The sequence below is a fragment of the Dendrobates tinctorius genome, unplaced genomic scaffold (assembly GCF_039654945.1).
Source record: "Dendrobates tinctorius isolate UK_male_01 unplaced genomic scaffold, ASM3965494v1 ptg000183l, whole genome shotgun sequence".
In the NCBI taxonomy this organism is placed as follows: domain Eukaryota; kingdom Metazoa; phylum Chordata; class Amphibia; order Anura; family Dendrobatidae; genus Dendrobates; species Dendrobates tinctorius.
In genome coordinates this window covers 10,512,649-10,656,827 of record NW_027361850.1, presented here as the reverse complement: position 1 = coordinate 10,656,827, position 144,179 = coordinate 10,512,649, and the positions used below count along the sequence as shown (strand labels likewise).

At 45.3% G+C, this 144,179-nt stretch overlaps 1 protein-coding gene across 3 annotated transcripts; it reads left to right on the top strand.

Annotated features, from left to right (window-relative positions):
* Positions 1–36,865: 36,865 nt before the first annotated feature.
* On the top strand, positions 36,866–110,201 carry SF3A3 (splicing factor 3a subunit 3). 3 transcript variants are annotated; one of them, XM_073552041.1, is made up of 17 exons: positions 36,866–36,988; positions 47,894–47,941; positions 48,026–48,078; positions 48,456–48,561; positions 49,267–49,339; positions 50,367–50,458; positions 68,348–68,430; positions 68,582–68,720; positions 75,535–75,603; positions 88,227–88,294; positions 89,578–89,685; positions 97,324–97,393; positions 107,071–107,235; positions 107,426–107,536; positions 107,898–107,988; positions 108,849–108,904; positions 109,967–110,201. In XM_073552041.1, the coding sequence occupies exons 1-17, from the start codon at positions 36,881–36,883 to the stop codon at positions 110,042–110,044; spliced, it is 1,518 nt and encodes a 505-aa protein (XP_073408142.1). In that variant the 5' UTR covers positions 36,866–36,880; the 3' UTR covers positions 110,045–110,201. The 3 variants fall into 3 exon arrangements, with proteins under 3 accessions (XP_073408142.1, XP_073408143.1, XP_073408141.1); XM_073552042.1 differs by lacking the exon at positions 36,866–36,988 and adding an exon at positions 41,731–42,288; XM_073552040.1 differs by lacking the exon at positions 36,866–36,988 and adding an exon at positions 42,444–42,557.
* The last annotated feature ends 33,978 nt before the right edge of the window (positions 110,202–144,179 follow it).

Here is a 144,179-nt window from a genome sequence, read left to right as displayed (position 1 = left end):
AAATTACGTTAATAAAGACTTTTCATATTTCTAAATTGATTCTTATCAGTTGCAAGAAGAAGAATGCCGCTATCCAGAAGTCCCAGAAGGTAGCAAAGCTATGATTACTGAGTAAGACTGTGCTACTTACAAATGCAGAATTCACCACTCTCAATTACAAGTGCAGTATCCACCATTGACAGTCACAATTAAAGTGTCTAACCTGACAACCAGAGGATGATGATCCTATGATGCTGAGATGAACTGTGTTATCATGTTCACGTTCTTACCAAGTTCCAGTGGTTTCCAATCACCTGAAAAGCTTCAATGAAGGCTGGTGAACAATAAGGTAATTGTCAGGAAGCTACAACCCTGACATGTGTCCTGTGCATTAGGACTGAGGACTGGTTATGGTGCCATGTTTAGCAGGGAAGAGTCATTTTAACCCTTGCTTTGCTGACCAAAGACGTCACACCTGTTCAAAGACCAGTGTCGATGGAGGATTCCAGAATATCCAAGGCGAGCCAATATAAGCCCAGGTTTTTAAAGGTGAGACTGCACAGATATTAAAGCTACATTTCATCTATGGACTTTGTTTACTTATCAACATTTATGAACTTTGATTTGACACATGACACGATTCCTACAACATCTATAAGCTATCTCAAAGGAATTTTAATATAGGAAAACTGTATTTTTAAAAGAATCAAGAAGAAGACAGAAGACATCAAAATGAAGGCCAGATGACATCAGATGATGATGACTGGACCTGAGATGCTTCAATTTAGACTTAGGGAAGTATAATTATACATATTTTATATGAATATTGTTCACGGCTTACCATAACATGAATTCACATCATTAAGTGCGTATAACAATAATCTGATATTATTATTCTTATTGATATTAAAATTATTTTGTCAAAGAAGAAGAAAAAAAAAAGATCTCATTATATTTTGAGGGTTCCAGTTAATGTCTGTCTCCCTCAAAAGGGGGAATTGTTAAATATTAATAATTTGGTTGTTAATTTCTTATTACACTCAGTTCTGTATATTGCTTTAGCTGACACTACATAGGTTATTCTTGGAAGTTTAGCTCATGTTAAATGTCAGTTCCACTACATATTTAAGTTTAGCTCATGGTAAAAGGTCGGCTCCATTTATAGAGACCACGTGCTTTAAGAGACGTATATAATTCATGGCTCACTGTAGAGGGCGCTTGCTCCCTCCCCATCATGAGACACAGACGCGAGGATGTCATCTCTGCATGGACATAGCATTGAATGGACAGACAGCTGATATGTAACTTTACTACGTGAGAAGCCGAACAGACAGACGCCATTTGCCATGTGGAATCCCAGAGAAAGAAGAATGCATGTTGCTTTGTTATGAACAATCTCTCTTTCACCTATTTTTATGTTTTTCTGTAATAATCTTTTCTTTGGAAGAATCCAAATAAACCGCTATATTTTTATCTGGTAACTAGTCCTGAGTATTTTACAAGAATACGCATTATTTTACAACAGCCTAAGATGCGCAGTTTGCCCCTTTTTACAGCATATTACAGTCCATTAAGCAGCAATTAAAATGCCAATTTTTTGTGCGAAAAAAACAAAAAAAAACAAATTCTGAGCATTTTGTTTTCCTTCCTATTGATTTGTATTGCAAATATTAAGAACCTTCCTAGCAGAAAACATCTAAAAGAATGGATGTCACTTTTGCTAATGAGAACCTGGCAAGCAGTATTTAGCAATGTAAATTAAGGCATGGACATATGGCGCTCTTATACTGATTAAATTAATGCCAATAATATTTATTTATATAGCGCTAACATTCCGCAGAGAATTACAGGTTTGCACACATTATCATAACTGTCCCCAATGGGGCTCACAATCTAAATTCCCTATCAGTATGTCTTTGGAATGTGGGAGGAAACCGGAGTACCCGGAGGAAACCCACGCAAACACAGGGTGAACATACAAACTCCTTGCAGATGTTTCCCTTGGTGGGATTTGAACCCCAGGGCAGAGCAGATTTCTTCACAAGGTATCAATTTAATCAGCATAATACTACAGTCACATCAGTATTTTACATCAATATTTAAGCCCAAACCAGGGGTGGGTCAAAAAATTCAGGGTGCACGTCTCTATTATACTTTTACGGTGACTGTTCCACTTCTGATTTTGGATTACAAATACTGAGGTAAAATACTGACCAAATACAGATAATGTGACCGGAGCCTAATAGCGCTGTTTATGGTCATGTCTTTACATTGCCGTAACATAGTAACATAGTTTTGAAGGCTGAAGGAAGACCTTATGTCCATCTAGTTCAGCCAATTTTTAGTGCAGCTGTTCTAGATCATTAATATAATAGTAGGGGGCCCAATACAGAACCCTGTGGTACCCTACTAGTAACCCTGGCCCAATCTTAAAAATGTTGAACAAATCTACAGTGTTGAGAGCAAGGCGATATGCAAATGACACTTGGCTCCAGCTCTGCTGAGGGTGTGAGCCGATTGGAGCACAGTGCACTGACAATCATGAGGCATGAGAGAATCGGAGTACAGGTGCAGAGGAGACGGAGAAATTAATTTCTCCATTGCCAACGTCCCGTGGGAATTAGGCTGGAGTCACACATCGTAGAAAAATACGGACCGTATTGTATGGCCGTAATACGCATAAATGGTCCCTAAATAGTGCTCTGTATGTCATCCGTTGTCAGGGTGTGGCCGCGTATTTTTCTCATGTAAGCATCCGTATGTAATCCGTATGGCATCCTTATACCGTTTTTTTCTCGCAGGCTTGCAAAACGGACATATAATGAAGCCCAATGACAGGTTTTCAAATCCAAACAAAAGAATAGATCTAGGCACAGAACACACACACACACACGTCCCTGACTAATAATTAGATGAGGTTGGGTGTGCAAAATTTGGGAGGTGTAGGTGTTAATTTAAGGGGTTAATTCATTGAAAAAAATGCGTGGGCTCCCGCGTTAATATATCAACCAGAGAGGTAAAGCAGATGAGTGAGGGTAGATTTTAATAGCCATGAGAGGAACTATTGTTTTTGGCTCCCCCCACCGGCTACAAAAATCTGCCCCCAGACACCCCAGATATGGAGCATCTATAAGATGTGCCAATTCTGGCACTTATCCTCTCTATTCCCATTGCCCTGTAGCGGTGGCGAATGGGTTAATATAACAAAGGGTTAATTTCACCATTCGATTGTAAGGTGACATTAAGCCGATTAATAATGGAAAGGTGTCAATAAGGCTGGTTTCACACTTGCGTTGTTTTGTGCTGTTTTTTAGCGCAAAAAAAGAATGTTTTTTTCCCTATCTTTTACATGGGTGCGCATAGGTGCGTATACACATGCGTTTGTATGCGCATGCTTTTTTGTAGTGTGCGCTCGGGCGCAGAAAATGCATCCTGTTGCCTTTTTTGTGCGTCCGACTTGCCCCAAAAAAACGCATGCACATGCAATGCATTTTTTTTTACAGCCAAACACCCATTATAGTCTATGGGTGCGCACCAAACCCGCAAAAAAACGCAAGTGCGAAAGTAGCCTTAGACACTGATCCATTATTAACCCTATAGTAAGAAAGGGTTAAAAACCACACAGACATTAATTAAAAAGTCATTTAATGAAATAAATACACCAAGTTTTTGACAAATTTTTATTACTCTGGTAATCCCAAAAAACCATGACCTGCAAAAAAAATTAAAAAAAAAAAAAAAAAAAAAAAAATCAATTGCAACAGGTTGCGTTTGGCGCTGGTCGGCGCACCGTCAAAAGGACGCAGGCACCGCCAAAACGCATACTGCGCACGGCCTGCGTCCTCAGTGATAAAGATAGGGGATGCATGATGCATGCAGCGTCATGCGCCCGGAGGCGGAGCTACCGGCGGAGGTGTGGCAGGGGGTGGGGCTTAGCGGCGGCCGTACGCAGGCCGATGCTGCGGCCTTTAACGCAAATGTGAAGCCAGCCTAAGACTGTTAACCCCCTTACCAGGTTTTCATTCAATTAGCCTGACAGGCTGCATTGGAGATGACATTTCTAGCAGTAAATCTGAGCGATTCTGCAAAATCTGCCAAGAATCCTGTGGGCAACTTGACTAAGGGAACAGACCATAAAATATATTTCCTAGGAGTCTTATTCCTCAAATGATCCTTTGAGTCATCAATCCACTGATGCATGGATCTGGCGACTGAAGTTGCAGCTATTTTAAAGTCGCTCTCATTATAGATGCTGATGCTTCCCAGGCCTTTTTTAAGTAGACCATCGGCCTTCCTGTCTATAGGCTTGAAGAGTCCTCAAATGCAATCAAACTCTTTTTGGCAACTGTGACCTCTATTTTCAGGATCCCCTCACAGGGTTTTACATCCTCTTGCTCAAAGGGCAGACGGATCTTGTAGTCTTGAGGTATAAACAGTCTCTTTTCTGCATCCTCCCATTCTTCCATAATCATGGTGCGGATGTGATTATTCACCGGAAAAAATGCCATTTTTCTAAGATCTTTGGCCCCCAGATATTTCATCCTGAATGGTCTGAGATTTTTCCATCAGCATCCACGGTCTGGGAATAGCACGAACTGTACAGCTTTTCCCTGACGCCGGTACAGATCACACTGATGCCACAAATACTGTATGTAACACATGGACAGCGTTCGCTCCGGTACTGTTTTTTCCAGTACCAGAAATATCAGGACATTTGAAAGAACTCTAAGAATAAGGAAGAGGAGAAGCATAGGTGGCGGGCTTATTCCTCAAACCATTGTTAGCTGAAATGGTGAAAATCTGAAGCAAATTAGCATTATAGGTGAGAAAACACTGGAGCATTGCTCTGGGCTGTCCTGTTATATGGCCATAAGATTTATGGGGGAAGGGGGCAGAATTTGTTGCGATATGATGAGCAATTCTGACAGAGGGCAGTACTGCTTAGGATTCGCTGGGATCAGAAATATATTGGGCTTTGGTTAAAAGGAAATCGCACCATCCAGTATGGGGTAGCCCAAGCTGGTAGTTCAGGGACAAAGCCAAAACTATGGAACTGGGAACAAAGTTTAAACACTAGTGTTCGTCCTGTGGTGAGGGAAAAAAAAAAAAACACCACACGGATCGGCCAATGCTTTAAGAAAAAAATAATTTGGGGTAAAGGGGGCACATAACAAAAGGGGGGGGGGGAAGAGTCCAGAGAGACAGATTGCCCCTTATCTAAGTAGGCACCCCAAGAAGTATAAGGCAGTGTTATTAGAGGAAAGTTTTAGTTACAGTTTCAAGATTCCTTCATCAGCACACGAGGTCCCATTTACTTTAAAAAATTTCAAGTCTGCTTATCAGAATCCATCAGTTGTGAATGTAAAAAAAATAAATAAAAATAATACGTATGAGCTTAAATGCGGAAGGATGGCGTGACCCATTTCATGCTACCTCTTTTGATAAACTAGTGGCTTCACCACTGGGGGTGGTAGCCAAGAAGGAGCTGAAAGTTTTTTTGCCCCTTTCAACATTTGTTGACCATGGGATTTTTCAGTAAATTGAAAAGAACCAAACCAGCTCACCTGCTGCAGCAAGTGATGTGAGGAGGCACAGAATCCATGTAGTTTCATGTGCAACAAATCCACAAGAAAAAAAAAAAGGGTACACCAGCTTCCAAAAAATTCCAAAATGTATTAGTTCACAGATAAAAACAGGATGAGACTGGACACAGCTTACGCATTTCAAACACGCTAGATGTTCTTTCTCAAAGCTACATTTTCAGGAAAAGGACATGGTTCTAAATAGATCATAACCGATAGAAAATTTCCAAAAGATCACATGACAAACAAGCACACATAAATAAAATAGAGATATATATGTATATATATATATATATATATATATATATATATATATATATATATATATATATATATATATATATATCTGAATATGTGTGTGTGTGTGTGTGTGTGTGTCACCAACCAATCACGAAGCATCTTTCATTTAACCAGAGCTGTTCAAAAGAAGCTGAGCTGTGATTGGTTGCTATGAGCAACAGTTTTCTCACTCAACACCTCAGCAGACATTGACCGGGTGGGAGAAATCTAGCATCCCCAGGAACATAAGCCCCCATTGTCTGCCCCCCAGAAAGGAGCAGAGAGCACATGACAAATGAATCCCCCCTCCCTGCCCATATACCCATCACACTTCCTCCATCCCATAGACACATCTTCCGTCTTAAAGGGATCTCCGGTATGGAAGTTAGGGCAAATCCCTCAGCGCTCTGATTCTGATCCCAGACTTCTATTAAAGGGATTATTGGTATGGAAGTCAGGGCAAATCCATCCAGCGCTTTGGTTTTGACCCCAGGCCTCTCTTAAAGGGATCCCCGGTATGGAAGTTAGGACCGTTCCACTCAGCTCTGTGATTCTGACCCCAGGCTTCTAATAAAGGGATCATTGGTATGAAAGTCAGGGCAAATCCAGCCAGCACTTTGGTACTGACCCCATGCCTCTCTTAAAGGGATCCCCGGTATGGAAGTCAGGGCAATTGCCTTCAAATGATCTGGTACTGACCCCAGGCTCTCTTAAAGGGATCTCTTGTATGGAAGTTAGGGCAAATCCCTCAGCGCTCCGATTTTGACCCCAGGATTCTATTAAAGGGATCATTGGCATGCAAGTCAGGGCAATTCCACTCAGCGCTCTGATTCTGACCCCAGGCTGACAGAATGATGTGGGATATTATAGTGGATGTGGCTATGCAGAGTGGGCGGGGCTCCACACACACACATTATAATTTGTTATAACTAACCGCAGTTAGTTACTATGCCCTTCAGCTAGTAGTTAATAAAGCTAAAACAATTCAAAAAAGTTTGAAACTAGTTACACCAATAGCATTGATATTGGTAGTGGAACAGTTTCTTTGCGGGCATTGAGACATCTTGGATAAGTTCCTAGACGAAGAATCCAGAAAGCCTCACATGTCATCAGTGATCTCCTCCACGCAATGAACTAGTTAATCTCTCAATGCCAGCGATTCTGAGAGCAGCAGTGCTTCTACTATGATGAGTAATGAAGTGCTTTGAAGCAATGCAATTACAATTTAAATTAGGTAGGTTGTACTACTTGCAACCTGAAAGTAAGAATTTCAGAGCATATTACTGACATTGTTTCTTCTACGAGCTCAGCTGCATGATGTCTTTTGCTTCAAGATTTTGGGATATTTTGGAAGCTGGTTTACCCCCCCTTTTATGGGGGGGGGGACTTTTCAGTAAATGACTGGATAGATCAGGAGCTTTACTCCCTAGTCTATACCTGTTGGCAACAGATTACTCACGATACTCTCCAAGCGTGTGTCAGCAGAACTTGTTTATTCTGGAACAATATATGATAAGCTTGATAGATCAGGAATAAATCATTTGTGTGACTGTGCAGCATCTACTGCAGGCTGCTTCTCTCATACACAGAAAAAACAGGAAATACAGTCACATGCTCTCCCTGTGTGAGCCTCTGGGAGTTTTTTTTTTCCCCCTCAAACTTTATAAACAGCATACAAATCTAGCAACTAAATACTCAAACAGAAATGGAGTTGCTGCGCCAAACATATTCCAACAATACCTCATTTGATACAGCGGTATGTTGGGTTTGGAAATAGGGAAAGGGGCACTGTTAGCCAAAACTGATATTGATTCTGCTTTCCGTTTATTACCTGTGCATCCTGTTACAAGTGTTTCTCACTAAACTAGAATATCAAAAACTTAAATTTCTGTTCTTCAATACAAAAAGTGAAACTCGTTATATAGAGTCATTACAGTGATCTATTTCACATGTTTATTTCTGTAAATGTTGATGATTATGGCTTACAGCCAACGAAAACCCGAAAGTCATTATCTCAGTAAACTAAGTAAACTAGAATATGGTATAACACCAGCTAGAAAAATTATTTTGAAATCCGAAATGCATGTTCAGTAAATGCCTTCAATACTTGTTTGGGGCTCCTTTTGCATCAATTACTGCATCAATGTGGCGTGGCATGGAGACGATCAGCCCGTGGCACTGCTGAGGTGTTATGGAAGCCCAGGTTGCTTTGATAGCAGCCTTCAGCTTGTCTGCATTGTTCCTTCTGATGTCTCATCTTCTTCTTGACAATATCCCATAGATTCTCTATAGGGTTAAGGTCAGGTGAGTTTGCTGGCCAATCAAGCACAGTGATACTGTTGTTTTTAAACCAGTTATGGGCACTTTTGGCAGTGTGGACAGGTGTCAAGGCCTGCTGGAAAATGAAATTTCCGTCTACAAAAAGTTTGTCGGCAGAGGAAGGCATGAAGTGCTCTAAAAATTTCCTGTTAAGGTACTGTCACACTTAGCGATGTACCAGCGATCCCGACCAGCGATATGACGCGGTCAGGATCGCTGGTACATCGCTAAGTAGTCGCTAGTGAGCTGCCACACAGGCAGATCTCACTAGTGACATCGCTGGGGACGGGGGATCGCTACTTACCTGTCACACCAGGCGATCCTGCGTCCTCCCGCCCGGCTCCACGCGTCGCTCGTCTTCACATCAGGAAGCACCACAGGAAGCTGACGACGAGAAACAGTCCTGAACGTTCTCGCGCGATCAGTGATAACCAGCGGGGGAGCCGGTCGCTGGTAAGTATCAGACACAGAGATAACGCTAGCAATATCGCTATAACGTCACTAGTTATAGCGATATTGCTAGCGATATCTCTTAGTGTGACTTTAGACTGCTGTGCTGAATTTGGTCTTGATAAAACACAGTGGACCTACACCAGCAGATGACATGGTTCCTCAAACCATCACTGATAGTGGAATCTTCACACGAGACCTCAAGCAGCTTGGATTGTGTGCCTTTCCACTCCTCCTCCAGACTCTGGAACCTCGATTTCCAAATGAAATGCAAGATTTACTGTCATCTGAGCAACAATCCAGTTTTTTTTCTCCCTGGCTCAGGTAAGACGCTCCTAATGTTGTCTATTGGTCAAGAGTGGCTTGACACAAGGAATGTGACACTTGTAGCCCATGTTCTGGATACGTCTGTGTGTGGTGGCTTTTGAAGCAATGACTCCAGCAGCAGTCCACTCCTTGTGAATCTCCCTCAAATATTTGAATGGTCTTTTCTTAATCCTTTCAAGGCTGCGGTTAACCCGGTTGCTTGTGCACCTTTTTCTACTACACTATTTCTTTCCACTCAACTTTCCATTAATATGCTTGGCTACAGCACTCTGAACAGCCAGCTTCTTTAGCAATGACCTTTTGTGGCTTACCCTCCCTGTGGAGTGTATCAATGACTGTCTTCTGGACATCTCTTAAGTCAGCAGTCTTCCCCATGATTGTGGAGCCTACTGCAACAGACTAAGGGACCATTGTAGATGCTTAGAATGCAGGTGTTTTTTGTTAAATTATAATTTACTGAGATAATGACTTTTGGGGTTTTCATTGGCTGTAAGCCATAATCATCAACATTAACAGAAATAAACACTTTACATAGATCCCTCTGTTTGTAATGGCTAACATATGAGTTCCATTTATTGTATTGAAGAACTGAAATAAATTAACTGATGATATTCTAATTTAGGGAGAGGCACCGTAGTTTACATCTTTTGGGAAGAGTCTGATTTTGTAGGCAAGTGCCTGTCAATTGGGAGCTCCATTTCATGCTCACTCTGAGGTTTTTAACACGTTCTTGCAATGGGTGGCGTGTGATGTAGCCGGTATATCGTTAGTCATCCATTACCTAGTGTGTTCATCCTCCAGATTCTCCGATTTGCCTGCCATTATTAAAATCAATTAAATGGATGGCTAGTTGTTTTGGGGTTACTTTGACACAGGAAAAAACGGAAGGGCCAAAAATTTGCTTTAGCTTTTTGGGTATTACCATTGACACTGTAAAGATGGAGTGCACATTGCCCGAGGGGGAAAACAAAAATGTCACTACAAAAGGAAGTTCAACACGTAAGGCTATGTGCACACGTTGCGGATCCACAGCAGATTTAGCGGTGTCGTACAGTACCATTGTTTTCAATGGTAAAATGAAAACCGCTGTGCACATGCTGTGGATTTTTCCGCGCGGATTTAAATCTGCAGCATGTCAATTCTTTGTGCGGAATCCGCAGTGGTTTCACACCTTCTCCATTGTAGAGGTGTGAAACCGCAGGATTTTCCAAATCCACGCTGAAAAATCCGCAGCACCTTTCACTACGTGTGCACATAGCCTTATGCTGGTTAAAAAGATACAGTTGAGAAACCTTCAATCGTTGCTCGGGAAGTTAAGTTTTGACTGATTATGCCCATGGGCCGGGTCTTCTTGCGGCTACTGCAGGGATTTTGTCCCCTAGACGTGGAATTATGTTGACAAAAGGGATTCAGGGATGAGCTCCTAGTTTGGAAGGGTTTTCTGGACAGGTATAATGGACAGTTCTTAATGATAGTTGAGATAGAAAATTTTGATTGTGATCTCTTTGCTGACAGTATGGTGTTCGGGTCCTAATGCAGGAGTCAACTTTCTCGATTACAGTGGTAGAGTTTTTTTTGGAGATTGGTGACAGCATCTGTAAGCTGCAAATGGCTCACGGAGCTCTTTGAATTGGTCTTCAAGACTCAAAAGCATAAATTAGGGTCTCAATAGACAGTACATGTACAGAGTAAAATGCAGCTTGGAAGCAATAGGTGGGGTGGATTCAAAGAGATAAAGGTTTCTAGGTCAGCTGAGAAATACATAGGCGCTTTATTGAGTTGGGTGGGAAAAGTGGCAAAGGAGGGGTGGTTAGTGTCAAGAGATTAGTTTTTTGGCAGGGGTAACATTTGGGTGCTCTGGGGCTTTACAGACATTAAATCGTTTTCTCTTCTAATACCCTTCACAGCCTGAGAAACTAGGGCCGGTTTCATTTAAGCCATCGACTTGGAAAGGTGAACTACAAACTTGACCAAAGAATTTATTTAAACTGGCTTTCTTGCGGGCTTTCTTTAGGGCCTTGAGAATAGGGGAATTTGTGGCACCTTCTTCAGTCAGGGAGGGTGGAATATTAAGTCACGATGCAATAGTGGCGGGGGAGTCAGGAATTCTGGATCCATCATTCAAAAACCAATCAGATGGGTAAAGGAAAAAGTCATTTAAAGGGCATTAAAATGGTCCAACATGTGCCCAGTAGTGCGTTATAAAAAGTGTCTTTAGGTGGGAGCAAAGCAAGCCCATTAAGACATACGGATGGGTCTTTTTTAATCAAGATATCCATTTGGCGCTTGGTTTAAAAAGTGCGTGATAGTTTGGGGGTTTAGGGGTCAATAGGTTTTCACCGCACTCATTTAGAATTTGTGCTGCACAGAGGTAAAGTTGGGGGGGAACCTACCTTTAATAGCGGTTCCAAAAATTGGCAGGTGGGAATCTGGGAGATATAAACTGTGCACTGTAGCCGTATTGCTAGATCCCTGCACAATGTCCCCTTGTCCCTCTGGGCAGGAACACTAACTTACTCACTGCCCCGACTCCCGGCGCAGTCCCAGGCATGCACGTTACACTGTTTCTCGGTGGCGTGCCTAGAGGGCTCATGCCCAGGTTAAGATCTAATATCTTATTTAAGACATTTATAGGGGCTAGTTGGGCAAGTCTCTTGCTCTTTTCTTTCCTCTGCATCTTCTATGGCGAGGTCTTCGCTTCATTTGTGGTTGTGGTAGACAGAATTGTCATGATTAATATTTATTTTGAGATACTTTCAATATAAACCATTGGAGCATTTTACTCCATTTTTACCAACCCAAGCTATTTATATTCAGGTGCCAATCCATATTCTATTTGGGTGTATTAGCTTGTTATCTTTTCTGCCTTTGCACTTTATTGAGCTACACAGCACTTGTTTACATGAGATTTTGTATTATATATATATATATACATATATATATACACACACACACACACACACACACACACACACACACACACAGTACAGACCAAAAGTTTGGACACACCTCATTCATAGAGTTTTCTTTATTTTCATGACTATGAAAATTGTAGATTCACTCTGAAGGCATCAAAACTATGAATTAAACACGTGGAATTATATAATGAACAAAAAAATGTGAAACAACTGAAAATATGTCTTATATTCTAGGTTCTTCAAAGTAGCCACCTTTTGCTTGGATTACTGCTTTGCACACTCTTGGCATTTTCTTGATGAGCATCAGTCTTGAAGGAGTTCCCAGACTTGCTTTGCACTTGTTGGCCCTTTTGCCTTCACTCTGCGGTACAGCTCACCCCAAACCATCTCGATTGGGTTCAGGTCTGGTGACTGTGGAGGCCAGGTCACTCTCCTTCTTGGTCAAATAGCCCTTACACAGCCTGGAGGTGTGTTTGGGGTCATTGTCCTGTTGAAAAATAATGATGGTCCAACTAAATGCAAACTGGATGGAATAGCATGCCGCTGCAAGATGCGGTGGGCGCCATGCTGGTTCAGTATACCTTCAATTTTGAATAAATCCCCAACAGTGTCACCAGCAAAACACCCCCACACCTCCTCCTCCATGCTTCATGGTGGAAACCAGGCACGTAGAGTCCATCTATTCACCTTTTCTGCGTTGCACAAAGACACGATCGTTGGAACCAAAGATCTCAAATTTGGACTCAGACAAAAGCAGAGATTTCCTCTGGTCTAATGTCCATTCCTTGTGTTCTTTAGCCCAAACAAGTCTCTTCTGCTTGTTGTCTGTCCTTAGCAGTGGTTTCCTAGCAGCTATTTTACCATGAAGGCCTTCTGCACAAAGTCTCCTCTTAACAGTTGTTAATATCACAGCAAAGGTATATAACAGCATACTGTGTGTACCAGCAAATCAGCTTATGCTATTAATAATGGACGATAAAGGATCAGTCGTTACACAACATAGAGCGGGAATGTGGAAACCACAAAAAAACTACGACCTCCGGATCCAAATATTTTAAAAATAGTCTCTTTATTAACAAATTAGAACAGTATGGGAAAAATGGGGAACATGTGCAATGGACAAACAAGGTGCAGTAGTGCAAGAGGACGCGCCAAACAGGGCCAAGACCGTACAAAAATGTATCAGTGTTTTATTAACTATGAAACAACCAGCAACTGTAGATGTTATTGTACCATAACTATACCTCCTGAGGTGCTGTATTGCGCTCTAAAAAGGGAATACACTGAACTCAATATTTGACTACAAAAATGCAAAAACTCCCAAACATGTCATGAGAGCCATTAGAGAACGTATAGGTGTATGTCTATAATGACACATGCGTCAGTCTATACCATTGTGCTCATTAAATTTAATGTAGCATAGCCAAATTTAGAATGTGGCCAGTGTGACATCACCACCATCTCAAAGACATGGCTACATGAAAATAATGCCCATATAGGGCCATTAGCTCATCACAAGGGGAGACATTACAGCTATACATGGTTAAAACGGATCACCCCTCAGGGAGAGGACACTGTGTACCACCCTCGAGATGATATACAGCACCTCAGGAGGTTTATTTATGGTAAAGAGACTGTTTTTCAAATATTTGGATCCGGAGGTCGTCGTTTTGTGGTTTCCACATTCCCGCTCTATGTTGTGTAACGACTGATCCTTTATTGTCCATTATTAACAGCATAAGCTGATTTGCTGGTACACACACAGTATGCTGTTATATACCTTTGCTGTGATATGTTATTTTTCTGTGTTTCGCACAGGGTGTTGCCTTGGTAACATGGACTATAAGGCCAGGGAAAAGTCCTGGCTTGGTCAAGTAGATGATGTCTTTGGACTGGACGGGACCAGTGGTATGCGGGCTGGTGAACACAGGAATGAAATTGCATTTGAATCGGTCAAAAAAAATGTTGATCAAAAGAAGAAAAATCTGGAGGAATAGAATCTTCCTTGAAAAATATATTGCTAAAAACATGATACTTGGGGCCTTCGGGTCCGGGTTCTACCCACTTTGCCCATTGACGATGCCGACTTTGTGTTGAGCTGGGAGGATGCATGTGGGGTGTGCTCTGTGACCTTTATGAAATTACTTGTGGGTTTGAACACTAAAACAATCAACAGTCTGGATAAAGATATAGATCAAACTTTGGTTGATTTGCGGGCCAATTGCTCTGCCGAACAATTAAAGTCTTATGAGGATTCTCTTGATAAGGCGGTGGATATAGTGGTGAAGAAAATTAATGAGACACAGGCCTCTAAATTCAATAGAGACCTGAAAGACTAGCAAACCAAAGTGGTATACCAATGGAAAAACTCCACTACAAATTTTACATCTATGCACCGTAGTGTTTCTAACACCTCGTTATCATCACTTGGCACGCAATCAGATGTCTCCACCTCCTCGTTTGTTACCCGGTAAGGTGCAAATTATGGGAGAATGAGGAATCACAACTATCACCCCTACAAAAGAAATAAAAATCGTTCACCTGAAGGCTCCAGTAGAGACAATAAGGTAATCAACCTTAGTGATCACACGCTTATGTGGTGCCCCCAAGAGTATGGCCACCACAGTGGCTTTGCCTTCCTCCAGGGGAGGGTAATGCCAGGCTTGGAGGCAATGATGGGTCTCTCGCAGTCAATCCATACATGCAACACAGTTCCACTCCAGGCCAGCAGGGGGAACTCTGAACCAGGATTAAGGGGAGGAGTGCTCCCTGAGGGCCAAGGGGAAGGAGTGGTCAGTTAGTCTGTGGAGGGTGAAGTGTGCAGACGTGTAGAGAGCTGCTGGAGGTTGAGCTAGGAAAGGAGAGCTCTCTCACAGCGAGAGCGCAAGAACTGGAGCCTGGTCTCCACGGCTGTACGGATACTAACGGTCCTACAGCAGATACCAGAGGAGTAGGAGGCTGTAAATGCCCTACTCCCGTCTAAGACTTGAGGCACAACAGCAGCTTGGATAGAGAGCCAGGACTCAAGCGAGGAGTCCCCGAGAGAGGCTACAGCTGTCTGCCATGCAAGTAAGGTTCTTGGGAACATCTGACAGGAGGAACTTCAGAGTAACTTAGTACTGGAGTACTTCATTCAAACAAGCGCTAGGAAGGAGACTCCACAGCCCGTCTGCGGAGATAGAATCCCTGAGTTGCTTCCAGGCTAGCCTGCTCCGTTACCATCTGTAATCAGGACCCTGGACTGCAGTTCTCAAGTAAAGGTACAGAAATTGCACCCCGCTGTGTCTTGTCTGCTTCCTACCTTTCCGGCACTGCTACATCCCTGTACCAACCACATCTACACTGCCCTGGGACTATAGCTTCACCTGTTGGGAGCTTTTACATCCTTGCTGCACCCTGCCATCAGTCCCAGTGGATCTGTCTGCAGCGTCGGCTTAACATCTCCCTTGCTGAACACCACAGGTGGCATCACGAACTATTCCATTTCATTAACTACATTCCCCCATTACTTGGGCACCCAGGGCCATGGACTGGGGTCACCGCTGCTGTGACACATTCCCCTGACACCGGCCCGGTACCGAGTACCCTACAGCCCTGGGAGGGCGACCCACTTACACGAGCGGATTGTGTATTACTATATAAAGGTTTGTCTTTTTCACCTGTGGCGGTGAAAAAGACAGCCATCAAGGATTTGCACATTCTTGCCAGATCTGTTGTGAGTTCATTTTCCCCTTCACCATTGAGGTCTGATGAACTCCCTCTTCTGGTGAAGGAAGGTAGTGAGACTGATTACCAAGCACCTGAGCTGGATGATGATGACTGGGTGATGGGAATTTCTGACTGGATATAAGGCAGCCGACGCCCTTCTGCCTTGCTGGTGATCTCTCTGAGGGATTCTAGGAGACCAGTCTGATTCCTGCTCCTCAAAAGCTAAGTTCTCTGCTCTGTTTTTTGCTTTTGTGTTTTGGTTTTGTTTTCCTTGTTTTTCTGGATTTCTGCCATTCCCTGCTGGGGTGTGCTGCATTACTTTTTGCTCTGTCTTCAGAAAATACCTGAGTACTGATATAGTCTTTTTGAAGCCTAGCGTCTTCAGGGCTTTTTTCCCTATCAGCTGTTGGCTCTTTTGATAGGGTTTTGGTGTATTACAGACAGCAGCTTTTCTATCCTGTCCTTTGTAGTTAGCTTGGGCCCCATCGTTTGCTCAGCCTATCTTTCTATTTGTGTGAGTGTTTTTTCATCTTGCTTCACCGTCATTATATGTTGGGGGCTGCCTATTGCTTTGGGGTCTGCTCTGGGGCAGTTTAGATTTCCCTTTCTGTCTTTAGGCTATGTAGTTCTCCGGCTGTGATCGAGGGGTCTAGGGCACTGTAGGAACCCCCCACGGCTACTGCTAGTTGTTGTTGATAGGTTCAGGGGTCTGTAATCCGATAGCTGCCAACTTCTCTGGTTTTCTGGACTTAGCTAGTATTTCTGTTTTTGCCTCCTACGGTGACTCATTCATAACACAGATCACTTTTATTAAAGCGATTCTTCTTTGATGATAATCTGAATAAATTATTCCCTACAGAGAAAGAACAATCAGCACTGAGGATTTTAGAGATCTGTCTGATGAGCACTTGACTCCTGAGGGAGGAAGATACCTCCGTCTTTGAGGGTACGCTCTAAGATGTTTCCTCCTCTTTCAAACTGTAGTGTGATTGACCTTTTTGTTAAGGTAGTGACTAATGAGTTTCTGAGGGTACCACAATACATTCAGAATGATAATTTGACTGGGGAGGAGAGGAAACGCTTGACGCATTTGAAGAATCTCCCTGATGTCGTGATTAAACTGGCGGACAAGGGGGGGGGGGGGTAACATCGTATTATGGCCTAAACAACTTTATGAAAAAGAAGCCATGAGTCAACTCTCAAATACTACATGCTATAAGAGATTGACTGATAACCCCTTGTCCGCCTTCTATGCGCAACTCAGGGGGATTCTGACTAAGGCGATGGAAGCTAACATTATTTCAAAAGAGTTGTGGTCTGCGTTTGAACCAACTATTCCCACTTTTTATCTCCTCCCCAAGACACATAAGAAAATGCAAACCCCTCCGGGGAGACCCATGGTGTCGGGGCGGGGAGGCTATTTGGAGTGCGCTAATAAATGGCTGGATTCAATACTCCAACCACTTGTGGAGGATTTAACCTCATATCTTAAATATATGAACCAGCTTTTACATAAGACAGATGGCCTTACCCTAGATGACGACACGGTTCTATGTACTATGGACGTGGAGTCATACACCAACATTCGCCATGGGGATGGCCTGCGAGCCACGGAATTTTTTCTATCCATGTCCAAGGTCTCTCCGGGTTTGAGGGCCCTCGTTTTGGAGGTCCTGGAGTTTGCTTTGACTCATAACTTTTTCCTGTTAAAGGGGGTCTTTTTTCCTACAGCTCCAGCGGACAGCCATGGGAGCGGCCTATGCGAATCTGTTCCTGGGGCTGTGGGAGAGGGACCTCCTGATGTCAGATCGTCTGCCATCTATGGAGCGCGTCCTCCTTTGGACGCATTACCTAGATGACATACTCTTGATCTGGCAAGGGGAGTTTATCATTAGAGAAGTTTATTGGTGATCTAAATGATGGGTACCATAATATTTACCTCACCGCCACTTATGATAAAGATAAGGTGGAATTTTTAGATGTCTTGCCAAGTAGGGATAGAGAGGGGACAATCCAGACTACCATCTTTAGAAATCCCATGGCCACGAACATGCTCCTGCATGCATCCTCCTCGCATCAGACACACATGATACGGTCGGTACCCATCGGTCAGTTTTTGCGCCTTCGACGTATCTGCTCTACTATTGGGGAGTTTGAGGATCAGGCTCGAGATTTGAAGACTCGTTTCTACGAGAGGGGATATAGTAATCGATCCATCAAAAGGGCCTATCTACGGGCGAAATATAGTGATAGAAACGCCCTTTTATATAAGTGAGGAGATGAACCAGTTAATTCGGATACAGTGAGGTTCATCACAAACTTTAACACCTGGTCGGAGCAGTTGCGGGCTATCTTGAGAAAATTGTGGGCCATCTTGAAGACGGACCCGATTATTGCCAAGATTATCCCCGATACACCTCAAATTACTTTTAGGAGGGCTAAAAATTTGGGTGACCATTTGGTACGAAGTCATTACGGCGGGAATTCTCCCAAGACGTTCTTAGACACTTCTGCCTGTAATAAGAGTGGTGATAGTGCCACCTGTGGCCACTGCGTAGCATGCGCTAATATGGTGAAAGAGGACACGTTTTTGGATTCTTCAGGTCATAAGGAATACAAGATCAGGCAATCCATTACGTGTACGTCCCGTAACGTTGTTTACTACGCCGCATGTCCCTGTTCCCTAATTTACGTAGGTTTAACCACTCGACAACTTAAGATTAGGGTCAGGGAACATGTTCTTGGCGTAGAGGCTGCGGCTAATGAAGTAGATTTACATTCATTAAAAACACTTCCAAGGCACTTTAAGACCTACCACAACTGTGATAGTAGAGGCCTAAAAGTAAAAGGTATAGACATGGTTGATACGGGGATACGGGGTGGGAAAGTATCCCAACGTCTAGCCCAAAAAGATGCGGTGGATATGGACATTAAATACGGTGCATCCTTACGGGTTGAATGACAATCTATCATTTGTTGCGTTCCTGTGATCTTCCGGTCCGCTGTGGAACAGAGCTCAGGTGGGCATTGGTGCTGCAGTGTTCTTTTTAACTTGATTTTAAAGGTTTTTTTATTTTTTCAATTTTTTCTTTTAGATTTGTATTTCGTATATACGGACTGGATTTGGCCTGGGATATTTCCATCCATCACCTATGGTTTTTGGGAGGAAGGGATCTGAAGCTTCTTTATGATGTCCTCATAATATGTATATTTGACATATGTGATAATTATATGTTTTGCCATACCTATCATCTATGGTTCCAGGGAGGAAGGATCTGGGTTTTTTTTAATGATGTATTTAGAACATGAACGTTTGACATGTGTAATAGCTACATATATTGTAATATTGTGTGGTCTGGTTCCTCTTTAAGATACCCTGGTATGTCATTGGCCAATATCTGTATCGACTTATGGTGCTTAAAATAGATATGCAGCATTATCTTAAGGACATCACTACTATTTCTCCCTTCCCATTGTGCCTTTGGGGTCAATTTGATATCATTTCTAACTATCGCTTTTATATTCCCCCCCTTTTTTTCTATTCTGACGGCCCTGGAACTGATATGACGGCGGCCCTTATACGCATGTGTACCATGCCCCGGCGTGTGTGATGGCCACGGCGTCTTTATGTGGGTGGGAAGTACCTGAGTTAACACCCGGTGCCTCCCACTGCATGACGCGGCGCCCATCTTGCGTCTCGGGTTGCCATGGTTATGCACGCGTCATTTCCGGTACGGCGTCATTTAAACTGGTTACCTACACTCAATTCACGCCCCCTGACGAAGGAGCACTTCTCCGAAATGCGCGTCGGGGTGACGCGCTGCCTGCCTGGCCATCCGTACCTGTACCCACTGAGGTAAATTCCGCGGCTTCCTTTTTTTCCCCATCTCGGGGGTGGTACACAGTGTCCTCTCCCTGGGGGGGGGGGGTGATCCGTTTTAATCATGTATAGCTGCAATGTCTCCCCTTGTGATGAGCTAATGGCCCTATATGGGCATTATTTTCATGTAGCCATGTCTTTGAGATGGTGGTGATGTCACACTGATTGGCCACATTCTAAATTTGGCTATGCTACATTAAAATTTAATGAGCACAATGGTATAGACTGACGCATGTGTCATTATAGACATACACCTATATGTTCTCTAATGGCTCTCATGACATGTTTGGGAGTTTTTGCATTTTTGTAGTCAAATATTGGGTTCAGTGTATTCCCTTTAGAGCGCTATACAGCACCTCAGGAGGTTTATTTATGGTACAATTACATCTACAGTTGCTGGTTGTTTCATAGTTAATAAAACATTGATACATTTTTGTACGGTCTTGGCCCTGTTCGGCGCGTCCTCTTGCACTACTGCACCTTGTTTGTCCCTTGCACATGTTCCCCATTTTTCCCGTACTGTTCTAATTTGTTAAGAGACTATTTCAAATATTGGATCCGGAGGTCATGTTTTTTTGTGGTTTCCAAATTTCCGCTCTTAACAGTTGTAGAGATGTGTCTGCTGCTAGAACTCTGTGTGGCATTGACCTGGTCTCTAATCTGAGCTGTTAACCTGCGATTTCTGAGGCTGGTGACTTGGATGAACTTATCCATCGCAGCAGAGGTGACTCTTGGTCTTCCATAGGCCTCTTTCACACTTCAGTTTTTTTGCATCAGTTCAAATCCGCCAAAAAGTCATTCAAGCGGATCCGTTGTTAACTGATGTGAACGGATGGCACAGGATCCGTTTTTAGACGGATCCTGAAAATGCGGAAATTTAAAGGAAATGCTGGCCGGGGAGAGAAAAAGAGAGAGAAAGAGAGAGAAAGAGAGAGAAAGAGAGAGAAAGAGAGAGAAAGAGAGAGAAAGAGAGAGAAAGAGAGAGAAAGAGAGAGAAAGAGAGAGAAAGAGAGAGAAAGAGAGAGAATTTATTTTTTTTTGTCCGGCACCCAGAAAGAATTTCGGGTTAAATTAGTGTCTGGAGGATCCGCCATGGAAAAAAACGTTACAAGCTCCGTTTTCAAATCTTTGAGGATGGTGACGGACAGTAATTTTTGGCGGATCCTCAAAAAAAACGGATGCAACGGACAGCAATCCGTCACAATCCGCCATTAATGCAAGTCAATGGGGAAAAAAACGGATCCTCAAAAAAAATTTGAGGATCCGTTTTTTTCAAAACCTGGCGGATTGTGACTGATTGTAAAAAACGGAAGTGTGAAAGAGGCCATACCTGGAGCGGTCCTCATGTGAGCCAGTTTCTTTGTAGCGCTTGATGGTTTTTGCCACTGCACTTGGGGACACTTTCAAAGTTTTCCCAATTTTTCAGACTGACTGACCTTCATTTCTTAAAGTTATGATGGCCACTCATTTTTCTTTACTTAGAATTTGTATTATGGCAAGAAAAAAAGCAGCTAACGGTCTATCCAGTAGGACTATCAGCTGTGTATCCACCAGACTTCTGCACAACACAACTGATGGTACCAACCCCATTTATAAGGCAAGAAATCCCACATATTAAACCTGACAGGGCACACCTGTGAAGTGAAAACCACTTCCGGTGACTACCTCTTGAAGCTCATCAAGAGAATGCCAAGAGTGTGCAAAACAGTAATCAAAGCAAAAGGTGGCTACTTTGAAGAAGCTAGAATAGAAGACATATTTTCAGTTGTTTCACACTTTTTTGTTAATTATATAATTCCACGTGTTAATTCATAGTTTCGATGCCTTCAGAGTGAATCAACAATTTTCATAGTCATGAAAATAAAGAAAACTCTTTGAATGAGGCGTGTCCAGACTTTTGGTCTGTACTGTATATATATCATGCATACAGCTATTTGTTTATATGGGCTTTTTATAACCCCTTGATTGATGTAATTTACTCAACTGTTGCTCCTTTGTGCATTTTGTGTTACTCCGGTAACCATTTTTTGTGTATTTTAAATAAATGTGCCTTTAAAGCCGCAATTCGTGACCTTGGCATCACTGCTGCTGAAGAGCTGAATCGGACCTCAATCCACAGAGCAGGTCAAGAGGTTCAGATGCGCCTACATCAGTAATCCAGCAGATGGTCTCATGGCTGCATGGGAAAGAACAGAATGTAGCTTTAGCAGTCCCGAAGCCAGAGAATGCATTGTTCAAGCGACTACAGGATTTCCCCAAAATATCCGGCAAGGACAGGTCAAAATTCCTAGAGCTTAGCGACCTGCTGTTAGAGCTCCATTTAGCCAAGGCAGACACACACCTACCTGGACACCGCTCGTGGGATGAAACCCATAGTTGCCAAGTTACCCTACAACATACAAGAAAGGTGGACCATATGAGGGTCAAACTTCAAAAGACAATACCAAGTCCCTTTCCCCCCTCCCCCCATTTTCCTATTTCTGTGACTTCATCAAGGAGATTGCAGAGTGCAAATTCGACCCCAGCAGCTCTGCATTATCCCCCAAGTCCGGTGTCTGCAAAAAAGACAGAAGTTCTGCCTACACCGACATCAGTGCCAAAGACAATGAAGGCGAGAAGGTGGAAAATCCGACCCACAAGTGTCCAATTCACAAATTGCCACATCCCTGAAGAAGTGCATCGGCTTCAGAAAGAAACCCCTTCAAGAATGAAAGGAGCTCTCGAAGAAGTTTGGAGTATGCTTCAGGTGCTGCGCCTCTACCGAACATCTTGAGGAGGACTGTGTCATCGCCATCAAGTGTCTAGTGTGTGACAGCAAAGACCACGTACAAGCGCTCCATCCATCACAGCCTGACTCTGCGTCTACGCCTTCGCCCATCACAAGCCATGGCGGGGAGAGTTCAGACCAAGCGACAAGCCAAGTTACAGCATCTTCCTCATGCATCGAAGTCTGCGGAGGTCTTCGAGACAAGTCCTGCGCGAAGATTTGCCTGGCAAGGGTGTATCCCAAGGGTCATCCAGAGAAGGCAGTCAAGGTGTACGTTAGTCTTGACGACCCACTAACCAACTATAACAGCTGGGTAGCTCCCTCTCCTTCTCTACCCACAAAGACTGAGTTACCAAGGGATTCATAGGAAGCAACTGCTAAGGTCCCAGCCTTTGACGCCTATCTGCATCAAAAGCCTGGTCAAGCCGAAGCTGTGCTAGACTTCAGTGCTCAGAGTGAGAGCCCCACTCTCAACAGCTTATCTTTTACCAATAGTGCTAGCGTTTTCCACAAGCAACGCAGCCTCAGCACACTGCCGGATGTAGAACAAGACACATTCACTTCCCAAGCATCACCCTGTGTTGAACTCGCTAATGAACTTGGGCCAAGAGAACCAGAGTCTAGGAAGGATCTCGAGCCAACCTACCTTACAATTTGTTTGTCCAAGGTACCAGTACGGAAGCTGAGATTTCATCACCCTGGACATCCTTCCAGCTGGTCAGTCATCATGCCTGCTGACATGAATTTCAGGTTCATCATTTGCTGGCTCCTTCGAGCAGGAGTCACATGAACTTGGCTCGTCACTGGACTCTGCCATGGCGGGGAACATACTTTCGCATTTTACTGTCGTGCTAGGACTCAGGATTATCAGCATCCAACTGAGCTTTAAACTTCCTCTTATGGACTGGAACTTCTACTGTTGGGTTGGTGGACGAGTTGGCATGTTGCAGCTTCCCAAATCCAAAGATGTGTTTTCTATTGGACTCATTTTTCATTCAAGCTCTACGTTTTACTACAAGTATGGACTTGATTTCTGCATTATGTTGCATTGTTTTTCTTCTCTCCTCTCATTGCAGGTTTCACGAAGTCGAGGGACAGAGTGGTCTCCTTATCTCTCACAAGGACTTATGAAATCTGACAATTTCAGACGGGGAGTGTTGTGTCCCACGAATGGAACAACCTGTAATGTATATTTCTCGGTGTTTAGTTTTTCCTCCACTCAGCAAAATTCCCTGTTGTTGCTAGGTAAAATTAGACTGTGTGAAAATTGTCCCCATGTCCCTCCTGTACTTGAGCTCTGTATTAGGTTGCTCCTCCCTTCTTCAGTTTAGCCTACAGCAGCCATTACTCAAGAAGCATGTCTACTCCCCTGTTCAGATTACTCCTTTTTACCTACTGTCCATTGTAAACTAATACAAGATTTTGGAAGAAAACAGCATCGTTTCTCCTGGTCTTTCTACAGTTACTTTGCCAGTGGAGTTAAAACAAACCTGAGGACGCCTGGTGGTGTAAGAACAAGTTACACAATTAACTAAGAAGCTTATAGTTAATGGGATTCGCAGCCAGCAGGAAGTCAGAATAGTGACAATATGTTCTTTGCTGCGAGGCTGAAAATTTGTTTGGTTACATGCATCAAGGTCTGGGACCGTGTACCTCCTTGATGATTTCGATATGGCAGAATGACCTGGTTGTCTGACAGTACCCTCAAATGATGGCCTTCCAGGAGCAGCAGAAGTCTGCAAAGCACTTTCCACTGTGCGAAGCTACAACATATTTGAGTAAGCTTCCCTCTTTATTAGCAACCATGTCCCCTGAACCAATTGGTTGTCCAGATGTGCTCCCCACCCCCTGGGTCTGGCATCTGTGGTTACTACCCTGGTGATGTGAGGAAACCACAGGGCCCCCTCCTGAAGGGATTTTATGCCCAGCCACCAGCGAAGAGAATGTATAACTTCCCTTGGAAGCGACAGTGTACCCTCCAGATGCCCCTGCAATGAATGCTGGCTTTCCAGGGTGAATCTCTGCAACTCTCTCGAGTGGATCTGAGCCCACTTCACTGCCGAGATACATGAGGTCAGGGAGCCTAGGAGGGACATAGCACTTCTGGGGGGGTCACCATTGGATTTTTTATCGCATGGAGACGAGATTGCACAAGTTTTCTTTCTTTTGCTCTGGCAGACATTTCTGCAGGTGGTAGTCGAGCAAAAGCCCTAAAAACATCTGTGTCTTTTGGGGCCACAACCATGATTTTTCCAGGTTTAAATAGCATCCTAGGCTTCTTAAGATAGTGACAATGTCCTCCACCTGATTGTGGCAATGAGTGAAGGAATGGCCTACTATTAGGAAATCATCCAGGTATGGGATGACTAGCCTGTTACCCTCTCTGAGGTGGGCTGTAACCTCCGCTATCAGCTTTGTGAAAACCTGAAGGGCCACTGCCAGGCCAAAGGGGAGTGCCTTGTACTGGAGGTGTCTTACAGCACCTTCCACTGGTACCGCCACCCTGAGAAACTTCCTGAATGCTGCGTGCATTGGCACGTGGTAATACGCATCCTTTAGGTCCAGGACAGCCATATAGCAATCCAGAAAGAGTAGCTGAGTCGCCCACTTTAGCGACTCCATCTTGAACTTTTGGAGCTTCAAAAATTTGTTCAGGCCCTTTAAATTGAAGATCATCCTGTATGAACCATCTGGCTTTATTAGTAACAGGGGAAAGTGGAAACCTTTCCCCTCTTCCTCCGCTGGTATATACTGCAGAACATTCTTCCTGAAGAGGCACAGTACCTCCGACTCCAGTGCCATCTGTTCTGACATGGACGCTCGTTGGGCCATAATTATGAACCTGTTTGGGGGATATCTCCCGAACTCCAGTCTCAACCCTGCCCCCATCAGGTTGAGAATCCAAGGACTGGATGATATTTTCTTCCAGGCTGGAAGAAAGAGGGAGAGCCTTCCTCCCACCTGGGGGAGTCACTTGGAGGACTTCTGGTCACTGCACAAAGAGGTACCGAACAAGAACGTAGATAAATGGGGGGGGAAGAAATCAGCTCACCCCTGAGGCGTAGTTTCAATACAGGATATGAGCACAGTAATCCTGCTGCTGCACAGCACTTAACTTGAACAGTGTGAAAATGGATCCAGCTCACACACCAGGGTGTTGATAAAAATCCTTTTTTAGACTATTTGGAAAAAAATTCTTCTTAAAATGATGCAACATTAATTAGGGCGTCTCAGACAACATTGCAAATATGAAACAGGGGGTGATGTATTAAGAGTTTCTAAAAGTGGAAAGAAAATATTTTTATCAATACCATGATGTGCGAGCTGGATCCATTTTCACACTGTTCAAACCAAACAGGAAACCCTTGGACTTTTTCGGTCCATCATCCCATCTCCTCCATTCCGTCGATGCTCTCCTTCTATTGTAGCTTTTCACCCGAAAGGACTGTTTGAATGTACAGAAGGGAGGCTTCGAGAACCCCTTTTTCTTGTCAGTTGCCTTTTCCAAGAGGTCATCTAGAGCCGGGCCAAATAAATACCGTCCTTGGCAGGGAAGGGAACATAGCTTCCCTTTTGTCTGAACATCTCCTGGACAGCTTTTCCAGCAGACTGCTCTCCGGCCTGCATTAGATAGGCTAACCGCAAGATCAGCTGCACTGGCCGAGTCGGCTGATGCATCCACCAAGAAGGCTGCTGCTCCCTTGATCATTGAGAGTGTGGTTTTAATGGCATTACTGGATGACCTATCACCTAGCTGATCCTCTAATGTGTTTAGTCAGACCATGAGGTACCTTGCTCTGCAAGTTGCTGCAATGGCTGGTCTCAATGCCCCTGCTGACAACTCCCATGTTGCCTTAAAGGTATCCACCTTCCTATCAAGAGGATCTTAACAATCCTGAGTTCTCAAAGGAGAGGGATGAACTTCAGGCTTTAGAAATGGCAACAACTTATTTGGGAGCTTTACTTCAGGATGAAGAGGCATCATCTTCAAAGGGGTATTTTCATTTTGAAGGAGGATGGTGAGGGGGGGGCCTTTCCCATCTGTCTTCTCCTACTCTCTAGTTAGGAGACTCTGCAGTTTGTTATTCATACGAAAAACTTTACTTTTTTTCTTATCTAGAGCGCCAAACATGATATTTTGGATGGATCTCTAAGGCCTCTGGTCCACCAGTCCCATTGTAGACCTTACTGCCTTAACGAAAATTATCCACCTCCTCCAGGGGAAATCAGTAACCCAAGCCTGAGTCACTTTCCGACGAGTAAGAATCCGAAATATCCTGCAGAACTGCCTCATCAGATGACCTTGACAACGAAAGAGATACTTCAGTTCTATCCCTCCTTGATGTCTCCTCTGAACGAGACCAGGAGCTAATTGAGTTTTCCATCTCAGCTCTGATGAGAGTTCAGGGTGGTAGAAAAATCAAGGGTCTCATTAGCCACCATGTCATTGATACACGGCTGGCATAATTTCTTGGGCCATGCACTATCCAGATCCTGCCTACACAAGGCACAAACCTTCCCTGTACTCTTTCTATGGGAGAGATACAGAGACAGAGACACAATTAACTAATGGCATTCTTGTAGCTCACGCACCACTCCAAACAATTTAAGGGCACGATGTCGGTCAAAAGGTCTCCTTTAGGGATGATGGAATCTTTCACCCTGGAAGAGCTGTGCTGACTGGAATCCTTGGACATGCCTTCCCCGCTGGAACTCCCATCCTGGTGAGGCTGGCATCGGGGGTCGCTGCGGCTGCTCTGATTCTCCATGGTGCTGCAGTAGCTGCGGGCTCTGCGGAGAGGGCTGTTGTGCCTCCATCGCTGCACCAGCGATCCTCTCTTAAGAACTTTGCTCACAGGGTAGCTACCGGCCAGCATCTCCTGCAGCTTTCCGATACCGCCCCCGGAAGCAAAGGCCCTGGCTGCATCAGAGCGCGACTTCCTGTTTCTGGCTGCTCTCTGACACCACACCGGAACACAGGGCCGTCAGAATTTACAGTTGACAGGCAGATACGCCAGCGCTGTCAGATAAGAATTTTACCAATTGTTTGACTAGGGCCTTCTTGTACTGCACCGTTTTAATAGCCCTCTCTGCTGTAGGAAGGAGATGGAAAGTTCACCCTTCTTGACCCACACTATAGGAGAACAACCAGTAATCAGTGTAGGCCAAAATGAATATAACACGAGGGTCACAGGAAAGGCAGTGGTACATAAAGTCAGCCATGTGTACCAGACTCCCAACAGGCAAGGCTTCCCTGTCCCCACCAGGTGAACGACTCCTCCTCTTCAGCCAATCCAGTGCATTACCGATGGGATGAAGCTGATATGGATAGTACTCTCTGTATCGCAGGTAACCATCTCATGTTCCACCTCATCATTATCACCCAATCCACGCTGAGAAGAGATGAGGCTGGACTGGATAGTATCACCCTGTGTACTTTCTTCCTCCATCTCCACATCTTCTTCTTTAACCCCTTAACGACTGCCGATACGCCTTTTAACGGCAGTCATTAAGGGTACATAACCACAGCGCCCTTAATTAACGGCGCTGTGATTTAAGTGAATAGCGCCCCCCAGTGTCGGATTTTCTCCAGGGTCTCGGCTGCCGGGGGTAGCCGAGTCCCCAGAGAACATGAATCAGGTCGGATTTTACCGACCCCGTTTTTGCGATCGCCGTTATTAACCCTAACGGCGACCGCAAAACAAAAAAAGCTGCGATTTTCAATTACATTTCTCTCTCCTCTGATGTGATCGCACATCAGAGGAGAGAGAAATAGGGTCCCCGGTCCCCCCCTTATATTCACTGATGGTCCTGGGTCCCCTCCGGTGGTCTTGGGCTCCGTCCCGGGCTCCGGTGGGCGCCGTCATCTTGGAAAATGGCAGGCGGCTAATGCGCAGTGCGCCCGCCTGGAATCTGCCAAACGGCAGATTCCACATATTTATTTTGATCACTGTGATAAAGTATCACAGTAATCAAAAAAAAAAAAAAAAAAAAAGTAAAAACGCGCACACACACTAATACATAAAAAAAAAAATTTTTCCAAATTTTTCATTAGGGCTAGGGTTAGGGTTAAAACTAGGGTGTGTGCTGACGCTGCGGATTCTGCTGCGGATCTGCAGCAGATTTTGTCCTGCGGATCCGCAGCAGTTTCTGCTGCGGTGTAGAGTACCATTCTAATCTATCTAAAACGAAATCCGCAGTGCACATGCTGCAGATTTTTCCGCGTGGATTTGCTGCGGTTTCAAATCCGCAGCATGTCAATTCTTTGTGCAGATTCTGCTGTGGTTTGGCACCTGCTCAATGACAGGGTGTCAAACCGCAGGGGAAATCCGCAGGCAAAACCACAGAAAAACTGCAGATAATCCGCAGGTCTTTTGACCTGCTGTTTTTCTCAAATCCGCAGGGAAAAATCTGCAGAGCATTACGCGTGTGCACACACCCTTAGGGTTAGGGTGTGTGCACACACTGCGGATTTTTCCGCATAGATTTGGCTAAATCCGCAGGTCAAATAGCCTGCATTTTACCTGCGGATTGCAGATTAGCCTGCATTTTTCCCCTGCGGTTTGACACCTGTAATGGAGCAGGTGTCAAACCGCTGCGAATTCTGCATAAAGAAGCGACATGTGGCGGATTTCAAACCACAGCAAATCTGCACAGAAAAATCCGCAGCGTGTGCATTCCATTTTTCATTTTCCATAGAAAATGAAGGTACTGTACAACGCAGCAGAAACTGCTGCGGATCCGCAGGGCCAAATCCACTGCGGATCCACAGCAGAATACGCGACGTGTGTACAGACCCTTAGAATTAGGGTTAGGGTAAGGCTAGTTTCACACTAGCGTATGCCCAAGGTGCGGAGGGCTGCAGACTTCCTCTTTGCAGCTCCGTCCACGGCCGCAGCTCCTCCCGTCAGCTCCACCTACCTCGGCATGCGTGCCCCATCTTTTGCATTGGGTATGCAGACCTTGCCGATGTATGCGGATGCCTCAGCATGTGTCGTTTTGACGGTGCAGCGATCACACCAAAATGCAACATGTTGCGTTCGACGCGAGTCGCTGCACCGTCAAAATGATGCATGCGGAGGCATCCGCATACATCGGCACAGCCTGCATACCTAATTCAAAAGAGAGGGTACGCACGCCGAAGTAGGCGGAGCTTACGGGAGGAGGTGCGGCTGTGGGCGGAGCTGCATAGAGAGTCTGCAGCCCTCCGCACCACGCCTGTACGCTAGTGTTCATAAACTTCTGTGAAGCACTAGGGGGTTCAAAGTGCTCACCACACATCTAGATAAGCTCCTTGGGGGGGGGTCTAGTTTTCAAAATGGGGGTCACTTGTGGGGCGTTTCTACTATTTGGGCACATCAGGGGCTCTGCAAACGCAACATGACGCCCCCAGAACATTCCATCAAAGTCTGCATTCCAAAATGTCGCTCCTTACCTTCCAGGCTCTCCCATGCGGCCAAACAGTGGTTCCCCCCCACATATGGAGTATCTGTCATGGTATGCCTAGGTTACTTTAGGCAAAAACCCCGGGACCCCTGCGATGTCCCTCAGACTAGGGGAACCCTGTCTGTCCCTCTACCCAGGGTTTACACTGAAGGTGTGCCTGCCTGAGCCTCCACCCTGTCCCTGTCTCCTGTCCAGCCCTAAGCTGAACCCACCACCCTCCACCCAGTGAGGGGACCAGACACCAGACCCCACAAATACGTATGGACAGGGGTAAAAGAAACACCACACAGTTAATACACAAGGGAATACAATAATGTGCAAGGGCAACCAAATATATATATAACAGATTGGAGAAAGAACCACTGAGGGATATACTGCACCAGATATCAGACGCTCCAACACCACCACTGCTGACCGGTATTGCTAGCACTAGGCTAAAGCTATAGTCGGCGACGCCCATAGTCAGGAGGAACTATTTAAAGACCAAGGGCGTGGCCCAGCCCTCAGCCAGCATGACAACCTGGTTAACCCTATCCCGACTGGAACAGAATACCCAACAGGGTATTACCGCTGTCTGCCAGACACCCTGGTGTGAACAGTGTCCGACATGACAGTACCCCGCCTTCTACGAGGGACCTCCGGAACCTCACCATGTCGAGGACCTGGCTTGTCCGGATGGCGACGATGGAACATAGTAACCAGTCGATCAGCATGAATGTCAGAGGCCGGCACCCATGTCCTCTCCTCAGGACCATAGCCACGCCAGTGGACCAGGTACTGTAGAGTGCGACGCACAACCCTAGCGTCCACCACTTTGGACACCTCAAATTCCAACGCGCCATCCACCAAGACGGGAGGTGGTGGCCCGGGGGAACCATCCACCAAACCCACGACCTTCTTTAGCAATGCTTTGTGAAATACATTATGAATCTTATACACAGCCGGCAACTCCAAACGAAATGCCACTGGGTTGATCACTGCGGAGATTCTAAATGGGCCAATGAACCTGGGACCCAACTTAAGTGACGGTATCTTGAGCTTAATGTTCCTAGTAGATAACCACACCCAATCACCCACACACAGGTCCGGACCTGGCACACGTTTGCAGTCAGCCACCCGTTTGTACCTGGAACCCACCTTCAACAAGCGCTGCTTGACTCTCCTCCAAACAGACGACAATTGAGCTCCCAACTGGTCCTCTTCAGGGACGCCAACTGAGCACCCCTGACGCAAGGTGCAAAATTGAGGATGTTGACCATACACACAAAAAAAGGAGATTCCCCAGACGATTCCTGGCAATGGTTGTTTATTGCGAATTCTGCCAGAGGAAGAAACGCTGACCACTCTTCCTGATTGTCGGAAATAAAGCAGCGCAAGTATTGCTCCAGGTTTTGGTTCATCCGCTCAGTCTGTCCATTCGACTGAGGGTGGAAAGCCGATGAATGAGATAATTTGATTCCAAGGCGAGAACAAAAAGCTCTCCAAAACTTTGCCACAAACTGCGTACCTCGATCAGACACAATGTCAGACGGGACACCATGAAGTCTGACCACCTCGCGAATAAATATCTGAGCAAGAGTCTTAGCATTGGGCAAAGACGGTAAAGCAACGAAATGTGACATTTTGGAGAACCTATCAACAATTACCAAAATGACCGAGTTCCCTGCCGAGGCGGGCAAGTCAGTAATAAAATCCATGGAAATCTCAGTCCATGGCTTACTGGGCACCCCGAGAGGCTGCAAGCTACCAGCGGGACGGGAATGAGGAGTCTTGGCCCGTGCGCACGTGGTACAGGCAGCCACATATGAGGCCACATCCTGCCGGATTTTAGGCCACCAAAAATGACGCGATACCAGTTCCAGAGTGCTCTTAACCCCTGGATGACCTGCCAGTACCGTGTCGTGATGTTCGCCCAACACTCTAGAGCGTAGATGTAGCGGCACAAAAGATTTATTAGCAGGCAACCCCGGCGGTACCACCTCCTGAGCCTCCGCAATCTCTGCCTCAATCTCTGTCGTGATGGCAGATACCACCACACCCTTTTGGAGAATAGGCACCGGCTCTTCACATAACTCTCCACCCGGAAAACACCTGGATAAAGCGTCTGCCTTAACATTCTTCGACCCAGGTCGATAGGTAACAATGAAGTTGAACCGGGTGAAGAATAATGCCCAGCGAGCCTGTCTGGAGGACAGGCGCTTAGCAGATTCTAAATAAAGCAAATTCTTATGGTCGGTTATCACAGTAATCTGATGAACAGCCCCCTCCAAGAAGTGTCGCCACTCCTCAAATGCCAATTTGGTGGCCAATAGTTCCCTGTTGCCAATATCATAATTACGCTCCGCAGGCGACAGCTTCTTGGAGAAGAAGGCACACGGATGCAACTTGGCCCAAGAAGGGCCCTGAGACAGTACAGCCCCCACTCCAACCTCCGACGCATCCACCTCCACGACAAACGGTAAGGAGACATCGGGCTGCACCAGAATGGGCGCTGAGGCAAAACTATTCTTGAGGAATTCAAACGCCTGTACCGCAGGCTCAGACCAGTCAGAAAAGTCGGTACCCTTCTTAGTCATGTCAGTCAGTGGTTTGGCAATCATAGAGAAGTTCTTAATAAATTTCCTATAGTAATTGGAGAAGCCAAGAAATCGCTGAAGCGCCTTAAGATTATCAGGCCGATCCCAATGTAGTACCGCCTGCACCTTTGCGGTGTCCATCTTAAAACCTGAGGCGGAGATTATATAACCCAAGAACGGTAGCTCCTGTACGAAAAACACACATTTTTCAAGCTTGACATAGAGCCTGTTCTCTCTGAGCAACTGCAGAACCTGTCTAACATGCTCTATATGTGTATCATGGTCGCGAGAGAAAATGAGGATGTCGTCAAGATAAATTATAACAAACCTCCCCAACAACTGAGAGAAGACATCATTAATGAAGTGTTGAAAGACCGCCGGTGCCATAGTCAACCCAAACGGCATTACCAAACTCTCAAAGTGACCCTCAGGGGTATTGAACGCTGTCTTCCACTCATCCCCCTGACGGACTCTTATAAGATTGTACGCCCCCCTGAGGTCCAGTTTGGAGAACCACCTGGCACCAACCACTTGGTTGAATAAATCGGGTATAAGTGGCATAGGGTAAGGATCACGGACCGTAATCTGGTTGAGTTCTCTGAAATCCAGACACGGGGGTAAACCGCCATCCTTCTTTTTAACAAAGAAGAAGCCAGCAGCCAGAGGAGAAGAGGAAGGTCTAATATGACCCTTGCTCAGGCTATCCGCAATGTATTCCTTGAGAGCTAGCCTCTCGGGACCTGAGATATTAAACATTCTAGCTTTAGGTAACTTGGCCCCTGGTTTCAACCTAATAGCACAGTCATAGGGGCGATGCGGTGGTAGTTCCGAACAACCCTTCTCAGAAAATACATCCGCATAATCCAGCAACGGCTCCGGGATACTGGGAGTCAAAGCGGAAATACATGTAGCCAGGCACCTCTCCTGACACTCCCTGCTCCACTGAATTATGTCCTGGGTCTTCCAATCAATAACAGGATTATGCATTGACAACCATGGAAAGCCCAGAACCATCTGAGCCGGTAAGCTACTAAGCACCTTACAAGTTACCCGCTCTGAGTGTAATACTCCGATGTGGAGTTGTATATCCAACACACACTCTGTGATCTCCCCTTGAGACAACGGGGAAGCATTGATGGTAACCACCCGGATGGGGTTCGGCAATTTCTCCACCAGAAATCCCGCTGTATGCGCGAACCTCTCATCAATGAGATTGGCAGCTGAGCCACTATCAATAAATACTGTAATAGAGAGCATTTGCCCCCCAAGTACCACCCTAGCAGGGAGCATACACTGGGAAACCATGACGGAGGATACACAAAGGCTCAGACTAGACTCCTCCAAACCCTCTGAGCCTATCAGTTTTCCGCCGGCGCGCCCTTCTTATGTACCAGGGGGCAACCGTTAATAAAATGTCCTCCTTTGCCACAAAAAAAACAGAGCCCCTGCCTTCTGTGCCAAGGACGTTTAGGCTTGTTACTCGGTGACTGTGCTATACCAGCCATCTGCATAGGTTCCACGGATTCACCTGCGGCAACCTCACCGACCACTCCCCCACCTCCCGGAGGCAACGAAACCAAATGCAGGAAACAACGGTTTTACTACATAAAGGAAAAATGTAACCCTGAAAAAGGACTGAATGTTGTGGGAACCTACTTGAGCACCTTCTCTAGTAGTGCATACGATGTTTTTCTTCACTATGAACTCGTAATGACCTGGAGAATCATAATGGCAGGTCAGTTTTAGCATTTAGTGAACTTAGTAAAATAGCCAAACAAAAAAGTGTGGGATTGCACTTTTTTTGCAATTTCACCGCACTTGGAAAACCAATGGTGTCGTTCAAAAGTACAACTCGTGCTGCAAAAAAGCCCTCACACGGCCATATTGATGGAACAAGAGAAGAAGAGGAGCAAAAAACGAAAACGCAAAAACGAAAATACCTCCGGTCACGAAGGGGGTTAAACCCTTACTATATTAATATTTATTTATATAGCGCCTTTGATTCCATGGTGCAGTACATGAGAGGGGGTTACATACAAATTACAAATATCACTTACAGTAAACAAACTAAATCATAGACTGATATAGAGGAGAGAGGACCCTGCCCTTTCGGGCTTACATTTCACAGGATGGGGAAAGAGACAGTAGGTTGGGGGGTTGCAGAAGCTCCAGTGATGATGAGGCGGTAGCTCCAGTAGTGGTGAGGGGGCAGCGGGTATCATTGCAGGCTGTAGGCTTTCCTGAAGAAATGGGTTTTCAAGTTCCGTCTGAAGGATCCGAGTGCGGTTGATAGCAGGACATGTTGGGGCAAAGAATTCCTGAGGATGGGGGCTATTCGGGAGAAGGCTTGGAGGCGGTTGGGTGAGGAGCGAATAAGTGTGAAGGAGAGAAGGAGGTCTTGGGAGGATCGGAGATTACGTGAGGGAAGATATTGTGAGATTAATTCAGAGGTATATGGAGGAGACAGGTTATAGATGGCCTTATAGGTCTGTATTAGTAATTTGAATTGGATACGCTGAGGGAATGGGAGCCAGTGAAGAGATTTGCAGAGGGGAGAAGCGGAGGAGTAGCAAGGAGAGAGATGAATTAGTCAGGCAGCAGAGTTAAGGATGGACTGGAGAGGTGCGAGGGTGTTAGCAGGGAGGCCACAGAAAAGGATGTTGCAATAGTCGAGACGGGAGATGATGAAGGCATGCACAAGCATTTTAGTAGAGTGAGGATTGAGGAAGGGACGGATTCTGGAAATATTTTTGAGATGGAGGCAGCAGGAGGTGGAGAGAGCTTGGATGTGCGGTTTGAAGGACAGAGCAGAGTCAACGGTTACTTTGAAAAATATTCAGAATTGAGAGTCCTTAGTGGTTGATACCTTTTAATGGCTAACTGAAAAGATGGTAACACATTGCAAGCTTTCGAGACTACTCAGGTCTCGAAGGTTTCGAAGTAGTCTCGAAAGCTTGCAATGTGTTACCTTTTAATGGCTAACTGAAAAGATGGTATCAACCACTAAGGACTCTCAATTCTGAATATTTTTCTATCTACTGGCTAACACGGTACAAAGATATACATCTTTCCGGTTATTTTGAGGCAGCGGACCTCCTGTACGGAGGAAAGCGTGATATCCCTGCTCTAAACTACACTCTCCCTCCTAGAACAACTTTTCCCTGAACACAATGTGCCGAGCATCACGTCACCAGGTCTTATATAAGACTCCATGACGCAATGTGGCCGGCCAATCACAGTAATGTTGGTATCCAACATGGCTACAGCATTACCATCAAAACCGATGATAAAAACAAAGTGGCCAAATACCCTGCAGTAAACAAATGGCAATAATGCAGGGTACTTAGCTAACATAGCTCTGATTTAAAAAAAAAAAAAAAAATGCAGAAGCCATTCCATCACATCGCGGTGACCCTATTCGGGAACGGCCCTAACCTCTAGTATGATAACAGTCAAATGAGGTAAATGTGAATAAGGGCTGAAAAAAACTGGGGCCTTGACCATTGGACACCCAGTAATGTGGAGCTATATAAATGTAATGTCCACCTCAAAGAATATTGTAATGCATTTTTGCTATTGAATGCAGAGTATTTGCTCACTGTGTTTTTATCTTAGGTTTTGTCTGTTTAGTGGTCAATGTGAACATGCACCTACATATCAACTTCTATTCCAGTACATTTCTTTTTATTTTTTTGAGCGAGATTTCCATGTATGGCGGGCAATCCCCGCTTGTTTCTTGGTTGTCTGTCAAACATGTGGGGTGGGGTCGCAAGCATGGCGCTCATGCACCCACAATGATCAGGTAACAAGCGCTATTAGGATGTGGACATTATTACAATTACTACATATAGGCCCAAGACAAGGACATTATTACAGGAGACCATAAATCTGACTAACATGTTGGTGGGGGCACCGGTCCAAATTTTACACCAGGGCCCATAAAACGCTGGATTACACCACGAACCATCTAATGTCTGTGCACACAGTACAACACAACCAGTATTCAGATTAGCATTATACATACTGTGGCTGCAGACATCAGATGGTGTATTAGTGATGAGCGAATGTGCTCGGATAATACGTTAGAGTATCTCGGTTGTGCTGGAATAACATGTTCGTGTCCCTGTGGCTGCTTGTTTTGCGGATATTAGACAGCTGCAACACATGTGAGGACTGCCTAACAACCTGAAGATACGGGGTTAATCTGCAGGTTAATAGCATTACTTATCTGCCTGGACCATGCATTTAGCAGAACGCTGGAGGAAATGAGTTTTGTTCCCCCCCACAGCGTTCTGGTTTCAGTCACTGCTCTGCAGGTTAATAGCATTTTTTTCTGATCACAGGTTCCATTTAAAAACACATTCAGCATTTGGTCAGTATTTTACCTCAGTGTAAGCCAAAACCAGGAGTGGGTGATAAATCCTGAAGTGGTGACGTGTTTCTATTATACGTTGCCTCTGATTGTTCCACTCCTGGTTTTGGCCTACAAATACTGAGGTAAAATACTGAACGTGATCTAATGGTAAGAATAACAGGAGTGGCTCTCATAAAAAGGACATAAATTTAAAACCCATCACAGAAAATAAAACAGCCTTACCAACACCAGGCCAGGTTACCAAAGCAATGACAGGAGGCAGGAAACCCTCAAGATGAAGGTGGGGCAGCACAGGTGCAAAATACAAACCTCCCCAGCATGGAGGGAGTGGTGGCCTGTAAATGCACACACATCAGCCTGGTACAGGACGCCAGTCACACAGGTACGTGTGGTGCACAGTGTCTGGCTAGCATCCATACTATTAGATCAGGCGGGCTGCCCAGCACTACATAAATGCACCCCACAAGACAGACGCCTCAATTCACCCAGGGCCTGACTGCAGCCGGCATAAAAATATGCAATAAAAAGAATTACATGAGGTATTATATTATAGGTAGGTATATTATTACATGAGGTATTGGATGATATCTTGGCCAAAATACACAAGCTCGAAACCCTCATCAATACTTCCACATACCAGAAGCCACATGATAGTCCGTGGACTTAAAGAAAGCATGTAAACCACGTTCACACCATCAGTATTGGGTTAGTATTTTACCTCAGTATTTATAAGCCAAAACCAGGAATGGAACACTCAGAGGAGAAGTATAATAGAAACGCGTCACCACTTCTGGATTTATCACCCACTCCTGGTTTTGGCCTACAGATACTGAGGTAAAATACTGATAGTGTGAGCATGGCCGAATGCTGCAGGTTACTACTTGAAAATTCGCATGGAGTCATCACTAAGGCCATGTGCACACGGTGCGGATTCTGCTGTGGGTCCGCAGCAGATTTAGCTGTGTTGTACAGTGCCATTGTTTTCAATGGTAAACTGAAAAACGCTGTGCACATGCTGCAGATTTTTCCGCGGGTTCAAGTCCGCAGCATGTCAATTCTTTGTGCAGAATCCTTCTCCATTGTAGAGGTGTGAAACCGCAGGGCTAAACCACAGGTCTTTTTTACCTGCGGATTTCTCCAAATCCGCAGCACCTTTCACTATGTGTGCACATAGCCTAAGGATTTTCACAAAACAGTTTCTGTGAATGTCAATGATGACTAAGCACCAGAAGGAGCTGTTACCATAAGCTCCACATGGGGGAGCTGTTCCATTGCTTCCACATGGGGGCTCTCTTAGGCCGGAGTCACACTAGCGATAAAATCGGACGAATGCAATGCGATAAAAAAAAAATCACATTGCATTCGTCCCAATGTTATTCTATGGGGCAGCTCACATCATGCGTTTTTTTTCGGATCTTTTCCTCGGACCGAGACAATCGCAGCATGCTGCGATTGTCACCGATTTTCGGATCGGACTCGCCAATGCAAGTCTATGGGGGCGATAAAAAATCACATTGAAAACGCACCACACGTGTGACTTGCGATTAAATCACAAGACTTCTCCTGGTCACAGGAAAGAGCATCAGGCATTAGCATTGGAGGTCAATGTGATGCTTAGATGCGAATAAAATCGGTTCATCGCCGGAAAATGGGATGACAGACGGATCCTTGGACAAGAATTTTTTGTGCAATTTCGTACCGTTAAAATGGGACCAATTTTTTATTCGTTGTGTGTGACTCCAGCCTTACTATGAGCTAAAAATGGGGAAGCTATTACCATAAGCTCCACATGGGGGCACTGTTACCATAAGCAGCACCACATGGGGAAACTATTACCATTATCTCCATGTGGGAGAGATGTTACCATATTCACCACATGGGGGAGCTATTACCATAAGCACCACATGGGAGAACTGTTACCATAATCACCACATGGGGGAGCTATTACCATAATCACCACATGGGGGAGCTGTTACCATAATCACCACATGGGGGAGCTGTTACCATAATCACCACATGGGGGAGCTGTTACCATAATCACCACATGGGGGAGCTGTTACCATAATCACCACATGGGGGAGCTATGACCATAAGCATCACATGGGAGAGCTATGACCATAATCACCAAATGGGGGAGCAGTTACCATAAGCACCACATGGGAGAGCTGTTACCATAATCACCACATGGGGGAGCTATTACCTTAAGCATCACATGGGAGAGCTGTTACCATAATCACCACATGGGGGAGCTGTTACCATAATCACCACATGGGGGAGCTGTTACCATAATCACCACATGGGGGAGCTGTTACCATAAGCATCACATGGGGGAGCTGTTACCATAATCACCACATGGGGGAGCTGTTACCATAATCACCACATGGGGGAGCTGTTACCATAATCACCACATGGGGGAGCTGTTACCATAATCACCACATGGGGGAGCTGTTACCATAATCACCACATGGGGGAGCTGTTACCATAATCACCACATGGGGGAGCTGTTACCATAATCACCACATGGGGGAGCTGTTACCATAATCACCACATGGGGGAGCTGTTACCATAATCACCACATGGGGGAGCTGTTACCATAATCACCACATGGGGGAGCTATGACCATAAGCATCACATGGGAGAGCTGTTACCATAAGCATCACATGGGGGAGCTGTTACCATAAGCACCACATGGGAGAGCTGTTACCATAATTACCACATGGGGGAGCTGTTACCATAATCACCACATGGGGGAGCTGTTACCATAATCACCACATGGGGGGAGCTGTTACCATAAGCACCACATGGGAGAGCTGTTACCATAAGCACCACATGGGAGAGCTGTTACCATAATCACCACATGGGGGAGCTGTTAACATAAGCATCACATGGGAGAGCTGTTACCATAATCACCACATGGGGGGAGCTGTTACCATAATCACCACATGGGGGAGCTGTTACCATAATCACCACATGGGGGAGCTGTTACCATAAGCATCACATGGGGGAGCTGTTACCATAATCACCACTTGGGGGAGCTGTTACCATAATCACCACATGGGGGGAGCTGTTACCATAATCACCACATGGGGGAGCTGTTACCATAAGCATCACATGGGGGAGCTGTTACCATAAGCACCACATGGGGGAGCTGTTACCATAAGCACCACATGGGGGAGCTGTTACCATAAGCATCACATGGGGGAGCTGTTACCATAAGCACCACATGGGAGAGCTGTTACCATAATTACCACATGGGGGAGCTGTTACCATATGCACCACATGGGGGAGCTGTTACCATAATCACCACATGGGGGGAGCTGTTACCATAAGCACCACATGGGAGAGCTGTTACCATAAGCACCACATGGGAGAGCTGTTACCATAATCACCACATGGGGGAGCTATTACCTTAAGCATCACATGGGAGAGCTGTTACCATAATCACCACATGGGGGAGCTGTTACCATAATCACCACATGGGGGAGCTGTTACCATAATCACCACATGGGGGAGCTGTTACCATAATCACCACATGGGGGAGCTGTTACCATAATCACCACATGGGGGAGCTGTTACCATAAGCATCACATGGGGGAGCTGTTACCATAATCACCACTTGGGGGAGCTGTTACCATAATCACCACATGGGGGGAGCTGTTACCATAATCACCACATGGGGGAGCTGTTACCATAAGCATCACATGGGGGAGCTGTTACCATAAGCTTCACATGGGGGAGCTGTTACCATAAGCATCACATGGTGGAGCTGTTTCCATAATCACCACATGGGGGAGCTGTTACCATAATCACCACATGGGGGAGCTGTTAACATAAGCATCACATGGGAGAGCTGTTACCATAATCACCGCATGGGGGAGCTGTTACCATAATCACCACTTGGGGGAGCTGTTACCATAATCAACACTTGGGGGAGCTGTTACCATAAGCATCACATGGGGGAGCTGTTACCATAATCACCACATGGGGGAGCTGTTACCATAATCACCAGATGGGGGAGCTGTTACCATAATCACCACTTGGGGGAGCTGTTACCATAATCACCACATGGGGGAGCTGTTACCATAAGCATCACATGGGGGAGCTGTTACCATAATCACCACTTGGGGGAGCTGTTACCATAATCACCACATGGGGGGAGCTGTTACCATAATCACCACATGGGGGAGCTGTTACCATAAGCATCACATGGGGGAGCTGTTACCATAAGCTTCACATGGGGGAGCTGTTACCATAAGCATCACATGGTGGAGCTGTTTCCATAATCACCACATGGGGGAGCTGTTACCATAATCACCACATGGGGGAGCTGTTACCATAAGCATCACATGGGGGAGCTGTTACCATAATCACCACTTGGGGGAGCTGTTACCATAATCACCACATGGGGGGAGCTGTTACCATAATCACCACATGGGGGAGCTGTTACCATAAGCATCACATGGGGGAGCTGTTACCATAAGCTTCACATGGGGGAGCTGTTACCATAAGCATCACATGGTGGAGCTGTTTCCATAATCACCACATGGGGGAGCTGTTACCATAATCACCACATGGGGGAGCTGTTAACATAAGCATCACATGGGAGAGCTGTTACCATAATCACCGCATGGGGGAGCTGTTACCATAATCACCACTTGGGGGAGCTGTTACCATAATCAACACTTGGGGGAGCTGTTACCATAAGCATCACATGGGGGAGCTGTTACCATAATCACCACATGGGGGAGCTGTTACCATAATCACCAGATGGGGGAGCTGTTACCATAATCACCACTTGGGGGAGCTGTTACCATAATCACCACATGGGGGAGCTGTTACCATAAGCATCACATGGGGGAGCTGTTACCATTAGCTCCATACAAGGGGGTTCTGTCGCCTCGCTGTCCAGTTTTTACTAGCGCTACCCTGGCTCATTGAGCACCACAAGGGGGAGCTATTAGCACTCCTCAATTCCGTACAAGTGCTTCCCTTGCTTGTGACTCAACGTCACAAGAGAGAGAGAGCTGTTACCACTGTTCCAACATGCGCTGCTGTTCCATTAAATGCCAGAAGGGGGAGCTTCAACCATGAGCAACAACTTTTGCCTCACTGTCCAGTGTTGAAGCGCTATAGTGATCACTGAGCACCACAAGGGGAAGCTGCTACCAGTCCACACTTGCGCTGCACTGTTTCATGGGACGCACGAGAGGGCGCTGTTCTCAGGCCGTCCATTTTGCATTCGCGCAGTCACAGAGCAGCACAAGGGGGAGCATTTGCTTTGCGGTCCAGTTTTCCCAGGCGCTACATGTCCTCATTGAGCACCACATGAGGGCGCTGTTACCTCGCGGGCCTGTTCACTCTAGAACTACTATGGCTGTTTCATAACGTTTCACCGCCCCGGACTCGCGAGTGAAATCGGGACAGCGAGCACTGAGCACCACAAGGGGGAGCTGTTTCCGCATTGTCCAGTCCTTACTCTGGTTACACTGAGTCACTGAACAGCACGGAACTTTGATTCCAGTCCACTGAGACAAGGGGACACCGTATTGCAGTGCACTTGCTACTTCCGGTTAGGGCCTTCCAAAGATGGAGACCATACTGGAGCAACAGCGGCGCTACCATGAGGAAAAAGAGCGGCTCATGGACGTAATGACCAAGGAGCTGATGGCGAAGAAGGCTACGGTGAGAGAGCACGTGACTGGCCGAGCACGGTGACTTCCGTGCAGAGTCCGGTGCGGCCATTCCCGGGTGTCACTGCCAGTTACACGTACATACTAATGTTCTGTATCCCACGTGTGGGTGATGGCTTTCACAGGTGTGGATGTGATGAGTGGCTGCCTGGTACGAATCCGATGTGTCAGGAGCGCACATCTGGGCTGTGTAAGGTGTGTGCTCACAGAGTGTCTGTAGGATGGGGGTCTCATCATCAGCACACCACAGCCAATATCCGGGTACGTAGGCGATGTGGGCGCGCAGGGCTCCCCCCCCCCATTGTGGGCGCGCAGGGCTCCCCCCCCCCCCTCCCATCTGCAGGGCTCCCCCCCCCCCCTCCCATTGTGGGTGCGCAGGGCTCCCCCCCCCCATTGTGGGCGCGCAGGGCTCCCCCCCCCCCCTCCCATCTGCAGGGCTCCCCCCCCCCCCCCCCCCTCCCATTGTGGGTGCGCAGGGCTCCCCCTCCCATTGTGGGTGCGCAGGGCTCCCCCTCCCATTGTGGGTGCGCAGGGCTCCCCCTCCCATTGTGGGTGCGCAGGGCTCCCCCTCCCATTGTGGGTGCGCAGGGCTCCCCCTCCCATTGTGGGTGCGCAGGGCTCCCCCTCCCATTGTGGGTGCGCAGGGCTCCCCCTCCCATTGTGGGTGCGCAGGGCTCCCCCCCCCCCTCCCACTGTGGGCGCGCAGGGCTCCCCCCCCCCCCCTCCCATTGTGGGCGCGCAGGGCTCCCCCCCCCCCCCTCCCATTGTGGGCGCGCAGGGCTCTCCTCCCCCCCCCCCCCTTTGTGCCTTTGTGGCCGTGCAGGGCTCCCCACTTATGGCTCATGTTTCTCTTCATTGTGGAGACTTTTCGCAGTGTGTGTATGAGATATGATAAAACTCATGCACTTCTCTGTGGCTTTAAGCGCAGCAGATTGTCTGCACTCGAATACACAGAGAAGGATCCACTGCATTTTTGTTACATGAGAATGTACCTTAATGGGTGGAGGGATCATGTGTTTATATAAAAAATAGAAATGGGCCCGATGCTATCGCATTGGGAGTGCGGTGAAATTAACATCTGTGTATGCTTAGTGGTGCTGACAGAAGCAGTGCGGGTAGAGCGCACAGTTGTGGCCAACTGCGCCTGCGCAAGTGACATACACGTCAACGCTATTCTCGCGCATGCATAGTAATGACGCGGCTGTTACTGCGCCTGCATGGGAATAGCGGAGACATGAACTTTATATACTCGAGTATAAGCCGACCCGAGTATAAGTCGAGGCACCTAATTTTGCCACGGAAAACTGGGTAAGCTTATTGACTCGAGTATAAACCGGGTATATGTGGCTCCCCCCCGTCCCTGTCATGGTATGTGTGGCTCCCCCCGTCCCTGTCATGGTATGTGTGGCTCCCCCCGTCCCTGTCATGGTATGTGTGGCTCCCCCCGTCCCTGTCATGGTATGTGTGGCTCCCCCCGTCCCTGTCATGGTATGTGTGGCTCCCCCCGTCCCTGTCATGGTATGTGTGGCTCCCCCCGTCCCTGTCATGGTATGTGTGGCTCCCCCCGTCCCTGTCATGGTATGTGTGGCTCCCCCCGTCCCTGTCATGGTATGTGTGGCTCCCCCCGTCCCTGTCATGGTATGTGTGGCTCCCCCCGTCCCTGTCATGGTATGTGTGGCTCCCCCCGTCCCTGTCATGGTATGTGTGGCTCCCCCCGTCCCTGTCATGGTATGTGTGGCTCCCCCCGTCCCTGTCATGGTATGTGTGGCTCCCCCCGTCCCTGTCATGGTATGTGTGGCTCCCCCCGTCCCTGTCATGGTATGTGTGGCTCCCCCCGTCCCTGTCATGGTATGTGTGGCTCCCCCCGTCCCTGTCATGGTATGTGTGGCTCCCCCCGTCCCTGTCATGGTATGTGTGGCTCCCCCCGTCCCTGTCATGGTATGTGTGGCTCCCCCCGTCCCTGTCATGGTATGTGTGGCTCCCCCCGTCCCTGTCATGGTATGTGTGGCTCCCCCCGTCCCTGTCATGGTATGTGTGGCTCCCCCCGTCCCTGTCATGGTATGTGTGGCTCCCCCCGTCCCTGTCATGGTATGTGTGGCTCCCCCCGTCCCTGTCATGGTATGTGTGGCTCCCCCCGTCCCTGTCATGGTATGTGTGGCTCCCCCCGTCCCTGTCATGGTATGTGTGGCTCCCCCCGTCCCTGTCATGGTATGTGTGGCTCCCCCCGTCCCTGTCATGGTATGTGTGGCTCCCCCCGTCCCTGTCATGGTATGTGTGGCTCCCCCCGTCCCTGTCATGGTATGTGTGGCTCCCCCCGTCCCTGTCATGGTATGTGTGGCTCCCCCCGTCCCTGTCATGGTATGTGTGGCTCCCCCCGTCCCTGTCATGGTATGTGTGGCTCCCCCCGTCCCTGTCATGGTATGTGTGGCTCCCCCCGTCCCTGTCATGGTATGTGTGGCTCCCCCCGTCCCTGTCATGGTATGTGTGGCTCCCCCCGTCCCTGTCATGGTATGTGTGGCTCCCCCCGTCCCTGTCATGGTATGTGTGGCTCCCCCCGTCCCTGTCATGGTATGTGTGGCTCCCCCCGTCCCTGTCATGGTATGTGTGGCTCCCCCCGTCCCTGTCATGGTATGTGTGGCTCCCCCCGTCCCTGTCATGGTATGTGTGGCTCCCCCCGTCCCTGTCATGGTATGTGTGGCTCCCCCCGTCCCTGTCATGGTATGTGTGGCTCCCCCCGTCCCTGTCATGGTATGTGTGGCTCCCCCCGTCCCTGTCATGGTATGTGTGGCTCCCCCCGTCCCTGTCATGGTATGTGTGGCTCCCCCCGTCCCTGTCATGGTATGTGTGGCTCCCCCCGTCCCTGTCATGGTATGTGTGGCTCCCCCCGTCCCTGTCATGGTATGTGTGGCTCCCCCCGTCCCTGTCATGGTATGTGTGGCTCCCCCCGTCCCTGTCATGGTATGTGTGGCTCCCCCCGTCCCTGTCATGGTATGTGTGGCTCCCCCCGTCCCTGTCATGGTATGTGTGGCTCCCCCCGTCCCTGTCATGGTATGTGTGGCTCCCCCCGTCCCTGTCATGGTATGTGTGGCTCCCCCCGTCCCTGTCATGGTATGTGTGGCTCCCCCCGTCCCTGTCATGGTATGTGTGGCTCCCCCCGTCCCTGTCATGGTATGTGTGGCTCCCCCCGTCCCTGTCATGGTATGTGTGGCTCCCCCCGTCCCTGTCATGGTATGTGTGGCTCCCCCCGTCCCTGTCATGGTATGTGTGGCTCCCCCCGTCCCTGTCATGGTATGTGTGGCTCCCCCCGTCCCTGTCATGGTATGTGTGGCTCCCCCCGTCCCTGTCATGGTATGTGTGGCTCCCCCCGTCCCTGTCATGGTATGTGTGGCTCCCCCCCCCCCCCCCCCGTCATGGTATGTGTGGCTCCCCCCCCCCCCCCCCCCTGTCATGGTATGTGTGGCTCCCCCCCCCCCCCCCCCGTCATGGTATGTGTGGCTCCCCCCCCCCCCCCCCCCTGTCATGGTATGTGTGGCTCCCCCCCCCCCCCCCCCGTCATGGTATGTGTGGCTCCCCCCCCCCCCCCCCGTCATGGTATGTGTGGCTCCCCCCCCCCCCGTCATGGTATGTGTGGCTCCCCCCCCCCCCCCCGTCATGGTATGTGTGGCTCCCCCCCCCCCCCCCCGTCATGGTATGTGTGGCTCCCCCCCCCCCCCGTCATGGTATGTGTGGCTCCCCCCCCCCCGTCATGGTATGTGTGGCTCCCCCCCCCCCCCGTCATGGTATGTGTGGCTCCCCCCCCCCCCCCCCGTCATGGTATGTGTGGCTCCCCCCCCCCCCCGTCATGGTATGTGTGGCTCCCCCCCCCCCCGTCATGGTATGTGTGGCTCCCCCCCCCCCCCCCCGTCATGGTATGTGTGGCTCCCCCCCCCTCTGTCATGGTATGTGTGGCAACCCCCCCCCCCCGTCATGGTATGCGCGGCAAACCCCCCCCCCCGTCATGGTATGCGTGGCAAACCCCCCCCCCCCCCCGTCATGGTATGTGTGGCTCCCCCCCCCCCATCCCTGTCATGGTATGTGTGGCTTCCCCCCCCCCCCCCCCCATCCCTGTCATGGTATGTGTGGCTCTCCCCCCCCCCCCCCCCCCATCCCTGTCATGGTATGTGTGGCTCCCCCCCCCCCCGTCCCTGTCATGGTATGTGTGGCTCCCCCGTCCCTGTCATGGTATGTGTGGCTCCCCCGTCCCTGTCATGGTATGTGTGGCTCCCCCCCCCCCGTCCCTGTCATGGTATGAGTGGCTCCCCTCCCCCCCCCCCCCCCGTCCCTGTCATGGTATGAGTGGCTCCCCCCCCGTCCCTGTCATGGTATGTGTGGCTCCCCCCCCCCGTCCCTGTCATGGTATGTGTGGCTCCCCCCCCCCGTCCCTGTCATGGTATGTGTGGCTCCCCCCCGTCCCTGTCATGGTATGTGAGGCGTCCCATCCTGTATGCATCGCTTGCCTTGGCTCTGCTTCCCCGGTCCTCCTCGTGCGGTAGCTGCAACATTCCTGCATCTCTGTTTTTCCAGCAGTACTTCCTGTATTCAGCGGTCAGGTGATACCGCTCATTAAAGTAATGAGTATGAGCGTGGAAACGCGTCCATATTCATTACTTTAATGAGCGGTATCACCTGATCGCTGAATACAGGAAGTGTTGCTGGAAGCTGGGAAAACTGAGAGATGCAGGAATGTTGCAGCCACTGCTCCAGGAGTGGGTGAGTATGCTGTCACAGCTGCTCTCTCCTGTCGCTCCCCCTCCTCCGCTGGCTTATAGTCGAGTATATACCGTATGTCACTTGCGCAGGTGCAGTTCATAGCCTTGCGGCCACGAACCTCTCTTGCGCAAGTGACACTGCCGCGGTGCCTTATGGGATTCGGTGACAGCGCCAACTGGCAATTATATATCTAGATTCAATTCTCCGCTCTTTTCTCCTATTCAAAGTTAATGTAAAATAGATAACATTTGTTACCATTTACCAAAAATTCCATTCCATCAATTACAAAGTTATTGAAAATTATACGTTATAATGCCAAAAAGAAAAAAAAGGGCCAGAATTCAGTTTATCGCCGTACTTCACCAAAAAATGTAATCTACTCCAAAACGGTATCATTTAAAAATGTCAACTCTGCAAAAAAAAAAAAAAAAAATTTTTCTCAAATCTCTCTGAAAACAAATCACCATTTAAAATATCAAAAAGCTGGAAAGGTTTGGTACGGCCGTAATAGAACTATCCTGAAGATTCATGCTGCCAGGTCATTTTGCTGTACAATGAGTGCTGTAAAGACAAAGGCGAATTGCATTTTTTTCCACTGTTTTACCACTTTCTGAATTTTTTTTCTGCTTTTCAGTACATTATTTGGTAAAATTAATGGTGTCATTCAAAACTGCAACTCGGGCCGCAGAAAACAAGCTGTGGAAACATTAAAAAAATGTTATGACTTTTGGAAGTAGTGGAGGAGAAAACAAAAGCGTAAAAAGATTACAAATACCTGGGTCGGTGAGGGGTTAAATGTGCCTATTCTGTATGTAATTCTATGTAAAATATCTTTTCTATCCCTACAGTTACGAGAGCAGATAAATTCAGATCATAGAGCCAGAGCAGTGCTCGATGTAAGTATTGGTATCTAATAGTTATGGATGATCAGATGGACCAAATGAATCTGTCCAGTTACACTTTGTTCTTGTTATTTGTAGAGATACATGGACGTAAGCTCCAATGCCAGTGATCTATACGAAGATAAAGATGGGTAAGGATTTTATATTTTCATGTCCTTTTTTATATAAACGCATAGCTTCAGTTTCCTAATAACACTTGTATTTCTGCCAGGAATGGTAGATACAGCTGTAAACTGTAACGACAGATCCCTCCAGTCATTCCTGTCCGTGCTGCAGACTCCATTCACCTGATTGCAGGAATTTCTGTGCATTTTTTTGCAGCATGCAAGTTGCAATGGATTTTGACTTTTGCAATGCAAAAGGCTAAATCTTGTGCAAGTCTACGAACAAATCAACTGCAGACCTAGTACAGAGTGTATTGTGGGATTACTATGCCCATATAAATGCAATGTACTTGCAAAATGACGAATGTACGGTTTAAAGTAATATGGTTGTGTTTGTATTTCAGGTTAAGGAAAGAAGAACTGAATGCAATTTCTGGGCCCAATGAGTTTAGTGAATTTTATAACAGACTCAAATTAATAAAAGAATTTCATCGGAAGCATCCAAATGAGGTGAGTACAACATGGAGTGGCATTAGCGTAATAGGACATGTGGGGATGTTATACCTATGGGCCTCTGTAGGTACAGTGTATGCCGAATAGCTAAGGCTGGTCTCACACTTGTGTAGTGTAGCGCTGCGGATAGCAGCCTACTTCCTCCTTTCTTCCTCCGTTAATCCCCGCCCACTGCTGCACCTCTTCCTTCCGCTCCGCCTGCATGTGTCATGCGTACCTATCTTTAACATTGGGTACGCAGGCCATGCGGATGTATGCTGACGCATCTGCATGCATCTTTTTGATGCTACGCCGAACGCAACATGTTGCATTTTGTTGCGGTCGGCGGGTGCGTCAAAACGCTACACTACGCAAGTGTGAGACCAGCCTAAGCGACTAGTTTGTTTTTGTGTAAAGTGATGTAGCCTATACATTGTATATGTGTGTGTGTGATATATATCTTTATACAATACTATAAAATAGTATCTTATACTGACTGTACACCACGAAATGTAGAGTAGACATCTGCTATAAAAATCTATCTTTATTTTTGAGAGAAGGAAGAATATGCCTTTAGTGCTATTCCAAAACTTGCTGTATCGGACGTCTTACTTATGATTTGTTTCTTGCACACTAGATTAGATTTTTAATTATGAAGAATCCGTAAAAGGAATTTTTTTCTTTGTAGTAACTCTATTTTTTTTTTTTTTACTTTTTTGAAAGATCTGTGTTCCTATGTCAGTTGAGTTTGATGAGCTGCTGAAATCCAGGGAGAATCCTAGTGAGGAGGCTCAGAGTAAGTATTTGCCCATTTATCAAAAATTCCTAAGCTAGCCAGTCTTTTAATGTGAGAACACGAGTTGCCTTTTTGCTTCGTTTCGATGTTTTGTTTATTTTTTTTGTGAAGAGCCCATTTAATTTCTTTTCCTAGAAAATTACTTTCTAGAAGCATACCCGCACATTTGCTAATGATGTATTATGCATTATGTTTTTTGCCCCTCTTCTTCCTAGAGCCAAAACTTTATTTTTCCATCATTATGGCCGTGTGAGAGCTTGTTTTTTTTGCGGGACGAGCTATACTTTTGAACCACACCATTGATTTAAAGTACCAAATTCGGCGAAATTGCAAAAAAAATTGTAATTCTACAATTGTTTGGGGTTTTTTTTTTACCATGTTCACTAAATGCTAAAGCTGACCTTCCATTATGATTTTCCAGGTCATTAAGAGTTCGCAGATATCAAACATGTCTAGGTTCTTTTTTATTTACTTAGTGAAAAAGAATCCAAAGTTTGTTGGGGCGTTTTCAGCACAAAAAAGTGTGCTGAAAAACTTGGCTTTATACACGAGTATATATGGTATTTCCGTTCCATCGTTGATGGTTAGTAAAGTAATAGAACCCTTCTCTCTCCCTAATAATACCAAAATGTTTTAGGGATTGAAAATTATTGGGGTGCTTAGTAAAAAATGGTCATGTTGCGCATAATCCTTTTAAAGGGAACCTGGCACCAGTTTTTTAGTATCCCAAAAAAGCCACCACCTTTTCCTTCTGGTGTGCTTTTCACAAATGATTACATTGCTTTCGCACTTCCCCTACACTTCACAAATAACATACCAATGTAATAATTTGTGAAATGCATAACGGCAATACAAAAAGGTGGTGGGATTTGTAGATACAAAAAAAATTGGTGACTGTTTCCCTTTAGAGAGTTATGCCTAAAAGCTAGTGCAATTCCAGTGATAAAGGTGCATTTAACACTTATTTTTACAGTAAAAACTTGATTTTTTTTTTTTTCTCTATTTGACCTTACAATGCTTTTCACAGATCTAGTGGAGTTTACAGATGAGGAAGGTTATGGTCGTTACTTGGATCTCCATGACTGTTACTTAAAATATATCAATCTCAAATCATCAGAGGTAAGGGTAACAAGCAAATTATTTTTAAGGAGAACTTGTCACTGTGTCAAGTGTCCATGTTTTATTCCCTATGATCCCCTAAGTGTTCAGTTTTGCTTATTTTGTTGTTTTTTTAAATCCACCATACAATTCCAGAGCTATGGGTTTTTTATGTAGCACTCAATTTTAAGGTCTTTACAATGTCATGTGGCTCACAGGGTAATAATTCAGTGCAGCCAAAAGACACTCTCCCCCAAAATCCTATTAGCTATGCCCTTTTGGTAAAAATCAGAATTAGCAGAGAAGAATAAAAAGTCTGTGGAACCAAATGGCAGTTTATACAAAAAAAAAAATAGATACTTTGGAACAGCAGGAATAAAATAAGAGCAAACACTAGCAGTTTTCTTCCTTAGTCACATTCTCCTAGGGGAAAATATCTCCGTACGCTTGGAGGCTGTACAACTCTACTAGAAACTTGGAGGGGCATTTCAATTATGACTGATGTAGCACAAGTTAGTCTTAATGAAGCACTTGCTGTAGTATACCGACATGATTCATTAAACGACGTTAACCACCCAATGAATTAGACGTGTGTGGTACCCGGCATTCACCGGTGCAAGAAATGTATGCAAGCCGTGGGCTGGCGTACAATTGTAGATTAAGTTATGCAACTTTAGTGGCGTATTTTATGAATTTCACAGGCAGGCGTGACCTGACCAAACCCGCCCATGTCACAGCTATATTGTAAATGCTAAAAGTCGCAATATATTTCTGCTACTGCAGTGTTACCACTTAAGTGCATAAGCACCTTAACGACAAATGACTGACTAAGCACTTCATGAGCTGGGGTCAGTTTCCGCACCATGACGTGCTATGCCCATCAGGACTCTGAACTGGCACCTCGTGTAAACATGTAGTGACAGTTCACTGCCCACAGCTGAGCAGCACAGGAAGTGGTGTGAGGACCTATGACATCAGTTCCCACACCCAGATCGGTATGATTGGTCAGTCAATTTGAAATATCAGCACCTCCTGCCCTATCAGAGCAGTAGCTCAGCACTGCCAGAGGCTGGGCTTCTGCACTAAACAACCAGGAGTAGTGTCGGCTCTGCCTTTGACAGTTAACTTCCTAAATGCTGCGATCGATCACAACATTCAGGAGGCAGGCAGAGGGACAGGAGGTCCCTCTGCCCTCAGAGTGGTGCCATGCTGACCTGGGGGTCGTCAAGCTATGGAAAGCTTCTTAGATCATGCTCACAGCATGGTCTAAAAGAAGCTTTTAATATGGGTATAATGCACAGCAATGCTGGTGCATTGCAATGCATTATGCCTATGATCAAACTGAAAGTGGGATTACGTAAAAAAGTTAAAAGAATGAAAAATAAAAATGCCACAAAGTGCTAATAAAAACTACACTAATAAAAACACATTTTCTCCTTCGCCTCATTGGGGGACACAGGACCCATGGGTGTTGCGTTGCTGCCTCTAGGAGGACACCAAGCAAATATACAGAGAAATTAACTCCCCCTCTGCATTATACACCCTCTGCTGGCTCTATGATGAACCAGTTCTTGCTTTGTGCCTATAGGAGGCACTAGGGTTTGGCTTCAGACTCCAACGTTATTTTATTTTTGTCATTTTTTTACTATGGTTTGAAGGGGCGACGGGGCCTTTCAATGTCCCGATCTCCCAAAAACATCAACAGCCGGGAGCCCGGAGTGTCATCTCCCCGTACCTCCTCCTGCACCACATCAATGCCATGCCTGGGCTCACCTTAGGGGAGACGGGTCCCTTTCATGGGTTCTCTCTCCCCACACCAACTACAGACGTCAACATGGGGTGTCGCCCCCCCACGTACCCTCTTCTGGAGCCAGGCCTTCAGCTGGACATATTGCCCTGCCCTCATCCCAAGGGATTACCTCAGGGAATACGCAGAGGCTCCCAACGGCGTCCGTGCAGCCCCACTGCACCACCATTGCCAGAAGGTGGATGTTGTCAGGTGAGCCCTCTCCACCTCCCTATCAAAGGGATGGTGGATTGAGGATGATCTGCGCAACCACAATTCTCCAGCCGTTATCCTTGACACACGCACCCGGCTCTGCTGCTTCTGGTATGAGTAAGCACAGCGTTCGGGTCGGCAAGAGGGCTCCTTCATCAGGGATGGTCCGGGCCCTTAGAGGGATGGGTGTCCCGTTGGCTGCACTCTGTTTGCCATGCGCCCGTCGTGCAATCGTCGCCGCCGCCCAAGTTTAGTACCCGGCTAGGATAGGCCTAGCTCCGCCCACCAGGCCGGCTCCGCCCATGTCCTTGGCGCTTCTCGCTCTGAATGAGAAGCGCTGCATCCCTGCTCCCTGGCCTGACTCCGCCCACATTGTCTGGCGCTTCTCATTCATCACAAGAAACGCCAACAGATTCCCGGGCCTTTACTTCATGTTACCGCTACAGGCCGGGGACGCCATCAGCTACAGGCTGGGGACTCATCATTTTTCACTGCAGCACAGACTATCTTCTCTGGGGGCACGGACACAGGACCTGGGTAAGCTGAACACAGCCTGCAGCTAGACACAGCGCTTAAGCCCTTCCCTGCAGTAACCTATAAGCAGCACTCTCAGGCCAATATGTCTCAGTCAAAGACATCTAAGAAGGCTGATAAGACACACTCAGTGGTGTACGCCTCATGTATTGCCCCACTACCACGGAGGCACCGTACTACAATCTGTGTAGCCTGCAAACCCTCATGTGCACAGGAGAACCCCCACTAATGCACCCTAGTGGACCTAGACCACCCGAGTGGGCCACTTCTCTGGCACAGTCCATGGCTTCCCTGGCTAAAGCTATAGAATTCTTCCGTGATTCCTTCTGAAGCCAGGACATCAGTTTGCCTCATGTAGAAGACCCTTCAGCCATTCGAGAGTCTTCCTCAGACAGGGGCCGGACAGCAGCAGAAGATGTGTAATCTTCTAAGAAACATCCCCATAGCTCGTCCCCAGGCACTCTGGTGCCTCGGCGTCTGAAAGCTCTGCTTCCCCTCACCAGGGGTTTGCAGCGAACACGACTCAGAATATGAGTCAGATGTGGCCGTAGACCCGGACTCGCTAGAGTACCAGGAGTCTCTTGATTCCCTTAATTGAAGTTGTCAATAAGGCTCTGAGAGTAGACTAAGAGCCTGGGATTAGTCCGGATCACACCGTGCAGGGGCAGGGATCCACAACCCTCGTACAAGCCCTCATTCCTGGAAAAGCAGACCCACACGGTCTGGGCCCAAAGGTACATCATCCTGCAAGTTCTCTGCTCAATGACTCAGTGCAGTATCCGGAGGACACAGACAGGGTAGGCAGCTGTCTACTTCTGTTTCGTCAAGCCTGGCTTGCGGTCGTTCACAACCAATGGGTCAGAGATCTGGTGTCCTCCGGATACAAAATAGAATTCGCGTCCCCCCTCCAACTCGCTTCTTCCAGTCGTGTCTTCCAATGACTGAGTCGCATGCAGTCCCTTTTCACCAGGCCATATATTCACTCTGCAAGGACAGTCATTGTCCCGGTCCCACACAGAGAGGTTCAAGGGGTTTTATTCAAACCTGTTTGTGGTCCCAAAAAAGGACGGAACCATTGGTCCCATTCTGGATCTAAAACTGTTGAACAAGTTTGTCAAAGTTCGTCATTTCAGAATGGAATCTCTCCGTTCAGTAATCACCTCACTGGAGAAAGGGGAATACCTTGCGTCAGTCGACATCAAAGACGCATATCTTCACATTCCGATTGTCACAGGGTCCTTCTCCGGTATCACACAATCAACCGAGTGAGGGAAGTGTGAACAATCCCAAGACCTTTATTTATAGGCAAAATTAGAAGGTCCATAAACAATCCACCACACTGAGGGTACAATAGTCCAGAACACGTATGCATTTCAGTAACAGGATAAAATGTCCAGGGAGATGAGAGTCCAAAAATCTATCAGCCAGGATAAAATGTCCATACGCTTCCCTTTCTCTCTGACGTGCTGTGTTCACACGATGCTCTCCACACAGGAACTGACTTCCCCCAACCTGTCCCTTCCAGCCCCCTCCCCATGTCCAGGAGTAGCCAGATGGGTTGGGGCGGTTCTCAGGCCTCCCATGCCTGACAAAGGTGCCTGGGAGATTATGACACTACAGGGGGTCATCAGGAGAGATAGATACAGTCAGGCTGCAGACATACAAGGCAACAAGAAAAACACTATGGAAATCAGTGAAATAGAAATATACACAAAATGATATCCACATAGCATATCACTCCATCACAACCTCTCCCCCCTCATAATAAGGGAGCACTCCATGAGGTCTACACAGACCTCTGGCCTGCTCACTTTAGTGCACATTGCTCAATCGTTTATAGTTCCTTGTACAATGGCAGGGGTAGGTCGGCCTGGGGAACCTATGGTTCTTCTTGCCGAGATAGTCCATCGGCGTTCTGGTGTTGGCTTCCACGCTTCTATTGGATGGAGAAGCTGTAGATTTGTAAGGACAAGCTCCATCGCAGCAATCTTCCATTGTCCCCTGATACGCGGTTCAGCCATGTGAGTGGTTTGTGGTCTGTAACAATTGTAAAGTCTGCCAGTCTGCCATACAAGTATGGCTGAAATTTTTTTAGCGCCCATACGATGGCAAGGCACTCTGTTGTGAATTCGCTTTCTGGCCTCCCTCTGGTTATTACTGAAGGTAGTGGAGCTGGTCAGATTGACAGAGGGGTTGCGAGTTCTCTTTCTGGGCTCCCTCTGGTGGTTACTGGAGGTAATGGAGCTGATCTGATTAACAGAGGCTTGCCACCTGATGAGGACGACGATTGGAGATCTGGGGTTTCAGATTGGGATTTAAGACAGCCGACTCCCTCTATCCCTGCTGGTGATTTTCTTCTTCCTCCTGAGGTTAGATGTTTCCAGCTCAGTCACAGCATGTTCAGCTAAGTGTTCATTTGGTATTCTGTTTGCATTTGGTCTGGTTTCGTCTCTCAGTTTTGTGTGGGTCAGCCAGCTCCGGCTGGGGCTGTGCTGAATCACCGTCCATATGTTACTGCTTGTGCCAGTTTGTTTTTGTCCCTTATTAGATTGGCCTCTTTTTGCTCTGCTTTCAGAATATACCAGAGTGCTGATATAGTGGGCAAAGTCGTACGACTTCAGTGTTTTTTGCATCAGACGTGTTGGATTTTTTGCAGGGTTTTTTGTGTGATTGCAGACAGCGTCTTTCCTTTCCTGTCTAGTCATTGTGGGCCCCATCATTTGCTCAGTCTATTTTCCTGCCTGAGTTTGTGTTTTCACCTTGTCTCAACGACAATATATGTTTGGGGGCTATCTATTCCTTTGGGGTCTGCTCTGGGGCAGTTTAGATTTCCCCTTTCTTGCTTTAGGCTTAGTTAGCTCTCTGGCTGTGCCGAGGCGTCTAGGATCATCGTAGGTACGCCCCACAGCTACTGCTAGTTGTGTTGATAGGATCAGGGGTCTGCAATCCGCTTAGTTACCAACCTCTCTGGTTTTCTGTGGCTTGGGCTTGCTCTCCTCCTCGGTGACCCATTCATAACAGCACTCCTTTTCAATAGTGACATAGGCAACTTCCAGTAGTTTCCAATGGGCAAAAGCAACAGGATGTTCTCCTCTGGCGACATTCACTTGGCTAAGTACTGCCCCAATCCCAAAGGTGGATGCATCTGTCTGCACGAGGAACCTGCGCTTATAATCAGGGGCAGCCAAGACAGGAGCAGTGATGAGGGCGGTCTTTAACGCTGAAAAGGCATCCTCGCATGCAGTCGTCCATGTCCTATTCCTAGGCATGTTCTTACGGGTCAGATCGGTTAGTGGCTGGGCCAAGGTGCTGAAATCAGTAACAAATTTTCGATAGTATCCAGCAGTTCCTAAAAATGCAAGTACCTGCTTTTTAGTCTGGGGTCTACACCAGTTGCCAGTGGCTTCCACCTTGGCAGGCTCAGGCCTTAGGGTCCCACCCCCAACTCTATGCCCGAGGTACTGCACCTCAGCCATCCCTATTTGGCATTTATCAGGGCGAATGGTCAGTCCTGCAGCAAGGATACAGTCTAGCACTATGCCCAAGTGTTTAAGATGTTCTTCCCAGGTGGTACTAAAAATGGCAGTGTCATCCAAGTAAGCACAGGCAAAGTCCTGACATTGTTTTCACAGTCGATCTACCAGTTTCTGGAAAGTAGCGGGGGCAGTTTTCATCCCAAAGGGCATTCCCAGGAACTCAAAAAGCCCAAATGGAGTAATGAAGGCTGAGCGCTCCTGAGCGTCCTCTGTTAGGGGTATCTGCCAGTACCCCTTGCTCAAATCTAACGTGGTCACAAAATGGGCACTGGCCAGATGATCCAATAGATCATCAATCCTGGGCTTTGGGTAAGCATCACTTAGTGGCATAATCGTCTATAATCAACGCAGAATCGTGTTGTACCATCCTTCTTGGGGACCAGGATGACAGGAGTGGCCCAAGAACTGTTAGCTGAATAAATCACAGGTGTTTCATCTCCTCCAGTTCATTCTTTATCATGCCTTGAACAGCCTCTGGAACCCGGTAGGCAGCCTGCTGGATGGGGCGTTGTCCAGGGGTTTCCACATGGTGGCTGGTGAGAGTAGTCTTCCGCTGCTTTGAGGTGAAAGCAGCAGCCCTCGGCCTTAGTACGGTGAAAATTTCGTCCTTTTGTATATCCGATAAATGGGAGCCCAGGGGCACTTGTTCCAGTGATCCTCCCGCTTGGGCAACCTGGAGATCGGGGAGATACTCGTCGTCGGTGGTATCACTAGGGGGGTGGCTGACAGCTAGAACAGGCAGAGATCCGTCATGGTAGTCTTTCAGCATGTTAATGTGGACGGTTTTCTGTCGTCGACCACTAGAGTCCAGGGCAATAACGTAGTTGGTGTCATTAATTTTCTTGACAACCTGATGAGGGCCTTCCCACACTGCTTTAAGCTTGTTGGCAGGGGAATCAGTAATCATGAGCACTTGTCCTTCCATAAATTCCTGGGTCCTGGCATTATGGTCATACCAGGTTTTTTGTCTGGACTGGACCATTTGCTGATGTTCTTTAGCCAAGGTAGCTGGGCGAGACTGTCTGTGAACTCTAGAACATAGGGAATGATGGGCATTCCGTTGTCTGAGATATCTCCCTCCAAATGTTCTTTCAGAAGAGTGAGAGACCCACGGACCTTCCGGCTAAACAGTAGGTAGAAGGGAGAGAACTCTGTGGACTCTCGGGGAACCTCCCGATAGGCGAAGAAGAGATCTGACAGGTACTTTTCCCAGTCTTTTTCAACGTAAACAAAAGCCCTCCGCATATTTTTTAGGGTTCCATTAAAGCGTTCACATAGTTCGTTGGTCTGCGGATGGTATGGGGTGGTGCAAATGGCACGAACACCACAGGTATGCCATAGGGACTGGAGCAGATCTGACATGAACTGAGTGCCTTGATCCGATAATATTTCACTAGGAAACCCTACCCAAGTAAAGATGGTAACAAGGGCCTCGGCTACCTTTACTGCTGTAATACTGGACAGGGCCACAGCTTCAGGATACCTAGTGGCATAGTCCACCACGGTCAGGATATATTTTTTCCCCGACCGGCTGGGGTGGGCCAGAGGACCTATGATGTCGACAGCTACACGTTGAAATGGTTCTTCAATTATGGGCAGGGATTGCAGGGGTACCTTATGTCGAGCTCCTGGATGTCACATTCGCTGGCACACATCGCAAGTGCGGCAATAATGGGCTACAGACTGCGAGGAGATGCCAGGCCAGTAAAAACTTTGGGTGAGTCTCTTTTCAGTCCTTTTCCTCCCTTGATGCCCAGCCAAGGGGATGTCTTGGGCCAGTTGGAGTAGCTGTGCCCTGTACTTCTGAGGGACAATGAGTTGCCTGGTCATTGTGTCAGGGTTGAGCTGGTCACTGACCTTTGTTACACGATAATACAATCCGTTTTCTCGAGTGAAGCCATCCCCATTATCTCCCATGTGCCCAGTTTCTGCCTTTCGCCTAAGGGCTACTAAGGTAGTGTCACCCTCCATTTCCCTCCTAAACTCTCTGTCCCAAGACACTCCAAATGTAGTAGCAGCCAACGTATTGCTTACCATCTCTGATGCGGTTCATGGTTGTTGCTCCCCTGTGAGGTCCGCATTACGTAGTGCTTGAAGTGCCTGTAGTCGGGTGACTGCTCCCACAAATTGGCACTGTAACTCCCCAATGTCATTCCCAAGGAGGATATCTGCAGGAAGTCCTCCCATAACTCCAATCCAACACAGTTTTTCTCCACAACCATAATCCAAACGCACAGAAGCTCGCTGTATATATTTGCGGGCATCCCCAGCCAAGACCATGGGAATTCCCAGACCCTGGTAAATTGCCTCGGTTCGAACACCACAGGGGTCAGTGATGGTCAGGAATGCCCCCGTGTCTCTAAATCTTGCCACTTTGTATCCATCAATTAAGACATCCTGCAGGTGGCGTTGCCGTTGCTCTGGATAGCTAAAGGACCAAGGCCGGAGTCCGTACACTCCAGGAGGGGTATCCATCGTGCCGTGGTCGGTGGGCCACTCTGGTGGGGGTGGTGGTAGCTCTTTCTCAGGCGGGATTGAGTGTACCAGATGCACTGGACGAGGTGGGGCTCCCTCCGAATCCTTGAGGGACAGCCAGACTGCAAATGTCCAGGTTGTCCACACTCATAATATCTCCTCTCAGTGATACCCCCATGTCATGGTCGGAATTGTTGGGGCCTAGGATTGTGAGGAGTGATTGTCATCGGCTTGCGACTAGGTGGAAGGGCAGATATAATCTGAGTGGGATGGGAGCAGGCCATGGTTCATTGTCCAGAAGACTCCTCCATTGCAGTCGGATAGTAAGGGCTTCATCTGCCAGGGCTGCAGCTCTATCCACAGTACACGGCGTGCGCTCCCGGACCCATTCCCGTACCTCTTCGGGGCACTTGGCAAGAAATTGTTCTATAAGGAACGCCTGTATAACATCTTCCACAGTAAAGGCGTCTTCTGCTTCCAGCCTTCTCCGACATGCCTGGGACATCTTATGTGCATACATCCTAAACGATCCCCCTATGGTGCATGGGAGGTCTCTGAACTTGGCCCTATATGAGTCTGGGGAGGTAGCATGGTAATTATTATTATTTATTATTATAGCGTCATTTATTCCATGGCGCTTTACATGTGAGGAGGGGTATATTTAATACATACAAGTACAGTAATCTTAAACAATACAAGTCACGACTGGTACAGGATGATAGAGGACCGTGCCCGCAAGGGCTCACAATCTACAACGGGATAGGTGAGGATACAGTAGGCGAGGGTAGAGTTGATCGTGCAGCGGTTTGGTGGATCGATGGTTACTGCAAGTTGTAGGCTTGTCGGAAGAGGTAGGTCTTCAAGTTCTTTTTGAAGGTTTCCATTGTAGGTGAGAGTCTGATATGTTGTGGTAGAGAGTTCCAGAGTAGAGGTAATCCAGGATAGTCCGCTTTACAGTGTTATAATCCCGATTTCGCTGTGAGTCAGTGGTTCGATAAGCCTCCGCCATGCTTCTGTTCAGGAGTCCCACTAACAAACGCATCCAGCCAGAGTGGGGCACCTCCATCACAGCACACTGCTGCTCAAAGTCCTTGAAGAACCCCTCCACATCTCCAGAAGCCTCATCAAATGGCTTAAACTCTGTTCGGGTGATCCGTACAGGCTCCCGGATTGTTGGGGTTACACTCCAGATTGCGTTACTCCCCCTTTCAAGCCCCATTGCTTCTTGTCTCCGCTGAGCCCGGCGGGCAGCCTCCTCCTTATATTCCTGAGAGACGCCTTGGCCCAGAACCGCCATCTCTTCTTCGTACCACACCAACCACTGGCTTTTTTTGATGGGGATCCCTGTCTCCAGTGCTCGTCCTTCAGACATCTGGAAGGAGGTGGCCGGGCTAACGCCGACCAGTAGGTCAATTAAGACTTCTTTAGTCAGTCCCTGATAGTTCAGGCCCAGGGCTCTGGCTCTCTCCTGTAAACTGGATACAGTCCAATTACTCTGTCGCCTCATTGGGGGACACAGAACCATGGGTGTTATGCTGCTGTCCACTAGGAGGCAACACTATGCATAATCTGAAAAAGATTAACTATGGCTCCTCCTCTGCAGTATACACCCCTGGACGGCGTCAGCCTTCTCCAGTTTTTGCTTAGTGTCGCATAGGAGGCACACCTAAAGAATTTTTTCTCTTTTTCACTCCGTTTTTTTCCGGATGACAGATGAAGAAAAATGGGTCTCCTGTGAGACTCCCAGCATGGCTCCTTCCTCAGCCCCCTATTATGGAGTGCCCGGTTGAAGTTGAGATGGCTGTTCCCCATGTCGCTCCTTCCCCAGTTCTGCGGGTGCTGGTTCGAAGTCGAGACCCCCCCCTCCTTCCCCAATTCCTTTTGGTCTTGGGTTGAGGGCGAGGAGGAAGCCCCTTGATGGTGACAGCAGCACCCTCCCTAATCCCCCTCTGGGGGAATTAGGTTGAGACGCCTCAGGTAGGGTCTGTACCACGGCAATCTGCGGCTCACAGTATCCAGGGACCCCAGCCCAGCTGCGGGCTCCTGTCGGGGCCGGGGGGGAGTGCGGGCAGGCATGGCACATACAGACACAGGGCTCCCTGCGCCCCTGTTTCTGCGGCAGCACCAGCTCCATAGCGCCTCAGGGGGACCCATCACAGGGCCCCGCTTCCGATTGTGGACCCACCACTATCCTGCCTTTCTATCCGGGGGGTCCGGTTCAGATCCGACCCCCTCCCGGACTTCCGCGCCGGCCTGGAGCTCTTTCTGGGCATCGGTAACTAACTTAGGCCGCGGCGTCGGCCTAGCTGAGTTCGCCGCCTCCTCCGCCCCCCGGATGACAAATATGACACACTACAATGTCATAGAAGGGGCGGATCGAGACAAAAAGGGCGCGTTTTTTACACATCTCTGCACGCTCTTTCTCAGCTCTCCGCCCCCTTCTTCCCCCTTTTCATCCTCTCGGCGGCCATTTCTGCTGCAGGCATCAGCAGCACCACGCCAGCCAGTCTCCGGGGGGCACAGGACTATGGATCTTCGGCGCTGGACCTAGGGGCACGCTGGTGGGGTAAGATCACAGCTCGGATTTTTTACTCGCCTGTGAATCCGGATTCCCTGTAAGGCTCTCCTATAGGTTTTTCCCTGCATAGCCACCCCTGTAGGGCCCGCTCATAGCCAGCCCTTCCGCACTCTGTGCACTATGCCAGGCTCAAGGTCCAAGAGAACCAGGCAGGACTGCTTTTATGCATTCTGCACAGCCTGCAAAACCACTCTACCCAGTGGCAGCACGTACCCGCACTGTCGGGACTGTATCCAGAATACTGGGTCAGAACCCCAAGAGGCTCCTACCAATGCTTCAGCGGCTGCTACCATGCCGGAATGGGCTACCCAGATGTCGCAGTCTATGACGCAGTCCATAGATAACCTAACCTCCACATTGCTCCAGGCTCTGCAGGGTCATGTCTCGGCTATGAGCGTTACCCAGCAAAGGGACAGCTCCACTCAGGGACAGGCCGTTTCTGGCTCTCCCAGACGTAAGCGCACTCACACGTCGCGTTCATCTGCGTCATCCCATAGCACACGGTCATCCCCCTCTAGGGAGAGACACCGTAGTTCCAGGTCACCTAGACCGTCCCTACCAGAGACAGACAACGCAGATCTCCACAGCGATCCCTGACGACAGAAGGCCTTCGCCCCAGCTCGCCCACCAGGGAACGCCTCAGCAATACGCATGATTCGGAAGGCATCTGCGACTCCGACAACGAAACAGAGAGGTCTCTGGTCCCTTGTCCCCCTAGCAATACAACGCTAGTTGAGGACATAATCTCTTCCATCCATCGGGTGCTGGACATTTCCGATCCAACCCCGGAAGCCCCAGAACACAAGATTTGCTTTGAAGGTGTTCTGAAACCACCTAAGGTCTTTAACCACCCGGAATTTCAGGCGATCCTTACTAAGCAGTTTTCGCAGCCTGAGAAGAAATTCACCAATCACAAATATTTGGAGGCTAGGTACCCCTTCCCACAAAAGGACACCAAGGAGTGGACAGATCCGCCCAAAGTGGACCCCCCAGTCTCTAGGCTAGCAGCACAGACCCTTCTATCACTGCCAGACAGCTCAACCCTCAGGGAAGCTGCAGCCTGGAAGGTAGAACGCATGGCTCGTTCAGTTTTAGAAGCAGCAGGGGCCTCCCTGGCTCCCGCGTTCGCTTCAGTATGGGCGGTCAAGGCGTTTCTGGCTTGGGCCAAAAAATTGCAAACTGGCCTCCAAGCTTCAAATCCTGAGCTGTCGGACCAAGCGGTTCAAATAGCAGTGGTAGCAGATTACATGCTTCATGCAGCCCTGGATTCCGCAAGAGGTGTAGCGGGGATAGCATCAAACGCCATCACAATTCGACGTATCCTCTGGCTGCAGGAATGGAAAGTGGATGCGGCCTCAAAGAAGTCCCTCATGCATCTCCCGTACCTCAGTGGACGGCTTTTCGGTGAAAAGTCGGACACAATGATATCCAATGCCACTGGAGGTAAGCGTACCTCTCTCCCTCAACTAAAACCTAACATTCAAACGGCGTAACCAAACACTATTCTGATCCTTTCGGAATTCTTCGGGCTGGTCCACCTCGCATCCAGCACAAATTCTTAACCGCTCTCCACGCAGTGACAACCCACGGGCGGCGCAGAGGCCAGACAGGACCTGGCAGTCGAAAACAGGCCAGGCGAAGCCCAAAGGAGGAAAACCTCAGAATTTCTCCTCATCATGACTCACGAGCTCCGGAAGACACCCCACCCATAGGCGGACGACTTCTACTCTTTCAGCAAGTCTGGCTGCCTATTACAGAAGACAGGTGGGTCAGGGAAATAGTGTCTTCCGGATGCAAGATAGAGTTCACTTCCAGTCCACCGAACCAGTTCTTCCTCTCTGTTCCACCAAAACCGCCAGAAAAGGCTCGTGCTTTCCACCAATCGGTTTCCTCTCTCCTTCAAGCAGGAGTCGTAGTACCGGTTCCCGCGGCCGAATGTTTCCGAGGGTTCTACTCCAATCTGTTCGTAGTCCCCATGAAAGGAGGCAGCGTCCGGCCCATTTTCTCATGGAGTCCCTTCGGTCCATCATTGCGTCCATGGAGCAAGGACAATATCTCGCCTCCATAGACATACAGGACGCATACCTGCATATACTGATTGCTCCCGCCCATTAGAGATTCCTCAGGTTCGCAATCGACCAGGACCACTACCAGTTCGTGGCTGTCCCGTTCGGACTCGCCACGGCTCCCAGAACATTTACCAAGGTCATGGCTGCCACCATGGACGTTCTACACTCCAGAGGCATAGTAGTCATTCCATACCTGGACGACCTTCTCATCAAGGCTTCCACCTTCAAGGACTGTGAGGTCAGCGTCTCAATCACAATCGACACTCTGAGTCGCCTGGGCTGGTTAGTCAACTTACAAAAGTCATCGACTACCCCGAGTCAGTCTCTGATCTTCCTGGGGATGCTATTCGACACCTCCAGGGTCTGGTGCTCCTTTCCAGAGACAAGGCACTGGCTCTCCGTCTAGGAGTTCGCATACTCCTCCGCAATCCCCCCTGATCTCTCCGGTTTGCCATGAGAGTCCTCGGCAGGATGGCAGCAGCAATGGAGGTGGTACCATTTGCCCAGTTTCACCTCAGGCCTCTTCAACTAGCCATCCTCAAGTCCTGGGACAGGAACCTTTCTCCCTCGACAGGGAGTTCCGGCTAACATCGGCAACCAGGAGGTCCCTGCACTAGTGGCTCAAGCCAACCTCACTGGCAACGGGAAAATCCTTTCTCTCAGGTCAGTGGAAGGTCCTGACCACCGACGCGAGCCTGACAGGTTGGGGTGCGGTGCACCTACATCACAGGGCAAGTGGTCACCAGTGGAAGCGAACATGCCCATCAACGTCTTGGAAATTCGGGCCATATTCCTGGCATTGAGAGCCTTTTGTCACTTACTGGCAGCCTCTCATATCAGAGTACAGTCGGACAATCCCTCTCTCATCTTTTTAGGTGGGAGAACTTTCACAATTGGTGGCTGACAATACTTTTTTTTCCCCCCCCCCAGTGTATAGCTTTTTTTGCAATAGAAAGTGTCTTTTAGTGTGTGTGACAGCAGCCAAACAAAAAACCAGTTATAAATCTGTAATCGCACCAGCTCAAAGAATAAAGTTGTCTAATCACTTACAGTGGGGCAAAAAAGTATTTAGTCAGTCAGCAATAGTGCAAGTTCCACCACTTAAAAAGATGAGAGGCGTCTGTAATTTACATCATAGGTAGACCTCAACTATGGGAGACAAACTGAGAAAAAAAAATCCAGAAAATCATTGTCTGTTTTTTTTCATTTTATTTGCATATTATGGTGGAAAATAAGTATTTGGTCAGAAACAAAATTTCATCTCAATACTTTGTGATATATCCTTTGTTGGCAATGACAGAGGTCAAACGTTTTCTGTAAGTCTTCACAAGGTTGCCACACACTGTTGTTGGTATGTTGGCCCATTCCTCCATGCAGATCTCCTCTAGAGCAGTGATGTTTTTGGCTTTTCGCTTGGCAACACGGACTTTCAACTCCCTCCAAAGGTTTTCTATAGGGTTGAGATCTGGAGACTGGCTAGGCCACTCCAGGACCTTGAAATGCTTCTTACGAAGCCACTCCTTCGTTGCCCTGGCGGTGTGCTTTGGATCATTGTCATGTTGAAAGACGCAGCCACGTTTCATCTTCAATGCCCTTGCTGATGGAAGGAGGTTTGCACTCAAAATCTCACGATACATGGCCCCATTCATTCTTTCATGTACCCGGATCAGTCGTCCTGGCCCCTTTGCAGAGAAACAGCCCCAAAGCATGATGTTTCCACCACCATGCTTTACAGTAGGTATGGTGTTTGATGGATGCAACTCAGTATTCTTTTTCCTCCAAACACGACAAGTTGTGTTTCTACCAAACAGTTCCAGTTTGGTTTCATCAGACCATAGGACATTCTCCCAAAACTCCTCTGGATCATCCAAATGCTCTCTAGCAAACTTCAGACGGGCCCGGACATGTACAGGCTTAAGCAGTGGGACACGTCTGGCACTGCAGGATCTGAGTCCATGGTGGCGTAGTGTGTTACTTATGGTAGGCCTTGTTACATTGGTCCCAGCTCTCTGCAGTTCATTCACTAGGTCCCCCCGCGTGGTTCTGGGATTTTTCTCACCGTTCTTGTGATCATTCTGACCCCACAGGGTGGGATTTTGCGTGGAGCACCAGATCGAGGGAGATTCAGTGGTCTTGTATGTCTTCCATTTTCTAATTATTGCTCCCACAGTTGATTTCTTCACTCCAAGCTGGTTGGCTATTGCAGATTCAGTCTTCCCAGCCTGGTGCAGGGCTACAATTTTGTTTCTGGTGTCCTTTGACAGCTCTTTGGTCTTCACCATAGTGGAGTTTGGAGTCAGACTGTTTGAGGGTGTGCACAGGTGTCTTTTTATACTGATAACAAGTTTAAACAGGTGCCATTACTACAGGTAATGAGTGGAGGAAAGAGGAGACTCTTAAAGAAGAAGTTACAGGTCTGTGAGAGCCAGAAATCTTGATTGCTTGTTTCTGACCAAATACTTATTTTCCACCATAATATGCAAATAAAATGAAAAAAAACCAGACAATGTGATTTTCTGGATTTTTTTTTCTCAGTTTGTCTCCCATAGTTGAGGTCTACCAATGATGTAAATTTCAGACGCCGCTCATCTTTTTAAGTGGTGGAACTTGCACTATTGCTGACTGACTAAATACTTTTTTGCCCCACTGTATACCTCACGAGGAGCGGCGTAAAAAATAAGAAAAATCAATTCTTCACCTGCTATTGATTTGTTCATTCTGCCTCCCAAAGATCGCAGTAGGGCTCTGCGCATGTTTATCCTGCCTTCTGATCTGAGATCTTACATTGGGGTTTCTGTGTAAATCTCTGAAATCTCTGAAATACGTGATTCAGACGGATCCCCCAATGGTAGATTCCCTATAATGAGGCAGATGGAGGCACTGGGGACACTGTCTGGGCTGTGATCTGGCGTTTTTCGTCTTTTTAGTCGTGCAGCCACATATGGGGTATTGCCATGTTCAGCAGAAATTGTGTGACAAATTTTGATATAATTTCTCGGCGTGAAAGTGTAAAATCTGGGGTTAAAACAAAATTTTGGTTCTGCTATTCTGGCACCTCAGGGACTCAGCGTGTCAGGGCACCTGAATACCATAACAGTGAAATCTGCAAATTGATATGGCTCTCCTTCCCTTCTGACTTTTTCACTGTGCCTCAAAAGTAGTTCCCTATTACATGCAGAGTATTGGCACAATTAGGAGAAATTGAACAACAAACTGAGGGCTTCATTTTTTCCTATTATTTCTTATAACAATTTAAAATTTGGGGCTCAAACAACATTTTAGTGGAAAAAATATTATTCTGCCCAATGGTATAAATTTCTGTGAGGCACATGTGGTGTCATCATGCTCACTGCACCCTAGATGAATTCATTGAGAGGTGTAGTTTATAAAATGAGAGATCTTATAGGGGGTTTCTGCTTTTCTGGCATCTCAGAGGCTCTGCCAGCGTGACACCCTCAAACCATTCCTCCCAATATGGCTTCTTCCCTTCTTAGCTTTGCGTTGTGCTTAAAAAATAGTTTTCCCCCACACACAGGGTATTGGCACACTCAGGAGAAATTGCACCTCAAATTTTGGGGTCCATTTTCTCCTCTGTTACCTTTGTGAAAATAAAACATTTGGGGCTAAAAAAAAATTTTTTGTGGGAAAAATATGATATTCTTGGCTCTGTTATAAACTTCTGTGGAGCACCTGGGGGTTTAAGGTGCTTATCACACATCTAGATAAATTTCTTGAGGGGTCTAGTTTCCAAAATGGTCTCACTTACGGGAGGTTTCTACTGTTTAGGCACATCAGAGGCTCTTCAAACGCTCTCTATTCCAGTCAATTCAAAAAGTCAAATGATGCTCCTTCCGAGTCCTGTTGTGCGCTCAAACAGTGGTTTTCACCCCACATATTGCAGAAGAAATATTTGTGTCCATTTTCTCCTGATACCCTTGTGAAAATAAAAATGGGTCTAAAGTAAAAATTTCGTGGGGAAAAAAAGTTAAATGTTCATTTTTTTTTTCCTTCCACATTGCTTCAGTTCCTGTGAAACACCTGAAGGGTTAATAAACTTCTTGAATGTGGTTTTGCAGGCCTTGAGGGTTGCAGTTTTCTAGAATGGTGTCACTTTTGGATATTTTCTATAGTAGACACCTCCAAGAGTCACTTCAAATGTGAGATGGTCCCTTAAAAATGGTTTTGTGGATTTTGTTGGAAAAATGAGAAATTGCTGGTCAGATTTTAACCCTTATAACTTCCAAACAAAAAATTGTTTCAAATAATGTACTGATGTAGACGTGGGAAATGTTATTTTTCAACTATTTTGTGTCGCATAACTGATTTAATTGTATAAAAATTATAAGTTTGAAAATTCTGAAACTTTCAAAATTTTAGCCAAGTTTAGTGTTTTGTTTTTTTTCTCACAAATAAACGCAAGTCATATTAAAGAAATTTTACCACTAATATATCACTCAGAATCAGCGGGATCCGCGGAAGCGTTCCAGAGTTATTACAACATAAAGTGACAGTGGTCAGATTTTAAAAATGGTACAAAGCGGCTCGGTCCTTAAGGGGTTAATGAATTTAGTCCTTATTTTTGTATCTGTTTTTATGTAAAGAAATGGCATTGTGCTGCAGAGATTTATACTCTGATTTTACAAGAGCTTTATGATGTGAGAGTATATTATAAATTTATGCCTTCTGTAACACAATCATTTGACTGTTTGAATTTTGCAGAAACTGGACTACATAACCTATTTATCGTCTTTTGACCAACTCTTTGACATTCCCAAAGAGCGGAAAAATGCTGAATACAAAAGGTAAAAGTATAATGCATTTTTTGGTACCGTACTTAAAATTATATAGTGTTTTGGTTTTTAATTTAGATACTTGCGTATGTGTAATGCCATTCTATGTATATTCCATAATTACTTGGAATTTTCTTTTGTTTTTATAACCATATTCACACAGGTACTTGGAAGTGCTTTTAGAATATCTCCAAGACTACGCAGACAGAGTAAAGCCTTTGTTAGATCAAAATGAACTGTTTGGAAAGATACAGATTGAATTTGAAAAGAAATGGGAGACTGGGAGCTTTCCAGGATGGCCGGTATGTAATGAATAGCACTAATAAAGCCTAAATTATTTTAAGTTCTTGTAAGTGTTAAACAGGAATTGGTCGGTAAGTGACCACTGTATGTCTTGTCAACAGGGGAGTGACAGCAGTATGTTATATATGTTATGCTTATCTTTGTAGTGTGGGAGGAAACCCACACAATCACAGGTGGAGCATACAAACTCCTTACAGATGTCCATACTACGATTTGAACCCAGGACCACAGTGTTGCAAAGCAAGAATGCTAACCACTGAGCCACCTTGCTGCTTGCCTAGACAATTATTCCTCCATGTGTTCTCTACAACATGCCTTTTTAGCTGTGAGCATTCATTTTTTGTCAAGGAAAGAGGAATAAGTGGAGGCCAATCATCTTTAGATTTTATTGTATTTCAACAGTTTTCTTTAAAGGAGTGATACCAAGTATATAAATTATTCCTGTCTTGAGGGGCGTGGCCAAGACGCTGAGGAGAGAGGTCGCATGTTACTGCGCTCCTGCCGGTAACGGCACAAAATAGCTCTCCTGACTGCTAACCGGAGCGCTAAAGGCAGGCAGTGGTGAGGGAGCATACCGGAGGACCACCGGGAGAAGTAGTGACCCCGTCTGGCTCGTGATACAGAGCGCAGACAGAGCTGTGGCAGAGGCGCGCTGGACGTGCTGAAGTAGGCAGACATCAGCTCTGCATGTCTGATGACTCACCTGCTGGCTGGCTTCCCGGTGAGTTGAGCAGAGCGGAGGAGCTGCGGAGAGTGTCGGGATGCTGAGCACTGGTACCGGACCCCCCTGAAGTTGTGGAACACCAGTGGTGGGAACGGAGCTGAGGGACGGCGGCCATCTTGGGGAACCCCCCTCAACACGTGGGTGAGGTGGTGAAGCTGGTGGAGTGTGGTGGAGGTGTGGATCTGGGACTTTGCAGCAGCTGGTGGGGCTGATGCGCCTGTCTGGAGTGGAGATATTTGAATTTGTGGCTGCTGGAAGACATCCTTCCCCCATACCCCTGCTGTTGGTCACTGAAGGCAGGCTGAGGATCCTGGCCATTGTGTGAGGAACTTTTTGATTTGCAGATCACAGCTCTCTGCTGCCACCCTATGTTCTTCTTATGTCCTGTGTTGGTGGCACATAAATATACACCACTGAATCAAACGGAATTATGACTCTGTAGCCCGTTTGAAATTAATTTCAGAACCACCAAAATATTCTGCAAAGGCATACCACATTATTACTAATAACTTGATCTTGGACCACGTACATATCTTGGAGGCACATTATGGGCCCTCATAAAACACAATCTGCAGTTGACAAGTTGAAAACCTATGCTAGAGGGGCCAGCTCAACAACAACAACAACCAAAAAATCCTTAAATAAATCAAATCAAGAGGAAACATCGCTGTTACAGGAGCCAGAAGACATGGATTCGGAACCCACCCTGAAACAGGTCTCCGCACAGCTACTGGTCGCAATTCAGAACAGTACAGCCTCACTAACTGGGAAAATCGACGAGGTAAAGACTGATTTGGGTCTCCTCCGCAATGACATGTCCAATTTGGGAGAGAAAGTAAGACAGGCGGAGGACAGAATTTTGAATTTGGAGGACCAAGCAGCACCTTTACCAGAACGTCTCAGACTCCTAGAACAAAAAGTGGAGTTGTGTATCCAGAAACAAGATGATTTGGAGAATAGATCGAGGAGGAACAATATTTGTATAATTGGATTACCGGAGAGAGCAGAAGGTAATAATCCTAGCAGCTTCGTGGAAAAATGGATGCGTGATCTATTCCCGGAGGCCACCTTCTCTGCTGCGTTCGCGGTGGAGCGAGCACATCGGGTGCCTGGAAAGCCAAATCCTCTGGGGGCTCCTCCTAGACCTCTACTCACCAGATTCCTCAACTGTAAGGACAGAGATTATATTCTGCAATTGGCAAGAAAGGCCCAAACAATCAAGTTCGAAATACTACTGTGATGTTATTCCCGGACTTTTCGGCAGATCTACAAAAGCGGAGAGCCTCCTTCATTTCTGTTAAGAGACGTTTGAAGAGCTCAAATATCATCTATTCGATGGCGTACCCAGCTAGACTGAGAGTGGTGGATGGGGATAGAGTAACTTTCTTCCAGGCCCCAGCGGAGGAATGGATCTCCCTGAGATAAAAACGCCGAAAGTAGTGATAATACAAGTTAATGTTGCCGAGATCCAAATATTCCAGCACATCTTCTTACTTAAAAATAGAATCTTTATTGAGAAATCTTCATTAAAAATCCAAAAGCAGGATACAGGTTAAAAAACCATGGTAAAGACAGGCATTTACGCGTTTCAACTCAACAGAGTCTTACTCATAATGACCACATACTAAAAATTCCCAACCATATATACATGAGGATCAAACTGGTTTTATGCCAGGAAGATCCACCTCCTCGAATATTAGAGTGCAGGTTCTGACGCAGATAGGCCATAAATATAAAAGACCTTGGGCAATAGCCTCTTTGGATACTGCAAATGCCTTCGATTCCTTGGAGTGGAAGTTCTTACAGCGGGTGCTTCTGAGGTTCGGCTTCTCGGTTAAATTTTGTAGATGGATCGAATTGCTTTATCGTATGCCAAGAGCTAATGTACTGGTGAATGGCGTGCTGCCGGAATATTTTAACTTGAGTAGGGGGACCAGACAGGGCCGCCCGCTGTCTCCGATGCTCTTTGCGCTTGCGATTGAACCAATTGCACTTAAGATTAGACAGGATCATTTGGTGAAGGGAATCAATATTAATTCTAGAGTGGATAAGGTAGGATTGTATGCGGATGACCTAGTGCTCTTCCTGGATGGGATTGAACAGTCCCTTCCTAGGGCAATTGACCTTATTGATGGCTTTGGGAAGTTTTCGGGTCTTAAAATTAATTGGAGTAAGTCGATGGTCATGCCGATATTGGATAATATAGCAGTACCCATGTTGTTTGGTTTGCAGGTGGTACCAAGATTTAAGTATTTGGGCATAGTGATTAACCAGAATCCGATTAAAGACCTTGAAGACAATATATACCCCTTTGAGGATATGAGAAAAATGTTTGAACTATGGTCCCGACTCCTACTGTCTGAAGCAGGCAGAATTGGATTAATTAAAATAATACTTCCAAAGTGCCAATATATGTTGGAACACACATCAATTAAAGTCCCCAAGGGTTACTTTAAGAAAATACATATCTTGATAGCGTTTATATGGGGCTCATCTAGGCCTAAAGTGGGTATTGGTACCCTGCAAAGGCCCAAGAGACAGGGTGGTTATGTGGTATCTGATTTTTTCTTTTTTTTTTTTTAATTATCTGGCTGGCCAGTTACGATATTTAAAATATTGGTTGATCCCTGACAGGCTTAACGCAGTGGCTCATCTCATTCATTTTCTGGGAGGATGTATACCATGGGCGGTATTAGAAGGTTCATATAGATCACCTCGGGGCCTGCTGTTTGCACATAGTTTGGCAATACAGGTTTGGCGGGAAGGTAAACATACTTTAAAGTTTTCTGATCAGATTGGGGAGATTCAGATATGGGATAATCCTGAATTTTCCCATCTCCAGAAGTTGCAGGATATAAGTTTCTGGAAGCAAAATGGTATAACAACACTCAATCAGATTTTTGAAAATCAAATTTTATTATCATTTGAACAATTTCATATAAAATTTGGAATCCCTCATAGAGAGTTTTATAGATATCTGCAGCTGAGACATGTTATAGCATACCAGTTCCCACTTCCCAGGATGCAAATATCTAAATATCCACTAATAGGAATATTGTCCACTCAAGGACCTACGGGTGTGATTTCCTCTCTGTACACCTTTCTGTTAATTTCCAAGATTGCGTCCACCCAATTGGCTGTGGAAGATAAATGGAGGCACTTACTCCCTTCTATCACCGATGACCAGTAGAGTGACGCACTGGAGGCGCATACGACGGTGTCTCCAGCGGCAAATAAATTGATTCAGTTATATATGCTACACCAATCCTATCTAACCTCGAGTAAACTACATAAATTCGGCAGAAGAGTAAATGATGAATGTCCTAGATGTGGGAGCAGATTTTTGGCATCTCATTTGGGATTGTAGAATTGTAAGAAGGTACTGGAAAGAGGTAATTTTTTCTCTATAAAGGATTATTGAGATACCAATTGAATGCACTCCAGAGATGTGTGTGTTGAAGAAATGTGGACACATTATGACAGAATATTTCTCACAGAGGTTTTGTTTTTTTGCCAGGAAAGCGATTGCATTGAGGTGGAAAAAATTAGTGAACAATATAATTCCTTATGAGAACATACTATACAGAAATAGGGGATGTCCCCAGAAGTTTTGTAACATTTGGGAAAAGTGGTGTGACTCGCCCCTGATGCCATAAATTCCTCAAATGTGAGATATAACCCTTGAAGTGTTTATTTTTCAGTGTAAAATGTGATGCTTTATGTGGACTTAGGAATATTTGCTTACTATAACCCGACTTGTTGTAAACTTAGAATCCTGATTTAAGAATTCTTTAATGATGCAATGATATTGAGAACAGAATACACTATGTTTAATTTTCTATTTTATTTGTGCTGTTTGTCTACTTTATTATTGAAAGTATGCTTTTATAACTGAGGTTGTGGATGACGACTAGATGGATTACTGTTTTCCTTATACTGCAATGTCACATGTTATTTTGTGGTATCATTCAATAAAAAGAGTTTAAAAGAAAAATTATTCCTGTCTTATCCATAGGGGATAACTTATTGATTGCTGTGGGTCCAATTGGAACCCCACTAATACTGATAACAGGGCACTACACATCTGTCTGAATGAAGCAAAAATCGAGCGTGCACACCTCCGCCCCTTTCACTCTCCAAGGAACTGCCAGAGATAGCAAAATACTGCGCTCAGCAAATTCTGGCAGTCTCATAGAGGTGACTGACTTGCCCATGGAAGATTCCACATGCCATTTTTGCCTGCGCATTTGTAGTGTGATCAAGCGCTTCATTCCATAAACACATCTCGGCTGTGCTTGATTGTGCAGCGAGACGACGTTCATGAAAACCTGTTACCCTGGAAAGCCTTTAGAGTGTGCATGCCGTGTGGGCCAAAATTCAGCAGGTCAAGATAGTTGAATTCAGTGATTCTACTCCTCATTGAATTCAGGCTTTGAAGAAATTAGACAATATCCTAAAATCAGTGCTTCTACTTACTTGTGGGTCATCTTTGTACACTAAAATTCTCACAAATGTATTTTTAGAGTATAAAAGTGTGGAGACACGTTTAACTCGGTGCTCTTGTCCGCTGACTTGAAACCGCATTGACCAGGGCTAATCCTACTAAACGCCCGCTCTTCTTTTCCCGTGGACACAATACTACTCAGTTAACACGGGGTAAGAATAAAACAGCGTGGCAATAATTTATTGAACCACCAACAAACAACATACAGAACAGTTCCAGCAAGATACCCAAGATGGTGCAAAATTACAGTTTCATCCTTCCGCTGACTTGCCAGGATTAGAGCAACTGTGACTTTGGAGCTTCCAGCGCCGACTACCCCCACCAGTGCCACCCTGCTTTTGGCATTCACCCACAAAGAGGAGGTAACAACAAGCTTAGAAAGCTGACAGTACATTGAGGCACGTGACTAGATGGTCCCAACCTGGATTGTCAAAATGTATTCATGGGGTCGGATAACCGGATGGTCCCAACTTGGCTTCGCTAAACATCTCCATGGGGTCAGGTGGCCCGAGGGTCTTAATCCTAGTTTCCTCAAGCATATCCATGGGTTCTAGGTGACCGGAGGGTCACAACCAGGCTTCTCCAAACCTATCCATGGGTTCAGTGATCATCAACGGAGCTGATCTGTATTCTTTCACCTGGGGCCTTGATCATAAGCTGACATCTTGTAAATGTCAAATTTGTGTCCTTCTTAATGGAGCCATGTTGCCCTAGTAGAGTGTTCCTTTATGGATTCCAAGTATCTTGGCTGTTGTTCTGTCAAGTCACACTTGATACAGAGGCATATCACCCTTATATAGTTCACAGCTGCCCTTCAAGCCATAATCCACGGGGGAAGGTATGATGAGATTAACTTGCATTGTTTGAGTATTTAATCAATCTACATAGTCCATCCACCCTTCTCTGTTTTGCAGGTCAATAAACTATCTGGCCTGGTACCAAGTGTAATCATCATTAACAAATCTATTGTTTAATTGCTCTATGTCCCTGTCCCTCAAAGATGACAGACAATGAGCTACAGCAAATAGCAACTCCTATCAACATTCAGGCTCAGTCTGCGTTTCTTAACCAACCAAAGAAAAACACACATTCAATAGTCAACATAAAGATAGCCTACGTCTCCTGGCCTACAGAAAAATAGACATCTGTATAATTAAGATGATGCTGGGTCGTCACAAACTGTTTTCAGTATAGAAGCCAAGGAGAAGGACAGATTAATCAGAATAAGTACACTTGTTTTCTGGCATAAATACATTGAAAAATATTGCATTAGTGCTAAAAAAAAAAAAAAACCATAAGGATCCAGCGCCACTTTTTTCATTTTTCAACACCTTCAGAACTCCATTTTCTATTTTTTAAATTGCTTTGCCTCAAGCAGTAGATTGGGCTATTTAAAAGATGTTTTCTAATCTATCATGGATTAACCCTCACAATGAAGTGTGATCACCTATGTATACATGACTATTACTTGCCATTTAAGATCTGAATTCACCATGACCAGACATGTTCGGTGTTTTTTTTTTTTTGCAACTTCTAGAACTCTTATCTTTGAAAATAATATAAATGAAAAATTTTTGTCTTACAGAAAGAAACCAGCAGCGCACTTACGCATGCAGGAGCTCATTTAGACCTTTCAGCGTTTTCATCTTGGGAGGTATGGTGTAGTTTAAGCAGCAATTGAAGTTTATGTAAATCAAAATTGAACAAAACTTGAGAGTTAAGGGGGTTTTACACATAGCGATATAGCTAGCAATATCGCTATAACGTCACCGATTTTGTGACATTATAGCGATATTGCTAGCGATATTGCTGTGTGTGATACTTACCTCCGACCGGCTCCCCGCTGTCTGTCGCTGATCGCGTGAGATCGGCCGGCTCCATTTCTCGTCGGGCGCTTCCTGTGGCGCCGACGAGCGACGTGTGGAGGCGGGCGGGAGGACGTCAGGATCGCCGTGTGTGAAAGGTAAGTATCGTCCGCTGTATCACTGCTGCATAGCTGTGAGATCTGCTTGTGTGACAGCTCATTAGTGATCATTTAGCGATGCACCAGCGATCCTGACCGGGTCGTATCGTGGTCGGGATCGCTGGTGCATCGCTAAATGTAAAAGGGCCTTTAAACTGTTGGCCTCCCTCCCCTCCCAATCCTATTAACAAAGGTTCCAAAGTCACATGTTAAGTGGTAGTGTATATACATGGTCATCACTGTGTACACTATGAGAGCATTTGTGTAAGCACATGACCAGAGCTCCTGTAGACAGTGAATAGAACAATTATCACATGCGCTATTCACAACAGCACAACAGGGACCCCACCCACCACTGATTTTGCAGTTATTTATCCTATGGATTATTGATGCTGTGTTGTATCTGATACCCATTTAAAATGAGCATCCACATTTGCCTCCGTGGCAGATTTCAAGTGTTCTGATATAGAAGTTCACAGTATAGACTGTAAGGGTTCAATCTCTCAGGTAGGCACTATGTAGCGTTCACACAGAAAATGCAGTTTGGTCCAAACAGGTGCAGTTTGATTGCTTTCATAAAACTCAAGAGGATTCAAAACCAAAAGCAGCCTCTTCTGGGCACAAAGGTATCACAGCACACAAATAGTTCATTCAGTAGTAACATATATGTCAGTGCAGGCTTCTCCATACAAACTACAGTACTTTCTCCCAAAGCAAACTTTATACACAGAAGAGGCCCGATCCCACTAGTCTCAGTATCACCTTCAGCCAGAGCTCCAGCAGCTTACAGTGCCAAACAGAAGTGTGTTCAATTCCATGCACAGTTCACACTTAACAGGCTGCAGTTTCCACATGGTTCGCCAATCAGAGAGAGACCCCGTAAGTCTCTCTAAGCTACAGCTCGCATTTTGTTTGGTCACTCACCACCAGCACTCTCGACTCTGCTCCATCCAGCAGACTGACGGACCTCTAGTGAACCCAGGCCTTGGTTCTAGTAAAAAGCTAGGCAGGTGCATCTATTCAAATCCTGCAGACCTAAAACTTAGCCATGTTCTACCTGACTCTGCTCCAAGACACAGAGATAAAATTATGGCTGCCGGTAATTTCTTCCAATAGCAGCTTACTACTGTTGTATTATGGGCTATGTAAAAAAAATATATATACAGCGTATCTAGTAAGCCCCTAAGTGCTCTCTGCAGTTTGTTTTCCCGGTTAGCATCTATTTCATGCTGTGGAGAATAACTAATTTCTTTAAATTACATATTTGCAATTATGAAAATATTAGCTCTCTTCCATCTGTCCTTTTGAGACCATGTTTTGGAAATGGTGCTCATGTAAATAGGTAATGATTACTTTGTTCACTCATATTAAAGGTGTTAGCCTCTTAATATATTGCAGACATCATATTATATAGTACTGTGTACAATGGCTCATTTTGCCTTTCTACTCATCGAATTCTTCTTTTCTCTGCTCTGTGGAAACAGTAAGTCTCTTTACCCTGCATTGTATCATTCCCCTCCTCCCCCATGGCAATGATTTTTGCAGTGACTTATATTAAGAGGATAAAAATGTTGATGGAAGTGCTTCACGACCAATTGACATATAGTTACGTCATCAGTCGTGTCTTTGATTTAGATGCGGGCTTCAGCGCTGAGCCCACATCTCTCCCCTGCACTTTGACTGATTTAGTCAGCTATCAAGTGCCCTTAACAGCTGCAGGTGGATCAGAGATCCACCAGCAGCTAACCAGTTAAATGCCAGCATCAATCACTGAGCAGCATTTATAACACGTCGGCTGGAAGCGCGTCTCAAGTCATGTTAATCAAATTGCAAAGGAGAAAGTTTATGGATTAAACGTGCGCTGCTTGACAGATTACTCCTTCCAGTTTGTTAATTGTACTTTTATTTCCCAACGCGTTTTAAATTGTCAGTCTAAAATCCGGTGGTTATTGCAAATCTTAAAACATCTTCAGCAGGACAGTGGAGTGTAAGGACGATGGCCGCTTTGCACAATTGCGCTTCTACGGGTCATGCTTCATGATGAAAGGTGCACTGCTTCATCATGAAGCATGACCCGTAGAAGCGCAATTGTGCAAAGCGGCCATCGTCCTTACACTCCACTGTCCTGCTGAAGATGTTTTAAGATATGCAATAACCACCGGATTTTAGACTGACAATTTAAAACGCGTTGGGAAATAAAAGTACAATTAACATAAACTGGAAGGAGTGATCTGTCAAGCAGCGCACGTTTAATCCATAAACTTTCTCCTTTGCAATTTGATGATTCGTGGTCACGGAGTGGCCCTTTGGATGTGCAGCAGCCTGACTTTCTGCTCCTATATGTCTGAATCTCCCCTGCATAAGGTGAGTATAATGATTGGATTTTACATCAATCTCTACTCGGGTAAGACCCTATTGCGCTTTTTTTCTTTCAGCTGTTTGACTAAGTCCTGTTAATCGGCGCCCCTGTCAAGTAATCGCAGGGTGTCGATGGGTTGTCATGACAGCCGGGGTTCTGCAGAAGACCCCCGTTGCCTGTCCTCACAATACCCTTGTGAATGCTGGCACTCACAGGACATCTGGAGTTTTGCTATGCATAGCAGCCCTGAAGCCCTGTGCTGTAGCGCACACAATCAGAAGATCACAGCTTCAAGTCTCCTAAAAGGACTACTAAAAAAAATTAGTTTTAAAAAATATTTAAATAAAAAAAACACGTTCAAGTCACGCACTCCTTTTGCCCCATTAAAAGTAAAACAATAAAAAATACACATTTGGTATAGCTGCGTTCAGAAATGTCCATTCTATAAATTTAAGTAAATTAATCTGATCAGTAAAGGGCATAATGAGAAAAAAAATAGCAACTCCAGAATTACATTTTCTCCCACACTTCATTGGGGGACACAGACCGTGGGTGTTATGCTGCTTGCCACTAGGACGACACTAAGTGAACACAGAAAAAAGTTAACTCTTCCTCTGCAGTATTCACCCTCTTGCTTGCTGAGATTTCCCCAGTTCTTGCTTAGTGTCTGTAGGAGGCACTTGGGTCTGGCTTCAGACCCCAACGTTTTTATTTTTGATATTTTTTTCTGTAAATGTTTATTTTTTAATTAAAGGAGTCAAGGGGGCGACGGATTCCTTTCAAGGATCCGCTCTCCCCCGAACCAACAACAGGTGAGAACATGGAGTATACCTCCCCGTACCCTTTCCTGCGACAACTGGGGTTATACCTGATTCTTCTGGGCGACGGTTCCTTTACGGTTCCGATCTCCCCACACGGTTACGAGGGCAAGCGCACGGAGAAGACTTTAGGACCGCTTTCGGATGCCCTGAATCAGCCCCATAGCCTCTCCATCCCCCTGCCCATAGGGAGGATCTATTGAGGTATACCCCTTTAAGAACTCCTCCAGCTCTGCTTCATTGCCCTGGAGGATGAGATCTGCAGGCTCTCCTGGACAGCGCGGCCTGCATGAGCACCGGATTGGAGTATGGGGTCGGGTCCTGGTCCCTGGGAGAAGCGCTGACTTAGTGTCAGCGGAGGTACACCGCGCCCCGTCGCACCTCCCCCCTTCACCCGGCTCTCATCGCGGGTAGGCCCAAAAATTTAGTCCCCGGGTTTCAGCCTACTAGGCCGCAATTTGCATAGCGCCACCGCCCACGTCTTTGGCGCTTCTCGCTATGTACTATTCTCGGGGGCCATGTCCTTTTCACCTCAGGCTCTGTGACGGCTGCGGGGGTGCGCGCACGGATCGACAGCACCTGGTGACGCTATAGGGCCACCGCTATTCCTCCCAGAGACACAGCGTCAGGATTGTGGGTACGCTGCATCTGCCCTCAGAGCAAAGCTTAACCTCTTCTCTGCACATTCCCTGTGGCTGCAGCCCAGGCTCTGCCTGGAACCCTTTCAGGGGCGCTATGTCTCAATCTAAGGAAGCTAAAAGGGCTACTAAGAAGCGCACTGCGTTCTTTACCGCTTGTACCACTTGCAAGACTGCCTTGCCCAGTGCCCAGACTAATCCGTTATGCATGAATTGCGACACGGCTTGTGCTCAAACGCCATCCGCCGCCACTGCGACGGTGCGGAGTGGGCTTCTTCCCTGTCACGGTCTGTGGAGTCACTGACCAAGGCTATAGACTCCCTCCGGGAATCCTCTTTAAGTCAGAACGCGTCTTTACCGCCTGAGAGGGGCTCTGGCGACGGCTGGGAACCGTCCAACAGCAGGGGCCGTACTCGTTCAAGGGATGGCCAGGTCTCTAGAAAGCGGACCCATGACGCGTCTCCTAGTCACGCTCGCGCTTCAGTATTGGCGAGTTCTGTCTCTCCCTCTCCTAATATTCGCAGCAAACATGACTCTGAATTCGAGTCTGGCACGTCAGTCCCTCAGAATCCCCCAAATGACTAAGAGTCGCTTGATTCTCTTATAGAATCAGTCAACAAGAATCTGACGGACGAGGAAAATATTCCCACTCGGGAACACGATATCTCCTTTAAGAAGACTAAACGTGTATGCAAGGTATTTGCCAGCCATCCGGAGTTTAAGGACATTGTCCAAAAACATAGGGACTGGCCACATAAACGGTTCACAGGGAAAAAGCCTATCGAGGCTAAATAGCCCTTTGCTCCATATCTAATGTAGGATTGGTTACAGTCCCCTTCGGTGGACCCTCCTGTATCGCATCTTAGTTCTAAAATACTTCTATCCGTTTCTGAGGGTTCCTCAGTCAGAAACCCCTCGGATCGTCAAATTGACTACCGCGCTCGCTCAGTTTTTGAAGCTTCAGGAGCGGCACTTTTTCCATCTTTCGCGGCGACTTGGGTGGCTAAGGCAATGGCCGCTTGGGCAGAAGTCTTAATTACTGCCTTCCAAGGTAGCAATCTTCCTCCGAAGGCAGCCAGTGTCACCAGGCAGATAATTCACGCAGGGGACTTTGTAGTGGACGCTTCTTTAGATGCCGCTAATTGCGCTGGTCAGGCAGCCGCTAATGCAGTCTCCATTAGAAGAGCCCTTTGGCTACGCGACTGGCGGGCAGATTCCACCTCCAAAAGATCGTTAACTTCTCTGCCCTATCAAACTGGTCGCCTGTTTGGAGACAAACTGGACCAGCTCATTTCTGACACTACTGGGGGGGGAAAGTAAATTCCTTCCCCAACAAAAGGCTGTCCGGCCGTTTCGTAATAAACAGCCGACTCATTTTCCACCTTTTCGCAACAATTCCACTTGGTCCTCCACAACCTTCTCTTCCGGATCAGGTCAGTCCCCACGTGGAGACAGAGGTTCCCAGGTCTCATACAGACCTAACCGTTCTTGGAAGCCCACACCAAGGGCATCTGGATCTAGGGGAGCCAGATCCCACAGATCCTCTACACAATGACTTGTTGCGGTATCCGGAGGACACCAACAAAGTAGGCAGTCGTCTACTTTCATTCAGTCACACGTGGCTCGCCGTCGTCCACGACGAGTGGGTCAGGGAGCTGATGTCTTCCAGATACAAAATAGAATTTTCTAACCCCCCCCCCCTCGTCACATTTTTTCCGAGAACACCGACAACAGCCTTCCTTCGGGCCGTTCATGCGCTGCAAAGGGATGGAGTCATCATTCCAGTCCCTCAAGACGAAAGGTTCAGAGGTTTTTATTCAAACCTTTTTGTGGTTCCAAAGAAGGACGGAACGATGCGGCCCATACTGGACCTCAAGATGTTAAATCAGTTTGTCAAGGTGCAGCGATTCCGAATGGAATCACTCCGATCAGTCGTCGCCTCCATGGGAAAAGAGTTCATAGCATCCATCGATATCAAAGATGCTCACCTTCACATCCCGATTTGCCCGTCCCACCAGCAGTTCCTGCGTTTTGCAATTCGTGAGGAGCACTTCCAGTTCGTTGCTTTGCCCTTCGGACTCGCCACCGCCCCCAGGGTCTTTACCAAGGTCATGGCGGCTGTCATGGCCATTCTTCACGCTCGGGGAGTGGTGGTACTGCCGTATCTGGACGACCTGCTGATCAAGGGTCTGTCCCTTCCAGCCTGCGAGGAATTCGTGGACATCACAGTAAATACATTTTCTCTCCTGGGTTGGAAAATAAACTTCAAAAAGTCTTCCCCAACACCGACCCAGCAGGTTTCCTTTTTGGGAATGATCTTGGACACTTCCCGCGGGTTGGTCATTCTCCCTCCAGAAAAGGCCCGAGCCTTACAACAGGCAGCGCGGACTCTTTCCCGACCAGTTTCTCACTCCATTCGTTTCAGCATGAGTTCTCGGAAAGATGGTGGCAGTGATGGAAGCGGTCCCATTCGCACAGTTCCATCTCCGCCCTTTACAACATGCGTTGCTGTTAACTTGGGACAAGCGTTCTCCCTGGACCGTTGGTTCCTTCTGTCTCTGCGGGTCAGACAAGCCCTCAAGTGGTGGACACTGAAATCCTCCCTGAATCAAGGGAAGTCCTTTCTCCCAGTACGATGGTCGGTGATGACCACCGACACAAGTCTTCTGGGTTGGGGTGCGGTTTTTCGTCACCACACGGCACAGGGTCGTTGGTCAATTCGAGAGTCACATCTCCCCATCAACATCTTGGAGATACGAGCGATCAGATTAGCCCTACTGAGTTTCCACCATCTCGCAGGTCACCCCATCAGGATCCAATCCGACAATGCCACGGCTGTGGCATATGTCAACCGTCAGGGGGGTACTCTGAGCAGGATGGCCATGCACGAAGGGAGTCACATCCTCCATTGGGCCGAGACCAACCAGTCACCGATCTCAGCAATCCACATCCCGGGGGTAGACAATTGGGTGGCGGATTTTCTCAGTCGCCAAGGCCTTGCCTCAGGAGAGTGGTCTCTTCATCCGGAAGTCTTTCTGCAGATTTGCCATCGCTGGGGGACTCCGGATGTTGATCTCATGGCTTCAAGACTAAACAACAAGGTTCCTCGATTCATTGCCCGATCGCACGATCCATGCACCATCGGAGCGGACGCCCTAGTTCTGCCGTTGCACCGGTTCCAGCTCCCCTACATTTTTCCCCCTCTTCCCTTGCTCCCGAGGGTCATCAAGAAAATCAGAGCAGAGAGAGTACCAGTGATCCTAATCACGCCAGATTGACCGCGCCAGGCATGGTACGCAGAACTAGTACAACTAGTCTCTGATGTTCCCTAGCGAATTCCAGATTGCATGGATCTACTCTCACAGGGCCCGATTTGCCACCAGAACTCCGGGGCCCTGTCTTTGACTTCGTGGCCGTTAAATCCTGGATTTTAGCACAGGCTGGTTTTTCTCACAACGTGATCTCCACCATGATTAGTGCAAGGAAGCCCGTTTCCATGCACATTTATCACCGCACCTGGAAAACCTTCTTCTCGTGGTGCAAGGACCATGGTCGATCCCCTCTGATGTTTTCCATTCCTTCCATATTGGAATTCCTACAATCCGGATTAAAGTCAGGCCTTGCGCTTAGCTCGCTCAAGGGCCAAATTTCAGCCTTGTCAGTTCTATTCCAACGAAAAAATGCCACCAAACTTCAGGTGAAGACGTTCATTCAGGGACCTTAACTTGGTTCTCGGAGCCTTACAGGAGGCTCCTTTCGAACCACTGCAGGACGTACCACTAACTGTTCTCTCTTGGAATGTGTCTTACTAGTGGCAATTACGTCAATCACACGAGTCTCGGAATTGGCGGCCCTGTCCTTCCGTCCTCTGTTCCTGAATTTTCATCAGGACAAGGCAGTTCTCAGGACGTCTCCGTCTTTCCTGCCCAAAGTCGTGTCTTCCTTTCATCTCAATGAGAAAATTGTTTTGCCTTCCTTCTGTCCGGCACCAGTCCATCCATTGAGAAGGCCCTCCACACCCTGGATGTGGTTAGGGCTCTGAGACGGTACATCTCGTGAATGGCTCCCTTCCGCAAGTCAGATGCCCTGTTCGTACTTCCAGAGGGGCATATGAAGGGTCTAGCCGCTTCAAAAGCCACGCTAGCCAGGTGGATTCGCTTGGCTATTCAGGAATCTTACCGTGTCAGGGACACACCTGTCCCAGCAGGGATTAAGGCGCAGGCGACGGCAGAACAGGTCTGCAAGGCTGCGACTTGGTCCAGTCTGCATACCTTTACAAAACATTACCAAATTCATTCTCAGGCCTCTGCGGATGCAGCTCTTGGCAGATGCATCCTGCAATCGGCAGTACCACAGTGTTAAGTCAGTGGTACATGGGGTATTAGCAGTTGTATGCTCCCCACCCAGGGACTGCTTTAGGATGTCCCACGGTCTGTGTCCCCCTAATGAGGCCTAGGAGAAATAGGGATTTTTGTGTGTACTCACCGTAAAATCCTTTTCTCCGAGCCAATCATTGGGGGACACAGCACCCACCCTGTTTAGCCTATTGGCTTACTGTAACATTTTTAGGTTTTGACATAGTTATTGTTATTTATTTAATGCTCCTACTGCTTTTCCCCCCCCAAACTGGGGAATTCTCAGCCAGCAAGAGGGTGTATACTGCAGAGGAGGAGTTAACTTTTTTCTGTGTTCACTTAGTGTCCTCCTAGTGGCAAGCAGCAAAGCACGCACCGTCTGTGTCCCCCAATGATTGGCTCGGAGAAAAGGATTTTACAGTCGGTACACACAAAAATCCCTATTTTTACATCACTGCAACATTGCAATAAGAGGTGATCCAAACATCATATCAAGCCTCAAAAAATAAGCCCTCACCCAGCCGAAGATCACGAAAAATGGAAATTATACGGGTATTGGAAAATGGCGACAAAAGCAAAAAACCTTTTTCATACAAATTTTTTACTTTATCTTTTGGACTAGAGGAGGAAAATAGGGAAAAAAACTAATTTTTAATGTGAAAATGGGGATTCGTATTATAGTCCGAATTTAGTTTACCGGGAATGAGGGGTCGGGAGCAAGGTTGCTGCTCCAGGAGGCTGACAGTGCTCTGGGCCCCGGGTTAGAAGTATGGTGTGTCGGCGATGCAAGGCAGGAGCCATTGATTTTCCAGCAATGGGTAACCGGAAAATGACTTGAGGTGACACAGATTGAGAACTCTGCTCTTCTTTGGGCCGACATCTAAGGCTAGGTTCACATTAGGGTTTGTGTGCGCAGCGTTTCGTCTGCATGTGCAAACGCATGTTTACGCCACGTTTTTATCCGCAACAGCTTACACATAACGGCAAAAAACACTGCATGTGCATGCATTTTTTGCATGCGTTTGCGTGCTTTCAGCGCATGCGTTCGGAGAATTTCCTTGACACAAGCCACACCCAATGGGCGTGTCTCATTTCCCGGACATGATTGTGATTGTTCCCATAGACAGTAATGCGTTTATTTGACACACTTATCCACATGCGCATGAATGTGCATATTTGACAGATTTTTGCTGCTTCCAAAAATCCAACAAGATGTGTTTGCCGGACCCCACTGCACACCGAAAAACACATGCGAACTGATGCAAACGCATGCCCCTGCGTACACCATGTTAAAGATAGGAAAACATGACGCATATGGATTGCTGCGGATGAAACGCTGTGCAATCAGACGCAAATGTGAAACCAGCCTAAATCTGCGCATTCGCCAACACCGGTGTCATTTTCCTATAGCCCACTGGCGGAAGATCAATTTGCCCTGTGGGGACTCAGCTCCTGCCTTGCACTGCCGTGCTACCCCCTCCTTGCAGCATGGCTCCACTCCAGCCAGAGCCACTGGACTACTGCCGTTAATATCCCACATCATCCCGTCAGCCTGGGGTCAGAACCAGAGCGCTGAGTGGAACGGTCCTAACTTCCTTACCGGGAATCCCTTTAAGTGAGGCCTGGCTTCAGAACTAGAGCGCTGAGTGGATTTGCCCTGACTTCCAAACCAATGATCCCTTTAAGAGTGCCTGGGGTCAGTACCAGAGCATTTGAAGGCAATTGCCCTGACTTCCATACCAGGAATCCCTTTAAGAGAGGCCTGGGGTCAGAACCAAAGTACTGGATGGATTTGCCCTGACTCCCATACCAATGATCCCTTTATTAGAAGCCTGTGGTCAGTACAAAAGCGTAGAGTGGATTTGCCCTCACTTCTGTACCGGGGATCCCTTTAAGAGGAGCCTGGGGTCAGAACCAAAGCGCTTAGTGGAATTGCCCTAACTTCCATACCAATGATCCCTTTAAGAGACCCTGGGGTCAGAACCACAGAGCAGAGTGGAACGGTCCTAACTTCCATACCGAGGATCCCTTTAAGAGAGGCCTGGGGTCAGAATCAGAGCGCTGAGGGATTTACCCTAACTTCCATACTGGAGATCCCTTTAAGAGGGAAGATGTGCCTATGAGATGAGGATGTGTGATGGGTAAATGGACATGGGAGGGGGTGATTAATTTCTGTCATGTGCTCTCTGCTCCTTTCTGGGGGGCAGACAATGGCTGGGAGCTTATGTTTCCGGGGATGCTAGATAGGTGTCTGCTGAGGTGTTGTGGAGTTGGGAAAACTGTTGCTCATAGCAACCAATCACAGCTCAGCTTCTTTTAAAGAGCTCTGGTGAAATAAGAGATGTTTCGTGATTGGTGATACACACATTGTTTTATATATATATATATATATATATATATATATATATATATATATATATATATATATATATATATATATATATATATATATATACACACTCACTGGCCACTTTATTAGGTACACCTGTCCAACTGTGTGTTAAGACTTAATTTCTAATCAGCCAATCACATGGCGGCAACTCAGTGCATTTAGGCATGTAGACATGGTCAAGACAATCTCCTGCAGTTCAAACCGAGCATCAGTATGGGGAAGAAAGGTGATTTGAGTGCCTTTGAACGTGGCATGATTGTTGGTGCCAGAAGGGCTGGTCTGAGAATTTCAGAAACTGCTGATCTACTGGGATTTTCACGCACAACCATCTCTAGGGTTTACAGAGAATGGTCCGAAAAAGAAAAAAAATCCAGTGAGCGGCAGTTCTGTGGCCGGAAATGCCATGTTGATGCCAGAGGTCAGAGGAGAATGGGCAGACTGGTTCGAGCTGATAGAAAGGCAACAGTGACTCAAATTGCCACCCGTTACAACCAAGGTAGGCAGAAGAGCATCTCTGAACGCACAGTGCGTCGAACTTTGAGGCAGATGGGCTACAGCAGCAGAAGACCACACTGGGTACCACTCCTCTCAGCTAAGAACAGGAAACTGAGGCTACAATTTGCACAAGCTCATCGAAATTGGACAGTAGAAGATTGGAAAAACGTTGCCTGGTCTGATGAGTCTCGATTTCTGCTGCGACATTCGGATGGTAGGGTCAGAATTTGGCGTAAACAACATGAAAGCATGGATCCATCCTGCCTTGTATCAACGGTTCAGGCTGGTGGTGGTGGTGTCATGGTGTGGGGAATTTTTTCTGGGCACTCTTTGGGCCCCTTGGTACCAATTGAGCATCGTTGCAACGCCACAGCCTACCTGAGTATTGTTGCTGACCATGTCCATCCCTTTATGACCACAATGTACCCAACATCTGATGGCTACTTTCAGCAGGATAATGCGCCATGTCATAAAGCTCGAATCATCTCAGATTGGTTTCTTGAACATGACAATGAGTTTACTGTACTCAAATGGCCTCCTCAGTCACCAGATCTCAATCCAATAGAGCATCATTGGGATGTGGTGGAACGGGAGATTCGCATCAGGGATGTGCAGCCGACAAATCTGCGCCAACTGTGTGATGCCATCATGTCAATATGGTCCAAAATCTCTGAGGAATGCTTCCAGCACCTTGTTGAATCTCTGCCACGAAGAATTGAGGCAGTTCTGAAGGCAAAAGGGGGTCCAACCCCTTACTAGCATGGTGTACCTAATAAAGTGGCCAGTGAGTGTGTATGTATATATATATAGATATATATATCTATATATATATACACACACTCACTGGCCACTTTATTAGGTACACCATGCTAGTAATATATATATATATATAGAGAGAGATAGATGTGTGTGTATATATACCACACACTCATTATGATAATATGATTAGCAGGAACGATTTTTCTGAGGAAAAAACTCCACGATTAGTAACCAAATAATTAGCAAATAGCCACCACAGTTCTAAAATAATTTTTGGCAATATGCAATAATCCTTTAGACAATAAAAAGGGATTGTTAGAAATGGGATTTACATAGCAATAAATGCACACTGGCGGCTTGAGGGGCCTGGGCAAGCTGTCATGTTTTCTTTTAATACAAGTTAATTCCGCTATATTCATAAATGACTTAAAAAATCTGACTGACCTTTTAATATTTGCCGTAGTCAGTAACCTGATGTTTTTATTTTTTTTTTGTTAGGAATTGGCTTCTCTTGGGTTGGATAGATTGAAGTCTGCATTACTTGCATTGGGTCTTAAATGTGGAGGGTAAGTGAAAAAATCTACGTAAAGTTGTTGTCATATCATATAGATCACGCTGCAGTTGTGCAACATATAGAGCAAAAGTGTTAAACAGTCACAAAATAAAATATAAAATACTTTATTTCAAAATATAACATTTAACAAATGCAAAACAATTTTAAATTAAAAGGTGTTCTTCAAACCATAGAACACAAACGGGGAGAACAGCTGTGGCATTGAGACACTAATTATACACACGCTTACACCATATCTTGGAATAATTGTGTATAATTAGTGTCTTAAAGCTGCAGGTCTTGGGTTATTATTAAAGGTATAGTTATTGATTGGTACAAGATTTCAGTCATGGCTATACGTTCTTAAAGGGAATCTGTCACCCCTTTTTTCGACTATGAGCTGCCGGCACAGACGTCAGGGGCTTATCTACAGCATTATGTAATGCTGTAGATAAGCCCCCAATGTAACCTGAAAGAGAAGAAATAGGAGTTATATTATATTGACTTGGGGGTGGTCCGGTCTTGGTCCGATGGGTGTTGCGGTCTGGCGCCTCCCATCTTCTAACGGTGACGTCCTCTTCTTTGCTGCCTGTCGTGGCTCCGACGCAGGCGCACTGCTCTGCCCTGTTGAAGGCAGAGCAGAATACTGCAGTGCGCAGGCGCCGGACCTCTCCCAGCACCTGCGCACTGCATGATTCTGCTTCTGCCCTCAACAGGGCAGAGCAGTGCGCCTGCATCGGAGCCACGACAGGCAGTAAAGAGGACTGCATCGTATGAAGATGGGAGGCGCCGGACTGCGACACCCATCGGACCGGACGCTGGGGTGAGTATAATCTAACTTGTTTTTCTTATCTTTCAGGTTACATCAGGGGCTTATCTAAAGCATTACAGAATGCTGTAGATAAGCCCCTGATGTCGGTGCCGGCAGCTCAGAGTCGAAAAAAAGGGGTGACAGTTTCCCTTTAACAACTACTTAGTCTTGACAGCTTGCAGGCAATATCCCACGAGGCAGCTTTCTAATCACCCATAAGAAACATTAAAGAAAATCTGTCAGCAAGATTTTGCTAGGTAAAGTGAAGGCCTTCAATAAAATGGCACCAGCGGCACATGCACGGTTGCATCCACAAATCAAGCGTAAATTCGATGATTTGTTCATGGATCGCGCATTCACCGACAACTGTAGTTCTAGGCTTAGTAAAAACTGCTTTGTTGTAATAAGATGTCTTTTTATGATACCTTTAACACATTATTTCCTATATACAGTGTAGTATTAAACCAATTTCCATTTATTTTTAGAACATTAGAAGAAAGGGCACAGAGACTTTTTGGTACAAAAGGAAAATCTCTGGAATCTCTAGAACCTTCATTGTTTGCCAAGAATCCAAAGGCAAAAGGCATCCGAAGGTAACGTTATCTTACTTTTAAGTTTAATGGAGATGCTTTTGGTTTATATAAATGTTTGTGGTATCTTGTACAGTTATTCAACTGAGTAATATACATTGTTTAAAAGCCTGTAATAAAAATGAGTGGAGTCATAATTATTTTTAATATTTGGAGGCTCAAAAGACCTTTCGCTAGTTTGAACAAGTTAAACTGACCACATCATGGAATAGTGGCTGCAGAGTTGAGTAAAACAGGGATTTTTGTGTACTCACTGTAAAATCCTTTTCTCCGTGACACTTATTGGGGTACACAGGACCATGGGTGTTTTGCTGCTGCCACTAGGAGACTGACACTAAGTTAATACAAAGAAAGTTAGCTCCTTCTCTGCAGTATACACCCTCATGCTGGCTCCCAGACAAACCAGTTCAGTGTAAAAGCAGTAGGAGATCATTAACAACATAGAAGAGTACAACATGTCAAATTAAAGAACAGGCACAAGCCATTAGGCTAACAGGGTGGGTGCCCCCAATGAGTGGCTCGGAGAAAAGGATTTTACGGTGAATACACAAAAATCCCTGTTTCTTCTTCGCCTCATTGGGGGAAACATGACCATGGGATGTCCCAAAGCAGTCCCTGCGTGGGAAAACAGCATAAAAGATCAGGCTTCACTAACAACTGCTTAGATGTGCGCCTCTGCGGCCCGCAAAATTCTTCTGCCCAGACCAGCATGAGCGGAAGCCTGAGTGTGGATATTATAGTGCTTTGAGAAAGTATGTAGACTGGACCAAGTCTCAGCCTTACAGACTTGCTCTGCCGATGCCTTATTACGAATGGCCCAGGAAGCCCCCACCGACCGAGTGGTTTGTGTCCAGATCCCCTCTGGGATAGGCTTACCTCTGACACGGTAGAACTCCTGGATGGTGGAACGAATCCACCTGGCTATCGTGGCCTTTGAAGCGGCTAAACCCTTCCAGTGACCCTCCGGAAGCACGAACAAAACATCTGACCTTTGTAAGGACGCCGTCCTCAAGACGTACCTTCTCAGAGCTCTGACTACATCCAGAGTGTAGAGAGGCCTTTCCACCTTGTGAACTGGAGCTGGACAAAGTGAAGGAAGAACAATGTCCTCCTTAAGGTGAATAGATGAGATGACCTTTTGCAAAAAAAGACTGTGACGACCTGAGGACCACCTTGTCCTGATAGAAAATAAGGAAAGGTGCCTGACAGGACACAGCGACTAACTCCGAAACTCGACTGATTGATGTGATCGAAACGAAAAAGGCGACCTTCCAGGATAGAAAGGTCAGCGAAATGTCCTGAAGTGGTTCAAAAGGAGTTTACCTGTAGGACTCCCAGGACCAAGTTGAGGTCCCAAGTATCTAAAGGCATGCGATGGGGGTACTACACGTGAAACTCCTTGCATGAAAGTCTTCACCTGAAGTTTTGTCGCGATCCTACGCTGGAATAAGACCGATAGGGCTGAGATCTGGCCCTTAAGAGAGCTGAGCGCCAGGCCTGAGTCCAGACCGGCCTGTAGGAACTCTAAAATACTGGGAATAAAGAAGACGAGAGGAGGACGTCCACCATCCTTGCACCATGCAAAAAAATATCTTCCAGGTATGGTGATAAATGCATACCGACACAGGTTTTCGAGCACTAATCATTGTGGATACGACCTGTTGTGAAAAACCAGCCTGGGTCAGAACCCAGGATTCACTGGCCAAGCCGTTAAACCCAGGGCCGCTGAGTTCTGGTGGCAAGTTGGACCCTGGGAGAACAGATCTGGACTATCCGGCAATCGCAGGGCACAACGGCGATGAGGCGCACCAAATCCGCAAACCACACCCGGTGTGGCCAATCCGGAGCAACCCGGATCACTGGAACCCCCTCCGCCTTGATCTTCCTGATGACTCTCGGAAGTAGCGGCAGCGGTGGAAAAATGTACGGAAGACTGAACTGGTGCTATGAAAGAACAAGAGCATCCACTCCGATAGCTTTGGATCTTGAGATCAAGCTATGAACTTCAGGAACTTTGGCAATCAGTCTGGACGCCATCAGATTCACATCCGGGGTCCCCAAGTGAAGACAGATCTGTTGGAAAACTTTCGGATGAAGTTCCCACTCCCCCGAGGTCAGACCCTGACGGCTGAGGAAGCCTGCCACCCAGTTTTCTATACCTGGTATGTTCACTGCTGAGACTACCGAGTGGTTCCTCTCTGCCCATCGGAGTTACCTCGCACATGGCCGCCCTGCTGTGGGTACCCCCTTGATGATTGACGTATGCCACTGCCGTGGTGTTGTCCGATTGAATTTGGATGGGGTGACCCGCCCAAGAGATAATGAAACTGCTGCAGAGCTAGCCATATCACTCGGATCTCTAGGACATTGATCGGGGCCCTCCAATTCCGAATTGACCATTGGCACTGACAATGTGGTGACGAAAGACTGCTTCCCAGCCCAGAAGACTGGCATAAGTAGTCACCACTAGCCATTGAACCAGGATAAAGGACTTCCCCTGTTTGAGGGAAGAGCTCATTGTCCACCATCTGAGAGCCTGCTTGACCCGCAGGGATAAACGGCACCGGCGGTCGAGGGAGAACGGGTTCCTGTCCGAAGCCGCTAGAAGAGCATGTTGCAGGGGACGAAAGTAAAGCTGCGCGAAAGGAACCGCTTCCATTGCTGCCACCATTTTCCCCAGTACCCTCATAGCAAACCGGATGGAATGAGGGGATGATTGACAAAGTGCGCAGGCTCCTTGTTGAAAGGCTAGGACTTTGCCTCGAGGGAGAATCACCAACCCTTGAGAGAGGTGTCCAGGGTCAGGCCTAAAAAGGATATCTGCTGGGGTGGGATGGGGGAGGACTTGCTTAAGATAATCACCCAGCCCAGGTGAGAAAGGGTATCACAAGTGATACGAACAGATTCCATGCAGTCGTGGAAAGATGGACCCTTGACTAGAACGTTGTCCAGAACAATCACGCCCCGAGAGTGCAAGATGGACATGACAGCCGCCATGACCTTTGTGAACACTCTGGGAGCACTAGTGAGGCAAAAGGGCAAGGCCGTGAACTGAAAATTCTGTTCGAATGGCGAAACGCAGGAATTTCTGATGGGGGGGAATCAGGATATGCAGGTTAGCATCCCGAATGTCGATGGATGCCAGAAACTCCCCTTTTTTCATTGAAGTAATGACCAAATGCAGAGACTCCATGCGGAAATGACAGACCTTGACAAACCTGTTTAGAAGTTTGAGGTCTAGTATGAGTCTCACCTTTCTGTCCTTTTTTGGGACAACGAATAGGTTCAAGTAGCACCCCTCGAACCTTTCATTTTCTGGGACCGGGACGATGACGCCATCGTGACTCAATGAATCTATGGCTCAGGAAAAAGCATTTGCCTTCGCTTCTGACGTTGGAGGACAGGAAGGGAAGAAACGTGTTGAGGGATGCGAAGTAGAGTCGATTTTGTATCCAGGAGACACCACGTCTCTGAACCATTCGTCGTGGACGACGGAAAGCCAGGCTTGACAAAACAGAAGTAGGAGGCCGCCTACCTTGCTGGTGTCGACCAGATAACGCCAGGAGTCATTGTGCGGAAAATCTCTGAGACCTAGATCCCTTAGATCTAGACTGTTGGGGTCGACTTTCCATTGCTGGTTGGGCCTAACGGAGGCCTGGGATCCTCTGTCCCTGCGTGACGAGCACCCTGATCTGGAAGAAGTAATGGTAGTGGACCAGCCCGGATTGACGTGAAAGTGTCGGAAACGGATTTGTTGACGCCGAAAAAGGCGTCTGAGCCTCTGCTGGGGAAGAAATTTGCTCTTTCCTCCCGTAGCATCGGAGATGAGATGATCCAGCTTCTCTCCAAATAAACGGCCACTCTGGTAAGGAAGGGATGTCAGAGACTTTTTTTGACGCATTCTCTGAGCCATAAAGCCCTTCTGATCATGATGTCATTTGCCGCTGCAGAGCATCACAGCTAGCCGCATCCAAAGATGCGTGTACCAGGTAATCTCCTGCTCGAGAAATCCGTCTGGCCTGATGCGCTGCCTCAGGGGGAAGATTACTGCTCTGAAAGGAATTAGACAAGGTCTCCGACCTGGAGACCATTGCTTTAGCTACCCACGCTGCAGCGAAAAATGGATAGAAAGCCGAACCTTAAGCCTCAAAGACAGAGCGAGCCAAATTTTCTATCTGACGGTCCTTGGGATTTTTAATGGAAGATCCTGGTGTACCTGGCCTGTCTCCTGGTAGCGCCTCTGGACACTACACTGACAGACACAGTATACCATCTTGCCACAGCTCACATAGATTGTGCCATCCTGGATGAGCTGCACTACCTGAGCCACTTGTGTGGGTTGTAGAGTCCGTCTCGTGCTACCACGAGTGTGAAAGCACAACCAACATTCAAAAGTGACCAAAACATCAGCCAGAAAACATTGGTACTGAGATGTGGTCTGTGGTCCCCACCTGCAGAACCACTCCTTTATTGAGGGCGTCTTGATAATTGCCAATAATTTCCATCTGTTGTCTATGCCATTTGCACAACAGCATGTCAAATTGATTGTCAATCAGTGTTGCTTCCTAAGTGGACAGTTGGATTTCACAGAAGTTTGATTTACTTCGAGTTATATTCTGTTTAAGTGTTCTCTTTATGAACTATAAATACTTTGCTCAAAAAACTAGAGTTTTACATAGCATAATAGCCGCTAAATCAATTGCCGGCTTATGTGAAATCATTACAGAACCGGACATATGACACATGGCTATAATCGTGGGAAAAAATTGCGTGGGCTCCTGCGCAATTTTCTCCGCCAGAGAGGGAAAGTCAGTGAGTGAGTGCAGATATTAATAGCCTAGAGAGGGACCATCTACAGGATGCGCCTTTTCTGGCACTTAGCCTCTCTATTCCCATAGCCTTTAGCTTTGGCTCATGGGTTAATAATGGGTTAATGTCACCTTGCTATTGAAAGGTGACATTAAGCCGGGTTAATAATGGAGAGGTGTCAATAAGACACCTATCCATTAACCCTAGAATAGTAAAGGGTTAAAAAAAAAGACACATTAATTAAATATTTTAATGAAATAGTTTTTCCGCCGTTTAGTCAGGGCCCCCGCTGCAATACATCACAAGGGGTTAACTAGTTTACAACAGGGACTGGTGCTATTGCTACCGGCCCTGCTGTAAACTACTGTAGAATGAATGAATTCATCTCTGCGCCGCCGCCCCGGCTGACCGGAGATGAACTGGTTAGCGTGGGAAACTTTCTGAACTTTTTCCCACGCTGTCAGTTCACCTCAGGTCAGCCGGGAACTCCGTGCAGCCTCACCGACTACCGCTGACGTCACTGAGGCTGCGCGGAGTCACCGGCTGACCTGAGGTGATCTGACAGTGTGGAAAAGAGTTCAGAAACTTTCCCACGCTATTGAGTTCACTTCAGGCCATCCAGGAACTCCATGCAGCCTCACTGACTTTAGCAGTTAAAAAAAAACTGATCCGTCATTTGTCGGCTGGCGACGGAACCTGCGCCCATAGGCTTTCATTTTAGCAAACAACACAGCGACAGACGTCGCTGTCAAGAGTTTTCGACGGACACAAAAAACGTTGCTTTGTGCATCGTGTCCGGCTGCCAGACAAAAAATTTTTGACAGATCTGGCGAACGACGGACGAAACGTGAGTCCATCTGTCACAATCCGTTGCTAATACAAGTATATGAGAAAAAAACTGATCCAGCGGCATCAGTCGCCGAGTCGTTTTTTTTTTTGTTTTTTTTTCAAAAAACACATTGTGACTGATGGCAAAAAACTGATCTATGAAAGCAGCCTTGCATGGTTACGACCTCTAGCAACTAACTGTCACAATGAGTGGTCATAACCATGACTACATAAGCTACTGCAATGCCTACTCATGAGGAAAGAGATAGCGAATCAGAAGTATACTACATTCCTAATTGGAGGTATTTGCTAATATTGTTATTATTACACCTGTAATATATTGGGATAGCATCTTGGAGATGGAAATGCCCCTTTAAACATAAATTATATCACCTAAACCTAAAGCTAAAATCTCTGCAGCCGTGGTGAAATAAAATAAAACTACATTGCTCTTTAGTAGGGTGCCATGGAAAAATGACCTTTGCAAATTGGTAAGTCTTACCCCTCAAATTTGCATAAGGATTCACCATGTAAAATATGTTGACATTAAATTTAGATTTACCACTTGCTCAAGTATGTGTGTGTATGTGCCCCTTATGTTTTTGTGTGTATATATATATACACACACACACACACACACACACTTGGTATCGCCGCACCCGATCTATCAAAATATAAAATCAATTAATCTGATCGGTAAACGGCATAACATACATAATGCTTGATATGCATGACGATAAATACTAAACAGACATTTAAAACTGCAATGTGATGTGCCATTGAGCAACCAGTAAATAACTAATCTTAAAAAAAGAAAATTATAAAATATCTATGACCAAAAAGGAGCAAAATTAGGAGGTAAGACCTTCAAAAACTTGCTACTTAATTTTTACCATGCATTTCCTTGGCACCCTACTCTTTAGCCACTATTCCATGATGTGGCCAGTTTAACATAGTCAAACTGGTGAAAGTGCTATAATTCCAATACTTTGTGGAAGATTTACCAAACTAGTAGAGGGTTATCCTTAAGGGGGTTATCTAATTCTTTTTGTATTTTATAAACTGGCACAGTATGCAAAAAAAAATGCTTCTATTAACGATCCACTCCCAGGTTTGGTAAGCTTTTCACCGCCAGTCACAGCTGCAGGCTTAAGTTGACTTCTGACAGCGTGACTCCGGAGTGCTTTCACCGGAGGTATCGTTCTTATTGCATATCAGGGCTGCCCGTATTTCTGGAGCTGCCACACAGATGACAGTGTGGGAAACACCCGACATAGAAGTAAAAATGCAGCAAATCCACAGCCTTTTTATACCTGCATTTTTGCTGCTTATTTGACTGACACAATTGAAGTCAATGGGTGAAAAAGGCCGCAAAAATGTGCAAAGAATTGACATGTGGCTTTAAAACCACAGCAAATCCTGAAAGGTAAAAATACTGATTATGTGCACAGCACTTCGGAGTTCTCATTGACTTTGCTGGAATAAGGATTCCCTAGCATTTTGGACCAATTCCGTGTGGGGAAAAAACGGACCATGTGCACACCGCCTAAGTGGTAATTGGGCAAAGCTCTGCAGCTAAGCTGATATCAGAGGAGGAGAGACACAGATGTGATTGTGATGAGACAAAGTTCAATCTGCTGTACTGTGTCTGTTTTAATCGCACACAGCTCTGCAGTGAAATCAGAACAAACTACCAGTCATTACATGTCTCTCACTAGTAACGCCCTCCTATTTCATTTATAATAAGCTCCAGAGGAACATTAGTGGAGAGATCTATGTCCAGCCCATAGATCTTGACATTTTGTTTATAATAAGAATAATGTGGGTTTCTCTGGAATAAAACCTCAGATCACAGATATCAAGTTATGATTTTATTCAACTTTCTAGGACCTGCATGCGTATGTTGGATGGCTTAGGAGAGTTGATCCTGCTGACAGATTCCCTTTAACATCTAATCTCTCTTTCAGGGTATTCATTTACGTTAGTATATTTCTATGTTTTCAGGGACACAGAAAAGAACAGAGACATTGCTTTTCTTGAAGCACAAATTTATGAATATGTTGAAATTCTTGGGGTAAGTTTTATACTTCAAATACATACTACCTTTCTGGGATGAGTTGAAATTTGTGCCTGACACAATGAAATATCTATATATAGTTGATTCAGCTGTAACTAAACCCCACAGTTGGGGCATCATTTTGCATTGAAAGGTTTGATAAATACAGTAATTGTGTGAAACATAGCATGTATACCATATCGTTCATTATTCTGGCTTTGATATGTCTAAATAATGGTAAGATGAAGGCTTTGTCATCTTATGTATTCATCAAGGACAACAGCTTCCAAAATGTGTTCTTAACATAAACAATATGTATGCTTAACGTAGCCATTGCCCCCAAGGGGTGCCACTGTATACCACATTTCTCTGTATGTTGCCCAGAGTCTTTTGTATTTCAGAAACCTGAGTACCTTTACCAAAATCTTCTGTATGCAGGCGCATAGTCAACTATGCTAAATAGTATAGCTGAAAAAAAGGCATGCTGACTCTTTATATATTGAGGGTAGGCAAAAAGGACATATGTCCATCTGATGGATGCGAATAGAGCAATTCCATGGCATACAGCAAATGTAAATGGGAAAATGCTTTGTGAACATAGGCAGCTGAAATCCAATTAGAAAATTATTATTAGAAACCATTTTTTTATTTTATTATAGAGAACGTCCCTTTTTCCCCATCTTCCACATCTTTGAAAGCTTTTGTTAACTATTACACTAAATATTTGAGTTGATTTGAATTTATTCACATGTTTCATTGCATTGGGCATGACAGTGTTCTGCGGTCTGGAAGAGGGTGAACCACCTTTTACCTGCCGTCGTCTGTGGCTCCACTTTTGATTAGCTGTAACATCGCGCCATTTCCAGTTAATCAAGAGATGATCACGACATGACAGCGGGTAAGAGGAGGATCTTCTAGTCCTGTGTCATGGCTGATGGAATGTGATGTGGAAATTAATTTGCATCAACTCCGTTATTTATGATGCTTTGATACATGTATCAGGCCATTTGTCCTGTAAAAATATAGATTTTTTTTTTCTTTAATGGTATAATGAAGCATATTTTAAGGTTGGGCTGGCACATCTCTCAACTTATATGGTGTTATGTAGGACAGTAAAAGTTCACCTGTACAGAAGTGGCTCCAAATTTTTCTGATTTAGTAGGTTTGTACAGACGGACATTATAAAAGACTTCTAACAATAACGACTGATTAGTATGATCTGTGTAGGTGATTGACAATTAACGGGTTATTCCCAAAATCACACTATTTTTCACAAAGCACAGTAAATGCATACTTATTGGTAATATACAGACTACGCCCAACGTTACTTTTCTTTCTTTTGCTATTGTCTATGTGCATTTCTATTGTTGTAGCTGTTTTCGCTCTGACCAAAGTCAGATATGCCAGATCACCAGGGAGGCCGAATTAGGTGTTTTACGCCATTAATTTTACAAGCGCTTGGAGACAAAAGAGACTGCACACACAGGCCGTGGGCAAATCACTTTATCTGACGTAATGAAACACAAGGCAATCTTTTATACCATTTACAATAATATGTAATTCTATGGAGCTCATGTGGCCCCCACCATCACTTCAGGGTCATACCTTGTTTATAATGTACCCAGAACACGTTGTGGCTGACTATTGAGAACATATATGATAAGAAGCGTATTTCCCTTGAAGAGGAGACAGCCAAAACTGCAGTGTCATAAGAATAAATGAAAGGCAAAAGGCAAATGAAGAATTAAAGGCAGTTAGGCATTTAAAAGCAAATCATTGACCCTTCTATATCACTATCTAAAGGCCCCGTCTCACATAACGAGATCGTTAGCGAGATCGCTGATACGTCACTGGTTTTGTGACGCAACAGCGATCTCGCTACCTGTGACACGCAGCGGCAACCGCGCCTCCCCTGTGATGTCGTTGATCGCGCTCGAATGTCCTGGGCCATTTTTAGATTGTTGGTGTCCCACTGGCCAGTGATGCTCGCTGTGTTTGATGCCGTAACAACAATGACGAGCGACCTCGTTGAAGCACGTGTATCGAGGTCTGTGTCGTCAGAATAGCTGCTGTGTGACAAGGTCCCAACGGCCGCCGAGGATAGCCGTATCGTTACTGCATCGTTGAATAGATCTGCCGGTTTGACAGCTTACTAGCGATCATGTAGCAACGCTCTAGCGATCCTTACCAGGTCGTATCGTTCTCTGGATCACTGGAGCGTCGCTATGTGTCACGGGACCCTTACACTGCTAAAAGTACATTTCCCAGCAGCGTCCTGCTTCTCCTAGTCCTGTAGACCCCCTCCCTACCTTTCCTTTGTGATACTGACTAGCGTCACTTCTCTGATTCCAGGAGCAAGGTGTCAGTTATGTTCAGCTGGAATTAGACTACAGGTGCTACAGCGGTGCCAGTCTTTTCTCTCCACTGCCCGGTCACCTCTCTGAGTTGATGACTCGGCTGCATCCACCACAGATATTTGGCATATTATCAAGCTAGCAAGATAGTTTGCATTAACATAGCGACATTTGCAGATTTGCATCACTCAGCTGTCTGATGTAGATATCAAACACACCTCAGCTCTGCTTATATCTCACTTCTGCTGATCTAATTGTGGAGACGTGTAGGATAGTGGAGCTGTTTTGAAAACAAGCTAACAGAGCAACAGTGTAAAAAAAAAAAAAAAAAAAAAAAGCATCAATACTGATATTTATGGCCAAAGGTTAATTCAGCCAGGCAGAGTTGTGCAGATTCATGGTGTATTCCACCTTTAGAATACTCTGTCAGAGGTGGAGGCAGAGCTATGGTAACAAAGTCAGCTGAGAGAGACTGCATAGCACATGATCAACCAGGAGCACTGGAACTGCATCAGGACAGATCCAATGGCAATTGGAGAGTAAATAGGGCCTGGAGTGGCCGCCTTCTGTGCGTGATATGTGAAACATGTTAAATTCAGAAATAAGTTATGCAAACAAATGTGGCTCCAGGTTTTGTTGCTGATTTTTTTTTTGTGTAGTTATCACAGATCTATGGCCACATCCGCAGAAGTTATTTTGCAATATGTGAAAAAGGCATAAGGGCCTGTACACTTTGTTTTGAAAACCTAGATCAGGAGTCTCTGAGGACAAGAAGCAGGTCTGTGGAGTCGATGTATAAAATGCTCCGACACCTAAAATAAATAATAAATTGGGTTCAGTAGTAAGTGCAGGATGTGCTGTAAATGTGTTCATAAGAATTTGGGAAAGTTATGAAATGTCCTATAAATGTCCTGTTCCTGATCTAAGGCTCTCGGCGTTTTGTTGAGATTAATCTTTGCTGCACTTTATGTACACTTTATGTACACACTCCGTAGCGAGGTAGTGCTGTGGAGTCAGAAGTTGGGGAAATTGAGAAGTCTGAGTCGGTGGTTTGGCTTACCGACTCCACAGCCCTGTTTAAGATGGCACCACAACCATGACCTAAAAGCTTAAGAAATATTACATCAAAAAAAGGGCAGCCATATTTACCAGCCAGGTGACAGAAAATAATACAGCAAACCCAATAATAAAGATGGTGGCAACCAGGGCTGTGGAGTCGGAGTCGTGGAGTCGGAGTTAGTTTTGGTCGGAGTCTGAGTCGGTAGAAATGTACCGACTCCGACTCCAGCTTTAAAAAAATGTATTAATATTTCATAATTGAACTTTCATATGAATTTTATAAATGTTACTCAAATATATATGTTCTGTCAAACTATGAACAACAGTGATAAGCAGTTCTGCTGGAGATAGAGACATTTCTTACTTCTTGTGTGTCACTGTTCTCCACTGCCCTTATCTAATCTTATACTTGGTTAACCTCATGCTGCCCCAACCCCCCTACTTACAATGTATGAAACTGAAAGTGAAAATGTGTTGCAAATTCTTAGTAGTAAAGCTCCTCCTCTAGACTAGATCATACTAGGTGTGCGTCTTCCAAGCATCTCACAGCTGCCTGCTACTCAGAAGAGGAAGACTGTAAGAAGTATTATCCTTTCAACAAACTTTGCATCAGTTAACTGTGAGTACATGAGGAATAATAACAGTATTACTGACCACTATATCAGTTCTACGACCTGGCAATAATTTTGTACAATTGTTTTTAGGAAAAACAATTGTCATTTGGATTGTGAATGCAGAATTAAAAACCTGAGAGTGTCAAAGAAGCATCACATTAAATCAGCTGTATTTAAACATTTCACCATCACTCAAGATAGAAAACATTATGTCTGTCAGTGTATGACAAATGATCCAGACGAAAACAAATGCTGTGAAGCCAAGATGAGTGCATATTCAGGCAAAGATAAAAATGCTCCTACCAGAGCTTCTAATCTAAAGAGACATTTACAGCGCTTTCATCCAGAAGTACTGAAAGCAGTGGATGAGAAAGACTGCATCCAAACCAATGAACCAGTGCCCAGCTCTTCCAGCCAAACAAAGGAGCAGAGAACTTTGCAGCCATCAGTTGCAAGATATTTTGTCAGTGACAAAGTTACTGTGACAATGACAGTAGATACATTTAAAAAACAGATCATAGAGCTTGTTGTAAAGGATAGTGTGCCTATTTCATTATTTTCACGACCAGCTTTTATGTGTCTGAATGGGGAAGTGGCCCGCAAGCTTGGTGTTTCTCTGGAGAGAGAGAGTATTAGAAAATTAGTAATCGAAGAAGCTTTTAAACAAAAGGAAGAACTTAAAAAAACTCTCAAGGGACGCTTTCTGTTTCTTAAAATGGATGCCTGCACACGTCACAGAGTGAACTATTTTGCCATCAATGTCCGATTTGTTTGTGACAAAAATGAAATGTGACCAAGACATTGGCAGTAAAAGACACCAAAGCTCATCACACCAGTGAGTTTCTCCAGGTCTTGGTGGAAAAGGTTCTGCAAGACTATGAACTTAAAAAAGAGCAAGTTCTTTCTGTCGTAACTGACAATGCTTCAAATATGATAAGTACTATTAAGCTAATGAATGAGAGTAATGATGGTGACCAGCAGCTAGAAGAACATTCTGGGTCCACAGACACAGAAATGTTTGAAATAGAGGAACACAGTATTGTAACTGAGGAGCAAACTGAAGTTGCTTCAGATGAACAGCAACGTGATAGTTTAGATGATCTTGTTGAAACTGTGTCAATATGTTCTTTCATTCATCACATGCGCTGTGTTGTGCATACGCTACAGCTGGCTATAAGAGACAGTCTGCAAGAAGGACATGCTGCTGCACTGATTGGCAAGGTGAGAAAATTGGCTACTGTTGCCAGAACCCCTAAAGTTGACTCAATTTTGAAGAGACGTGCTGGAAAAGGGGCAATTATTGATCAAGCCACACGATGGGGCAGTACTTACTTAATGATTCAGCGCTTGGTTGAACTGAAAACCTTTCTTGTAGACATGGCTAACCCTCAACTGACGCTAAATGAAAGTCAGTGGAATCAGGTGACTGAGCTGGAAAAATTGCTAGAGCACCCATTTACAGTGACTAAAAAATTACAAGCAGAGGACTTAACTCCAGGTATTTTCTTAAAGGAGTGGAAGAACCTGATGTTTCGCCTGTCCCAAAGAAGAGGGTTAATTGCAAGTGGCATTGCTACATCAATGAAACGGAGAGAGGAGCTACTATTACAAAATAACATTCTTTTGGCAGCTGTTTATGTAGACCCAATGCATCGGATTCTTCTAGATGATCAACAGCTAAGTAAAGGAAAAGAAGCTCTGTTTGAAATAGCAGTAAGGATGAAAGGGTTGCAGAACAGTCAGGAGGAACAAGAAGAATTTGGTCGTCCTGCCACATCTTCACCCTCATTATCAACTGATGAAGAATTTAATTTCGAAAAATATTTGGATCACAAGGACCGTGCAAAGCGTTCCCGCATAGAAGAAGAGTCATCCCCATCAAGGAACACAGCCAGTACATTTCAGCAGAATTTTTCATGTGCACTAAAAGAAATTGAGAAATTTGACCGTTCGTCAAAAATAACAGTGCAACAAGCGATTCCTCTGTATCCTGACATTGTCAGAGATGTTGCCCGAGTGGTTACTGCTTTGCCACCAACACAAGTTAGTGTAGAGAGGTTGTTCTCTGCTCTCAAAATAATTAGATCAGATTTGAGGGCATCCATGAAGGAGGATCTGACAGGCAATACTTTTTCTGAGGACAAATTTATAGATTTCTTATTAACTGCATAAAAGTGTTTATTGCATATTTACTTACAGTTTAGAAAAGTTTATAAAAGTTATTTGCTATATTCTAATTGTATTCTAATAAATGTAGTTTTTGCTCTAAGTGGTCTGATTACTTATATGATGGTGAGAAACTGAATAAGCACGATGTTTAATATTTTACAACAGTAAATTTGTTATGAATTGGCCATTTATGAAGGAGCCGGAGCCTGATAAAATCCAGGAGTCTGAGTCGCAACTGTGGCTTACCGACTCCACAGCCCTGGTGGCAACAAAGGTGCAAAATACTGATGAGACAAACACATCCTACCAGGTCATGGAGGGGGTGATTGCTTAGTATTAAAATTGCACACAAAAAAAAGGCTTGTATAGGGTGTTGTTCACACACATGTAGTGTACAATGTCTGGCTTAGAGCCTGTTGGTGACGCACATACTATTACATTAGGTGGGCTGCTCAGCATTATATAAGTTCAACCCACTTTGACACAGGAAAGATGTATATCTTTGTACCGTGTTAGCCAGTAGATAGAAAAATATTCAGAATTGAGAGTGGTTGATACCTTTTAATGGCTAACTGAAAAGATGGTAAGACATTGCAAGCTTTTGAGACTACTCAGGTCTCTTCATCAGGCATTGACTAATACAAAATCTGAAGAGTCACAGCACAGAAAAAATGCAATAGATAAGACAAGTGACGTGAAGCAGAACTATCATTATGGGAGAGGGAAAACATAAATATTGGCCCAGTTCATAGATAAGGAGTCTGGATGTTTTTTGTCCTCTGATTGGGGTCTCATAATGTGTTGTGATGCCCCCCACAAGGTCTTAGGAGCAAATTCCTTAATAGATGTAAAAAGACATAAATCCATGCGACACATTCATCCCTGCATTGAGAGTGTCAAAGGTCATCATGAGCTTGTACTCACAGACTCTTCTGTCTCTTTGAGATGTGAAGTTACTTTTCAATACCAGTAATTGCATGTCCATGGCAAAAACTGAGAACAAGGATGAATTCTCATCGCCACACAATAAGAGAAAAAAGAATGGATCTACCTGTGGCAAAACATTTTTGTATGCCTGATCACAACACCATGGATATGAAATTGCTGGTATTGAAAAGTAACTTCACATCTCTCAGAGACAGAAGAGTCTGTGAGTACAAATTCATGATGACCTTTGACACGCTACATGCTGGAATGAATGTGTCGCATGGATTTATGTCTTTTACATCAATTAAGAAATTTGCTCCTAAGATCTTGTGGGGGCATCACAACACATTAGGAGACCCCAATCAGAGGACAATAAAACATCCAGACTCTTTATCTATGAACTGGTCCAATATTTGTTTTTCCCTCTCCCATAATGATAGTTCTGCTTCACGTCACTTGTCTTATCTATTGCATTATTTCTGTGCTGTGTTGTGCATAAATATGTGACTCTCCAGATTTTGTATTAGTCAGTGCCTGATGAAGAGACCTGAGTAGTCTCGAAAGCTTGCAATGTCTTACCATCTTTTCAGTTAGCCATTAAAAGGTGTCAACCACTGAGGACATCCACTTGGACAGACACCCTAGTTTACAAGGACAACATTGATGGTCTTACCTGTACCCGGAATAAAAATACAACATGCAAAAATAAATATCTGGGGTGTTGGTCGATATTTTGGCCAAAATATGCCAGCCGGTAACCTACTTCAAGGGTCCTCATACTTGCTAGTCCCTACTCCAAAATTTAATTTTCATAACCTAAAACACATCAACCTATAGTGGAAAAGATGGGGGATCCATGGGCGAATGAATAACATTAAAGGAAAAAAACAGGTGATTTACATAAATCCTCTGCTTATTTTGCATGAGATAAAAATTAAGAATTTAACCCCTTTCTAACATCTGACGTACTATCCCGTCCACGGTACCCGGGCCTCTATGCTGGGGGAGGGATAGTACCTAATCGCTATCAGCGGCACCCCCGAGGGGGCGCCGCTGATCGCGGCCGGGTGTCAGCTGATTATCATGGCTGACACCCGGCACTATGTGTTAGGGGCGGTCACGGACCGCCCCCGACATGTTAACCCCTGGCACATTGCGATCACACATGATCGCAGTGTATCGGGGGATTAGGCAGGCATCGGCAGGGAGGGGGCGGGCTCCCTTCGTGCTTCCCTGAGCAGCGATGTGCTGCGCTGCACGGAAGGTCTCTGTTATGAATGAGTCACCTAAGGAGGAAAAAACAAAAATACAAGCTAAGTCCAGAAAGCCGGAGAGGTTGGTAGCTATCGGATTGCAGACCCCTGATCCTATCCACAACAACTAACAGTAGCCGTGGGGGGTTCCTACGATGCCCTAGACCCCTCGATCACAGCTGGAGAACTAAATAGGCCTAAAGAAAGAAAGGGGAAATCTAAACTGCCTCAGAGCAGACCCCAAAGCAATAGGCAGCCCCCAACAAATAATGACGGTGAAGCAAGATGAAAACACTAACACAGATAGAAAGATAGATTGAGCAAACGATGGGGCCCAAGCTAACTAAAAAGGACAGGATAGAAAAGCTGCTGTCTGCAATCCGTAAAAAACCCTACCAAAAAATGTCCCAACCATCTGATAGGGAAAAACAGGCCCTGAAGTCGCTAGGACTTCAAAAAGACTATATCAGCATTCAGGTAAATTCTGAAGACAGAGCAAAGAGACAAACTGATCAGAGACAAAAATGGAACTCAGCACACCCCCGACCGGGGATGGCTGAACTCAAAAAAACAAGGTAAACAAAACTAATAAGTTCAATAGCAGAGCAAAAACTTATCTTTGGGAAGCAGGAATCAGACTGGTATCCAAGAATCCAGCAGAGAAATCACCAGCGACTCAGCAGGGCGTCGGCTGCCTTATATCCAGTCAGAATTTCCTGTTAACCAGTCATCATCTACCAGATCAGGTGTTTGGTAATCAGCCTCACTACCTTCCTTCACCAGAAGAGGGAGTTCATCAGACATCGACGGTGAAGGGGAAAATGAACTCACAACAGGTCTCCTTCCCTGCAGACCCCCGGATCCAAGATGGGGACGGGGGCCTGCAGGGAGGCGGCTTCCTCAGTGCCTGTGGGAAATGTTATTTTTTAGTTTTTTGTGTGCCATATCTCTGATTTAAGGGCATAAAAATTCAAAGTTGGAAAATTGCGAAATTTTCGCCAGATTTCCATTTTTTTCACAAATAAACGCAAGTTGTATCAATGAAATTTTACCACTAACATGAAGTATAATATGTAACGAGAAAACATTGTCAGAATCACCCGTATCCATGGAAGCGTTCCAGAGTTATTACCTCATAAAGGGACAGTGGTCAGAATTGTAAAAAATGGCCCGGTCATTAACATGCAAACCACCCTTGGGGGTTAAGGGGTTAATTGTACAGCTTTTATTTTTGTGTCAAACGTGTAAAACTTTGTAGTTGCAATTTATTCTTTTGAGGTATTGATGATAGTGGAATCAATATTTTGTTCAATCTTTAGGAACAGAGACACCTAACACATGAAAATGTACAGCGCAAGCAAGCTCGGACTGGGGAAGAACGGGAAGAGGAGGAGGAAGAACAGATCAGTGAGAGTGAGAGTGATGATGAGGAAAATGAAATAATTTATAACCCCAAAAACCTTCCTCTTGGGTGGGATGGCAAGGTAAGAGTAGTTATAAAAATAAATATTTCAGCATTATGTAACAATGTATTGCAGATTGTTCCTGTACCAGTATTAACTTTGTAACATTCGTACATGTGGGTGTGTAGATGGCATGTGTTGCTGTGGTGTCCACTACGTGGTCCCAGCGCTGGTTGTGTATTTTTCTCATTCTCCATCTTTTCTTCTGTAGCCTATTCCATACTGGTTATATAAGCTGCATGGACTGAACATAAACTACAACTGTGAGATTTGTGGAAACTACACCTACCGAGGACCCAAGGCTTTTCAGCGCCACTTTGCAGTAAGAATCTTTTTTTTATTCTTGAGGCTTTTTTATTTAGAAAATAAATTGTGTATTTAATGATATGCCCACATATTCAGTTTGCAGATTGATTTATGGCCTTGTCTAGGGCGTAGAAATCTTCCTGATTTCTTGTAAAAACCGCCCCACAAGTGTCCTCGCATGGCTTTTGTGGTATTTCAGCTGAGCTCATTTCATCTCAGTGAAGCAGAGCTGCAATACCCGACACAACCTGTGAATTGGTCATGATTCTGTAATCCTGAACTGCTCACAAGTGATACAGTAATGCCATCTCCACTGTGACGCGCTGTGTGCTCATCTTCCATGACTAACACTAATTTCATCCGATCAATAATCTTAGGAATGGCGACATGCGCATGGTATGAGGTGTCTGGGAATCCCGAATACTGCTCATTTTGCCAACGTCACACAGATTGAGGATGCAGTTTCATGTAAGTTTATATTTTCTCAACGCCGGTACAGTTTGGCAACACAGGAATTTGAGGATATGCCCATTCCAAATGTAGCACTAGAGAGCAGAGAGATATATGTTAGGATTTACGGTTTCATGGTGCTCTGCATGCGTTTCATGGTGATAGTGGTACAGTAGCCATGGACAGTCATTTGTTTAATGAGTTTAGCCAGTAACATATAAAAGGCCTTTTCATTTTTCCAATTTGGAACCATATACCGTAGCTATTTCATATACAATCTAAATGCTTTTTCGTATGACTAAAATTAAAAGGCTAGTTGAGAGAGAGAGGTCCGCCCACCCCTAGTGTTTACTGTAGTGGAAAAAAAATTGTAAAAAACTGCCCCTCAATCTCCATCGCTCTCGTGCACAACCCGCGGGCCACGTGTTGCCCATCCTGCTCCTAGTTGTAACCTTACACACTGCTGACCAGAAACAACTGATTCCAAATCTGCTGTTTGTGTCATAGCCTAAAACCCTCCCCCCTTTGTTAGGCAATCCCTGCATGTGTTGCAGCTATCCTAAGGATAGGTCATCAAAGAAAAAGTAGTGTATAACCTCTTAAGTTTTATTGCAGCCCATGAGTGGATAGAAATGACAATGCAGCCCTCAAACTAAATAAGTTTGTGCTCCACCTTACTAGATAGTTTTACTAGTTATTCCTTATTGCATTACTGCTGCAGGCACTCGCTTGGGGAAGTATTGCTTTCTGCTAGTACATAATGTTTGCTCTGTTATTTTTTACACTTTTTGTTGCTCTTACATGAAATCCTTCATTCAATATGTTAATTTTTGCCGTGAGATTATGGATCATAAATTGTTGTGCATGTTTTTTTATAGTGTGGTCAAAACTCAAGCATCAAAAAGCATCAGAGAGGTGGCAGCCTGACACCGAGGTAAGCAAATATCAAGCAGGAATAAATTACTATTGTACCTGGCATGTAATGAACAGAATTCAAACTAGTTATTCTTGTATCTACTTTCACTTCATCATTTATGAGAAATAAATACTGCTGGGATTTGATAGAAATCTCCCAGGTCTATGGTTAGCTGGTCTCTAGTTAGCTGGTCTCTAGGACAGGCTCGGATGTGCCTGCTCTGCTTATCTCTAACTTGGTAACCCAACAACTGATGTCAAAACAGCGCATTGCTGGGGAACATAATACATGTACACAACAAGCGGGCTAGTTCATGATCACGCTTTCCACTCTGCATTTATAAGTTTTCAGGTAACCACTGTTAGCTTTTCTATTTCATAAATGTAAAGAAAATTGGAAATTATGAATAAAAAATTTGTAAGCACGTAAATATGTAGACGATCTATAGAATGGTCTGTCGTGCATCACCGATTTCTAAAACAGTGCAGTTAGCATTTTATATGGAAATATTGAAGAAACAAAAATCTGTAGTGCTGAAAAATGTGTATAAGATGTTAAAGGGGTTGGGTTTTCAATGTCAGATCAGTGGGAGGGTCCAGCACCCCCTACTGATCTGCAGCCAGCTGTAATCCGTTTATGGATGGAGCAGAACATCACTACTCTGCACACTGCTTAGTGGCCTCTGTGGGATACTGTAGCTCAGCTAATATTCAGATTAAAAGGAGCTAATCTATAGTTCCCGGAAGAGGCCTGTAAACATTGGGGGAATACCGGCTGATAGTAATGACAGTGTTAGGGGCAAACCTTTTTTTAAAGCATTGTAAACTTCATATATAAAAGTATATTTGTACAGATAAAACTACAACTTGTATTAAATAGTCAAGAAAATTTGGGCCCTGCAGCAGCAAATCCTCTATAAATATGGTATGTGCATGATGTAAAAAATCTTTACCCAATCTATCACCCCTGAAACACATGAACTTCTTGTATTTGTTCACATAGTTGTCTTTTTTTATCACATTTACCTGTAGTCCACATGTTAATATCCACTAATCATTTTTCATCTTGATTTTCTTGTAGGAGGAATATGAAGACTCAAGTGGGAATGTTGTCAATAAAAAGACTTATGAAGACTTGAAACGCCAAGGACTTCTTTAATATAATTAAATTGTCCAGATGCTCCATTCTGTTTTTCTTTTACCAGATTAAAAACCTTTATTCCATTTCCCTTTTGTTTAGTAAAAGCCACCATCGCTTTGGCTTGTACTTGTAAAATTGTCTTTTTTAATTAAAATTTATGCAACTTTTTCGTTAATTAACTTTTTAGAGATATGATTATTTCTTTTGAAACTCAGAAAATCATTTGTGTGTATTCTCTACTCCCATTTTTGCAATCTTTACAGACTTCCCTGTCTCTCAGATTAAAATATCAACTTAGATTTATTATCAGTTAGCTTTAACCCGTTTACGGCCTATGACATATAGATACATCAAAGTTCACATCCCCCTATATAATGCAAGCTCCGGTCTGAGCCCTCATATTTTCAGTTACATGACAGCTGATCTGATCAGCTGTTATGTGCCCCTAACAGCCGCAGGTGGTATTTCGATCCACCGGCAACTGTTAACATGTTAAACGCCGCTGTTAATCTCTGACAGCGTCATTTAAAAAAGGAGACCACAGACATAACTGCTATGGAAAACATACAAATGGATAGGTGCAAGTAGAAAGTAGCTATGGCAGTACCGATACATGAAAAGTACAAACTGTAATACATAAAAATAGTTATTATTGTTTGCAATTTTACTGATACGGAGTTAGTTGTTTTTTTTTTTACCCCAAATAAGGGGACTAATTTTAATATACTACATATGCATATACAGTAGTGTTCAAAATGATAGCAGTCCGATATGAATTATATTACCACATGGCAAACAGTTTACCAGTTGGTGCAGTAGATCGTAAGAAAACCAACAGCATTCATGATCTGCATGCTTTTGAGACTGTGTATTTGAATAATTAATTGACAGGAGTGTGTTCAAAATAATAGCAGTGTGGAGTTCAGTTAGTGAGGTCAATCATTCAGTGAATAAACAGGTGTGAATCAGGTGGTCCTTATTTAAGGGTGAAGCCAGGACATGTTGTACATGCATTTCTCCATGAAAGTCCGGGGTCACACTTGCGAGTGTGATGCGATAAACTCGCGCATCAATACCTGGCACTGCTGCCGGCACTCGGACCGGAGTGTTCGGCGGCATATATTTCTGTGCAGCCGTACACTCCGATCCGAGTGCCGGATATTGATGCAAGAGACTCATGCGAGTTTCTCGTATCACACTCGCAAGTGTAACCCCGGCCAAAGGCTGAGAAATATGGGTCATTCGAGACCTTGTTCAAAAGATCAGTGTACTTTGATTAAAAGGCTCAGCTAAAATGATCTTCATTGCTTTAAAATGGAAAGCCAAACCAGAGAGACGTGGAAGAAAACGGAAGACTAGCATTCAAATGAATGGAAGAATAGCCAGAATGGCAAAGGCTCAGTCAATGATCGGCTCCAGGATGATCAAATACAGTCTCAAGCTACCTGTGAGTAATATGACAACTAGACACCTGTGTAAAGCTAATATCTCAGCAAGAAGTCCCCGCAAAGTCAAGCTATTAAAAAAGACGTACTGAAGCAGATACAATTTGCAAAAGAACACATCAACTTGCCTAAAGAGAAATGGAGAAACATTTTGTGGACTGGTGAAAGTAAAATTGTTCTTTTTTGGGTCTAAGGGCCACAGAAAGTTCGTCAGACGACCCCCAAACTCTGCATTCAAGTCACAGAACACTCTAAAGACAGTGAAGCATGGTGGTGCAAACATGATATGGGTATGTTTCTCTTACTATGGTGCCGGACCTACAGTTCTGGGCAAAAGTATTGACACCCCTGCAATTCAGTCAGATAATACTCAGTTTCTTCCTGAAAATGTTTGCAAACACAAATTCTTTGGTATTATTATCTTCATTTAATTTGTCTTAAATGAAAAAACACAAAGAATTGTCCTAAAGCCAAATTGGATATAATTCCACACCAAACATAAAAAAGAGGGTGGACAAATGTATTGGCACTGTTCGAAAAACCATGTGATGCATCTCTAATTTGTGTATTTAACAGCACCTGTAACTTACCTGTGGCACCTAACAGGTGTTGGCAATAACTAAATCACACTTGCAGCCAGTTGACTTGGATTAAAGTTGACTCAACCTCTGTCCTGTGTCCTTGTGTGTACCACATTGAGCATGGAGAAAATGAAGACCACAGAACTGTCTGAGGACTTGAGAAACCAAATTGTGAGGAAGCATGAGCAATCTCAAGGCTACAAGTCCATCTCCAAAGACCTGAATGTTCCTGTGTCTACCGTGCGCAGTGTCATCAAGAAGTTTAAAGCCCATGGCACTGTGGCTAACCTCCCTAGATGTGGACGGAAAAGAAAAATTGACGAGATTTCAATGCAAGATTGTGCAGATGTTGGATAAAGAACCTCGACTAACATCCAAACAAGTTCAAGCTGCCCTGCAGTCCGAGGGTACAACAGTGTCAACCCGTACTATCTGTCGGCGTCTGAATGAAAAGGGACTGTATGGAAGGAGACCCAGGAAGACCCCACTTCTTACCCCGAGACATAAAAAAGCCAGGCTGGAGTTTGCCAAATCTTACCTGAAAAAGCTTAAAACGTTTTGGAACAATGTTCTCTGGTCAGATGAGACAAAAGTAGAGCTTTTTGGGCAAAGGCATCAACATAGAGTTTACAGGAGAAAAAAAAGAGAGGCATTCAAAGAAAACACGGTCCCTACAGTCAAACATGGTGGAGGTTCCCTGATGTTTTGGGGTTGCTTTGCTGCCTCTGGCACTGGACTGCTTGACCGTGTGCATGGCATTATGAAGTCTGAAGACTACCAACAAATTTTGCAGCATAATGTAGGGCCCAGTGTGAGAAAGCTGGGTCTCCCTCAGAGGTCATGGGTCTTCCAGCAGGACAATGACCCAAAACACACTTCAAAAAGCACTAGAAAATGGTTTGAGTGAAAGCACTGGAGACTTCTAAGGTGGCCAGCAATGAGTCCAGACCTGAATCCCATAGAACACCTGTGGAGAGATCTAAAAATGGCAGTTTGGAGAAGGCACCCTTCAAATATCAGGGACCTGGAGCAGTTTGCCAAAGAAGAATGGTCTAAAATTCCAGCACAGCATTGTAAGAAACTCATTGATGGTTACCGGAAGCGGTTGGTCGCAGTAATTTTGGCTAAAGGTTGTGCAACCAAGTATTAGGCTGAGGGTGCCAATACTTTTGTCTGGCCCATTTTTGGAGTTTTGTGTGAAATGATCAATGTTTTGCTTTTTGCTTCATTCTCTCTTGTGTTTTTTTCATTTAAGACAAATTAAATGAAGATAATAATACCAAAGATTTTGTGTTTGCAATCATTTTCAGGAAGAAACTGAATATTATCTGACAGAATTGCAGGGGTGTCAATACTTTTGGCCACAACTGTATTTACCACATACCAGGGATCATGGACCAGTTTGCATATATTGAAATACTTGAAGCGGTTATGTTGCCTTACGCTGAATAGGATGTGCCCTTTATATGGGTGTTTCAACAAGATAACAACCCTAAACGCAAAATCTTGGTTCTAGTCCAGCAAAATTGAGATTATGGAGTGATCAGCACAATCCCCGGTCCTTAATCCATTAGAACACTTGTGGAGTGACGTTAAAAGTGCCATTTCTTTGGCAAAGCCAACAAATGCCAAAAAATTGTGGCATGCTGGTAAAGCATCCTGGGCTGGAATAACAGTTGACAGGTGCCATAAGTTGGTTGACTCTATGAAATGTAGATGTGAAGTCATTCTAAATAACTGTGGGTATACAACTAAATATTAGGTTAGTTATTTACAGGAATGCTAAATCGTCATAAAAAATAGTACATATTGTGAGTTTTTAAAGACAAATGCAGACACTGCTATTTTTTTTGAACAACCCAATCTTCCTTTTTTTTTGTTATTTTCTGTAAAGTAGTTAAAAAATGATATACATTTCTCCATGTTTTGAATTAGAAAACAGTGCAATGTTCCCAATGCAGGGTAATAAAAACTAGTATAAAGATTTTGTGATTAACTCTTGTTTTTGTACACTGCTATTATTATGAACACTACTGTATACAGACAATATCAAGCAATTGAAGGACAATGAATATTAAATGCAGACCATTAGAAATGGTATGTAACTCAGCAGCCAAAGAGAAGAGACAGTTATGAGATTAGTATCACAGGGTAAAGCCATATTGCATGTAATATGTTCCTATCCACAGGGAACACAACCAACACTTGTTTCGCTGAGGCGTCGTCTTGTGCATATAACAAGTGATAAGGTCAGACTTTTAAATGCACAGGGGCCTGTAAGAGTAAGGGCCTAATAATCCATGGTCAACAGAACCTGGGAGTTTTCTGGGCACCAGGCGTTAATTACCTGGGATGTTGTAACTGACACCTATGACATAGGAACATAGCGCAATAATCTATCAGGTGACCACGAGTCTTGGTCACATGGTCATAACGTATGCAGATAGCGCAAAAAAGTTTGTGCATAGTAAAATAACCATCAGTCACTTGACCATGCCGTCTATGGTTACGCGATAATTGCAGTCAAATGATCGCAGCCAACCAACACATGATTGAGGTCACAGGACATAACATAGAATTAAGAACTTTGCCCAGGTAGATCATTGAATTTCATGGAACACATCACTTGGTCCCATTGTGGTGTACACAGGAATAATATATACAGTGGTCTGAAAAAGTGTTTGCCTCTTCCTGAATTCATATTTTTCATGTTTGTCATACTTAAATGTTTCAGAGCATTAAACATTTAAATATTAGACTAAGATAACATAAGTAAACACAAAATGCAGTTTTCAAATGAAAGTCTTTATTATTAAAGGAAAAAGAAATCCAAGCCTACAGGGCCCTGTGAGAAAAAGTGATTGTTCATTAAACCTAATGACTTGTTGGTCCACCCATATCAGCAACAACTACAATCAAGCGTTTGCGATAACTGGCAATGAGTTGCTTACAACTCTCTGGAAGAATTTTGGCCCACTCATCTTTGCAGAATTTTGCAGAATTGTTGTATTTCAGCCACTTTCCGTGCATGAACCGCCTTTTTAAGATCATGCCACAGCATTTCAATTGGATTAAGGTCAGGACTTCAGAGGTGGACTTGCTGGTGTGTTTTGGATCATTGTCCTGTTGCATAACCCAAGTGCGCTTCAGTTTGAGATCACAAACAGAAGGCCAGACATTTTTCTTCAGGATTTTTTGGTAGACAGCAGAATTCATGGTTTCATTTACCACAGCAAGTCTCCAAGGTCCTGAAGTAGCAAAACAGCACCAGATCATCACACTTCCACCACCATATATTGCTGTTGGTATTATGTTCCTTTTATGAAATACTGTGTTACTTCAAGACAGATGTAATGGGACATACACCTTTCAAAAAGTTCAACTTTTGTCTTGTTAGTCCACAGATTATTTTCCCAAAAGTCTTAGTTATCAAGATGTTTTCTGGCAAAACTGAGATAAGCCTGTATGTTCTTATTGCTCAGCAGTGGTTTTCGTCTTGGAACAATGCCATGTAGGCCATTTTTGCCCAGGCTCTTTCCAATGGTGGAGTCATGAACACTGACCTTAACTGAGGCCTGCAGTTCTCTGGATGTTGTGGGGTCTTTTATCAATCACCCATGACAGCACCACGAGAGAGGGTATCTGCTATTCAAGGATGGGAAACCTAGTCATAAAAGGGTGACACCTCTCATGCATCAGTTGGTTTCCTGTCCTTAATGAGTGAACCTCTTGCAGGCATACCTGAAGATCAAAATCAGAATATAGATGACCATTTTCCCAGGCCCGCCCAGTCTGTTCAGGGAGCCGTATTTTCCCTGTATCGGCTGCTGGTTCTCTGGAAGCGCCACAGTGGATCCATGGGGACTTAAACATTTGTGTGTGGGTGCAGGTGAGCAGTATCCCGGGTAGGGAAAGCTGGCTCTGGCATGGCTCTCTGCAGTGCCACCGGTGTGTTAGGGACATGCAAGAAAGTCAGGGGCGTGCCGGACGAGGTACAAAGGTGTCTGGGGCGAGCCTTGATGCAGCCTAGACGCGCACGGATAACATGCTGGATGGCGCACAGACCATGTGATCAGCCTGCTGACCCAGAACTTCTGGGGGTACCAGAACCTGCAGGGGTGGGCAGTAGTGCTGCATCGGCATTTAAGAGACAACTGTGCGTGGAATGGTGCTTCCTTGCCCGTTGTATCCTCTAGAATGGATGCATCCAAGCAACAAATCTCATTGGGAAGCCCCAGCAGCAAGCGGAATGGCAGCATTGCTGTAGCAGTACTAAAATCACTTAGGGCCTTCTGGTTGAAATGTTGGCCAGGAGACATCCATGCTAGAACAAAATTGTGTGCCATTCCATGAGAGGGGGAATAACTGTTTGGCCCAGCTTTTGATGAACTTTTAGAAAAGGCTGGCGACACTCAGAAGAGATTTCCTAGCTTGTTTGTCCCATCTTACAAGCTATGCTACAGGAAAAGAGGGTTCTCCCAAGGAAAGCCCTCCCATCGGAGGTTCCCTTGTTATTGTCCTACTCCTTTAGGACAATAATAAATTTGAAGGGCCTGAATAACTTCCTAAGAATCCTTCCTTTCAAGATGGAATTTGTAAAATGTGCAATAAAATTACTCTTCCCAGATTGCTTCATGACAGTTTTAGATCTGAAGGATGCTTACTACCATGTGCCCATTAGGGTGACCGCAAAAAATCGATGTCGGAATTTTGTCCGTCTGGACCCCACAAAACGATTCCCCTTTCCAGATATTGAGAGAGCCAAAATTTGAGCTCGATCAAACGACGTTAACCTGTGCCGCTCGTCGCTCAAAGTTTGAAAAAATCCAAATTGAGGTATTTTAAGATTTAGGTATTTTGCATAGTCTGTTAGACTATAAAGAATGTGACAACAACATTGCAGAAATAGCCCTGACCAAATTTTCGAACCATTTGTGGTATTTGAATGCAGAGTTGGTGGGATTATCGTTTTTTGATCCCACTATTACAGACAATGAAAAGTTGTTAATGGCTAATAAATTGCTCAGTAGCACAGATGAACCATCAGAGCACGCTAGGGTTGTAAATCCAAAAGTTAGGACAGAAAAATTAAAAGAGGTAGGAAGTAACCGACTTTAACGACCTTCTGACAAAAGATGAAGAACAAAAGCAATATGTCCTGCAAGTTGTAAGCAAATGCCGAGCATTATATTCTGACCTTTCAAAAACTACTTTAACAAAAGCTCTAGAATAGATTAGATAACTATGTAAAATTATCAACTCATGTAGGTTAGCGTGCTCTGATGGTTCATCTGTGCTACTGAGCAATTTATTAGCCATTAACAACTTTTCATTGTCTGTAATGGTGGGATCAAAAAACGATAATCCCACCAACTCTGCATTCAAATACCACAAATGGTTCGAAAATTTGGTCAGGGCTATTTCTGCAATGTTGTTGTCACATTCTTTATAGTCTAACAGACTATGCAAAATACCTAAATCTTAAAATACCTCAATTTGGATTTTTTCAAACTTTGAGCGACGAGCTGCACGGGTTAACGTCGTTTGATCGAGCTCAAATTTTGGCTCTCTCAATTTCTGGAAAGGGGAATCGTTTTGTGGGGTCCAGACGAACAAGATTCTGACATTTTTTCCCCCCCATATGAGATCCGGTTACCCTAGTGCCCATACATGTAGAACACCAACAGTACATACTTCAGGGTTGCGGTAGTCATTGGGGGAGTAGTCAGACATTTCCAATTTAGAGCCCTCCCATTTGGCATAGCTATTGCTCCTCGTATATTCACCAAAATGGTAGCAGAGGTCATGGCCCATCTCCGGGAAAAGAATGCATTGATTGTCCTGTATTTGGATAATTTTCTAGTAGTAGGCAATTCGGCCCGGCATTGCACCACCCAGCTAGAAGGAGTAATGTCCACTCTAGAACACTTAGTTTAGCTTTTGAACCTTAAAAAAATCAAGGTTAGAACCCCTAAAAGTTCAAGAATTTCAGGGGTTCTCCTGGACTCAGGTGCAGGAGTGTCGTCTCCCAGGCGATAAAATAAAAAACATCTGGCACGAGATGTTAAGGGATCTGAAGTTCCTCACCATGTCTCTTAGAAGTGCTTTGTCCCTTCTAGGTTCTCTGATGTCTTGCATCCCGACATTCCTGTGGGCCCAGTTTCATACTAAAAATGAATACCAGCACATGCGCAGTAGCGATTATATGCTTCTCCCACAGCTGGGCAAAGCATACTGCGCAGGCGCCGGTGGCCTTTACAATGCACAAGTGCGGAAACCAATGTTATCTGTGCTATTCACAGATGAAGATTACGTGCAAGCCAAGGGGGGGGGGAGAAGGCAACTAGGCCACGCCCATTGGACCGGACCACTGCGATTTGCATACATCCCCAACATAAAAAAGGTATTTATGCCTCAAAGGTGCGGGGTTGAGGGAGTCAAAAGCCCTAATAGAATCCTTGTGGGACGCGCAATTGGGTGATATCTTTACATGATATCACAAAATATGGGTGACAGATTCCCTTTAAAGCTTCAAAATGCACAATTGCTAGGTGGATTAGGGAGGCCATTCTTTAACTTATTCTGCAAGAGGCAAGGTAGTTCCAGAAGGTCTGACGGCTCACTCTACAAGGGCCATGGCAACATCCTGGGTGGAGAGATCGGATGTCTCAATTGAGCTGATCTGTAAGGCAGCAACCTGGTCATCTCATTCCACTTTCTATAAGCATTATAGGCAGGATATGGGTTCTTTTTCCAACCTCACCTTTGGAAGAAGGGTGCTACAGACTGTGGTCCCTCTCTGAATTTTTACTTTTTCTGTAATTATCTCGTGGTACTGTCATGAGTGATCAATAAGGTCTTAGTTACTTACTAGTAATGGGACCTTTTGGAACCCATGTCAGCAGCCTTATATTCTCTCCCATCACACAGAGGTGAGCACTTCTTTCAGTGGTGTCTAAGTTCACATTTTTTTAAAGTGATTTGTGGCATGGGTAAAATTTGTGGGTTTTTTGGCAATAACCATTGGAGGTCTATTCATGATGTGTAATCCAACTGATGCATGGTGAAGGTGCCGCCCTTTTATGCCTGTAGGTATCCAGTCTTTGAAGGGCGGATCTCCTCTCTCATGTTGCTGTCATGGGTTCCGAAAAATCTAATTACCGGAAAGTGACTAAGACTTTCTGTCCTCTTGGATGAGTCGTCACTACGATCTTGGGGTAATGTTGGTCAGCCAGCCACTCATGGGAAGGTTGACCATTGTTCTATGCTTTTGCCAATTGTGGATAATGGCTCTCACTGTGGTTAACTGGAGTCCCAAAGCTGTAGAAATGGTTTTATAATTGATAGATATCAATTACTTTGTTTCTCATGTGTTTCAGAATTTCTTTGAGTCGCGGCATGATGTCTAGCTTTTGAGGATCTTTTGGTCCACTTCACTTTGTCAGGCAGGTCCTATTTAAGTGATTTCTTGAATAAGAACAGATGTGGCAGTAATCAGGCATGGATTTGGATGACCCACAGTTAATTTATGTTTTGGGTAGGAGGAGGCAAATACTTTTTCACACAGGGCCCTGTAGGTTTGGATTTAGTTTTCCCTTACTAGTAAAGATTTTAATTTAAAAACTGCATTTTGTGTTTACTTGTGTTACCTTTGTTTAATGTTCAAATTTGTTTGGTGATCTGAAACATTTAAGTGTGACAAACATGCAAAAGAATAGGGAATCAGGAAGAGGACATACACTTTTTCAAACTACTGTACAGTCTCATGATTAATCATATGATGTGACTAGATGACTATATACATAAATGAATCATCAAATCATGCAGCGCTAGTCAAATAATCCCAGCATAGTATTTTGTGTGTAAGCAGTTTATTAGAATTAAGCATTCATAAAAGTCTATGAGCAGTGTGGAGGGATGATAGCCTTCTACCATATCACAAGTCGCATCACAAGAATAAAATAAAAACAAAGGAAAATTGAAATAAAGGAAGTGATGGTGAAACGAAAGGTCCACAAAAGACATGAATAATGTTAGGAAAAATTTAAGAAAGGTTCACAAAAGAGATGAGCAATGATAGGAAAAATATAAGAGAATAAAAATCCTACATAATGAATTTGCGGAGGCAAAAACCATATCAATATCAAAAAAAGAAACCAAAAACATTCTGAGAAAACTATAAAGTAAAGAACATAAATAGGTCTATAGATATGAAAAAAATCTTCAAAGAAGATGGTGTATAGTAAGGTCCTAAATAATGTCATGATTAACGCTTATGTAAGTTTGTAATGCGGACACTATGGTATAGTTTATTCAATTACCTAAATATAAGATTAGTAGATTATGTAGCTACACCAGTAACAAAAAAGAATCAATACAAATAGAGTAAAAAAAAAAAGTAACAATATAATGAATAAATATTATTAGATATTGAATGAGATACTATTAGAAAGAGGAAAAGGGGCTGCGGAGAACATCCAGGAGAAACGGACACATACATTGTAACTACAAAGGTCTGTGTAGTCCACAAAAGTGTGCATAGAACACACAAAGGTAAATACAGTATAGTAGTGCAAAAAAGGATCACACATATTTTCACATACATGCATAGTGAAGAGACAGTGCGTTAATTCTTCAGGAAGTGTAGCGAAGTGAAAAAAAGAACACAGAAAAGACTTATCAAACTTCTCATGGTGGAATGATTGTAAACACAAAAGTTGTAGTGTTGCAAAAGTCAGTACATTGATCTCGTAGTGTTATCAGGAGCTCAAAGCACAAGCGCCATTTCTTCTGATGAAATAGGCATTGATGGTGTATGAGAAAAAAGTGACCTGTCGATCAACGATCAGTGGTGGGCAGCAAAGTACAGTAGTGCTTGTAAGTAAAGAAAAAAGAAGCACTAACATCAGCTCTCCCACTAAGGGAAATATCTTAAATGAGGGTGCAGTGCATGGAGGCTCCAGATTGGCTTCAGGGCAATGAGATGAGATGAAATTCTAGAATCCGTAAAAATAGGGGTAGATTAAAACGAACGTCATATTTATTTCATATATTTAAACACAGGGAAAATTTTAAATCATGCTGTATATACAGTATAATGAACTCTAGCAGAGTTTCGTCCTCTAGACCCATCAATCTTGTGATCACTGGAAGGGAACAGAATATGCTGGGACCTAGCAGACCCAGATCAGCTCTGGTGTTCAAGTAGGAGGCTGAATTTGCCTTGCAAATGGGGCTAATCTACCAGATTTGTTAGAGGGGAAATCAGCAATATAAAATGTATTTAAATCTTGAATGAAAAAAATAGAATTCTAGAAAAATTTGAATAAAAAACAAAGCTATGGCTACCCTGAATTGCTGTTTTATAAAAATGATTCCTACAGAAATAATACAGTTTAATGTTATTTAGTGCTCCCTTGTCGTAAAAAAACTTGAAAAATAGACGTGCATTCGTTGAGTTTTATTGTCTATTTAAACCCCGATAACAGAGAAATAAAAACTTAAAAACAATGTTAAAATTGGACTCCATGAAAAGGAAAAATTATTTTAATATTCGAACAAGAGCTAATTTTTAATGCTGTTTAAAACAGCATGCATCAAAATACCCAACAATGTACTTGTCAAGAATGGGACAAAAATGTCCTCGTCCTTAACTGGTTAAACACTATTAGGGTAGGTAGAAGTGTATGAAAAATTGTCAGTTTCATTCAGTAAACTCAGATGATTTTTTTTTTACTTTGTCATCTGTGCTTTTGTTTTGTTTTGCTTTCACAGCAGCTATTAATATTTACAGTTTCCTATCTTAGGGCATGTACATGCATTTTTGTCGCCTTTTTGCGCAGATTTGTCACAAAACCTCAAAAATTTCCTATTGTCAGCAAAGTGAATGAGATTTCTGAAGTCTCATGCACATGTTGCTTATTTTTTCCTTGCAGATTCGGTGCAGGTTTAAATCTGCAGCATATAAATATTGCGAAGAGAAACTGGAAAAAAGCACAATAGGGTCTTAACCAATGAAAAAAAAGGAATGTCGGGAAAAGGGGAGAATACACTCACCTTGATTAGTTGCTGAATGGCAACACATAACAGGCATATAACAGCTGCTGCACAGATACCGGTCGAGCAGATGACCACAGACAAAGAGCGAAAAAAAAAAACCAGAGGTATCACTTATGCGCTGCTGAGATAAAATCTTCGGTGAAATTAAAATATTTATTCAAACAGGTTTAGGACTGTGTTCACACGTAGCGCATTTTTGCGGCGATTTTAAACGTGCGATTTTGCCGTGAAAACGCAAAAAAACAGCATCCCATGCAATCCTATGGGATTCCGCAATGCTGTGCCAATGCTGCAGATATTCCCGCGGCGGAATCACATCGCAGAAAAATACGCAGCATGCTCATTAATTTGGTGGAATTGCGGCGATTCTGCACCCATAGGATTGCATTGTTCTGCTTACTTTCCGCATGTGGCTGTGCCCACCATTCGAAAAGTAAGCAGAACATTTGCGGATGTACCCACGGTCCGGAGGAGAGGAGACTGTCCTCTGGGCTGTGGGTACCATATCCCTGTAAAAAATAGAATTAAAATAAAAAAAATCGTCATATTCTCACCTTCCGATGTCCCTCGCAGCGTCACCAAACATCAGCGATGCTGCCAGCAGGTCCTGTTCGCAGTGATGCATTGCGGCAATGACCTTTGATGACATCGCAGTCTCGCGAGACCGCAACGTCATCAAAGGTCATTGCCGCAATGCATCACTGGGAACGGGACTTGCCGGGAGCATTGCGAGGATCGGGAATGCTGCGCGGGACGTCGGAAGGTGAGAAAAACACAATTTTTAACTTTTTTTATTATTTTTAACATTAGATCTTTTTACTACTGATGTTGCATAGGCAGCCTCAATAGTAAAAAGTTGATCACACTCGTCAAACACTACGTTTGACGAGTGTGACCAACCTGTCAATCAGTTCTCCAAGTGATGCTACAGATCACTTGGAAAATGCTAGTATTCTGCAAGCTAACTACGCTTGCAAATCACTAGTTTTTCAGCGGGAAAATCGCAGGAATTTAAAATGCGGTTTTCCCGCGAAATGTAATTCCGGAACTCCCGCGGTAACATCTGCAGGAATTCCGTAACGTGTGCACATAGCCTAAAAGTCCAAAAGTGATACCTCCGTTTTTTTTCTCTTTTGTACTGACTCTTCATACAGTAGACGCGATTAAGTGACATCAACGTCCCTGCTGACTCACATGTTGATTGGTAGAAGGAGCCAATGGCCCTCTCCTCCAACAATGTATTCACTGCTGTCTGCATCCCCAGGGAAGAGACAGCGTTGACATTGGGAAGCGGGTGGTGGCGGCGGCCGAGCTGCGCTGTATGGTCCATGGGCCACTGTTTTCAGCCCTCTGGCTGCTCAAGTCTGTCCCGAGACATCCGAGGACCAGATATGGTCTGCGGGCCACATGATGCCCAGCTCTGCTCTAGGAGTTTCCTGGGGGATATAATTGACAGCAGAATTGTGGCCTAAAACTGGATTATAATCAAATCTAATCAGCTGTCCCGCTCTTACCTCAGCTGAGGGAGGAGTGAGGGATCTTGTAGACCCCTTTATAATATCACCTTTACTGAATATCAATGTCAGATCTAACGAGAAGCAACGAGTATTGCAGACCTGTCCATATTTCCCATGGGGTTCTCTTCCACCAGAAGCTCTCACATGTTCAATTAGTAAGAGTTATCTGTATTTTTTCCCATTTATATTATACTGTTTTTTTCCTGAATGTATGCCTTTTTATTATTAGATCTTTTGTAACCTTTTTTTAAGCACAATACTTCTTTTTGCATATTAAATCTAACTTTAATTAGTTTGCTCCTTGCTGCTCTCCACCTATCCACAAATCCTGAGGAGGGTGAGAATAGCTTGGCTGTATTACACTGTGAGTGCAAGAAGAGTACCTATCAGTAGAGTTGAGCGAAACGGGTCGGTCAGATTCAAAAGTCGCCGACTTTCGCCAAAGTCAGGTTTCGCCGAGCAAAACCCGACCATAGCGTGAGGTCGGCCATGCGGTCGCCGACCCGAGCGCCAAAGTCGCATTTCCCATAATGCTTTCAGGCGCCTTTTCTCTGCCAATGAGCAAGGACGCACACTGTGGACAATGCGATGACATGGGCAGCGGCCCCCACCATCTTAGAGAAGGGCATTGAAGTGACTGGCTGGCTTTGTGTGGCATCACAGTGGCTTTAAAAGCCCTGACCGCCGACCGCCATTTTACTTCTGCCGATCTTAGCATAGGGAGAGGTTGCTGCCGCTGTTTCTCAATAGGCAGAGTGTTAGGCAGGAAAGAAAACAGATAGGCAGGAAAGAAAAAACATTCTGTGCTTCTGCTGTTAGCAATTGTGCTGCACAGCTAGTGCGCAGTGACAGGAGAGGATTTTTTTGTGTGCAGCAGCGCTGGTTATTAGGCTGCCTGATAGCTGCATTGCGGTGTGCACACTGCTGTGCAGACTGCTTTTTACACAGCACTCATACTTTTATTCTTTTTTTCTGCAGTTACTGAGCGTTCATTTTTTCCCACACCTTCTAGAGCTGTACGCTCCTCACACACTGCCGTGTACCGGCTGGTATCACGGACAAATACATGCTGTGTGTGACTCGGGAAATAAATAGTCGGAGATTTACATTTTTCCATACACCGTATAGAGCTGTCCGCTTCTGATACAGTATCGTAAATCTGCTGTTTGGATTACGGTCAAATCAATACTGAGACAGCGTGTGTGTGTGACTCCGGAAATAAATATACAGAGATTTACATTTCCCCCTACACCGTATTCAGCTGTCCGTTTCTGATACAGTACCGTACATCTGCTGTTTGGATTATGGTCAAATCCATACTGAGACAACGTGTGTGTGTGTGACTCCGGAAATAAATATACGGAGATTTACATTTTTCCATACACCGTTGTTATGAATGGGTCACCGAGGAGGATAGCAGGCCCAGGCTAAGCCACAGAAAACCAGAGAGGTTGGTAACTAAGCGGATTGCAGACCCCTGATCCTATCCACACAACTAGCAGTAGCCGTGGAGCGTACCTACGATGATCCTAGACACCTCGGCACAGCCGGAGAGCTAACTAAGCCTAAAGCAAGAAAGGGGAAATCTAAACTGCCCCAAAGGAATAGATAGCCCCCAAACATATAGTGTCGGTGAGACAAGATGAAAACACAAACGCAGGCAGAAAAATAGACTGAGCAAACGATGGGGCCCACACTGACTAGACAGGACAGGAAAGGAAATGCACTGTCTGCAATCACGCAAGAAAACCCTGCAAAAAGTCCAACACGTCTGATGCACAAAAACACTGAAGTTGCACGACTTTGCCCCCACTATATCAGCACTCTGCTATATTCTGAAAGCAAAGCAAAAAGAGACCAATATAAAAGGGGACAAAACAAACTGGAGCATGCAGTAACATATGGGCGGTGATTCAGCACAGCCCCAGCCAGAGCCAGCTGACCCGCACAAAGCAGAGATAAGCAAAACCAGATCAAATGCAAACAGAACAGCAAATGAACCACTTAACTGAACATGCAGGGAAAGAGCAGGAGACATCAGACCTCAGGAGGCACAGGAAGAAAAATCACCAGCAGGGATAGAGAGAGTCAGCTGTCTTAAATCCCAATGAGAAACCCCAGATCTCCAATCGCCTTCCTCATTATCAGATGGCAAGCCTCTGTCAATCAGATCAGCTCCACTACCTTCAGAAACCACCAGAGGGAGCCCAGAAAGAGAACTCTCAATCTGACCAGCTCCACTATCTTCAGTAATCACCAGAGGGAAGCCAGAGAGAGAATTCACAACAGTACCCCCCCTTGAGGAGGGGTCACCGAACCCTCATCCACGCCACCAGGCCGGTCAGGATGGGCCCGGTGAAAAGCACGAACCAATCTTTCGGCATGAATGTCAGAAGCAGAGACCCAAGAATTATCCTCCTGGCCATAACCCTTCCATTTGACCAGGTACTGGAGTCTCCGTCTAGCCAAATGAGAATCCAATATTTTCTCTACCTCATACTCCAAATTACCTTTAACCAATACAGGGTCAGGAGGCGCCACCATGGGAACTACTGGCTCTACAAACCTCTTCAACAAGGATTTATGGAACACATTAAGAATCTTAAAGGTAACTGGAAGAGCCAAACGGAAAGAAACGGGATTAAGGATTTCCAAAATCTTATAAGGTCCAATGTATCTTGGCTTGAATTTTGGAGACGCAACCTTCATAGGAATATTCTTTGAAGAGAACCACACCATATCACCCACTTTAAACTGGGGACCAATGGTCCTAGGCCGGTTGGAAAACCATTGGGCTTTTTCCTGAGAGTGGGACAACTTATCCACCACTTGGTCCCAAATCTGCTGCATTCTCTCTACCACAGAATCCACACTTGGGCAGGCTGAAGATTCCACCTGCCCTGAAGAAAATCGAGGATGAAACCCAAAGTTACAGAAAAAGGGCGACATCAAAGTGGCAGAACTAGCCCTATTGTTTAGCGCAAATTCAGCCAAGGGCAAAAATGAGACCAAGTCATCCTGATCAGCAGATATGAAACATCTCAAATAGGATGTCAAAGTTTGGTTTGTTCTCTCAGTCTGCCCATTGGTCTGAGGATGAAATGCAGAGGAGAAAGATAACTGAATTCCCAGTTTGGAACAAAAAGCTCTCCAAAATCTGGAAACAAACTGGACTCCTCTGTCTGACACAATGTTCTCAGGAATCCCGTGCAACCGAACCACCTGTTGTAAAAACAAGGGCACCAACTCAGAAGAAGATGTCAACTTTGGGAGTGGTACAAGATGGACCATCTTAGAAAATCTATCACAGATCACCCAGTTAACAGTCGTTCTCTGAAAGAAAGGAAGATCAGAAATAAAATCCATTGAGATATGAGTCCATGGCTTCCTGGGCACCGGCAGGGGCATCAACAACCCACTAGAACGAGAACAGGGCTTGGACCGAGAACAAGTCCCACAGGACTGCACAAAATTCCTGACATCACGAGATAAGGCAGGCCACCAAAAAGACCGACTCACCAAATCTCTGGTACCAAAAATACCTGGCTGTCCAGCCAACACAGAGCAATGAATTTCAGACATCACTCTTTTCCTCCACTGGTCAGGGACATACAATTTTTCCATAGGGCAACGTTCAGGTTTGTCCTCCTGAAATTCCTCCAAGGCACGTCTCAAATTGGGTGAGATGGCGGAAAGAACTACACCCTCATTTAGAATGGTATTAGGCTCGGTCACATCCGGCTCGGTTGACCCATTGAAGCGCTCGAGCAGCGCGAAACGGCCGTTGTCAGCCTTTCTTGCACTCCTTATGTCACTCCCCCGACTTTAGATGTTCATGATATGTCAATAAATCAGTGAAACTTCAATCTCGATGAGTGCGACCTCTTCTCTTCGTATGGATAAACATGTGTAAGACAAGGGACACACAAGTACATAAGGAGAGGGGACCCTGCCCACAAGGGCTCACAGTCTACAGGGATGGGTGAGGATACAGTAGGAGAGGATAGAGCAGGTTGTGCGGTGGTTCAGTAGACCGAGGATCATTGCAGGCTGTAGGCTTGTCAGAAAAGGTGGGTCTTCAGGTTCTTCTTGAAGGTTTCCATTGAAGGTGAGAGTATGATGTGTTGCGGCCGAGAGTTCCAGAGTATGGGGGAAGCACGGGAGAAGTCTTGTATGCAGTTGTGGGAAGAAGAGATAAGGGGGGAGTAGAGGAGAACTTGAGATGATTGGAGGTTGCGTGTGGGTGGGTACCTAGAGACCATGTCACAGATGTGTGGAGGAGACAGGTTGTGGATGGCTTTGTATGTCATGGTTAGGGTTTTGAATTGGAGTCTCTGGGTAATAGGAAGCCAGTGAAGGGCCTGGCATAGGGGGGAGGCTGGGGAATAGCAGAGAGACAGGTGGATTAGTCGGGCAGGAGAGTGTAGGATGGACTGGAGCGGTGCCAGAGTGCTAGAGGGGAGGCCAGAGAGTAGGAGGTTGCAGTAGTCGAGGCGGGAGATGATAAGAGCATGCACTAGTGTTTTTGTGGTTGCGTGGTTGAGGAATGAGTGGATCCGGGAAATATTTTTGAGTTTGAGGCGGCAGGATGCGAGGGCTTGGATATGTGGTTTGAAAGAGAGCGCAGAGTCGAGGATCACCCCAAGGCACCGAGCGTGCGGGACTGGGGAAAGAGAGCAGCCATTGACATTGATGGATAGGTCTGGTGGAGGGGTAGAGTGAGAAGGGGGAAAGATGATGAATTCTGTTTTGTCCATGTTCAGCCCAGCTTCTCAACTTATCGGTACCCGAACATGATTCTATGCGATCTTATATCAAGGAGTCGTTGGAGAACGGTCATATTAGACCATCCTCTTCACCTTTAGGTGCTGGGTTTTTTTGTGGCCAAGAAAGAGGGTTCATTAAGGCCATGTATTGACTATCGTTCCCTTAACAAAATCACTGTTAAATATCAGTACCCGTTACCCCTGATTTCTGATTTATTTTCCAGAGTTAAAAATCAGCCAAATAGTCAGAAATATCATGAGACTGGGGAGAGGTGGAGAAAACAGGAGTGTCACTAAGAACACATTGACAACCCCAACTCACCACAGACACAGATTTCCAATCTAAAATAGGATTATGAGTTTGCAACCAAGGGAAACCCAGAACAATAGTAACATGCAAATTGTGCAACACCAAAAATGTACAATTTTCTTGGTGGTCCGGGGCGACCTGCATTATCACCTGGGTCCAAAACTGGGATTTATTCTCCGCTAAGGGAGTAGCATCAATACCCCTCAAAGGGATAGGAGTCCGCAGACGTATCATGGCAAAACCACAACGTTTAGCAAAGTCCAAATCTATCAGATTCAAAGTTGCTCAAACAAAAGCCTTAGCGGAAAATTTAGACAAGGAGCAGATCAGGGTAATCGCCAAAAGGAACTTAGGCTGCCCACTGCAAATGTGTGAGCAAAACGCTATTCTCGTTTAGGGCAGACAGATAGTATGAGAGTCGTCTCTGCAGAAAAAAACACAACTTATTACACCTTCTAAACTCCTGACGTTGCGCCCTAGACAAAACCCTATCACATTGCATGGGTTCAGAAGTTCGTTCGAAAGGCAGCAACACCTCTCATGTAGTTTTACGTTCACGTAAATGCCGATCAATTTGAATGGGCAATGACATACATTCGTCAAGACCAGAAGGAACAGGAAATCCCACCATAACATCTTTTACAGTTTCTGCCAAACCCTTCCGAAAGAGAGCTGCTAGGGCATCATCATTCCATTTAGTAAGGACCGCCCACTTTCGGAATTTTTGACAATATAACTCTGAAGAATCCTGACCCCAGTTCAATGCCAACAGGGTTTTCTCAGCTTGATCAATAGCAATAGGTTCATTACATAACAACCCCAAGGCTTGAAAAAACGCATCCATATTAGCCAGAATAGGATCACTGGGTGTCAAAGAAAAGGCCCAATCCTGGGGATCGCCGCATAGCAGGGAGATTACAATTTTAACCTGCTGCACAGAGCTCCCCGATGAGTTAGGTTTCAAAGCAAAAAATAATTTACAATTATTCTTAAAATTCAAAAATTTAGACCGATCCTCAGAAAACACATCAGGAGTAGGGATTTTTGGTTCAAAAGCAGATGATTGAGCGAGACATTCAGAAATTCCTCGCACTTCAGCAGCGAGCTGCTCAACATGATCAGACAATTGCTTAGTCTCCATTTAGACAAAAAATATCCTCCTACAGCCCCAGAAAAAAAAAAGAGGAAAAAATATATGAAAAAAATTTTGACGCTTTTTTTAAAATTCTTTCCTTCTTTAGAGTACCCTAGAGTCTACAGTTAGACTGGTGATTCTGCTATGAATGGGTCACCGAGGAGGATAGCAGGCCCAGGCTAAGCCACAGAAAACCTGAGAGGTTGGTAACTAAGCGGATGCAGACCCCTGATCCTGTCCACACAACTAGCAGTAGCCATGGAGCATACTGACGATGATCCTAGATGCCTCAGCACAGCAGGAGAGCTAACTAAGCCTAATGCAAGAAAGGGGAAATCTAAACTGCCCCAAAGGAATAGATAGCCCCCAAACATATATTGTCGGTGAGACAAGATGAAAACACAAATGCAAGCAGAAAAATAGACTGAGCAAACGATGGGGCCCACACTGACTGGACAGGACAGGAAAGGAAAGACACTGTCTGCATTCATGCAAAAAACCCTGCAAAAAGTCCAACACGTCTGATGCACAAAAACACTGAAGTTGCACGACTTCGCCCCCACTATATCAGCACTCTGGTAAATTCTGAAAGCAAAGCAAAAAGAGACCAACATAAAAGGGGACAAAACAAACTGGAACATGCAGTAACATATGGGCGGTGATTCAGCACAGCCCCAGCCAGAGCCAGCTGACCCGCACAAAGCAGAAATAAACAAAATCAGATCAAATGCAAACAGAACAGCAAATGAACCACTTAGCTGAACATGCAGAGAAAGAGCAGGAGACATCAGACCTCAGGAGGCACAGGAAGAAAATCACCAGCAGGGATAGAGGGAGTCAGCTGTCTTAAAGCCCAATCAGAAACCCCAGATTTCCAATCGTCTTCCTCATTATCAGGTGGCAAACCTCTGTCAATCAGATCAGCTCCACTACCTCCAGTAACCACCAGAGGGAGCCCAGAAAGAGAACTCTCAATCTGACCAGCTCCACTATCTTCAGTAATCACCAGAGGGAAGCCAGAGAGAGAATTCACAACACACCGTATAGAGCTGTCCGCTTCTGATACAGTACTGTATATCTGCTTTTTTGATCACGGTCAAATCCATACAAAGACAGTGTGTGTGTGACTCCGGTAATAAATATACGGAGATTTACATTTCCCCCTACACCATATTCAGCTGTCCGCTTCTGATACAGTACCGTATATCTCCTGCTTGAATTACGGTCAAATCCATACTGAGACAGCGTGTGTGTGACTCCGGAAATAAATATACGGAGATTTACATTTTCCCATACACCGTATTCAGCTGTCCGCTTCTGATACAGTACCGTATATCTGCTGTTTGGATAACGGTCAAATCCATACTGAGACAGCATGTGTGTGTGACTCCGGAAATAAATATATGGAGATTTACATTTCCTCCTACACCGTATTCAGCTGTCCGCTTCTGATACAGTACCGTATATCTGCTATTTGGATTAAGGTCTAATCCATACTGAGACAACGTGTGTGTGTGACTCCGGAAGTAAATATAGAGAGATTTACATTTCCCCTACACCGTATTCAGCTGTCCACTTCTGATGCAGTACTGTATATCTGCTGTTTGGATTACGATCAAATACATACTGGGAGAGCGTCTGTGAGTAAGGAAATATATATGGAGATTTAAATTTTTCCTTACACCGTATACAGCTGTACGTTTCTGATACAGTACCGTATATCTGCTGGTTGGATTACGTTCAAATACATACTGGGAGAGCGTCTGTGACTAAGGAAATATATACGGAGATTTAAATGTTTCCTTACACCATATACAGCTGTGCATTTCTGATACAGTACCAAATATCTGCTGGTTGGATTACAGTCAAATACATACTGGGAGAGCGTCTGTGACTAAGGAAATATATACGGAGATTTAAAGTTTTCACTACACCTTATACAGCTGTACACTCCTCATATAGTACCATATATCTGCTGGTATTTTTGGTACATTTTCCCAAACATGAGGAAGCATGGTGGAAGAGGCCACGAACGTGGACAGGGGGGCAGCTGGTACTGATGGTGGTGGTGGTGCATCTGTTGGTTATGCCAAAAGCACAATAGCAGCTAAGGCAGATGTTGAGCCTGCGTCATCGTTTGGTTCAAGAAGACCTGTAAGGTTCCCTCTTCTGGGAGTAGGTAAACCGCTTTTAAAGACGGAGCATCAGGAACAGGTTTTGGATTACATTGCAGAAACAGCCTCCAGCTCTATCGCCTCCTCTTCTGAAGTTTCAAAAACTGCATGCACTGAGTCATCAGTGAAGGTTTCTGGTCAGGAACAACACCTTTCCTTGTGTCCTTCACCCCCACCAAAAGTGAAGAATGCGGCAGGCCACACTTCAGATTACTCCATGGAGCTCTTTTCACATACCATACCTGGGTTATCAAGTCAAATCCTGAATTCCCCAGTCCAAGATGAATCTGACATGGAGTGCACTGATGCACAGCCACCGCTAGATGATTCTGCTGATACATTGATCCAGAACACTACATTGCCCTCGCAGTTTACTGAGTCAGAATCTGACCCTGATGAAACTCAGGTGCCCCTTACCGCATACTATACCATCTTACATGGTGACACAGAGGAAGGTGCAGATGAAATTGAAGGAGGTGATGGATGACCCAGTTGTTGACCCGGATTGGCATCCATTGGGAGAAGAGGGTGCTGCTGGCAATAGCTCAGAAGAGAAGGATTGGCAGCAGGCATCGTCATCGCAGCAGCGGTTATCTGGCAGGCCCATAGCTGTCCAAAAACGTGGTAAAAAAACAAAAAGAGTTGCAGGACAGCTTGGCCAGACGGTCAAATTAGCACAGCGTGCAAACCCTGAAAATTTCTACCATAGTAGGAAGAGTGCAGTGTGGCACTTTTTTAACCAAAATCCTATTGATGTGGCAAAGGTTATCTGTAAGAAGTGCGGAAGGACCTTTTGCCGAGGGAAAAATCTCCGAAATTTGAATACCAGTTGCATGCTTAGGCATTTAACCACCATGCACTTGCAAGCGTGGATGGACTAGAAAACTTCAGGTAGCACATGTGCACCTGCTCCGACTGAAGGTAGCCAGCAACGCTCCATCGCTTCCCCCACTGTAAGCCCACCGGTAAGCACACCACCAGCAAGAAGTGTTGAGGTGTCGTCGCAAGGCCAAAGCAGTCAGGGAATCACAATGTTTTTGCAGCGAAAGACTGAATCTAGTCCATCACCACCACCATCACCAACCCCGTCAGTTCCACCGCTAGTTCCCACATATGCAGCTCTCAAGTCCAGCTCACCCTACCAGACACTCTGAGTAGGACAAGAAAGTACTCATCCTCTCATTCGCGTACACTGACTTTGAACGCTTACATTGCCAAACTGATCTCATTTGAGATGATGCCCTTCCGTATGGTTGAATGCAAAGAGTTCCGAGAGCTCATGGCCTACGCTGTCCAACGCTATGACCTATCCAGTCGGCACTTCTTTTCTAGAAAAGCCATCCCTGCCCTCCACCTGCATGTGAGACCACATTGTCCATGCACTCAATCAGTGAGTGGAAAGGTGCACCTCACAACACATTCATGGGCCAGTAGGCATGGCCAGGGCCGTTACGTGTCCATCACTGCGCACTGGGTTAATGTGGTGGATACAGGGTCCACAGGGGACAGTGCTGCATAGCTCACGGTATAGGAAACAGTTGGCTGTAGGCGTTCGACCCTCCTCCTCCATTTGAGATCAAGGGTCATCCATTCCTGATTGGCTTAGGCTTTCACAACCCTCTAAGTTAGAAGCTGAAGTATGTTCCTCAGCTTACATCAAACGTGGACACAAGCTTCTCTATCAGTAAGTAGGGTACGTCATCTAGACTAAGCAGCTGTTTGCCTCGTCTACCATAGTTTGAGACAATCGGTTCCCATTAATATTACAGATAAATGATGACTGTGTTATATTGACTACCACTAATAATACTTCATTACCTACAGTATGTCTTGTAGATAACTCTGATATAAACGAATATCTGGTCTCAGAGGATGAGGAGGACAATAAGAGCTTTAACTACCCAAATTTTACATCTTCTCCTGAATGGCTTTCTAAAGTAAGTATGAGAATAACAAATCCAAAAAAATACATATAAAAGTAAAAAAAGTATTTAATATCTTCTTGTCTGTATTTAGCTCTGTACGACTGCTACCAGGAGGATGAATAATGAGGATCCCAAGTCCCCTCCAGAGTTTACCCCAGAATCCAGCACAGACATCTCAGAGATGTGAGTAGTAGATTATAGGGTCCTTACTTGGAGCTCCAGGCTGATATATGTGCACAACTCCAAAAACAGGGCATGAATACTATAGTATCAAATACAGCATCCATCGCCCCATTATTAGCTGTCACTGTGCTTTTTGCTTCAGAAACTCTTGATGGTAACATACCATAATTGCAGCCAGTCATGCTCTTTTAGTGTTGCCCACACAGTAGGAGAGATGTACTACTACATGCCAGCCATTCTTTTTAGTTGTTTTTCGCTCTTTTCTATAGAAGGTACTTTTGAGCAGGAAACCTTCCCCACTATACCTGTCATATGTCCCAATAGGCCTTATAGGCCTTATGGGCGACTTCAACATCCCCATTGACACTTCCCTCTCAGCTGCCACTAAACTTCTATCTCTCACTTCCTCCTTCGGCCTCACTCAATGGTCTTCTACAGCCACCCACAAAGATGGTCACACACTGGACCTCATCTTCACCCGCCTCTGCTCCCTATCTAACCTCTCTAACTCACCTCTTCCTCTCTCTGACCACAACCTGCTCACATTCTCTTCCCTCTTCACTCCATGTCTACAATCCCCACCCCACAAACTTTCACACCCTCGCAGGAATCTTAAACACCTTGACCTACACTCATTCTCCGAATCCCTCCTCCCTCTTACAGATATAAGTTCCTTACACAATGCGGATGACGCTGCCGCTCTATATAACACCACAATAGCTGAAGCTTTGGAATCCGCTGCCCCACTTACACATACCAAAACTCGCAAAATCAACAGACAGCCCTGGCACACCAGCCTGACCAAAGAGCTGAGGCGAGCTTCCAGGGCTGCTGAGCGCAGATGGAAAAGATCCCACTCCAACGAGCATTTCATCGCATTCAAACAGTCCCTCACTACTTTCAAGACCACACTCGCCACAGCTAAACAAACCTACTTCTCATCTCTCATATCCTCCCTGTCTCACAACCCTAAACAGTTATTCAACACCTTCAATTCTCTCCTCCGCCCCCCAGCACCTCCTCCCTCCCCACTCATCTCAGCTGAAGACTTTGCCTCATTTTTCAAGCAGAAAATTGATAACATCAGGGACAGTTTTGGTCAACAACCCCCAGAGCCCTTCCTCCCGACTTCCCAGCCCTCCACCTTCAAAACCAACTTCTCCACCATTACAGAAGATCGACTCTCCACTCTACTCTCAAGATCACATCTCACCACCTGTGCACTCGACCCGATCCCATCCCACTTCATCCCAAACCTCACCACAGTCTTCATCCCAACCCTAACCCATCTCTTCAACCTATCACTAACAACTGGTGTTTTCCCCTCAAGCTTTAAACATGCCTCCATCACACCTATCCTCAAAAAGCCCTCTCTTGACCCATCCTCTGTATCTAGCTATCGCCCTATATCACTTCTCCCATACGCCTCCAAGCTACTGGAACAACACGTCTACCTTGAACTGTCCTCCCATCTCTCTTCTTGCTCCCTCTTCGACCGCTTACAATCTGGCTTCCGGTCACACCACTCCACTGAAACTGCCCTTACTAAGGTCACCAATGACCTCTTAACTGCCAAGAGCAAGCGACACTACTCTGTCCTCCTCCTCCTGGACCTGTCGGCTGCCTTTGACACAGTGGACCATTCCCTATTATTACAGACCCTCTCATCCCTCGGCATCACAGACTTGGCCCTCTCCTGGATCTCATCATACCTAACAGACCGGACATTCAGCGTCTCCCACTCACACACCACCTCCTCACCTCGCCCCCTATCTGTCGGAGTCCCACAAGGTTCAGTCCTAGGGCCCCTGCTGTTCTCTATTTACACCTTTGGCCTGGGACAACTCATAGAATCTCATGGCTTTCAGTATCATCTTTATGCTGATGACACACAGATCTACATCTCTGGACCAGATATCACCTCCCTACTAACCAGAATCCCTCAATGTCTGTCCACTATTTCATCCTTCTTCTCCACTAGATATCTGAAACTCAACATGGACAAAACAGAATTCATCATCTTTCCCCCATCTCACGTGACCCCCCCTACGAACCTATCAATTACAGTAAATGACTGCCCACTCTCCCCAGTCCCACAAGCTCGCTGCCTCGGAGTAATCCTTGATGCTGATCTCTCCTTCAAACCACATATCCAAACCCTTTCCACTTCCTGCCGACTTCAACTCAAAAATATTTCACGCATCCGTTCATTCCTCACCCAAGAATCTGCAAAAACCCTAGTCCATGCCCTCATCATCTCTCGCCTTGACTACTGCAACCTCATGCTCTGCGGCCTCCCCTCAAACACTCTCGCACCCCTCCAATCTATTCTAAACTCTGCTGCCCGACTAATCCACCTGTCCCCCCGCTATTCCCCAGCTTCTCCCCTCTGTCAATCCCTTCACTGGCTCCCAATTGCCCAGAGACTCCATTACAAAACCCTAACCATGACATACAAAGCCATCCACAACTTGTCCCCCCGCTATTCCCCAGCTTCTCCCCTCTGTCAATCCCTTCACTGGCTCCCAATTGCCCAGAGACTCCATTACAAAACCCTAACCATGACATACAAAGCCATCCACAACTTGTCTCCTCCATACATCTGTGACCTCGTCTCCCGGTACTTTCCTGCACGCAACCTCCGATCCTCACAAGATCTCCTTCTCTACTCCCCTCTTATCTCCTCTTCCCACAATCGCATACAAGATTTCTCTCGCGCATCACCCCTACTCTGGAACTCTCTACCACAACATATCAGACTCTCACCTACCATCGAAACCTTCAAAAAGAGCCTGAAGACCCACCTCTTCCGATAAGCCTATAACCTGCAGTAACCACCGATCGACCAAACCGCTGCACGACCAGCTCTACCCTCGCCTACTGTATTATCACCCATCCCTTGAAGATTGTGAGCCCTCGCGGGCAGGGTCCTCTCTCCTCCTGTACCAGTTATGACTTGTATTGTTTAAGATTATTGTACTTGTTTTTATGTATACCCCCCTCACATGTAAAGCGCCATGGAATAAATGGCGCTATAACAATAAATAATAATAATAATAATAATTATAGTTGGTGTTACTCTAGTGAGACAACCCCTTTTATATTGCATTTACTTGTGATTTACATGTTTTTGTTCTTCCAAACAGGCAGAATTAATCTTTTCTTGCATCTACTAGAGATGATGGTATTACCAGTTTGCCATCCTCGTCCCCATTGTCAGGTATGTACATGTCTACAGCACAACAAATGAGAATGTTGACTTCAAGTCTCAAATATTTCCACATTTTCGTCTGTAATTTTTCTCCTATGCTGTCCATGTTTCATGGATCCCAATTACGTTGCCCATAGACCCATACATTTCGATAATTTTGTACAGCTTTCCAAGATTACCAGATCATTGATGTGGAGCAGATGTTACCTGTCAGTGATGGGATTATCACATGTATGATGGCTGACAATGATCGCTGACTTCTGTATGATAACATTCATCTGCCTCTAGCGCACAATAGTATCATGTAATAAGGTGACCATTTACTTACATTGCACTGATAAACAGTGATTTTGATGCCAACGATGTCTTAACGGTTTTATATTAAGTTTATTGTGCTGATTAAAAATATTACTTTGATTTTGCCAGATTGGCAATAGTTTTTGAAATATTTAATAGATAATTACAATAGAATTCTAACATAAAAAAATGGCTTTTATAGCATTGAAAGCCTACAAATTGAAATATAAAATAATTGCATAGGATATTTCATTACCTAAGACGCTGTTAAAGAGTCAAAAGACTGACCAAAAGCCATTGCCTTTGTTATCACACACAAGTCGCATTGGGGGAAATCATTATTTTCATGGATGAATTATTGTCACGCTGTGACGGTTTTTGGCAACAAAAGGGGTCCTCAAACTGTCCCTGGAACTGGTATCTCAACTATTCCTGCCCCAGGGGTACTCTTGAAGGTAGAGAGGCCTGAGTCTCTACCAGCCTAGAAATGGTCATTAACCTCTTCAGCACCAAAGGAAACTAAATCCATTTATTATGGGACATAAACATATGGAAGATCTGTGATTCACAATACGAAGTGATCTTCTAACATCAGATCTCCCAGGAGGATGTGACACACTCGTTACAATTATCTCAAAAACTAGAACCAATTCAGCAAAAGAGATGGTGATCCCGAGACCTTCACGAGAGGAAAACATGGCATTACCTTATGTGTTAGATTTCCCCCTACTGAAGGGGTTAAATGGTGGGAAAATATCTCTTTTTGCTATGGTATGTACTCACAAGTGCTTTGCAGGTGGTTGGCTAGCAAACCTGGCCAGTCAGGGGACCATAGCAGGGGAAGGATAGGTTTCCTTCCCTGTAAACGGTCTCTGATTGGTGTATGTATTTGTTAGGGGTTGTAAAAATACTCATCATGCACGTCCCTTTTACTGTATATGTAATGTATGTACGTATTATTTACCAATATGTCTAGCGTTAGAATGCTGCTATGTATATAATGACATTTATATATTTGCTGTTACGTGTATTTAGTGTAAAGGGAGATTGCAGTACTAAAATTCTAAAATTAGAACACTAGAGGGGGGCATTATAGTTTAGTAGTAAGGGATATAGGAACTTAATAGCTTGGTAAATAGTTAAATGTAGGAGGGGCACGGTGGATAAGACAGGGAGTACTTCCTGATAGTTTCAGTTGGGGCCAGGGTGCCCATTAGCTCAGGTGGGCTGGCTAGCCCTGGGCAACACCGTGTCACGCAACATTAGGATAAGCTTAAGGTCCAGCCATTCAGAATTTGCGATCAGGATTACGTCAAAAGGATCTACGGCTGCAGTACTACTGGGACTGCAGTTGCTAGTGAAGACTAAGCAGTACGACCAGGTCGCTCATCATGTGGCATGCAAAACACAAGCTGCGGAGACACCATCACATGTTTCTCAATGCAAGCAATGACTAGCCAGGTCTTTCCCCGGGAAGGAACAACCACGGGAAGGGCAGTCTCCAATGAAGGAAACCACCTATGCCAAAACATTGTATCCATCCACAGACAGCTGTTTCAGGGTATTGCCCCTCATCAGTGTGGAGTAGGAAACTGGCCAGTAGGAGCAATTCCTAGTAGAAGACTGTGAAAAATGAGGATGAATGAACTCATGGAGATCAACATCCAACACTGCGGAGACACCATCACATGTTTCTCAACGCAGTGATTCTAGAGCAATGCCATCCCTTATGGGAAATATCTAAAAACATGCAAAACACAAGCTGCGGAGACACCATCATGTTTCTCAACGCAAGCAATGACTAGCCAGGTCTTTCCCCGCGAAGGAACAACCATGGGAAGGGCAGTCTCCAATGAAGGAAACCACCTATGCCAAAACATGGTATCCATCCACAGACAGCTGTTTTGGGGTATTGCCCCTCATCAGTGTGGAGTAGGAAACTGGCCAGTAGGAGCAATGCCTAGTAGAAGACTGTGAAAAATGAGGATGAATGAACTCCTGGAGATCAACATCCAACACTGCGGAGACACCATCACGTTTCTCAGCGCAGTGATTCTAGAGCAATGCCCCCATCCCTTATGGGAAATATGTAAAAACACGCAAAACACAAGCCGCAGAGACACCATCACGTTTCTCAATGCAAGCAATGACTAGCCAGGTCATTCCCCGGGAAGGAACAACCTTTTCACGCTCATCATGTGGCAGCTTATTGCATGGGCCAATGCCCTCAGAACCAGGGCAAAACGGCTGAGGGAACCCCCAATCGGAGTAAGGCTGGGCACAAAGGATGCTGAGGGACCGAATGGCATGATCCATCCCGGAAGCAAGCTTAGTGACAGAGAGAAGGAAAGGGGCAGAGGAGAAGCTGTATGTTGTGAACCCTGATGATGCTGGAAAGAATATGGATATGTTGTGTACATGCCTCAGTAGTTACTCAGTTGAAAGTTGAACTGGACTGTGGCTCATTTTGTACCAAAGTGGAACAAGGAATCCTCCAGAAACGTACTGAGGACCCCGATGGTGCAGAGGAAGGAGCTATAGGTACGCAGAATGATGGATAGCGTGTTTATGTGATGGGAGGTCAGGGTGCACTAATACAAATGTTGGCAGCCATGACTACCACCCTGTACCACCCTCACATATTAGTAAATAAAAATGGGGGGGGGGGGGAGAGGTCCATGCCCGACCTTCCGTGTTTTCCAAGCAGAAGTCCTGCCCCACCATTCATTTTGTCATGGCCTTAGGGTTAGTCATTCAGGTATCTGAATAAACAGGAAGTTGGGATTAATGGGCTTGAGCCTTTTGGCCTAGCTGCGGGGATTGGTTAAAGTTTTTGAGTATAGGTTACAAAATTCTTTGGTGGCCACTTTTTATCCAATAAGGCACTGTGTCATAGTCGTATTATTTTATGCGCTGTGTAGGTATTGGGATTAACTGATATTGTGTAATGCCGTGAGATTTATTAATTCAGCACTCTCAAAATACTCTAAATCCATTAAAAAAAAAAAACCTTGACACCTGAAAAAAATGTTTTTTTGTAGATCTGTGTTACAAGCAGATACACAGCAGATCCTAAAAGAATAATATGTTAGCAAGAGATTTTTTTTCTTCTGATCAGGAAATGAAGGTCACGAGGAAAGAAAATCTTCAATTTATTTGAGTATAGAGCAATCAAACTCAGAAAATGAAGAAATGGGGGAAAAGAGACAAGGTAAGTGTGAGGATCAGCTCCATGTTGTGTGTAGTCAGGCAGTGAGAATAATTCATGTGGAGCAGATGACATCTGTCAGTGATGGGACTGACACATGTATGATGGCTGACAATGATCCCTGACCTCTGTATAAGATTTCTCTGCCGTCTGGCCAGTGATCGCACAGTAGTATCATGTAACATGGAGTCACATCACTTACATTATAGATACAAAGCAGATCCTATAAGAATACATTGTTACTAAGAGATATTTTTACTTTTTGATCAGAAATTCCAGCTCCCAAAATGAAATCTTCAATATATTTGAGGGTAGAACAACAAAACTCAAAACATGAAAAGGGGGAAAAGAGGCAAAGTAAGTGTGAGGATCAGCTCCATGTTGTGTGATGTCAGTCAGTGAGAATCATTCATGTGGAGCAGATGTTATTGGAGATGGACAGACCCAAGGATGTTCAGGTCCCTGGGTTTCAGCTGAACTTTGGTTTAGTACCAGGATAGTACCCGAACATGAATCCTAACCCGGATGGTTTGAAACCCATTCACGTGAATGGGGAGCCCAAACATCCCGCGGTTCCCATGCTGTCTTATTTATGACAGCATGGGAAACCGGCTCTTACTGGTGGTAACCATACTGAAGTCACGAGTCAGAGCCTAGGGCATTGCTGACACCGCCAGTCAGATCCCAGGGCATTACTGACCGCAGTGGGTTTCCACGCTGTCAGACAGTACATCGTGAGCGTGCAGCTGTTACCGGCGGTGAAAAGGTTACCATCGGTCAGGCGTCATCTGATAACTACTGCTGTCAAAGTGTTGCCTACTCTCGCTGATAGCAGTGAGAGCAGGCATTGCTGATAGTATTCACCAGCCGGTGCCTGTATCAGCCAGAACACAATGACAGTAGTGTGTGAATCCGGCTGCTGCGACGAGCGCTGATGTTAGTAACCTTATCGTTGTGGGACATGGGATCGATTTACAGTGGATTATTTTATTTTTTAAAGATAAAAAAATGGGTAGAAGAGGGTTGGCAAGTGATTTTTACAATTAAAGGACTTTGCATCTAATGGATGCACTTTTTTGGGGCAGCTGCGGGCTGCTTTTTTTAGGCTAGGGAGGGACAAATATCCATGGACTTTCTCAGCCTGAGAATACCAGCCCCCAGCTGTCTGCATTACATTAGCTGGCTATCAAAAATAGGGGTGACCTTTTATTTAAATAAAAAAAGTCGGGGGGGGGGGAGGCGATGATCATAAATGACCCCTGACCTCTTTAGGAATAAGATTCCTCTTCTGTTCGACCACAGTGACTGCACAATAGTAACATGTAATAAGTCATCCCTTTACTTACGTTATAGATGCAAAGTAGAAACTATAAGAATACATTGCTACTGATGTTTTTTTTTTTTTACATTCTGATCAGAAAATGAAGCTCACGAAGACAGAAAATCTTCAATACATTTGAGTATAGAGCAACAAACCTCAGAAAAAGAAAATGAAGCTCATGAGGACAGAAAATCTTCAATACATTTGAGTATAGAGCAACAAAACTCAGAAAGAGAAAATGAAGCTCATGAGGACAGAAAATCTTCCATACAGTTGAGTATAGAGCAACAAAACTCAGAAAATGAAGAAATGGGGGAAAAGAGACAAGGTAAGTGTGAGGATCAGCTCCATGTGGTGTGATGTCAGTCAGTGAGAATAATTCATGTGGAGCAGATGACATCTGTCAGTGATGGGATTGTCACATGTATGACAGCTGACAATGATTGATCCCTGACCTCTGTATGATGAGATTCCTCTGCTGTTCGGCCGCAGTGACCGCACAATAGTATCATTTAATAAGTCGTCACTTTACTAACATTAAAGATACAAAGCAGATCCTATAAGAATTTATTGTTTTTTGAATCAGATCTTTTTTATTAAACATTCAGGAATCAATACAGAAAGAATATGACATCTTATATAGCTAGTAAAAATTACATTGAGAGCAGATATTATTTAAAGGGTAAAACTCTTCCTGTGTAAGAATAAATAAAAAGAAGAAATCTCAAAACACAGATATTTGCATAAATAAGAATTTATTGTTACTGATTTTTTTTTACTTTCTGATCAGAATCTCCAGCTCAAGAGGGAAGAAAATCTGAAAATAATCTGAGTATAGACCAACAAAACTCAAAAAATGAAAACAAGAAGGGAAAGAAACGACGTGTGTGAGAATCAGCTGCATGTCAGACATATGATGTCAGACAGTGAGTATAATTCATGTGAAGATGACATCTGTCAGTGAAGGGATTGTCACATGTATGATGGCTGACAATGATCCCTAACCTCTATATGATAAGATTCCTCTGCCGTCCGGCCACAGTGACCGCACAGTAATATCATGTAATATGGAGTCCCATGACTTACATTATATTTACTTCTCTTCTCATAGGTTCCCGCCTCCGCCAGATCTTATCCCGCAGGCGTGGATTATCCAGGGTTGCTCGAGCATTTGCGAGATGTTCCTGTCGCCCCAGGCATCATCTAAAAGACTGGAAACCTCCACATCTAGCGCCCTGAAGCACAGCAGATCCACCATCACTGCTGGAAGGACCTTCACCATCTACCTGTGGCCTTCTGACGGTTACAGCTTTACCCGGACAAGTTTTGCCTCTGTCGCCAGGCTCTGCGGTATTCATACTGCTTGCCTCACTTGGCTTTTACTGATCACCTGCTTTCTGACCCTGACTTGCTTCCTGACTATGATTTTGACTATTGATAATGTTCCTGGTTTTATTCATCCCTTAACCTTCTATCCTATTATTAATAAAAAAAAAATAACTAAAAGCTGTTACTGTTGCTCTGATTCCTTTTCATCTTGAACTCACAACTAATTGTAAGTCACTAATTGCTCTTCATGTCACTAAATTCATTTGTCATTATTCTGACTGCAGCAGTCAGGCTCATTTCTGTCCAGCAGCTACACCGGTGCCTCCACACAGTAACAGTCATTGCACTCTCCCACAAAGCTCTCCACAGTGCTGCACTGTCCTACAACGCCCCTATTTGTCACTTTACTACCATATCAACATTCCAATCAGCTAAGACTAGCATCCTCCATAATCCGATTCTCCCACGACTTTTTCTGTGCTGCACCAGCTCTCAGGAGTGTACTACTCCAGACAATCAGGTTCATTCCCAGTGTCTATGGATTTAAGTGTGCAGTAAATACAGATAGTTTTAGACAGGACTATTAAGTCATCACAGTAATCTCAGTCTTGCCCATTGCACTCAGTAGCACTCAATATCTGCACATATACAGATATTGGCTGCTGACATATTCATGCAGTCTTAACTCCTCA

What these genes read in the sequence shown, in the direction of transcription:
- SF3A3 (XM_073552041.1), top strand. Translation starts at nt 36,881, where the DNA reads ATGAAGGTGGGGCAGCACAGGTGCAAAATACAAACCTCCCCAGCATGG. An exon ending in AATATGTTGAAATTCTTGGG is followed by an intron (nt 97,394 to 107,070) that starts GTAAGTTTTATA and finishes TTCAATCTTTAG; the next exon opens with GAACAGAGACACCTAACACA. An exon ending in CTTTTCAGCGCCACTTTGCA is followed by an intron (nt 107,537 to 107,897) that starts GTAAGAATCTTT and finishes CAATAATCTTAG; the next exon opens with GAATGGCGACATGCGCATGG.